At 37.5% G+C, this 144,179-nt stretch overlaps 3 protein-coding genes across 15 annotated transcripts; 1 reads left to right on the forward strand and 2 right to left on the reverse strand.

Moving 5' to 3' along the window:
* Nucleotides 1-22,639: 22,639 nt before the first annotated feature.
* On the reverse strand, nucleotides 22,640-45,561 carry C12H18orf54 (chromosome 12 C18orf54 homolog). Of its 5 annotated transcripts, none has more exons than XM_047696437.1 (9): nucleotides 45,382-45,561; nucleotides 44,618-44,684; nucleotides 42,229-42,554; nucleotides 40,400-41,191; nucleotides 39,933-40,083; nucleotides 36,839-36,941; nucleotides 31,200-31,331; nucleotides 28,781-28,851; nucleotides 22,640-23,328 (listed from the first exon to the last, which is right to left on the reverse strand). In XM_047696437.1, exons 3-9 carry the CDS (start codon nucleotides 42,509-42,511, stop codon nucleotides 23,256-23,258), a joined length of 1,605 nt encoding a protein of 534 aa, XP_047552393.1. In that variant the 5' UTR covers nucleotides 42,512-42,554; nucleotides 44,618-44,684; nucleotides 45,382-45,561; the 3' UTR covers nucleotides 22,640-23,255. The 5 variants fall into 5 exon arrangements, with proteins under 5 accessions (XP_047552393.1, XP_047552392.1, XP_047552391.1 ...); XM_047696436.1 differs by having other exon boundaries at nucleotides 44,618-44,714; nucleotides 45,382-45,511; XM_047696435.1 differs by having other exon boundaries at nucleotides 44,618-44,781; nucleotides 45,382-45,501.
* On the forward strand, nucleotides 44,960-84,045 carry STARD6 (StAR related lipid transfer domain containing 6). Of its 6 annotated transcripts, none has more exons than XM_047696446.1 (9): nucleotides 44,960-45,017; nucleotides 46,155-46,446; nucleotides 47,052-47,135; nucleotides 48,740-48,833; nucleotides 49,020-49,069; nucleotides 55,563-55,689; nucleotides 59,458-59,575; nucleotides 62,862-62,955; nucleotides 66,884-67,371. In XM_047696446.1, exons 4-9 carry the CDS (start codon nucleotides 48,744-48,746, stop codon nucleotides 67,083-67,085), a joined length of 681 nt encoding a protein of 226 aa, XP_047552402.1. In that variant the 5' UTR covers nucleotides 44,960-45,017; nucleotides 46,155-46,446; nucleotides 47,052-47,135; nucleotides 48,740-48,743; the 3' UTR covers nucleotides 67,086-67,371. The 6 variants fall into 6 exon arrangements, with proteins under 6 accessions (XP_047552402.1, XP_047552403.1, XP_047552400.1 ...); XM_047696447.1 differs by lacking the exon at nucleotides 44,960-45,017 and adding an exon at nucleotides 45,496-45,586 and having other exon boundaries at nucleotides 46,387-46,446; XM_047696444.1 differs by lacking the exon at nucleotides 44,960-45,017 and adding an exon at nucleotides 45,545-45,586.
* Nucleotides 84,046-85,760: 1,715 nt separating this feature from the next.
* POLI (DNA polymerase iota) lies at nucleotides 85,761-110,476 on the reverse strand. 4 transcript variants are annotated; one of them, XM_047696432.1, is made up of 10 exons: nucleotides 110,323-110,476; nucleotides 108,812-108,922; nucleotides 106,714-106,878; nucleotides 103,562-103,714; nucleotides 101,197-101,433; nucleotides 98,472-98,650; nucleotides 97,243-97,334; nucleotides 94,676-94,806; nucleotides 89,989-90,194; nucleotides 85,761-88,407 (listed from the first exon to the last, which is right to left on the reverse strand). In XM_047696432.1, the coding sequence occupies exons 1-10, from the start codon at nucleotides 110,429-110,431 to the stop codon at nucleotides 87,592-87,594; spliced, it is 2,199 nt and encodes a 732-aa protein (XP_047552388.1). In that variant the 5' UTR covers nucleotides 110,432-110,476; the 3' UTR covers nucleotides 85,761-87,591. The 4 variants fall into 4 exon arrangements, with proteins under 4 accessions (XP_047552388.1, XP_047552386.1, XP_047552389.1 ...); XM_047696430.1 differs by having other exon boundaries at nucleotides 110,284-110,476; XM_047696433.1 differs by lacking the exon at nucleotides 110,323-110,476 and adding an exon at nucleotides 110,105-110,277.
* Nucleotides 110,477-144,179: the final 33,703 nt, after the last annotated feature.

Here is a 144,179-nt window from a genome sequence, read left to right on the forward strand (position 1 = left end):
GCAAGGAAAGGCTAGAACTGTCATAAATTGCAAGAGACTAAGGAACCATTACAAGTAGATGGATTGGGTCCTGGAACAGAAAAATGACATTATGGGTTAAAAACTAGTGAAATCTGAACAAGGTCTGTAGTTTATTGAACGGTATCATGGCAGATTTTGAAAACTGTTCTGTAGATGCTACTATAAGGAGAAGCCGGGAGAAAGCTGCTCAGGGGATATCTGCAACTCCAAAGTCTAGAGTCTATGATTATCTTAAAATAAAAGGTAAAAAAGAAGAGAAAAAAAGAAGGAAGGAAGGACAGAAGGTGGGCGGAAGAGAGGAAAGAAGGAAGAGGGAGGGAAGGAAGGAAGGGCAAGAGAAAGAAGGAAAATCCTGAAAAATAACAATTACCTCTTTATGGGGCACATGGCTAGTTTATATTTCCCAACATCCTTAACAGATGTGGTCATGCAACTGAATTTTAGTCAGTGAGATTTGAGTGGAAATGCTGTGTTGCATTTCCAAGCTAAGACTTAAAAAAAAAGGTTAGCCCCCACATCATGCTTTTTCTGCCTTTCACCAGCTGTATGCACAGATGCCCTTTGGGATGGCAGAGCCACTAGAGGGAAGGAGTCTAAGTCCCCAGTTCACTGTGTAGATAAAACCACCTACCAAACAAGAATCCCATCTCAAACTCTTGCATAAAAATAAATAATAAAGGTTTCTTTTCTATTGCACCAAGATACATCTAGGGCAGTCTATCTTTTACCAAAAACTAAGACAAACATATTTATACCCTTTCAAGCCCTTATTTTCACTGAGGTTTGCTGCCAGGTTTATTTTTGCTTAATGTTTATCTCCATCACAAGGGCTAGGAGCATACTAACAATAAATTTGGCAAGTGCTAAGTGCTGCTGATTGCACCATCAAAGAGGAGTACTTGGGTGACTCATTCAGTTGGGTGTCCCACTCTTGATTTCAGCTCACATCATGGTTTCTAGGTTATGAGATCTTGCCCTGTGTCAGGCTCTGCACTGGCATGGAGTCTAACTGGGATCCTCTCCTTCCTCTACCCTCACTTCTCATTCTCAAAAAAAAAAAAAAAAAAAAAAAAAAAAAAAAAAATCTATAAAGGGATAAACTGAATATACATTAAGATACATGGGTGCCCGGGTGGCTCACTTGGTTAAGCATCTGCCCTTAACTCAGGTCACGATCTCAGGGTCCTGGAATCAAGCCCTGCATTGGGCTCTCTTGCTCCCTCTCACTCTCCCTCTATGCTCTTTCTCTCTCAAAAAAATAAATTAATTTTTAAAAAAAGATACAACTTTTAATTAAATAACTTGAGTTTATTTTCCTGGAACACATCCAATCAGAAAAGAATATTGTTTTCCTTCAATAAACTGGGCCAACTAGATTTTGCATGCTGCACTGGTAGGAAGAAAAGACAGGGCTTCTAAGTTCCATTAAGAACATTTCCCCAAATTCCCCCCATCTAAGTTATCTGTCTTCTATAATCACTATGGTGGAAAAGACTGATAAGACAGTGTTGGGCAATTCTTTCTGATTACTTCCTTTGAAATCTCTACCAGTAACAAGATTGATCCTTATTCTCATTATGCAAATGAGATATCTGGATATCAGAGGTATATGAGGACGTGCTATATCCCAGACACTGCAGAGATTACCAAAGTCATAGATGACATAGACCCTTGCCTCAAAGACTACAATGTAATGATTCATTCCAGCCATCAGATGCAGAAGGAAGATTGAACCGGGAAAATGTAATGTTTTATGGCTCCCTGATAAGACAAGGAAATCACCTTACTCACCCCACAGATAAAAGTTATACAATTACCTTAAAATGCTTTGTATCCTCAAAATAAATGCCATACACTTAAATTCCAGATCTTAGTTGGGAAAGGCTCAATACATACTCCCCTGCTCCCACATCCCACCATTATCCATTCCAGGATGTTCTCAGGAAGAACTCTAACATTACAGGTGTTATGTGGGTATGAGCTTCTACAGTAAGTGTCAGAGAACACTGGAAATGAGCTCTGAACTTAGGAAGTTAAGAAAATGAAAGTATTCTACTCACTCAACTCTACATGACAATCTGATCTTGGACTAACCTTGCTAAATCAGTTTCCCCATGTGTACAAAATTAAAGCCAGATTAAATGGTTTTATGACAATCTAGCTCTACCCACTTGAATTGAGGATATAATTATTTTGAACAACAGCATTAAACTGCTAGCTTCCCAACACTCCCATTTTTTCAAGATTCCATTGACATAATGATTCAAGATATTCAACATTCCAAGTTTTCTGCAAAATAAATTGCTTTGTATGTAATTTATAGTGCCAATCTGTGGAGGCTGAGAAAAATCAAGGCCATCCCACCTCAGGTTTAGCCGTAGCATAGGTACAGCCATCTTAGCTCTGGCAGCCATCTCAGAACCCTGTGCCCAAGGGCTGAACTTTCCCCTACTTTACTTTAGTTCTAAGGACCCCCACCCTGCTTTGGTTCCAGAGACCCCCACCCTGCCTTAGTAACAGGAACCCATAAATACCCCTGCCTTAACTAAGCTCAGGGTCCAAGTCCCTACTCTGCTGTGTCAGGTATATTTGGGCCCAAGCTTAACTAAGCTTGTTAAATAAACGCTCGTGTGATTGCATCGGTGTTGGCTCCTTGGTGGTCTCTTGGACCAAAAACTTGGGTACAACAAATCTAACAGAATATTAACAGCGAAAGACAACTCCAGGAAGGCCATTGAGTGATTATATGACCAACAAAATCAACTGAGTTCAACTCCAGAAAACTTGTTATAGCTGAAGGGGAGCGAATTTTGCCACCCCAAGATATGCTTCTTTGGCATATTGGTTATTTTAAGCTGGTTATTTTTTAAAAAACAGTGGAAATGAGAGAAACTCTGAAAACCAAGTAGAAGTTACCCTTACTAAAAGGTATTTACATTCTAAGGGAAATCTCATTTGGAAGGGTGTTTTTCCCTTGCTATGCCAGGAAGAAAGGGGATGACTCAATCTTTAGAAACTCTTATCAAGGAGAAGGCTTGGAATTAAATTTGCATAACAATCTTACTTTTCTTTACTGTGTTTTTCCTAGTCACCTTGCATAACTGACTTGCCACCCCCAACATCTTTTGTCTTTAGCTAAAGATGGTATTTAAGGTGATGGTTTCAGTCATTATGGAGAGTTACTCAGTTCTTCTGGGTTTCTCCAATGTATGCTGGAGGTATACGTGTTATTATAAACTTTTGTTTGATTTTCTCCTATTACTGTCTCATGTTAATTCTTAACCCAGCCAGACTGATCTTGAAGGGCAGAGGAAGATTTTTTCTCTCCAACACAGCTCAAATGCATTCATTCAACAAATATTAACTAAATGCCCCATATGTGCCAGCTGTCCTTCTAGTTGCTTGGGATATATCAGTAAATGAAAAAGACAAAAGTCCCCTGCCTATGTGCAGGTTACATTTTAGTAGAAGAATCAGAACAGATCTTAAAAAAAAAAAAAAGGTAGTAATTGACATTCTACATTAGAAAATGTTAAGTGTTATGAGAAAAAAATAAGCAGGGGAGAAGCAAAAGTGTGTGCTATGGAAAGAAGCAATTTTAAGAAGGTAATCAAAATTTCCTTAAAAAGGGAAGCTCAGCTTTATTGGTACCAAGCTATGTGCCTATAGGAAAGGAATATAAATTGTGTTGTTTTTTTTTAAGAGTTTATTTATTTATTTATTTGACAGACAGAGATCACAAGTAGGCAGAGAGGCAGGCAGAGAGAGAGAGGGAAGCAGGCTCCCCGCTGAGCAGAGAGCCCGATATGGGCCTCAATCCCAAGACCCTGGGATCATGACCTGAGCCAAAGACAGAGGTTTTAGGACCCTGGGATCATGACCTGAGCCAAAGGCAGAGGTTTTAACCCATTGAGCCACCCAGGCACCCCAAATTGTGTCTTTCTTACTGTTAGGGTAAATGGGTGTTAAAAAACAAAATTCAGGGGCACCTGGGTGGCTCAGTGGGTTGGGCCTCTGCCTGACTCTCTGCCTACTTGTGATCTCTGTCTGTCAAGTAAATAAATAAAATCTTTAAAAAACAGACAAAAAACAAAATTCAATGAGTGAATTTTGAAGATCTATTTGGCTTTATTAAATGATTCATGAATAGGCAGCACCCCATTTGGAAAATAGTTTCACTGTGCTAAATAAAAGAAAGGTTTTCAAAGGCAGAGAGAGGGCAAAAAAAAGGAATTTCTTAGCATGGAATGCATTGTTCAGGCAAGGTTGCCCTCTTAAGGGGAGCTTAAGGGGTCTATCAATAAATTTTCCTTGTATTGTCCAGAAAATTCCATGCTGATAGGGTCAAGGTTACATTCTTGGGGGGGCGGTGGCTGAAACTATAGTTAGGTTAGGTATTAAGTCTTAGTTTACTGACTTGGGGCTTTTACACAAGTGATACTGTTTTGGGGCTGTGGTTTTCTTTTTAACACAGCCCACGAACTTTAATCTTATGATCCTTTTTTTTAAACCTTTTAATTCACAAGGCTTTGGTAGAAAAAGTATAAGTTATTTCTTTAAAAACAGTAAGCCTTCAATAGCTACAATTTCATCTCCTGTCTATGTGGGCCCTTAATATCTCTAAATACAGCAAGTACTTTCTGAATGTGGTTCATTGTTCTTTACCATTCACCACCAAGTCCCATTTCCTAGCTCCCTTCTATCTAATCTAACACCCCAGAACTAGTAAGTGCTCCTATAATACATTATGTATGCTTCATTTGAAGTTCTCGTTTTAGCTAATGGTTAGATTATTGGTTACATAAATGCCTCCACTACCAGATTATAAACCACATGGAACAGAGACTCATCACCAAAGCCTAGCATAATACCTGGGCATTTAGTAGGCATACATGAATAAATGACTCATTCTCACATGCTCTCTTACCTTCCATACAATCATGTCTCGTCCCCCAAACCATTACCTACTAACGACCAACGCGCCCACCCTTCATCAGCTCCCCGTCTTAGCCTTCTAGAATACTGTTAAGTAGGAGAACATCTAGGGCATCTGGGTGGCTCAGTGGGTTAAAGCCTCTGCCTTTGGCTCAGGTCATGATTCCAGGGTCCTGGGATGGAGCCCCGCATCGGGCTCTCTGCTCAGCTGGGAGCCTGCTTACCCCTCTCTCTCTGCCTGCCTCTCTGCCTACTTGTGATCTCTGTCTCTCAAATAAATAAATAAAATCTTAAAAAAAAATAGGAGAACATCTAAGTGGTCAATGAAATCATATACAGAACTGTTTTTAAAAACAAAACATAACAAAACAGGTATGGTATAGCAATACAATTAGCTAAATAAGAAACATCTGTACATTTGTGTTACATTCTGAACTCTGTCACTACTAAAAATAGTCCAACAACATCTGTAGTTGTTGTACTTTTGCCCTCCATCCATTCTTGTGTTCTTCCCTAGTGTCCAGACCTTGGTCTCTAGTAACAGTCTCTGCTATTAGGAACAAGAACCCTTGATTCCTTGATAGGAGGTTATGACTATGTCTCATGGCAGGGCGGGGGACGATCCGGAACATCCTTTGTTTCCAGAAAGCAATGATGTTTTCAATAATGTCAACACAAAGGAGGCTTTCAAGGGCTTTCACAAGCCAGACTGTGATCATTTGAGCTTCAGTTAAGTTCCATTGTGGTTAAGGGGAACATACTGTACCTGTAAAATGTTCAGTGATACTCTGATACTCAAAGGATAAAAAGCAATATAAAGGGTGGATAGAATAGTTGTAATATAAAAGCATAATTAGAATATATTCTGTATTTTAATAAGTAGAAAAAGTTCTAATATATAGGAATCCTTTTCTTCTATTAATATCTGTTTATAAATTATAGATATAGGCATATTTCTATGTAGACAGCAGGGGAAGGGAACAGTGAGTGAACTTAGTAATCCTAGGAAAAGCAGATGCTATACCCCAACCAGGAAGGACTGAGAGCACACACGTAAAACTAGAAGAGGGGCCCAACACTTAATCAGCACCTATGCTTACATATAATTATCAAGCAACAGAAGGGTTCACCTGTGTGTTCCAAAAAGATAAATTACCTAAATTTCTAAGCAGAAGGCATAATTTTACAGCCAGTTGTCATCTCCCAGGAGAAAAGAACTTCTAGATGGTCCTACTAATTATAACAAAACTCTTTAAGGAATGCATAGAGGCCGCTTTTAGGCACACAGGCTTGAGCAACGGAATGCAGAAAAGGCCCCACAGTGACCACCAGGCTGTACACAGACAGGGTCATCAGGAGACCCATCTCAGAATGTCCATATGCCTTAACTGATCAGTGGGCTGCTTACAACCAGGAACGGTTACCAGAAAAGGCAGAATTCCATATGTCTCCATACCTTCTCATCTACCTCCTTTAAAAACAGCTCCCATCCACTGCCTTGAAAGCAGCCTCTCCTCTGCTGTCCTGCCCGCTGTTCCTTTGCAGCTTAGTCAATAAAATTTCATCTCCTTTGTTCTGCCTCAGGTGAATCCTTTCACTGCCCACACCACCGGCCTCCACTCAAATCCTCACAGCACATTTGGGGGCCCCCATCTGATCAGACAGGTGTCCCTTTTAGACACCAGGGAACACGTACATTTTGAAAAACGCCAACACAGCAGGTCAATAAAGTATAACAGGACAATGGCTCAGGCATTCTAGGCCTTAGGCTGCAACTGAGTCCTGATAGAGCTATAGGTATTCAATATACACTCAGAGGGTTACTCCTCAATGCTATATTCCAGAAACATTCCTAACTCTTCCTGTAATGGGATAGATAGTAAACATTTTAGTCTTCGTGGTCCAAGAAGCAAAGTCAAAGATATTATGTAAGTATTCATCTACCAAGAAAGAAAATAAATTTTAAGCATTTTTTTTGTTAAAACTCAAAATATGATAAAGAGTATAATTTTTTAAATAATTAGTCTATTAATTGTTGGGAGCCATGAGGCCTGGTCGCGGGCGTTGCCCCACTAGGTTAAGGTTTGAACTGATGCAGGCCTCATCCTGCCGAGGGCCGGATAGCCCCGCAGGTAAGCACGGTCTGATAGTCTCTTGCCTTTTTCTCTGATCCCCGTATCTCTCTCAAAGAGCCTCTTGCTAATCTGCCGTAAACATCTCTCAGGCTTGTGGGCCGGAGCAACTTCAAGGAGGTAAATTATTCTGTACCTAGGACACTGGAGAACTTTAGATGTGTACCTCGATAGCCGGATTCCTCCCTCGGTTGGTGTCTGTCCAATGCTCTCACAGCTGAGCCATTGATACACACCCTGCCTCCTGCAAAGGTAATGCTTTCCGGTTCCTACTTCTCTCCTATATACTTAGTTCCTCCACATAGCTTCTCGTTTTCCATTAACCTATATCCCGTTTTCCTGCAGACCCCAGAATAAGTTACCAAAAAGCACATATTTGTGCTCCCTCCCATGGCTTTCTGAGGGACGTGATTACTCAAGAAGCAAGACCCTATCCCCCATCCCTGGCGCCAGTCTGTACCCATTATAGCTTAACTAGAATAACTTGTGCTGAACAAAAAGAAATTATCTGATGAATGCTTGAGTCCTTTGATGTCCTTTGCACGAATGTAACCCCCTACCCCAAGTAAACTGCCTATATAAGAAACTCTAAAATCAGAATAAAGTAGAGATGCCTGACTACTGACCAGAACTAGCTGTGTGGCTCTCTCATTCCTCTCACCGACACCGTCCATCCTTTAGGGACACCTGGACCTGCCGAGGCTGGACCCCGGCAATTAATGAAGAAAACTGAATTCTTTGTAGGGAGATAACATTTTGCTTAATTGGGATTCAAAGTTAATGCCCCTTATCATCAAAACTAATTACACATGTTCATCTATTAATACTGACCCATATGAGATTTTACATATCTCATCCTTGAAAACCTCTTTTCACACAGAAAGTGACTGACAGACACTGATACCAGCCCACAAGCATATTATTTTAGTTGAGCATATTTATCATTTGGGATGCAGTTACAGAATTCTATTAGATTCTTCACTGGATATTTGCCCTTTTTAGCTTGTCATTAATCACCTCCAATTGAAAGTAAGGTGAAAGTTCTTCAACTGCACGTGAATGGATTTTTTTTTAAAGATTTTATTCATTTATTTGAGAGAGAGAGAGAGACAGTGAGAGAGAGCACGAGAAAGGAGAAGGTCAGAGAGAGAAGCAGACTCCCTGTGGAGCTGGGAGCCCGATGCGGGACTCAATCCCAGGACTCCAGGATCATGACCTGAGCCAAAGGCAGTCGTCCAACCAACTGAGCCACCCAGGCGTCCCATGAATGGATTTTTTAATATGTAAATCTTCTTTTGTATTTGCTGGGAGGTCCAAAATATGTTGCCAAAACTAGTTTGAGCTTCACAAATATATTCCCTTTTCAGGGATGTGTGTGGGAGTGGAAATCTTGCTGCTTATTTTAACATTTGGAAGTATAGAAGTGTTTGACATTACTTAAGATTCGAACATGAATTGTTATCAAAATGATTTGACCACGGTAAATGATTTGCATATAATTGATAATTTGTCCTGCAGTTTTAGATTTAATTCATTAAGAAACATTCTGAAGTCTGCCTCAAAACTAACTTCCAAAGCCATTTGGTGTTCCATTACGTTTGAGGTTGGTTCTTCTCATTAAGAAATATATCAATTTTGGTCCCAAGATCAAAAAATTCACAAGAAAACTTTACCACTGCGGAGCCATCAAACTCATGTGTGGCAAAGCAAGAGAGAAGATTTAGCTTCAATTTCTGACAAAAATTCACAGAACTGATGGATAAGCCCACAAGAATAAAGAAGTGCACCATAACATGGCTGGTTTGGTAACACACAGTAGACCCGCACCCTTCCTGCAGAGCACCTGCTTATGCATAATAACCAAAAACAAGCTTTAGACATCTTACACTTTCACAAGATTTGTAGATCTGTACTGTTAAGCTTTTTCTTCCCACTTCAAGCATCTTTTTAATTAAGTTGTAATACATCTTAGCAGTTTCCACTTCATGTTTATCATGATCAATCATTCTCAGTTTCTTTGAAATATTCCTCCTTTATTTACAACACATGAAGACTCTTCATGGAGACTAATTCTTTTGTCACTTCAAAGTCAGCACTGACTTCTGGAATAAAAAACAACTTAGTATCGATTTCATCTTTTGGACTCCTCAAGAACCAAAACAAACCATTAAAATCATTTGCCCTTATTTTTTTTTTCCTGAGAGGTGGCAGGGGGCAAAGAGAGAGAGAAGTGGGGGAAGGGCAAGGGTGAGGGAGAATCTTAACCCACCCCAGAGCTGACAGGGGGCTTCATCTCACGACTTTGAAATCATGACCTGAGCAGAATTCAAGAGTTGGATGCTTAACGGACTGAGCCACCCAGGTGCCCATCATTTGCCCTGATTTTTAATTTATTATTGATATTGCTCTTAAAGTCGTCAACTCTTTGGTCAACTATTCCCCCCAAAGGCAACAGTCTTACACAAGTTTATTTTCTCTGGACACATCCCTTCAGTTGCTGGAGTCAATCACAATTTAACGAATCCACTATCAATAAATAAGTTTCCCTTATTTGGCTAACAAATAAGCCACTTAAAACACCGTGGCTTTGGGGCGCCTGGGTGGCTCAGTGGGTTAAAGCCTCTGCCTTCGGCTTGGGTCATGATCTCAGGGTCCTGGGATCGAACTCCGCATCGGGCTCTCTGCTCAGCGGGGAGCCTGCTTCCCTTCTTCTCTCTCTGCCTATTTGTGATTTCTGTCAAATAAATAAATAAAATCTTTAAAAATAAATAAATAAATAAATAAATAAATAAAATCTTTAAAAAAATGGCTTCAACCTCATTTTCATTTTTTTTTAATATTTTATTTATTTATTTGAGAGAGAGAGAGAGAGAGACAGTGAGAGAGAGCATGAGCGAGGAGAAGGTCAGAGGGAGAAGCAGACTCCCCGTGGAGCTGGGAGCCTGATGTGGGACTCGATCCCAGGACTCCAGGATCATGACCTGAGCTGAAGGCAGTCGCTTAACCAACTGAGCCACCCAGGCGCCCCATCATTTTCATTTTTTATTTTTATGAAGAAATTTGCTGTAGTTATTACAAATTTTTTTTTCTAATTTGACAGTTGCTTTTCGGTGAATTAGAGATATTACAATGAGTACTTAGTCAATAATGTTGACATAGATTGCATTCTTTTACTTGTCATAAAATACTTTTAAGTTGTACACAACCATTTAAAAATGTGAAAAACAGGGGCGCCTGGGTGGCTCAGTGGGTTAAAGCCTCTGCCTCCAGCTCAGGTCATGATGCCAGAGTGCTGGGATCAAGCCCCGCATCAGGCTCTTTGCTCAGCAGGAGCCTGCTTCTCCCTCTCTCTCTGCCTGCCTCTCTGCCTACAAGTGATCTCTGTCAAATAAATAAATAAAAATCTTTAAAAAAAAATGTGAAAAACATTCTTAGTTTGTGGACTGTACAAAGGCCAGCAGCAGGCTAAAATTTGACCTATGAGTCATAGTTTGCTCATCCCTGCTCTAGAACACACTTATTTCTCTCCATCATCTAGAAAGGTATATGACAAGAATCAGTTAATCACCATTTATTGGGGAAGTCTGGGTGTCTCAGTCAGTTAAGTGTCCAATTCTTGATCATGATCTCAGAGATCGAGCTCTACAACAGGCTCTGTGCTGGCATGGAGCCCGCTTAATCTTCTCCCTCCCTCTCTCTCTGCCCCTCCCCCAACACTCACTCACTCACTCTCTCCCTCTCTAAAAAAAAAAAGAAACTCTCTCTCCCTCTCTTTAAAAAATCACGATTTATTGCTTTCTCCTCCAGGAGCAGTAGATACTGTTTCATTAAAAGGATGATTATTTCTACTAGATTGTTTATACTCTAGTTCCTGCAGCAGCAGTGGTTGTTCCCTTTTGAGTCAGTAGCTTTCAAGAAACTCCTTCGTCGTTTCTAATTTTATCCCTTATTCAATTGTCAATATTAAAAGCATTCCTACCTTGCTCTTTTCGGTTGAGGTCAGAATGTATGGTCCTTGGTTGAGATACTGTTTCAATTGCTGAACCAAAGCCCTGGTTTGGGTCATTCTCCACAAGTGAGGCCTTCCAACAGCCAGAGAAGCCCCTGCTATGTTAATGCTAAATTCGGATTTTTCATTTGAATCTGACACTGTGGGTCACAAAGAATGCTGTGAAAAACATATGCTATGAAATCTAGACATTTCTAGAATGTCTAAAACTGGGCTAGAGGGACTCCAGCTCCTAATAGGATTTTACATTTCAGGACCATACAGAAATGACTCAAAGGGGAACCCCTCCCTCACCATTCCCACTAGAGAAATCCCTAGCATTCCCGTCATCCTGGCAGATCCTCTAGTCTCCTCCTCCTCCCTTATCTCTACACCTGACTCACCCTTTCATGTTTAGGGGCTCCCTCTTGCCGCCATCACTAAGTGGAGGCCCCTCACACTGACATCCCACTGTATACAGACAGACAGAAGGAAATAGGGAGGAAACGGTAAGTCGCACACAGGCTAGGATGCATATGTTATATCATCCTCTGCAAAGTTACTTTGTAGACACAGGCACCAGGGAGCAATCTAATCCATAAAAAGATTAACCTAAGCAGGATCTGTTAGTTCAAAATAGCGATGTTACCAAACTTTGTATTTCACTTTTTGTTGCCCCTTCCCACCTTCTTGCTCTTTCCACACTTCACCTCTCCTCTTCTCTCCCTGACTTGAAATGAAGAGGTGTTGGGAAAGTTGGCCACCGGTTTAGTCAACTAACTGAATGTTCTATAACCATATGCAGAGGGAAGAGGCTTCAAGGATGATAAGTAACGAGGGTACCTCCCTTGGACCTCCACTCCCAGTTCATGATGTCAAGCCTAGGTCTTGCTGAAGACCCAAAGCCAATTTTCTTTCTGGGGCCACCCCTTTACAATGGCAAAAGTATGTGCCAAGGCTCAAACACTCCTCCATTATGCAATTCTGGGGAGGGTGACAAGGAAGAGACCTGGTACGATACATGTTCACTAGTGGTCTAACAGGAATCCTGGGGCTAACCTATACTGAAGAGAAGAGATTCAGGGTCGGAATAATAATTTCTTACGTCTAAAGAATATATCCAGTTTACAGAATGGAGAAAGATGCTTCTCCCTCCTCAGGAAAAAAAAAAAAAAAAAAAGACAAAAATTATACCTTGAAGTGGGAAGGAAGGGGAAGATAAGAAAGATCATTTCTTATGTACTCCCACACAGTCTTTAAGAGTTTAAACTGGAGAATGAATGCCAGGGGTTGAGCTCAAAGCCAGATTAGGGGCAGTAAACCAATCGGGCAGTTTCTTAATCTTGTCTTCAAAGGACACAGTGCCTTCTAGTGGGGGAAAAAAATTAAGCAGCCCTTATTACTAACACTGAGCCTTATCTATTTCTACAAAATATCCACACAGGCAGCTACATGGCAATAATTGTGATCCGCGGAAATTCTGAAATAATTACCAATACTATCTGACACGAGACACTACGTGTGAGTCACTGGTGCTAAGCAAGCATTTTACAAGGTATTACCTCATTAAATGCTATGTGAGGTAGATACCATTAACTCTGCTTTATAAATTGAACTTAAAACTACGACTTGCCCAAGGCACCCCAGCCAGTAAGGGCAAGGGGGTGGGGGCGAGGGACAAAATTACTTTTAAATTTTAAACTGTCTTAAGAAAACTACATGCTCACAAGGAAAAGCCAAGAACTACAGCAGAAATTTGGAAAATATTTGCTACAACTTGCTCATTTTTAATAGCATATTGTATTTAACTTGCAAAAATGGGGTAAGCAAGCCTGTATATGAATAAAATTTTTCATTTTTCCCCTAAGTCTCTCGTAAAGTATTGAAGATTTAAATGATTTGAAGGGGTGCTGATGTCAGGGACATCATCATGTTCCTTCTAGTCCTGGGTGAGACAAGTTATGCACAATATTCTGCTCTGTCATCAGACTTCTGGGTCCCCTTCCAAAAGACTTATTTATACTTATTTCTCTTGTCTTACCTCTTGTCCAAAAACCCAACTAAATTATTCAGTAAATTAAATGGCACCTACTACCGCAGCCTAAGGCAGATCAATAGACCTCTAAACATTATAAAAAATGAAACCTATATTCTGACAACTTTACACTAAAACATCATAGGAGCCGCGGTAAGTCACTCTATACCTCTGAACAAAAGCTAAATAAAGCCCACATTCAATTATTACCTAAAGAATTGCTAACATAATGTACTTATGCCATAGTATCAGATTTGAAGGACTAATTATTGGAAAAAAGGAAAACAGTTGGTTTTAGTATTTGGAAAAAAGTTCAATTTGACTGCAACCATAAATTAATGTAGGGACTAACACAAAATATTAGCATTCACTTTAGGCTGCATCAAGAATATTGGTTCCCTTCCTTTTGCCTGCAGGATAAAATCCAAAATTCTTAGCAGAGCATTCCAAAGTCTTAGATGGGTCCCCAGGCCACTTTCTCGGCCTCATTTATCCAGAGAAGCAAATATTTATATATCATTTTAAATTAATGCTGAACATAATTCTAGTTGTTGGGAGGAAAACAGTGAATAAAAAAACAAAGTCTCTGTCCTCAAATTTAAGGAAAATGAAGCAGAAGTAGAGGGGCAAAAAAAAGGAGTAAGGGAGTGGTGGGGGTTAGGGTAGACCTTTTTGATAAAATGACATTTGAGCAGACATCTGAGGGAATCATAGGGCATTTCAGGAAAGACAACCAAATGAAGGGGCGCCTGAGTGGCTCAGTGGGTTAAAGCCTCTGCCTTCGGCTCAGGTCATGATCCAGGGTCCTGGGATCGAGCCCACGTCGGGCTCTCTGCTCGGCAGGGAGCCTGCTTCCCCCTCCCTCTCTCTCTGCCTGCCTCTCTGCCTACTTGTGATCTCTGTCTGTTAAATAAATAAATAAAATCTTAAAAAAAAAAAAAAAAAGAAAAGAAAACCAAATGAAGACTATGGTGCAACAGCCTGAGGACAAAAAGGACATTTGTTGCTATTTAAGAACAGCAAGACCAGTGTGCCTTAATCAGAGAGCAAACCCAGTGGCAGGAAATGTTCTGGTTTTGGGAGTGAAGGGAGAGGCATTGGTACACTACATAGGACTTCTTAGGTATCGTAGAAAACTTCACACTTACTGAGAAGCCTCTGGAAATTTTGAGAAGAGGTACATCTCTGACATGTTTTTAAAGACTAAGCCTTGCAACAGTATGGAGAATAGAATAGAGAGGCACGAGGGTAGCAGTCTTACATCTTATTCCTACTGCCTCTCCCCAGCTAGAGGTATCATCACATATGCAGCTAGGATTTACTGTGTCATATGTGCTAGGCATAACTTATACCATTTAATCCTTACAACTGCGAAGTAGCTGTTACAAATGGAAGAGAAAACAAAAAAGACTCGGGCAAAGTCAAGTTGCTTGTTCACAATGAAGAGCTAATAAATGGTGGAATCATAAACTTGATACTATCATGCAGGTTTCTCTGACTGTTCTTCCACAACATACCCTTCCAAGTCCGTGAATTCTGAATCAGACTATTTTACTGCTCAGGTACATTTGCACGTGACCCTCTGCCTAGAATACCCTTCCACCCAATTTCTTTGATGACAAACTTGGTCATTTTTCTAGATCAACACAATTTCCCTCCTGAGTGAAATCATTCCTGATCTTTTCCAGGCCACTTAGCTGCTGCATCTTCTGTGCCTTTACAGCAGTTTCTCCATCTTCATTTCTCTGAAACAATACTTAGTGGTTATAGTATAATTGTGTCCATTTATATCTTCCCACCATTGAGCTCCTCATGATAAACTTATGCCTTCTTATTCATCACCTCTCCCATCCCATTCCTACCCTCCTCCATCCACCACACACATCTAGTACAGTGTCAGGAGCCAAATAAATGCTTGCTGGAGTAATAAACTATTAAAGGATCAAATGTAGAGTGCCCATTCTACTCTTTGCATCTTGCATATTGGTGCCACAATTAAAAAATTTCACCCAGGGGCGCCTGGGTGGCTCAGTGGGTTAAGCCTCTGCCTTCGGCTCAGGTCATGATCTCAGGGTTCTGGGATCGAGTCCCACATCGGGCTCTCTGCTCACAGGGAGCCTGCTTCCCCCTCTCTCTCTGCCTGCCTCTCTGCCTACATGTGATCTCTCTCTGTCAAATAAATAAATAAAATCTTAAAAAATTTTTCACCCAAAAGGGAAAAAAAAAGATAAATATGAGATGGTGAACTCTTCATAATGTGTATGTATATCAAATCATCAAAATGGACATTTCAAGTATCTTACAATTTTGTCAATTATACAACAACAAAGCTTTTAAAAAAATTAGCCAGAGGAGGCAAGAAAAAAAAATAAAGTGAAAAAAAGAGGGACAGAAACCAAGAAACAGACTCTTAACTGTAGAGAAAAAACTCAATTGTTACCAGAGGGGAGGTGGGTGGGGGTGTGTGAAGTAGGTGATGGGGATTAAGGGGTGCACTTGTCCTGATGAGCGCCAAGTGATGGAATTGTTGGATCACTATATTGTATACCAGAAACTGATATAACACTGTATGTTAATTATACTGGACCTAAAACTCCAAAAAAAAGAAAAAAAAAGTGGATGGGTGTTAACTAGACTTATTGTGAAATACACATATATCAAATCATTATGTTGTATACATGAAACTGTTATAACTCAATTTTTTAAAAATAAAAAATAAAGCATATAATCTAGTTTTGCTATTAAGAAGAGCTCTGGATCATCTGCAAAATATAGGCTTTAAAAAACAAAATATTGAAAGCTAGAGAATATCCAAAAAGTGAACAATGAAGAAATAAAACTTTGTCCAAAAAAAATACTTTAGAAATTAGAAACAGCCTGAAACACGGAAAGAGCACCACTCTTGTTGATTTCAACACTTGGAAGACTAAAATATCCATTGAGATGGTCTTGAGCGGCAAAATTAAAAGCAATATGGAGAAGACACAGCAAAGCAAAAAATAATTTAATTGAAGCAAAAATAAGACTATAAAATAAAGCATTCCAATTGCAGGAAACTCCCCATTTCCAGAAAAGTAATGTAAAAGATATGTGGCTACCTTGATGAAAAATAATGGAAGGAATGTACTAATTCCCATCTCTGACATTTACGAGTATAATTCATGTAATTTCAGAATACTTATAATAGCCCCAGATCTCCAGTTCAGAACTGTTTTATAGTTATCAAATTCATTAGATGCTTAGGGGCGCCTGGGTCATGCAGTCGAATGTCAAGCTTGGTTTAGGTTCAGGTCATGATCTCAAGGTTGTGAGACCAAGCCCCATACCAGGCTCAATGCTCAGCATGGATACTGATTAAGATTCTCTCTCCCTTGGGGTGCCTTGGGGGCTCAGTGGGTTAAGCCTCTGCCTTCAGCTCAGGTCATGATCTCGGGGTCCTGGGATCAAGCCCTGCATTGGGCTCTCTGTTCGGTGGGGAGCCTGCTTCCCCACCTCCCTCTGCCTACCTCTCTGCTTGCTTGTGATCTGTCAAATGAATAAAAAATCTTTTTTTTTTAAGATTTTATTTATTTATTTGACAGACAGAGATCACAAGCAGAGAGACAGGCAGAGAGAGAGGAGGAAGCAGGCTCCCCGCTGAGCAGAAAGCCCAATGCGGGGCTCGAACCCAGGACCTGGGATCATGACCCGAGCCAAAGGCAGCGGCCCAACCCACTGAGCCACCCAGGCGCCCCATGAATAAAAAATCTTAAAAAAAAAATTATCTCTCCCTTTCTCTCTCCCTCTGACCCACTCCCCTACACTATCTCTAAAATAGACAAATCTTTTAAAAAAGAGAAGAGACGTTTAAAATCTTGGCTCAAGTTTTCTCATTTTGCCTGTTTTCTAAACAACCTGACATTTTTGCTACCTTACCTTTATGCCTCCTTCTTGGTTTGAACAGGCTATATAAGACATTGCAAAACAGGGAAAGCATATTTTCTGTATGATGCTCTCTCCTACCAAAACCTTTCTAGAATCCACCAATTTACAATCTCTCAGCTCCAAATTCACCCTGAAGGGGCTCTCCCACTGCTTCCTGGCAGCTGCACCATCAGTAAACTAGGTGGGTATGAAGACATCTGGCGATGCTCTTCCCCAGTCACGATCCCAGAATATATGTTTCTCCATGACACTCATAAACCTGGACCAGGCTGGTGATCACCTTCTTTCAACCCTTCCAACACAAACACCTCATGTTCCTGCTAACACTGAGACCCCTCCCTGTCTCTGTGTGCTCACACACCCAGTAACTAGCTACAGCTTCCCTGAACATTGGAGGGTGGCTTCCTACTTGCCTAGTGACTAACTCTGGCTTAGGCAAACCAGTAAACTGTCATCCTGTGGGCTGCAGCTACCCCTTCTTCAGGGAAACCTGAACCCAAATCTTAGGCCCCCTGCTTCCAAAAGGTACTCAAGTACTTCTTCATTTGGTATTCTTCCTTAGCTCTGGGTTACCATATAGAATTCTCATATCTTTTTTCTTTTGCCACAATTTAAAACTTTTTTTTTTTTAAGATTTTATTTATTTGACAGAGAGAAATCACAAGTAAGCAGAGAGGCAGGCAGAGAGAGAGGAGGAAGCAGGCTCCCTGCTGAGCAGAAAGCTCGAACCCAGGACCTGGGATCATGACCTGAGCTGAAGGCAGCGGCTTAACCCACTGAGCCACCCAGGTGCCCCTTAAAACTTTTTTTTACATTAAACTTCCCTTGTTATAATCACTACATGGTTTCTGTTTAGATTGGACCCAGACTGAGTTTCCTATCAAGCCAGGCTCAAAGAAACAACACAATGAAAACCATCAAGCCAGGATCAAAGAAGCAACACAATGAAAACCAGCCACTGAAAGTTTTCCTACACATAGTCCTAAACCTGTAAAATACTTTTTATATCTGGTGAAATACAAAATATATAAAATATTGCAAAATATGTAATATATATAAAACAATGCAAAATATAAACTAAAAAATCTTTTAGTTTTGAGGGCTCAAAAGGTTAGGTTTATAGATATGTCATCCAAAATACTTACACATATGTTGATACTATTTGATAAACAGTGAAACATCTGTTTATAGGTAAACTAAACCTATCAAAAAAATAGGTTTAATTTACTTCATTTTAAGGATTTGCAGAACATCGCATAATCAAAAAAATCGGTTTCTCCTTTCTTGAGCCTATAATCTTACAGAGAGCTAGGCTTAAAATCATGAGTCATTTTAAGTTTACATGCTCCTGGTTATACAATGTAAGAGGTGCTATCATTTTTTTAAAAAAGATTTTATTTATTTGACAGAGATCACAAGAGGCAGAGAGAGGGGGAAGCAGGCTCCCTGCAGAGCAGAGAGCCCACAGGGCTCAATGTGGTGCTCAATCCCAGAACCCTGAGATCATAACCTGAGGCGAAGGCAGGGACTTAACCATCTGAGCCAACTAGGCGCCCCGAGGTGCTATCATTAAAGGAGATAAAAATCACTCCTCGACTAAAATTAACAAGTCAGGAAATGACAGATGCTGGCAAGGATACAGAGAAAGGGGAACCCTCCTACACTGTTGGTGGAAATGCAAGCTGGTGCAACCACTCTGGAAAACAGGGTGGAGGTTCCTCAAAAAGTTGAAAATAGAGCTACCCTATGACCCAGCAATTGCGCTACTGGGTATTTACCCTAAAGATACAAACGTAGTGATCCGAAGGGGCACGTGCACCCAAATGCTTACAGCAGCAATGTCCACAATAGCCAAACTATGGAAAGAACCTAGATGTCCATCAACAGATGAATGGATAAAGAAGATGTGGTATATATACACAATGGAATACTATGCAGCCATCAAAAGAAATGAAATCTTGCCATTTGCAATGATGGAACTAGAGGGTATTATGCTTAGCGAAATAAGTCACTCGGAGAAAGACAACTATCATATGATCTCCCTGATATGAGGAAGTGGAGCTGCAGTGGGGGGCGGGGGTTGGGGGTAGGAAAAGAATAAATGAAACAAGATGGGATCAGGAGAGAGACAAACCATGAGACTCTTAATGTCACAAAACAAACTGAGGGGGGACCAGGGGGAGGGGGGTAGGGAGAGGGTGATGGGGTTATGGACATTGGGGAGGGTATGTGCGACGGTGAGGGCTGTGAAGTATGTAAACCTGGTGATTCAGACTTGTACCCCTGGGGCTAATAATACATTATATGTTTATAAATAAAAATTTTAAAAAATTAAAAATAGAAGTATCATACAATCAAAAAAAAAATCCTCTTAACTTTTGAGACATTTTCTCCCTTGGAGATACAGTGTGGTAAAGAGACACAATTTAATACAAGAATAAAAAATATAATAGCTAAATGAGTGATGAGTATGGAAAAAGGAAAGCCAACCTATCAAGTCTGGAAAAATGTTAGAATATGTGGAAAAGAAACTATAACATTCGGTCAGAACATTAAAGCAATGGTAGGGTAAGATTTACATAACCAGAATGAAAAAAAAAAAAACTGTTTCAAGTATAGGAAATAAAACGCCCAAAGGTGAGAATACAGCCAGAAAATCTGGGAGAATATGAATAAAGCAATTTAGCTATAGGAAATTCCTGAAATAAATTAGTAATGTTATAGCAGTGGTGTTAACAACAGTGTCTTGAAAGATCAGTCAGCCTGTCTCCAATGCAAGGGATGAAAGTGAAAGGAAAGAATGTTTCAGGTTGAAATAGATATTAGGAGGCAACAGGTACCTCTTAGTTAAGGTAATGAAGGGTGGATAGTTGTTATTTTTGTTACATTGTTAGAAAAGTTGCTACATTGTGAGAAAAGCTGTTATACAAGTCTGGTCTTGAGTAAGGACAATACAGAACAAACTGGGAGGGTAAAAAGATATTTTTGTTCAAAATAGGAAAATGATCTTAGTCACAGGTGAAAATAAAGAAGAAAAAACCAAATAGGAAAAGAATAATTTCAAATGTCATGGGGGAAATGTAACAATATAACCTGAACATATGTTCAGGTTTAGGCCTAGGTTTGCACCAATCATTATATGACAGGCACTACAACCCAATAGGACACATAACCCTGTATAAAACACCCAATGGATACATAGAATAGAATGATACACAGTCTTTCACTTTTGAAGAAACTTCAATTGCTCAGAAATTACCAATTTTATTAGCCTTTTGCTTTTTTTTTTTTTTTGGTCTTTTGCTTCTTTTGTCTCTTATCACAATACTTGCCTTTTGGCAAGTTCACTTGTCCATAGTACATCTCCATAATACATCCACCAAATGGGTTTTGAGACACAGTTAACATTGGAAAAGGAAAGATGAAACAAAAATTCAAATCCATGAGTGATTCCATGCATTCAAAACATGGGGGGGGGGGGGTCATGTCATGATTTATTTATGTTTAAAAAATATTTTGGTAGAACTGTATATAATTTAATAAGATGTTATCCTAAACAGTAAATATAACACCAAAAAACCCCCACATTTATAAATTTCAACAAGAAATAACAAAACTAGACAGACATATAACCCAAACAAACCCAAAACAGTGCTCCTTGAATTTGTCAGAACTCTCTATGAAGCTGAAATGTGCTAACACAGAAATACTGAAAGTAAAGTTCCTACTGACAATAAAGAACACACAACTGAGTTTTGAGTCTTTATATACTCATCACACCTTTATCCTTTGATCTCAAAGGAATTTTGGAATTAGGTTTGTCAAATTTTTTCATACTCAACTAAAAATTCTTTTTCTACCTAACACTTTGAAATATACCTATAAAAGGGGTTGATAAAAAATTTATATTCTCACGGCAATTTTTAAAACCTGTTATTGTTCCCATAGTCTGCTTTTAATTTTCAGCTCAGCAGTCTAAATACTGTTGTCACCCTTTTACTCCTGGGAAATTCAAAATAAAGAATACTAAAATATTTCACATGTAATTAAATCAATTCTTTGGAGAACCTCATGAACACTTATCATTTAGATTTTTCTCAGTTGACTCTCCTATACATTTCTTTTTTTAAAAAGTTGGAATTAATCATTTTAAATTTCCTTTTTAGGTAAATGACTAAGCTTCCATATTTAACACAAAAGGAAAAATACTCCTTTAGTAACTATAATCAAGTTTCTTAAAATATTAGGTGTAATATAAAAACTTAGGCTTATCTTATTTACCACTCGAGATATTTTCTTGCAAATGACAGTACTAACCAAATCAGTGCTGTTCAGTCATTATAGCATAATCCCTTTGCAAATGCTTCTTAAGCATACTAATCAACATATTTGCAATTAGAAGTTTATTATGATGTATTCATCTTCTCTGCTTTCTATAGAATTTGTGTGACAGTGGATTTGTCTAAGCCTGGAACATGATCAACCCAGACCCACCTAGTGTTCACCTACTTAAAATCTGCATTTTTAACAGCCAGCCATACTTTCATCGTCAAAGTAACACCTTATTTGATTACATGCAAACTGTATGTTTTAAGGCAGAAGACAATAATCAGAAAATAGAATATTGGTAGCAGAAATACCTCCAGAGTAAACAAAACAAACTTAACGGCCAGTGAGTCTCAAACTGGGCAAAAACAATTGCATGGTGGTAACTCTGACTCACTGGTCAAAAAAAAAAAAAAGAAAAAATAACAAGGTTTATTCTATAGTTTTTTTTTTTTTTTTTAAAGATTATTTATTTATTTATTTGACAGACAGAAAACACAAGTAGGCAGAGAGGCAGGCAGAGAGAGAGGGGTAAGCAGGCTCCCCACTGAGCAGAGAGCCCGATGCGGGGCTCGATCCCAGGACCCTGGGATCATGACCTGAGCGGAAGGCAGAGGCTTTAACCCACTGAGCCACCCAGGCACCCCTATTCTATAGTTTTTGACATGTAAGTTCTACAGCAAAGGTATTATATAGTGCTTTAAACTTCAGGGGAAAAAAATATTCAACACAATGTACTCTTAGAAATTCCTACTTGACAGTAAAGGTATCTAGCAAAGATGCTACAATTTGGGCAGTGTTAATTTGTACTGTTTGTATACAGACACTCGTATTCTTTCATTTCATCAGGCTTTTAAAGTCTGCCTTATGATTTATTTCCTAGTTTTGTTAGTAAAGGTGTTTTCTTGCTCATTAGTTTAGTTGGTTAGAAAATGCAAAACTATAGAGCTCTGTTGAGTTCCAGCTAAAGATAAATTTTATAGATTGCTTTAAACCATGTTTAGCTCTTACAAAATAGCTTTATAATACAGAGCTGCTTCTGGATTTTCCACATTCACTTTAAGTTTACTTAACAAATTACATAAAGCAATTGGTCACTGATCTTAGAATTTGTACTAGTTTGAGCTAACCCCAAAACTAAAATCTGAGAATATCAAAATACTAAATTTTCAAATGTACTCCCCAAAAATAATTTTGTAAACTCTTAAGTGATATCTTACACACACACACACACACACACACACACACAAGATTATGTTACACAGAATCAAAATCAAAGCATTAGTTAAATGAGTTTTTCTTTTGGATTTCACAACATGAAACATTCCTTTTAGCACTGTATCATCCCATTATTAAACTGTTCTTTGCATATACCACATACCTTAAAATATTTATAAAAATTAAAGGTAACATATATGAGAAGTTACACCATAACAATTTTGATATTCCTTTAGCCAACTTAAAAGTAGATGCTACTTGTATCAAAAAGTCTACTTAAGAGATTTTGGATAGAAACCAGGAAGAGTTTCCTAATAACCCAGAACCAGAAGATAAAATGATGAGGATGCTCAAGAAGATTAAGTCCACATAAGCTTCAATAACAGACATCATCCATCTTTGAATATTGGACATTTGCTGGCCTGAAGACCAAAGTCAGACTGTAGGACACAGTGTGGTTCCTCTCAGTTCACATTCTGGTATTTTGGCATAAAATGAGGATATGTCACAAAACCTACGCATATTTTCAAGTTTGTTTTTTAAAGAATATATAATACTTGAACCAATCACAGAATAATGCATGGCTTATAATTTTCTTTGTCAGTTTAAGCAACAGGAAAAAAAAATACATCTTTGTTCTGTGATGACTATTTGTTGAACCTTTTTATTTTCCTCTTCACATTTTCGGTGACTGTTTCCCACTGGTATCATCAACCAGGTCTCTCAGGCGAGATAAATGGTGCAAAGCCCTTCATTAAAAAGTATAAAACACATTATAAACCAATATTAAGGACTGAAGAGACAATGCAGACAGCAACAAATGGTGATTACATTGTTTATTAACTTCAAAATTAGTATGAAAAATGAATTCATAGAATAAGTATCAAACATTTAGAACTTTCCTTTATAAAACCTTGAGATCTGAATAACTGAGGGCTAAAATAATTCATTTAAATTTTATAAACATTTACTTTAAGAAATATGTTTTTGACATTCAAGGGTTTTTTTTTTTTTTTTGAAAGTTTGCCAAGGAGTTTAATAATAATAGGCTTTGTTTGCATCACACTTAACATTTTGTTCATGTCATTTTTACAACAGCTTTGTGAAATTATACCATATCTTTTAGAATACTGTTTATATCATTTAAGAAAGAAAGTACATTCATTAAGATGTATATTCAGGATAGCTAAAATTTAAAAAATAGCACTGAACGATCAATTACAGTTGAGGAAAACTCATTTTTAATGAGCATAAGGGGAAACAAATGAAAATTTCACGGTATAATACCAACAGCCTGGTTTTTTTCCCTCTAAAATAAAGCTAAGGGGGTCCATGGATGGCTCAGTTGTTAAGCGTCTGCCTTCCACTGAGGTCATGATCCCAGGGTCCTGGGATTAGCCCCACATCAGGTTCCCTGCTCAGTGGGTAGTCTGCTTCTCCCTTCCAGCTCCCCCTGCTTGTGTTCCCTCTCTCATTGTATCTTTCTCTGTCAAATAAATAAAATCTTAAAAAATAAAAATAAAATAAAATAAAGCTAAGACTACAGGTCAAGTCTCAGTGGCAAAAACTTAATAATCCATCAAATAAAACCAAGAAAAGAGGGGCCCTTAACTTTCCAGTCTTGCTCTAAAAATATTCTTCCTTTTTTCCTCTCCCCTATTATTCATTCAGATCCCTAAAGACCATCCAGAAAATGTCAGTTAACCATTTTTCAGGTCTCTGACAAATAAGAGACCAACAAAAACATGTAATATAACAACTGTTAGTAATTTCTAAATTGAGTTAAAAGGTGATGACTACAATACCCTATTTTTATGGTCTCTAACACAGGTTTGGTAAATGTATATTAAATAAAATACATCTTCCACTTGACCCAGGATATGGAGATGGAAGAAACTAGTACTGCTAATTACTGCATTATATCTATTTCCCTGCACTCTACTTCTTGGACACTTTTACTCAAATGTAATAAGAATCTGGATTTGGGGGTGCCTGAGTGGCTGAGTGGGTTAAGCCTCTGCCTTTGGTTCAGGTCCTGATCTTAGGGTCCTGGGATCGAGCCCTGCATCAGGCTCTCTGCTCAGCGGGGAGCCTGTTTCCCCCTCTTTCTCTGCTTGCCTCTCTGCCTATTTGTGATCTCTGTCTGTCAAATAAATAAATAAAATCTTTTAAAAAAATCTGGATTTTGCCACCCTTAACTTCAGTTAAGTTTTGAGATTCTCATCTTCATTAACTAAATGACAACAAATTACCCAAAGTTATTATGCAGTCAGAGGTAAAATTAATTAGACTCTATCATTTCCATAGCCTATAGTAATATCTCTTTTTCAAAAATTATTTTCTTCCTAGAGACATAGATTTATCAGAAAGAAGATAATACGTGAATATACTTTGGACTTAGATCTACCTTTTTCTTTTCAGGCATATCATTTAGCAACCTGTGATTCAAAAGAAGAAGGGGCACCAAGTTTGCTCAGTCAGTAGAGTGTGAGACTCTTGATCTCAGGGCCATGAGTCCAATCCCCACACTGGGTGTAGAGATTGCTTAAAAATAAAATCATAAAAAAAGGAAGGAAGGAAGCGTGAGAGGGAGGGAGGGGTAAGCAGCTAGAGTCTTATCTTACTGTTTACAACTCTGAGGGCCACAAACCCCTTGGATTTAGAGGGTTTATGAAATTGGATGGGGGGGGAATCTCATCTTTATTTTCACTAAATGCTATGTGTAAATTATCATTTCCTTCCATTTTGAATGTAAGCAACAGACCAAAATCTGTGACCTCATCTGCCACAGAAATCAGAGGTATTTTTTATCACATTGTAGTCACTGCAGGTATCTCAAAATACCCTTTATATTTAACACTACTTAAAAATTACAATAGTCATATATAATAGTTATAAAATTACATTGATTATTAACCCAATTGTTAAAACATATATATTCTAAGTCTGTCTCCCTACAGTCCAAAAGTTTTTATGACATAACTGGCCAACTATTAGACAACTCTGAGACTTATTGTTCATCCACTGAAGAGTGAAGTCTTCCTGGTGACCCTGAGATTGATACTTTTTAATATTCCCTTACTCTACTTGCTGATCAACATGTGAAAGGTAAATAAAAGACCACAGCATGGTTTAACACTTTTATTCAAGTGATGTAAAAGGCCCTCATACTAATAGGTTTTTACAAAATGAATTTTAACTTACCTATATTTTAAATATCTTAATTAAATGCATTATTTATGTCTTTAAAAAACAATGTTAGGGAGAAAGAAGAACAATGGGAAGGAAAGGGAAGAGTGTAGTATGATGGGAATGGAAAAAAAAAAAAAAAAGCTATGTAGAAATGTGAAACCTTCAGTCCCCCTACACAATCAGTTAGCAGTTCCTTTGATTTAACCTCTATCTGTCCTGCTAAGAATAAGGCAATCAATCTACTTAGACAACAGGCTATCAGAAGTGATTTGCTATTATGTGTAGGGACAAGTGCAGAATAAAATTACAGAAGAAGTTATTCTTGAGTTTCTTCTCTAAAAAAGTGAAAAAGCAAGTTAATGGGGAAAATCAATTTAAGAGTCATGTTACATACAACACTGAATGGTCATTCAACTTAAAAGTTGAAATAAAAAAGCTCATGTCTTATTGTGAGAAAGTATCTATCAATGGGCATTAGAATAAGCAGAAATCAACCCACAGAAATTCAGTAATGGACTGATTATATGAAGGCAATTTAACTATATTTCAACTTACTCACTGATATCTTGCATGTGGTTTCCTGTTAGTACTGCTCCAAAAGTTACTACTATTAAAAAAAATTCTGCGGGGGTGGGGGTGCCTGAGTGGCTCAGAGGGTTAAGCCTCTGCCTTCAGCTCAGGTCCTGATCTCAGGGTCCTGAGATTGAGCTCCACATTGGGCACTCTGCTCAGCAGGGAGCCTGCTTTCCCCTCTTTCTCTGCCTACTTGTGATCTCACTCTCTCTGTCAAATAAATAAATAAAATCTTAAAAAAAAATTCTGGGGTGCCTATGTGGCTCAGTCATTAAGCCTGTCTTCAGCTCAGGTCAAGATCCCAGGGTCCTGGGGTGGAGCCTTGCATTGGGCTTCCTGCTCAATGGGAAACCTGCTTCTCCCTCTCTCACTCCCCCTACTTGTGTTCTCTATCTCTCTGTGTCTCCCTCTGTCAAACAAATAAATAAAATCTTTAAAAAAAATTTATTTTAGCTAATAGTGAAAGTATCTACAATTAATATCAATTTTTGTGGCCATTTAATTACTTATGGCCCAGTGTTCATCTTCACCAAGAAAAACATCTTCCAGGCTATGTACTTTAACTCAGAAAACACATTCAAGTCTGTGACACAAATTCAATATAAATGCTTTTAAGAGGGGCGCCTGGGTGGCTCAGCCAGTTAAGCGGTTAAGGTTAAGTGGCTGCCTTTGGCTCAGGTTATGACCCTAGGATCCTGGGATGATGGCTCCCTGCTCAATGGGGAGTCTGCTTCTCCCTCTCCCTCTGTCCCTCCCCCCTGCTTGTGCTCTCTTTATGTTTTCTCTGCTCTCTCTTTCTCTCAAATAAATAAATAAAATCCTTTTAAAAAGTGTTTAAATAAAGAAAGAAATGCTTTTAAGAGACACGGAAAGCCTGAGGTCATCCACTAAGTTTAAATTTTAAAGCACAATGAGATCTTTATCCTAAATAATCAGTTGAGACCCTGCACTAGCCTAAATGGATAATGTACCACTATCATTAATAAAAGGAGTGTTAGGAACACATGCTATAGACTCAGACTATTTGGTTTGAATCCCACTGCTACCTCTTACTAGCTATGTGACCTTGGACAGTTACTTTATTACTTGATCTTTATTACCTGAACTGAGTTATGAAAATAATGATAGTACTTAACCTCATAGGGTTGTAAAGATCACATGAATTACATTCAGAAGCACTGACACTTGGTAAGTGTTCAATAAATGTTAGTATCATTATTCACTGATTCTTACTAGATAGGAACACTATACCCAAGTACTATGGCAAGCTATAAAGAAAGAGGCATTATTTCTACCCAGAAGACTATAAGTAGAGGGGGGAAAAATAATACATACATGTGTTTTTAAACTATAGAAACAAAAAAATATGTGAGTGTATATACACACACACATATCATGGCAATTAGAGTCCTAAGTTCACATGTCTAGTGTTTCACTTTCCCACCACTTCCTTAGAAACCAAATCCTCAGCAAAATCTGAAAGGACAAAAGGTAGATAATATTTGTTTAGCCCCATCTATGGCCAAGTGAAAGATATTACTAAAGTAAAAATTTCAATCTCAGCATGTCCTAAAGTTCAATATTCCATCTTCTGAGTGTATTTCATACTCACTCAACCAAACCCATAAATAAAGACCATTCCCTCTGCCAATAAATACCTCGACCAAAGGAAACATTTGTATTCATCTCCCCATTTTACTTAAGATAATGTAACTAAGAAAGTAGTTGATTAACACCTTTCCGGCATTTAGACCTACTTTTATATCCAGGACATTATGTTCACTTTAAGTCTCTGTGGAGATATGTCAAATAATGATACATTTATGATTATTATATTTATTCTAGAGGAAACATATAAAAACACATTTCATGAACAAATTGTTCTTCCATGATATTCATACCAATACTATCTCAAATTGTTGCTATTAGTACAAAATGAAAAGAGAATCTCTCTAAGCCACTCACATCCATTATACTTAGGTGTCTAAGGTTATGTCATTAGGTCCTAAGAACATTTTAATAGAAAATAGTGCAAGTTTAAGACAAAACTTCAGGGGGCGCCTGGGTGGCTCAGTGGGTTGGGCCGCTGCCTTCGGCTCAGGTCATGATCTCAGGGTCCTGGGATCGAGTCCCACATCGGGCTCTCTGCTCGGTGGGGAGCCTGCTTCCCTCTCCCTCTCTCTCTCTCTCTCTCTCTGCCTGCCTCTCTGCCTACTTGTGATCTCTCTCTGTCAAATAAATAAATAAAATAAAAATCTTTAAAGAAAAAAAAAAGACAAAACTTCAGGATTAAACAATGTTCCATGAAGCTTAAATATACCAAGTGTATCTATTCCTAAGACTATTTCATTCCTCCTATCATCTTCTGATTGCAGAGAAATGGATAAAACCAATATGTATCCATAGTATATTCAGAAAGTAGTAGAGAATACTTACTTTTGAAGTGACCTAGTAATAGGAAGCATACTTTCTTTCAACTGTAATTTAGAGAAATTATCTTCCGAAACCTATAAAAACACCAAATATAACGATATTGAAAATATTATGTAACTATAAACTTAAATACCATTTAATATGTGAATAAAAAGAACAATAAAAAATATTGTCTGTATTTCCAAGGAAATAATTCTAGCAAGTAATTTTCAATGAAGCATTACCTATTTTCTCTTTACTCTAGGGGTGCCTGGGTGGCTCAGTTGGTTAAGCATTCACCTCTGGCTCAGGTCATGATGACAGGGTCCTAAGATCAAGTCCCATGTTGGGTTCCCTGCTCAGTGGGGAGCTTGCTTCTCCCTCTCCCCACTCTCCCCCTTTCCTGCTTGTGGTCTTTCTAATAAATAAATAAAACCTTTTATTTATTTTTAAAGATTTTATTTATTTGACAGAGAGAGGGACAGTGAGAGAGGGAACACAAGCAAGGGGAGTGAGAGAGGGAGAAGCAGGCTTGCCGCTGAGGAGGGAGCCCAATGTGGGGCTCAACCCAGGACCCTGGGATCATGACCTGAGCCGAAGGCAGATGCTCAATGATTGAGCCACCCAGGCGCCCCTAAATAAAAATTTTTTTAAAAAGATTTTATTTATTTATTTGACAGAGAGAGACATAGAGAGGAACAGAAGCAGGGGGAGTGGGAGAGGGAAAGCAGGCTTCCTGCCGAGCAGGGAGCCCAATGCAGGGCTCAATCCCAGGACCCTGAGATGATGACTGGAGCCAAAGGCAGATGCCTAAGGACTGAGCTACCCAGGCGCCCCCCTAAATAAAATGTTTTAAAAAATAAATAAATATTTTCTCTTGATTCTAAAAAGTAACTACTATTTAGGATTCATCTTTCAAGTATGCTTTTAAATGTATGTCCAATAAAAATAAAACCTTGACTTGAAATTATAACTGTAAGAACAAGGTTACATCTCAATGATGTCTAAAAAAGGATGGAATACACTCTATTTGTTAATCAATTAAATATATATACAAAAATTAAGTTAATACAATTCAGGGTGTGACAGTTTCCCAGAGCTGATCCATTCATTTGTAATTAAAACTGAATTTCATAAAGCTCTAATGAATAAGAATAACAAAACAGTGACAATAAAAATATTTATTAAGTATATACCAGCTATTTTTTAATCAGGTGCCAAGTACTATATAATAAGTACTTCACATAGTTTATCTCAATTTATCTTCTCAACCTCATTTTACAGAAGAGGAAGCAGAAACTAAAAAGGTTAAGTGATCGGGGTGCCTGGGTGGCTCAGTGGGTTAAAGCCTCTGCCTTCAGCTCAGGTCATGATCCCAGAGTCCTGGGATCAAGCCCCGCATCGGGCTCTCTGCTCAGCAGGGAGCCTGCTTCCTCCTCTCCCTCTGCCTATCTCTCTGCCTACTTGTGATCTCTGTCTGTCAAATGAATAAATAAAATCTTTTTAAAAAAAAAAAAGGTTAAGTGATCTGTACAAATACTGCACTTGCTAGTTAAGTGGTAGAATTAGAATTCACAATCAGATTTGGGAGAATATAAACCCTCTGTAAACACTGTACTATTGTGAAGAAAATTCAATCCCTATAGAACAGCAGTCCAAAGCACAAAGAATTTCTAAGTTCCTAGAAAATACACAAAAACCCAATGGTTTTAAATGATAAAATTTTACATCAACTATAAGAAGAGCCAAACTCATGGTAAAAAAACAAAATTTCAGACAACAAAAAAGTTATATGGAGAAGTCTAAAGGTGAAAAGGTTTTCTAGGCCTCCCCAAATATAAATACAAAGAGTTGGATTATACAGATAATTTTGTCGAATGTTAAAAAACAACTTCTCTAATTCTCCCATACTACAGTTGTAACACTGTTAGATCTAAATAAGATGCTGTATTTATAACCTATCATGAACTAAACAGAACAATCCATTTAGGGTTACACACAACTACAGAAATCTATTAGTATTAATTTGAGTGAGTTAATTTCTGAAAAAAATAATAGCACAACTCTACAACATGTGTTATGTGGTATGTTTATTAACATAAAACTATAGTGGTCAAGGGGCACCTGGGTGGCTCAGTGGGTTAAAGCCTCTGCCTTCGGCTCAGGTCATGATCTCAGGGTCCTGGGATCGAGCCCCGCATCGGGCTCTCTGCTCAGTGGAGAGCCTGCTTCCTCCTCTCTCTCTCTCTCTCTCTGCCTGCCTCTCTGCCTACATGTGATCTCTGTCTGTCAAATAAATAAATAAAATCTTAAAAAAAAAAAAACAAAAAAACCCCAAAAAACTATAGTGGTCAAGCTGAAAAAGATCTAGAACGAAATCATATCTTCATAGATCTCAATTCACATTCACAGGTCTCAATTCATAAATCAAGTTTGTACTTACTTGCTTAATCTCCTCTTCCAGTTCTGCTGTTTTATTCTGATTAAAACTTTCTTGTACTGCTTGAAGATTAAATAACATTTGTTTCAGGGCTTCAACAGGACCATGATGTTTCCCTCCAGAAAGGGTACAGCTCTGAGATTAAAATAGATGAATGATGAACCAAGCAGTTCAGGGAGGAAAAAGTCATATTTTGTATTATTTTCCCCCAATATAAAATTAGTGCAAAAAAACAAACAATAAAAGTCAATAACATATTTTGGAAAAAATCAAAATTATAACTCAACACCTCCCCTTACCCAATCCCCAGATGAGTTACTTACAGACAACCATTATTAAAGTTTGGCAATATTCTTTCTAGTCTCTGCTCTTTTCAAAGAAACAGTACACCTTCACATTTGCAATGCATTCATTATACATTTAAAATCATAGATTTTTAGAAATGAAAGATCTTCAGAGCTCAGGTAGGTCAACATGCTTTTTGGGTATGTAAATGAAGCTGGTTATCAGCGGAATGAGGACTAGAATTTCAAATACAGCATTCTATAAACAATTTTATGTTTTCACACAAAGAATGCTAGTTTATCACCTATTCACACATTCCTTGCTACCTAAAAGACACTCATATCTCAATTATCACTGATCTTATCTGTGTCCAAGGAGGGCAACAGCACTACAGGTCAGGATTCTTTTAAGAGAATCTATAAGGGATATTTTTAAACTTCTTTTTTAAAGTCTTCTTACCAAATATTTTTACAAATCTTCCAGAGTACATATTACATATATCTTCAATATTATGCTATACATATTTCACCAAAATTTTTATTTTTATTTTTTTTTTTAAAGATTTTATTTATTTATTTGACAGAGAGAAATCACAAGTAGGCAGAGAGGCAGGCAGAGAGAGAGGAGGAAGCAGGCTCCCTGCTGACCAGAAAGCCCGATGCGGGGCTCGAACCCAGGACCTGGGATCATGACCTGAGCCGAAGGCAGAGGCTTAGCCCACTGAGCCACCCAGGCGCCCCTTCACCAAAATTTTTAAAATAAAGGAAAATAAATGGGGCTTAAAGATCCAACAAGCCTTGGGGCACCTTGGTCGCTCAGTTGGTTGAGCATCACACTCTTGGTTTTGGCTCAGGTCATGATCTCTGGGTCATGGGACTGAGCCCTGTGTCAGGAAGTCTGCTTGGGATTCTCATCCTTCCTTCTCCCTCTAACCTTCCCTTACCTCTATCTCTTTCCTCCTCAAATAAAATAAATCTTTAAAAAACAACAAAAAAGGATCCAATTAATCTTATACTCCTGATTCTGACTCTTGTGGATACCACCTGAAGCATCGTCTCTAAATTACCTCCATCTAGCAGTGACTTAGAAGAATTTCTGGCTGCCTGATGCCAACCGTAAGGGTTACAAAAGCTTGCCTCTGGAGTGAGTTTTTCATGCAAACTAGTGATCAGAGTTCCAAAAAAGAAAACAATGAAACAGATTATAGAACTGTACTATTCACTAATGAATATTTAATAAATGTTGCTATGTCTGATAGAATTTGTCCTGAGGGGCGCCTGGGTGGCTCAGTGGGTTAAAGCCTCTGCCTTCGGCTCAGGTCATGATCCCAGAGTCCTGGGATCGAGATTCGCATCGGGCTCTCTGCTTAGCCTGCTCTCTCTGCCTGCCTCTCTGCCTACTTGTGATCTCTGTCAAATAAATAAATTAAAAAAAAAAATTTGTCCTGAGAATCATCATTAAAACCTGGTAGTGAATGTCTTAGATAGCTTTTTGTATAGCTTTTTGTATAGCTCTCTCAGAACTATAGTAATATTTCACATATTCTAATAACCAAATAATTTAAACCAAATACAATGTGTTTTAAACTCAATATATACAATAAAAGTGAACCACCTAACAGTACTACAATTGAACAACATGACCACAGTGAAATGGGTTGGGAAGAAAATAATTAACCAAAGTAAACTTGGAAAGCAATACTTTGACTGGATATAGTAAGGCTAAGATAAAAAAAAACTATACATAAATAATGTGATCTAGTTAGTAAATTGTTTCTTATAAGTATATGGAGTAACAATTGTCAAAGTAGGTGTATGCTAAGAATACATGAATAGTTAAGGGATTACGGATAATAGATGGGATTCTCACCAGTGGAAAGAATTACAAATAAGGAACAAGAAAGGCTAAAACAAACCCTGTAGAACTGGACTGGAGTCAGAGGTATCAGTATGCATGCATGATTTTATACATACATATAAAATATACAGATATAGAAATACAGATGTGCATGTCTGGATTAGTAAACATACATGTTTCAGATCTGCCTGCTGAGAAAGTCTAGAATGAATAACATCCCAGCAGCAATAAGCACAACTAGTGCCCAGATCTTAGTTTCTAACTGCTATTTTCCAATTTAAAAAAAAAAACCAAAAAACAAAAAAAACCACCATGGCCCCACAGAGAAGTGCTCAAAAGGACAGAGGGACCATCCTGAAGGGACTAAGGAACTCCTTATGGCCAAACCTGGAACAATTTGAGCAACAAAATAACAATATTGTATTAAAAACTTAGAATAATTATCTAATTATTGTCTAATTATAATAGTATATATATTTATATATAATTATATATATATAATTATAATATAATTATAATAATCTAATAATTATCTAATTATCTAATTATCTAATTATTGTCCCTACCAATACAAATAATTTAATTAATATATGGGGAAAAAAAAGGGAACAGGTCTTCATTCTAGAAGAATTTCAATTAAAAGAAAAGAAGATCCACCAATGGATGCTAAAATTAGTGAGTAAAGTTTTGAGACTCCTTGCACAGTGTCAAAGTATCTCCCCATATTTATTAATTACACGGAGAAACTATAATTTTACTAGAGAGAGGGCCAGTAAACACCAATTGTTCAAGGTTAAAATCACAAGTATTAACATAATTTCATATATTATTACATTAACACATTGCTGTGGACTGAATGTGTGTCCCCCTAAAATTCTTATGTTGAAGCCTAATCCCAATGTGATGGTATCTGGAAAAAGGACTTTTGTGAGGTAATTAGGTCATAAGGGTGGAGTCCTCATGAATGGAATTAGTGCTCTCATAAGAAGAAACACAAGAGAGCTTGTTTCGTCCCTGTTCTCTGCCTGTGGGAGAGCATATGGAGAAGATGGCCATCTGCAAACTAGGAAGCAGGACCTCACCAGACACCTTGATGCTGGACTTCTCAGCCTCCAGAACTGTGAGAAATAAACGCTGTTTAAGCCACCAGGTCTATGGCATATTTATTACAGTAGCCTAAGACACGTTATCAGTAAATCAATGATATCAATGTATCGTGAACCCTCTGGTATGATGTACTGAGAAGGGCATAGCATAATTTCTGTTGCATTCTTGCCAAAACCATAACCTCATTCTAATCATGAAAAAACGTCAGACAAATCCAACCTGAGGAACTATTTACAAAATAACCAACTAGTTAGTACTCTTAAAAACTGTCAAGGTCATGACAGACAAGGACAGACTGAGGAATTGTCACAGACTGAAATAGATTAAAGAGACATGACAATTAAATACAATGTTGGACCTTGGAACAGGACATTAGTAGAAAAACTAGTGAAATCAGAGTAAGGTCTGTAGTTTAGTTAATAGAATTGTACCTATCTTAATTCCTTGTTTGTGATTATAGTATGGCATGTGAGATAACATTAGGGAAGCTGAAAGAACTTTCTGTACATCTAAAATTATTAAAAATGAAATAAAAACAACCTGGCAGTGAGATTATGCGTGTAGTGGCAGGGGAAAAGGGACCAGTTGGTTAGTATTTAACACTCATCCATCTCAAACTTAAAAGAACTGCAAATTTGTTCCTCTACCAGTGCTCTTTACCTAAGTAAATGCCACCACCCAATCTTTTAGCCACTTGACTCAAATACCTTGGATTCATTCTTTGAATCCTGTCCCCATCTGTCCCCTAGTAGGATGGGGACAGATGCCAAGTCTGCCCATTTCTGACTACCTTCAATACACCCACCCTAAGCCAATCCTATCCAGAAAGACTACAAGTTTCCTAACTGGGTTCCCTGCTCCTTTACAAGCTCCTTCTCTGTACTCCATACAGCTGCCATTTTATATTTTAAAATGTAGATCTGATCATTTCATTCCTCCACTCAAAACCCTCCAGTGACTTCTCATCTTACCTAAATAAAACATAAAATCTTTATTTCATTACTTTTAAGACCCTACATAATCTGGTTCCTGATTACCTCTCCACCTTATCTCTTACCATCCCTTCCCTTGTTCATTCTGATTGAGCTACACTATTGGACTCTAATATTCCTCGAACATGCCAAATGCAATTCTGCCTTGGGGTTTCTGCACTTATTACCTCTACATGCAAAGATATTTCCCCCATGTGTATTTGGCTTATTCACTCATTTTAGATTTTTGCTCAAGTATCACCTCATTAGAGGTCATCCCTGACAACCCTAGCTAAAATTATACCCTCATTTTCCTATCCAAACTAATTTTTCTTCACAACACTTACAGTACTCCCTTATATATCACATATTATATTTTTGTTTAGTTTTTCTAATTGGAATAAAAAATCCAAGACACAAGGATTTCCTCTTATTCACTACTAGGGATACAGCTCCTAAAAAAGCTCCTTAGTACTCAAATATCTGCCAAATAAATACTTGATAATTAAGCTTAACTTACCCAATATCTGCTATATCTTACACAAAGTTTTAGGGTCAAACATATTACGACAGCCTCTACTTTCTCTAGTGAATTCCACAGAAGGAGTTCATTTTATTACATTTTTTGGCTAACTTTTGAGTACTTAACCTCTCAAGTCTTCCATATTTTAAGACTCCAAAAGTATGATTTCAATATTTAACAGCCATGGCTATATTTCTGTCAAATGATATATAATTTCTTATGTGCACATATACACATTTATACTTTATTTTGGGGTTACTTACAAGATGCACAAATGCTGATTTTGCAAAATTGGATAATAATTTTCCTATTTTAAATTTTATCATGATAGATTTACCATATTTTCTTAGAAACAGAACTCTCAATAATTAACAATTGTATGGGAAAATATAACTTACTCTACAATGATATGCTTTATATATTGCCCCCCCCCAAAAACATGATAATTTAAGTTCTCCATGGTAATTTAAGCTCTCTGTAGAGTTCAGTCCCAGGTCCCTCTACTTTAGAATATTAAAACAAAATTATCAATAATTCTAGGAGCGATGGTTTTATGTATTTGTGTTAAAAAAGAGGGAATTTGGGTGCCTGGGTGGCTCAGATGATTAAGCGTCTGCCTTTGGCTCAGGTCATGATCTCCAAGTCCTGGGATGGAGCCTTACTTCAGGCTCCCAGCTCAGCAGGGAGTCTGCTTCTCCCTCTCCTTCTGCCTCTCCCCCAGCTTATACCCTGTCTCTCTCTCTCTCAAAATATATAAATCTTAAAAAAAGAAAAAGGAAATTTGAATCATTTTTTGTTTTTTAACACCTCAGAAATTAAAATTTGTATATTAGTCATAAATCCTCTTTTAATAAGTTAAAAAAACTTTTAATAAGTTAAAAAGATTTAACTTCACCCACCTGATTATCATTATTTAAAAAATCATCAAGGAACCCTTTAGCACACTTTGCCCTTGAAGTTTGTTGAGGACTATCATCAGAGTTAACAGGAACAGGAGATTTGCTAAATAGGATTTAAGGATATAAGATAGTAATTTAATTAAGTACCCAATTTATAAAATTCATGTATAACTGAATGGTTATCATTTAAACAGAAATAGTCACCAAGAAACAACCATTATAGATATGATTCATAGTGATTTTGCTTGGTAATTCCCTCATCTTCTCTCTGAACTCATACCAGAATCTAACCCTTCCTATCTCCCTGTTTCTCCTTTAAAGCTTTAAGTTAAAACTATGAAGAAAGTAAAAACATTAGTCTTTAAATAAATAAACCTTCAACTATAGGCTATACTCTAAAAGCTGGTTTGTTCAAAATAAGCAGAACACTTTCCTAAATAAACACAGTTAGTTACCCAATGATAGTAAAAACCCCCACAAATATATGAGTTTCTACTGGAATGGCAGTTACATGCTCTTCCATGTCAAAGAAATAGGACTTACCCTCCAGAACTAGCATTTACAAAGAGGACAAATTACTGTGGGAAAAATATTAATTTTGAAATTAAAATTCCAGAGTTCAAATCCCAATCCCACTATGTGATTACATATAATTTATCTAAATTTCAGTTTTATATTTATAGTCCCACTTATCTTACAGAAGTATTGCATAAATTAACTCTATGTACCTGGAACATGTAATAAATGCTCAATAAAAATGTTTATATCTTGATGTTTCAAGGGATAGTAGAACAAAGGGTAACCTCAGCAAAAGTCAGAATTTTCCCAAAACAAATTCTATTAGACATGGAGAATAAATAAACTCATTCTCTCTCTTATTCACTCAATATATATATCAATATAAACTATGTTTCTAGGCTTTTCTTGCTCCTAAGTAATCTTTTTGCCCATCCTTTACGAAAGGAGTTTGCACATCCATCCAGTACCATCAAAAAGCATTTACCAGATTACTGAAGATGAGTGTGGGGTACATAGGGATTCACTATACTATTCTTCTACTTCTGTATTTTTTTGAAATTTTATATTATAAAAATGTTAAATAAACAAAAAGTAATTATCTGATTGTGGTTATGTTCTACCTTCTGGTATACTACCTTGAATACTTCCTAGACAATTTTTGTTTTGATGATAGATTGACAATAAGTTGTCAACATCACACTTGACTGAGGTCAGGTCTATTCCTTCTCCTCACAATCCTTCATTCATTTTATGTACAAACATATCCATCACAATATGAATTCAATCTTCCAAAAGTCACATCTATACATAAAGTACTGGACCAAACCAATGATTGTAATAATAATCATACAAGCATAAATTATATTATCTAATTACATAATACACTACACACATTCCAAAATTTTACTCTTAAATACCTCTGATACTGTGTGCTCACCCATTTTGAGTGCAAGTGAAAGCAAAGTATTACAGTTATAGTACTTTTTACAAAGGCGACCTCACGAGAAAGTAAGAAATTAGAAAATAAGTTTAAGAATTAAGTGAGCTAGTTATTAACCCAAGTTTTAAAAAATAAAGATACTATTGAACCAAAAATTGAGAAATGAAGCAAAATATGGAAAAAAATATTCTGGATAATCATCACCACTATTAACAACTACAAGAAAGCTTATCATAAGTCAGAAATTGTCTTAAGCAGGAGCGCCTGGGTGGCTCAGTTGTTAGGCGTCTGCCTTCGGCTCAGGTCATGAACCCAGGGTCCTGGGTTCGAGCCCTGTATTAGGCTCCCTGCTCAGCGGGAAGCCTGCTTCTCCCTCTCCTACTCCCCTTGCTTGTGTTCCCTCCCTCACTGTGTCTCTGTCAAATAAATAAAATTTTTTTTTAAAGATTTTATTTATTTATTTGACAGAGAGAAATCACAAGTAGGCAGAGAGGCAGGCAGAGAGAGAGGAGGAAGCAGGCTCCCCGCCGAGCAGAAAGCCCGACGTGGGGCTCGAACCCAGGACCTGGGATCATGACCTGAGCCGAAGGCAGCGGCCCAACCCACTGAACCACCCAGGCGCCCCTAAATAAAATCTTTTTTAAAAAAAATTGTCTTAAGTACCTTATATATATTTTCTAATCAAATTCTCATAGCAACCCCAAATAGAAAAATAATTTATATAAGGTCTTATACAAGGTAGAAGTAACTTGTACAAAGTAGAATTTGTACAAAGCAGTAGTAATTTGTTAAAAGCAGAAGTATAACTTATACAAGGTGTTAGCAAAGAAGTCACAGAGCTGGGATTCCAAACCAGATTTATACTCAGTGTCCACATTCAAAAAAAAATAAGACGTTCCTGAGAAGTGATAAAAAAAATGGATATAGGAATTAACAGACTCTGTCTATAACAGACTATTAAAGAATGAAAGTTTAGACAACAGAAGATGATAAATTTTCAGAGCCTAAGCCAGGATACAGGGTTACCAAGAATGCATTTCTGATGAGTTCAGATGTAAAAATATTACTAGGGAAAAAACTCTCCTACCTAAGCTCAATTCTCACTCCACACTCACACTCGTAGGTATCTAGGTAAACACTGCTTAAATTACACTGAGAAGCTATGTCACAGGAAGGTTAAGCATACAAATGAAAATAATCTAAGAAACTACAAAAATTTATAACACAGACCATACAAAAATTGCACCACTGTTTAAGAAAAATAACTAAGCAAAAGTAAAAGGTAAATGAAAAGAAGTGGATAGCTGCGTAACTCCACATATGGAGAGAATATAGAAGGAGAAAGAACTTATTGGCTATGATTCTTCATATTAAACATAAATCACTATTTTATAGTGCAACACAAGAAACATGTAACAAAGACAAGTTATATAATGTGCCTAAGGTTATGAAACATTACACCATCTTGTGGTAACAACTGAAAATGCAATTTAAAGAAAACAAAGCAATGTTCTATAAAATTAACATTCATTATTGTTGTTAATTATCATTCATTTATTTAAAAAATAAATAAGCTGTTCACATGACATTTTTCATTTGGAAAACTAAGAAGTTTTTTCATCGTAACTTACGTACAAAGTAACAGGAATATTTTCCCATGATCTTTCTGCTTCAAGTTTATCTAATGAACAAGGACTATCATCCTTTTTTGTAGACTTCGGTAACTCTTTAGTACAATGCTCTAGATTTCTCTTGGCCTTCAGGATAAGCAATTCAATTTTGTCACCTAATTTAAAAGATTAAATTAATTTAAGAAAAAAAAATAGAAAGCCCAGCAAAATCTCAAAGGCAACAAATAAGAATTCAGACTAATTTGGAATATACACATAACTGTAACAATAAACTTTTTTAATATGACATTTCAAAGAAAAGGGGAGAAAAGACATTTCCTAGGCACAAAATGCTACACAAAAGACGACCATAAGTATTCAAAAGATTTATCATCTCATCATTACATCAAGAATATAGCATAAAAGCTCCTAGACATTTACAGCACTTCCTTTGGTTCTTAAAAACAAAGCAAAACAAAACAAAACAATTACCACTGAATGGCTTTTTGGTTTGTCCTGGGAGAAGTGGATTCTCACACTGACACTGGCTATGTTCAGAATCACATTTATATCCATTAACTAATCCTTTATCAGCACTCAAGGAGTCTGAAATGTTTGAGGGTTCAAAAGAATATTCAAAACTATCTAATTTATTCATAAGTCGAGAAGTTCTTTGTGCCTGGTAACTATGTCTAGGGGAACACTGATCTTCTTTAAATATTTCAGAAATCCTTTTTTGACTATTTGTATCAGGTAGCAAGTCTTGATGGTGGAGCCAGACTGGGTATGTGAAATCAGGTAGACTAGTTATTCCTGAAACATTAAGGTCAGATTTCTGGCTAGTGAGCCATCTTGGGTAATTCTTTTCAAGTTTGTGTTCTGAACTGTCTTTGAAAGACAACTTCTTGGAAAATGATAAAGATGGATCAGAAACGTACTTATTAGTCTTATTCACAAGGTTTGGGTTTTTTAGCCTACCACGTTGCTTTCCATTTTTATTTATGTGTACAACAGGAGTAACTAAGTTATCTTTGCACATGGGAGTGGAAGGTTCTTGAAAATTTTGATTCTTTTCAGTATCCAATGAGCTCAGTCTTCGAATGCATTTCTTGTTTTTCTTGCTATTTCGGTGACTTGATCCAATGCAAGTTAAAGAAAATGACCCATCTGCTGGAAGTTTTAATAGATCATCAGTTGTTAGGCTAATGCAGTCTATGTCATTAACAGTCATTCTTCTACACGGTAAGGAGGAGAAGCTTTTTTTGGGATCAAGATTTTCAAAAGCTGAAAAACAAAACACAGTTCTGTTTATTTTCCTACATTACATATAACGATACTTCATAATACTCAAGAGTAAATAGAATTAAGAATTTAAGAATCATTTTTGCTGCTTCCCTTTATCTTCACTAAAGCTTTGATTCAAAGTATAAAAGATATAGGTTGATGAAATACAATGTGCTTTTTCTTTATATCTAATTTACTTTAACTAAGTTCTACACTTTTCTCTCCAACTCCTAAATTTTCCCTTGTTCTTTAACTTACTGTTTCTACAACTTTTCTCATCATACCTGATGTACTAATACACTCACATTAATATTGGTCACTTAAAATTGGCTGCAACCTTGAAGAAAAATATGAACTAAACTAGGTGGGAAAATAGTTTGCTTTCTGCCTACGAAACTTGCAACAGCATTAACACAAAGAGAACAGCTGTTCTAATACTCTTCTGGAATATAGTGCCCACATACTTCTAAGAGTTGAACGCAAATTTTTTCCATACAAGGGCCATTCCATAAGTACTTATTTAAGTGTTACCTGGGTTATCAACAGATGTATTTTCCAAACTTGTCTTTGTGGAAGGCTTATCAAGGTAAAACTCTTAACATCTTATATATTATCCCACAGAATACAGATCAGGAAGACTAATAGAGTCTTGTTAATTGGGATTAATCAAGAATGAATTCAGAAAGACAGGTTTTTTAAAGTCATTAACCTAGTTAACGAAACCTAGAACCACCATGTCAATGCTGTTTCCATTATGCTGTAATAAAATAGCTTAAGGGTTTAGGATCAACCACCTGCTGTTATTAGTTATATTCATCACCTTCCCTCCAAGGTCACAAGATTTTAGCTGGAAATTCCGGAGACTCAAGAGAATTAAAGAACCATTTAAGAAAAATATCCAGACCTCAATATTATAAAAGTCATTTTTACCCCAAAGGAAGAAAAAAAGTGTCTAGCTTTTCAAGACTACAATACATCTCTCAAATACTTCAAATCAGTGGACAAAAATAAAATAAAATAAAAAAATAAAAGCATACCATTGTTTGGTTTATAAATATAGTTGGAGAATTCGGGCATATTAGCAGAACATCTATCAATGTTAATCTTTCCAGTGCTTGCACCAGGATACATTTGGCTTAAATCAAAATCATCAATATAGGCCTGTAGAGCCTGAGAGGCAGAACTATACACTTTATCCTTATACTGAAAAGAGCCATCAGATTTAGAGGAATTACTACCACTCAGGCTGCAGCTTGCTAACAGAGAAGATACTGAAGATTGCCGAGAACAAACTCTGTGTTTTGTAATTGACTTTGCCATGGCTTCCTCAAAATGGGTTATTTCTATTCATTTCTCTCAATATCTGTAATACAAAAACAATAGGTTAAGGTTCCATTAAAAGGAATAGCAGCCATACAGAGAGAAATTACTAAATCTGTAAACATTTTATAATCTTTTTTTTTTAAGATTTTATTTATTTATTTGAAAGAGATCACAAATAGGCAGAGAGGCAGGCAGGGAGAGAGGAGGAAGCAGGCTCCCCGCTGAGCAGAGAGCCCCATGTGGGGCTCGATCCCAGGACCCCGAGACCACGACCCGAGCCGAAGGCAGAGGCCTCAACCCACTGAGCCACCCAGGCGCCCCAACTTTTTATAATCTTTAAAGAATAAAATCCAGGGGCGCCTGGGTGGCTCAGTGGGTTAAAGCCTCTGCTTTCAGCTCGGGTCATGATCCCGGGGTCCTGGGAATGAGCCCCACATCGGGCTCTCTGCTCAGCAGGGAGCCTGCTTCCCCCCCTCTCTCTGCCTGCCTCTCTGCCTACTTGTGATCTCTGTCAAATAAATAAATAAAATCTTTAAAAATAAATAAATAAAGAAAGAAAGAAAGAAAGAATAAAATCCATTCTATCATCCTTTTAAGGCAATGAACATTATAGATTTTCTATTATTGTCATTATTGTGAGGTCCTTCATCATTGATTTAGAAACATTTATTGAGTACCTACTATGTTCCTGGAATTTTTTATACATAATTATCTGAGAATAGTACCAAGGGAAGAGTACTCACAATTTTTAAGCCCTAAAAACTTCTGAGGTACAGTATTTTCTTATGGGGATAGATTCTATGACATCACAATACCTAACATTCCCTTATATAGAATATTTTTCATTTCATCAGCCTACTATCATGCATTACAGATAGTAGGTGCTCAATAAATTTTTAAAGGCATCAGATGAGGTATTAGAAACAAGAGAAGAATATTCACTTTCAATGCTGTAAATGTCAATATGTAACTTTAGCCAAATCTTTCCCCCAGCAAAACTCAAGAACAAAATAATTTATAATATTTAGTATAAAGAAATAAACTGCCAAGTTTATTGAGCTAGCTAAATGCTCTTTTCCTAAGACGTTATCATTGTCTCACCACTTATGGCAATACTCTTACCATTTCCACTTACGTTAAACACATTCACCCTTTCTTTCAAAAGAGACTTAGATAATTTGGAAACTGACAACATATTCCTCTCGTTTTTCCATTACTAACATTGAGAGAATTCCTGCCTACCTTAGGAGACTAATAGTATCTACATTTGAAAAAGTAAAAGATAACAAGGCTTCAGTACATGATGTGACATTCTTTTAAAAAATTAGACCAGTGGAAATGGATCTTCTGTATTAAAAACGAAAAATTATTGTCTAGGACTTAATACACCCTATAATGCTCTAAAGTTACTACGTTTAACTTTCGGCTATAATTTTAGGAATTAACGTTTAAGTTATAACAACTTTTAATGGAGTCTTAATAACTATCAAATTTGACTTTAAAATACTCAAAGTTGGGGCGCCTGGGTGGCTCAGTGGGTTAAGCCGCTGCCTTCGGCTCAGGTCATGATCTCAGGGTCCTGGGATCGAGTCCCGCATCGGGCTCTCTGCTCAGCAGTGAGCCTGTTTCCCTCTCTCTCTCTCTGCCTGCCTCTCCGTCTACTTGTGATCTCTCTCTGTCAAATAAATAAATAAAAATCTTTAAAATACTGAAAGTTTTCCATTCAAAGACAGAGTAAAACATCCTCCTGCCTCAGCTTTAGAGCGTGCATCTGCCTCTGCAAGAGAGCTGACAGCAGTCGGGGCAGCAGCAGCAGAACACAACAGTTACTTAGCCTCTTTGATTTCCTGGAATGCTGAGATGTTGGTTCTCAGTAAGTGGGTAATATTTATTTTAATTCACAGGAGGCAGAAAGAAAATCCACAGTCAATTTTTATAGTGGAAAGCTTCCAAAAGTATACAGAAGTACAACGAAGAGTTTAATAAAACCTCATGCACCCATCACCCTTCTTCAAACAGCTACTAACATACCCCAACTTCTATCCAGCCACTTCTCCCCACTTCCGCCACAGGATGATTTGGAAGCAAATCCATGTATCTTACCATTACTTCCGCAAACACTTCCGTTCTTATCTCCAAAACGAAATCCATCATTCCGAAGAATAAAATGCTAAACGTATGGCAAATAAATTTCAACTACCTTTGATTCAAAAACAGAATGTTCAGTGTTAAACAATGGGTACAGCTCACCGGAAACGAGCACCTTCCTAGAAACAACAGCGCAGTGATTTCTGTTTTGAAACCGAACACTTGTTTATTCTACGGCAAAGCGACAAGCCTTCTTGAAAGAAGCCCGGGAAGCGAGAATCGCTGGCGCCCCCGCACGAGAGCATCTCTCCCCACCCGACGCGTTGGGGTTCAACCCTAAACCCCTTTCCTAGGAAACACCCCCCCCTTCGGGATTCCAGCACCCCCGGCAGTCACAGACACAGGCTTCAGTTAGGTACTTCCACTCAGAACCATTTATTAGGCAGCAACCGTGAGCTCCCCCGTGGGCGGACGGAGTTTTTCCGAGGTGACCCCGCGTAAAGCCCAATTCCCCTCCCGCCCCGCCCTCGTCAATAGACGCCTGGAGTCTCAAGAGTCTCAAGAGGCCCACGTCAAGTCCCCTCCGTCTCGTTCCGGGGCCATGCCCCGCTCGGGAGCTTCCCGAGAAAGGCGTTTTCTTCCCACCCGGAACGTCCATCGCGCTCTCCCTCAGGAGACGTCTTCCTCTTCCCTCCGCGCCACCCTGATTCTAGCCTTTCCCACGGGCTGTGGGATGGGGAGCCTCTTGAGAATAAACTCCCTTTTGGGGCCAAACTCACCGACCAAAAGAGATAAAAACGCACACGTCCACAACTCTCCACCAAAAGTCCGCGCCTGTTACCGTACGGAAGACGCGACAAAGCATCCCCGACCCGGACACCGCCCCGCCTCAGGCTCCGCTTGCTGGAAGCCTACTCCGCCGTCACAACAGAGCACGCCGCCCGCGCTCAGTTTCAAACTGATCCAACATGGCGCTGGCTTGCGGTGCGCATGCGTGGCGCTCGGCGCTCGGGGCAGCTGGGCCAGGGGAGGAGGCCGCCAGGAAAAGTGGGAGCTGCGGGGCGTTTGGTAGCACTCCATGCTGGGAAGTGTAGTTTCTCCCTCCTCATCTTTCTGGATGGGGGTGCGGGTGGGGGGGTCCCCGGACTGCATCCCTGTCGCTCCGCCGCACGTGCTCCCCACCTCCGTCACCTCTCTTCAGGGCCACTCAGCGCTGACGACAGGCTGAGCTTCCCTCCGCGCGCTCCCCGGGAGTAAGGGGATGAGGTGGGGAAGGAGACTGAGGGGCTCTGGCGGCTGCCATTTTGACCTCACCTTCCGGGTTTCGGAGCACCCCCTCCCAGGATAAGACACCATCTCCAGCTGGGGTTGGAGGGGTAGCTCCCCAGACCACTTCCTTACCCCCTTCCTTAGTTGCCTCCCACATCCCGTTCCTGAGCCCGGCGCTCCTGGGCTTGCAGCCAGTCCCTCACACTCAGCCTATGCGGGATTGGAGGAGGGAGTTTGGCCAGGGATGGGATTTAACAAATTCCTTGGGGACCTTGATTCCCAGGGAAGAATGGCAGTGACCCAGCACGGATTTGGGGACCCAGTCAGGCAGCCCAGAAAAAGGGAGATTATACAAACAGATGTAAAGACCCAGTAACAACATGTGTGAATCTGTCTACGAGGCTGGGACAGGATATGAGGTGCGAAGAATCCAGTTTCAACCAAGTGGTGTATCAAAAAAAGATGCCGTCTCAATATTGGTTTATGTTTATTTTCCACTGACCCTATGGGTGAAGATATCCTTGACCATTACTCCACCTGAATATGTTCCAGTTCATCCGACGTTACATCACCAGGTAATGCAACTGTAGTCTTGCTCTTTGTTCTCTTCTCACCCTCTCTAGCCTACTAAACTTAACCTTTCTTTTTTTTCTTAGCCAATGAAAAAGTCCACAAGCTATAATATTCAGTTAAGGGGTTCAATTAAACACATTTATTGTGCAAGTAAGTGCTAGTGATTTGAAAATGCGTAGAAGCCCCTGCAGGAGCTTATAGTCTAGTGCTATGTGCCAATAATTGATGCCTTTTCGAGATCACTCAATATCAAGATTGGAAATAAAGAACTGTGTTATATGTGCTGGGAAAAGCACAAGTCAGGGACTAGCCCAGACTGTTACTGGCATGAGCTTAAAAAGTTAGACATCTTTATTTACATTCCACTGGATGTCTTTTTAACCCGTCCTTCTTTAAGATAATTTCTTAAAGGTTCTTTTCATAAACACTATTATTAACATTTCTCTTACTATCTTTTTCTTTCATCGTGGACATATGTAGCAAATGTTTCCTAATGAGGATATAAAGTAAAAATAAAAGACACTGAGAAAATGTAAAGGAAGTAATCAAATATATTGACCTAATTCATGGATGAAAATAATTCTACTTTGTTCCTTCTCCTTCACAGGTTAAGAGATATGGAGATCTCCACAAGGATTTGGAGAAGAGTCCCAATAATTATTAAAATTCTGGAGTAGATCTATTAGGAAAGGTAAAGAAACCTAGTCTTACTAGGAAAAAGGAGTTGTAATGGTTTACTAAAGCTTTTCAAATACTGATGTCAAGTAGGTGTTATGCCTTGCTGGAGAACAAGAGAAAGTAGCTTTATGATCCAACCTAGAGCTTTAAGTGAGTTAATTAAGACACTGTTTTGGTAATTAAACTTAATGGTTTATTGAGGCAGCTCTTTGGAGAGTTTTTTATTTTTATTTTATTTATTTATTTTTTAAGACTTTATTTATTTATTTGACAGAGATCACAAGTGGGCAGAGAGGTGGGGGGGGGGACTCAGGCTCCCTGCTGAGCAGAGAGACTGATGCAGGGCTCTATCCCAGGACCCTGAGATCATGACCTGAGCTGAAGGCAGAGGCTTAACCCACTGAGCCACCCAGGTGCCCCTGGAGAGTTTTTTAAAAGTTGGATTTAAATGTGTCATTTCAAGAAAAGAAACTAATGTTTCTGGTTATCAAGGAGTCCCACACTGTTTCAATCACTTTTGCATATATTAACTCACTTAATCCTTATAATGACCCCATGAGGTAGGTATTACTATCCCCAATCTATACATATAAAAATTGAAGTTCAAAGGTTAAGTAATTTATTCAAAATAATATAGTTGGTGGTGAGTGGCCAAGTTAGGATTTGAATCCAGCTGTGTGTTGTCACATTCCTTCCACCATCCAAGCCAGCTTCCCCTAACTGAAAACTAGATAATGAACCAAAGGACCAATGAGACTCCAGTTTTCTGAACTCATTCAGAACAGAAATAGTATCTTACTCAACTGTTTTGCCACACCTACCTAATCACTAGTAAAGAGTTTTGTAAATATGTTCATATTGAATTGATTTGAACTTGATCTTGTCTGAAGAGGAGACATTTAAACAAAGATACCAATGAAGAGGAATCTGTCATATTTGGGAAGAATGTTACAGGCAGAGGGAACAGCAAGTACAAAGATCCTGAGGTAGGAAGATGCTTGGTTGTGTCTGAGGAACAGCCAGGTCAATATGACTGGAGCTGAGGTGGAAGAGAAGACGAGTTGCCTTTGGAGTGGAAGCCAAACGTCAGATCATGTAGTGCCATTGCCCTCACTTTTAAAAGACTAATTCTGAAGAACACATGATTGACAGATTATGATGCTTTACAAGAGAAAAGAAGCATGATGAAGCTGTTGGAAATATTAATGATTTCTTGAATAACTATTATGTGCCAGGTATTGGGATAGGACGTTTAAATGCATTATCTCATTTAATCCTCACATTAGTTTTACAGTTATTGTCCCAGAAAATGGAAAAATGGAAATATTAAGTAATGCGGTTCATAATTAGTGGCAGAGACAGGACTTGAGCTTGGTCTTCTTGAGCCCAAAACCTACTCTTTGTACTATACCACATTTTCTCATTTGAAAGATTATGATTAGGGAAGAAGCAATTCATTCATACACTTAGCAATTATTAAGTGAAAACTTAATAAAAATAAGTATCATTCATTACAATGTAACAGATATAAAAATAGTACTAAAATGTAATACAACATTTTAAAATTGTTTTATATGGCTATATTCTTACCAGTTGTCTGTTTTTACAACTTTGCAGGTAGATGGACTATAAGGCACTTGCCCAAGAAACTGCTCAAGAAGTTTTAGACTACAGTCAAGACACATCAGGCTGGAAAGTGGTTAAGACTTCAGTAAGAAAACAAGTTAAATATGTTTCAAGAGTTTATTTTTTAATGAGAAGCGATTCATGAAGACTTCTAAAAATACGTTCTTTTATGAATCAAAAAAATGTATTTTTACTTTTTGTTTGTTTTTATTTTTCTTTTTTTTCCGTATCTGACAGCTAATTTATTTCTGGATTTTTATTCCCCTTTGAGAAAAAGATAACTGTTTCCAGCAAGGCTTCTAAAAAATTCCATGGAAATCTGTAAGTACAATTTCCCTTTTATAGCCATTTTGAATTTGGTGGCATTGATATATCTAGAACTCAGTGCTACTTCATTAGATATAACGTTGCTTGATAGTGATTAGGAAATAGAAATTAATTATAAAGTCACTGGGTTGAAATATGATATTAATACATTAGAGCAATTATATACCAACTAATCATTTTCAAACTTGAAGACAATCAGGATAAAAAGGTCAAGTGAATAATTCATTAAGGTAGAAAATGTCTAACTCAAGAAATAATTACTATAAAAGCAGATTGGTATTTTCTTTTTTTTTTTTTTTTAATTTTTTTTTTTTTTTATTTGACAGAGAGAGATCACAAGTAGGCAGAGAGGCAGGCAGAGAGAGAGAGAGAGGGAAGCAGGCTCCCCGCTGAGCAGAGAGCCCGATGCGGGACTCGATCCCAGGACCCTGAGATCATGACCTGAGCCGAAGGCAGCGGCTTAACCCACTGAGCCACCCAGGTGCCCCAGATTGGTATTTTCTTGATCATAGGAGTATTTTGTGGCCCTTCAAACATTTCACCTTTACATTAAATGAACCACTAAAAAGTAAAGTTTATCCCAATTTACTTCTCTGGCTGATCTATGTATTGTTTTCTGAAAGCTGCTTTTAAGGTATTTTTGAGGATAATGTTATTTCAAATATAATTACACCGAGAGAAATTGTGCTGACATTTTTAATCTTATTCTTTTTTTTTTTTTAAGATTTTATTTATTTATTTGACAGAGAGAGAGATCACAAGTAGGCAGAGAGGCAGGCAGAGAGAGAGGGGGAAGCAGGCTCCCTGCTGAGCAGAGAGCCCGACGTGGGACTCGATCCCAGGACCCTGAGATAATGACCTGAGCTGAAGGCAGAGGCTTAACCCACTGAGCCACCCAGGTGCCCTTTAATCTTATTCTTAAGAGTTGTTCATTCACCGCTCATGATATCACATTAATGCAAATAGATCATTATGTTATCAGAATCACTTTTTTCCTTGTTTTTATCTTTTACCCTATAGGAGGGTCAGCATAAGCTGTTTACTGATCGCAAGTTGTGCTTCAGACCCCCGACCTGATAAATTTTACCCTTTACAGGTGGATCTGTGTGTGGCTTACAGCCTGTTTTCACACTTCAGCAGTTTTATGATTTTGTCCTGCACTTAGCCAGGAACAGCTAGCTTGAAGTTCTGTAGCTAGTCACTCCTTAGAAGGAACAGTCATGGGCATATAGATAGTCTTCCAGAACAGCGGCAAAGAGTATGATTTTATTTTAAAGTGGTCAGAATTTTTATGTGTCAGAGATTATATTTCAGTCTCTTAAGCCAGTAAGACTTCAGCTCTTTGTTGATTAATCTGTATTCAGCTTGGAAAATGCTTGTAAGTCACCAACCCATATCTTGCATTGAATGCTTCTAAAATAGCCTAGTACATTCACTCTCATTGTTTCTGAGCAGGGGCAGCCTAGTACATCCGGTATGATTGTTCTGAGTAGGGGCAGCCTAGAACATCTGGTATGATTATTCCTAAATAGGAGCAGTCTGGTACATCCACTATAATTATTCTGAGTGGGCAGTCTTTTACATTCACTCTGATTACTCCATAGTCGTGGCAGCCTGGTACGTCCAATAAGAATGCTCTGAGTAAGGACATCCTAGTGTTTACACTGATTATTCTGCAGAGAAGCAGCCTAGTACATCCAGTCTGATTGCTCAGAGAGGGGCAACCTAGTATAACACCCTCTGATTCTTTTAATAAGAGACATCCCAGTACATCCTGATTGCTCTGTATGGGACAGCTTGGGACATACAATCTGATAACTCCTAACTGGGACATCCTAGTACCTCCATTCTGATTGCTCTGAGTAGGGGCTGCTAAGTACATCCCCTCTTCTTTAGGTAGACACAGCCTGGCTCTCTGATTGCTCTGAGTAGGGGTATCCTAGTACATCCATTCTAATGACTCTAATAGGGGCAGCCTAATGTGTCTGCTCTGATGGCTCTGAGTAAAAGCATCCTCATACCTCCATTCTGATATCTTGAATAGGTGCAACAGAAGATATCCACTCCTCTTGCTCTGAGTGAGAGCAGTCTGCTGCATATGCACAGCCCTTCCACACCCCAACCCCCCTGCCAGAGATGAGTGTGATCTCATGTTGTTCATCTAATTGTATCTCTCCCTACTTCTGGTCTTCGTGTGCTTTTGCATTAGTTCCACGTAATTCTTCTGATTGTTCACTGACAAAATTTTTTTTTTTTTTTTCAAAAATTTCTCCACATTTTATTCCAAATGAAATCCATTTTCTCAGGCACAGCTGAGATGCTGCCAGCTCATTTTGTGTTGCCTTTGCCCCTGAGTAGAACCTATGCACTACTGCTGGAGCTGAGTGACACCTCCATCCATGAACAGAAAGGGGACGTGAGGGTGGCTTTGGGGAGAAGTGGTACCATGGCTTCAGCTTGCCCCTCTTGTGGGGGAAAGGGGAAATAGGCCCCAGTATTGACTGCCTTGGACAGAGCCCTCACCCTATCAGTAAACTCTGGGTGGGGATAAGGAAGCTCCAGTCTTCTCAGCAGTGCCTTCTGGGCATAGAGTATTATAGCGTGAGATGAGGAGTGCGAGAATGAGAGATGTCAGTATCCTGCCTCTCCTAGGATGAAACCATAGCCCTAGACTGGGAGTTAGTTGGGGAGGGAGGTCCTCCTTGGCTTCCAGGGGTGAGGAGGTGTTGGCTAGAAGCCGATTGTGGCTCAAATGCTACAGTCTTCTCCTACCTAGATTTAGTCGATTTTCTTGAATAATTGTTTCTCCATTTCCTACATGCCCTTAGGTCATTTTCTAGAGAATTTAAAGAGTTGTTTCTTTAATTTTCATCAGTTTTTTCACTAAGGAGGAGGGTTTACTAAAATCTTTACACAGCTACTCTGGAACTCCCACCTCCAACCCTAATAATCACATAGGATATGACAAAAATATCACTAAAAACCTGTGACTATTTTATCATCTTACAGGCGCTTCCCCAAGTTTACAATCCTAGTGTACCAAAATAGACACTTTACATTATTTTTCCTCCTCCCTCATCCTCCTTCTTACTTTCTTGTCATTCATTCACAAAAATCACAAAAGACTATAAAGTGCCTTGGAGACATTAAAATTAGTATGTTGAGGGGCACCTGGGTGGCTCAGTGGGTTGAAGCCTCTGCCTTCGATTCAGGTCATGATCCCAGAGTCCTGGGATCGAGCCCCGCATCGGGCTCTCTGCTCAGCGGGGAGCCTGCTTCCCTCTCTCTCTCTCTCTGCCTGCCCCTCTGCCTACTTGTGATCTCTGTTAAATAAATAAATAAAATCTTAAAAAAATAAAAATAAAAATAAAATTAGTATGTTGATACAAATCCACACATTTAAAGGTTTCCGCTGCAGTCTGAAAGCTTCGTGAAATGTATGGTCTGTAAAAAGTGTAACTTAATGTATACCAATCTATCAGTTATTCCATATACCAGCTAAAGTTTTTTGGAAACTGTAAAAGACAAGAGAAAATAGTTAAAATATTTTTAATTTGACCTGAAGTCACTTCACGGTATAATGAGAACAGAGCTTTATTATAGATCATAATAAAATATCTAATGAGCTGTTCATCTTAATGATCAATATATATAAGAATATAGTTCTTAGATTCAAGTTTGACAAAATTGATATCTCTGAAGAGCCTTGAACCCAGTAGATACTGAATTGTTCATTGAGTGATAGACTCAAGTATTCCACTTGATCTTAGCCAAAAGGCCGAGAAGCAATTAGACTCAAGTACTCAATACACATAAATGTTTTGTGTTTTCAAAGAGGCTTGATATTTACATATTTTTAAAAGCACAAACTCTAATATTAGTGAATTAAGTGAATTAATTAATTAATTCACTTAATTAATTAAGTGAAATATTAATCCAATTAGTGAATTAAGAAAAGGTAATTTTTGAGTAGAAGCCTATCCTCTGCCCAAGACACAACTTTAACTATGTTTTATAATCTTCCAAAAAGCAAAATAATTTCTGCCTTAAAGTCATGTAGTACCTGTAACTTATACTTTTCTAACCTTTATGAATGACTGGAAAATAAATCAGCCATTGAGTAGACGGCATAAACCAGGGGTAGAGAGTAAGTAAATATTTTAGGCTTTGCTGCTGCTCTGGTCTCTGTTGCAAGTACTTAGCTCTGCCATTATAGCATAGCAGCACAATGCATAAATACATTTTTGTGCCTTATAGCACAAAGGCACTAACATTATTAGACAAACAATACATTAATGAGTAAGTATAGCCGTGTTTCAGTAAAACTAATTACAAAAACAGGAAGTAGTCTAGATTTGACCCATAGACCATAGGTTGCCAAACCCTGTCCTAAATAGTAGATATGAAAAATCTCAAATCCTCAAATGCTGATAAACTTACATATATGTTAGGGACCCTTCCCTAAATCACATGAGATAGTCAACACTTTCTTATAATACAGGCTTTGTGTTAGGTTACCACAAGTGAGGCTAAGCTATGATGTTGGTTAGGTGTAGTAAATGTGTTTTTGACTTAAGAAACTTTCAACTTAAAATGGTTTATCTCAGTGTAACCTCATTGTAAGTCAAGGAAGATCTGTATATATTAGTTAGAAATATAAAAAGGTAAAAAAAAATACAAAAAGGTTCAAAGCTTTTTATCTTCAAAGTTTATAGTATAATTAAAGAGAGAGCAGATTAATAAAAAGAAATCCATGGTAATATATACAAATCCCTTCATAGTTTTGTACTTAAATTTTAACTGTATTATATTTGACTTCTTTTTCACAGGACCTGATAATTTTTCAGGTTGTTTTCTCACATCTTACTCAGAGCTTAATAATAAACTCCTAAAAGCTTTATAGATCTGAAGAAAGGAAACATTACAAAGTAAGGAAATTTGAGGGGCGCCTGGGTTGCTCAGTGGTTAAGCAGCTGACTTCAGCTCAGGTCACGATCCCACGGTCCTGGGATCGAGTCCCACATCAGGCTCCGTGCTCAGCAGGGAGCTTGCTTCTCTCTCTGCCTGCTGTTCCCCTGCTTGTTGTGCTCTTTCTCTCTCTCTGACAAATAAATAAATAAAATCTTTTAAAAAAAAAAGGAAACTTGAGGCTATCTCATAAAGAAAATTAAGGACTAACTGAGATTTAAAGAGAAATTAACATACAAAGAAATAGTCAAATGAATTCCTTATTTGTTTGCCAAATCATAAAAACAAAGTTTCAGCTTTCATTTACAAATATGACAATTATTTAGACTAATAATAGTATTTAGTTTTGTCTCATTTCCCCCAGGACTTTTAACATTTTAGAGGTTTAAAAATTTTGATTTTACTTAAACCTATCCTCTCAGTTTGAAAAGAATCATTAACAGGGAGAAAAGGACAGCCAGTGTCATTCAGACTTCATTTTTATTCAACAACCTTCTGCTAAATAGTGAGTTTTAATCCAGTTTTCTCACATTGTCTTAATTCCATTGATGGATAACCATATCTAATTTCAGTGATGGACTTGTCCAAGTCCTGACATCTTAAAAATGAATGAAATTCAAAAGTCACTGTCTATGACCAAGGTTCAGTTGTAACACAGACATGCCCTTTCACTCTATATTGTCTCTGGCTGCTACACTCCACCCTAAAAAAGCTGAATAGTTGCAACACAGATCATGTGCCCTGCAAAGTCTGAATTATTTACCATCTGGCCTGAAAAATTGCTGACTACTGCTTTAGACACATTACATCCTTAAATTAAGAATTGGGGCTACAAGATAATGTGTAACCACACAAACTTCTCATCAGTTACTTTGGCTTATGATAAAATACAGCAGGCAAATATTTATGAAAAAGATTTTAGAAAAATCCTAAAAGAAAGTAGCCCCCTCTAAAAAGACAACTATAAACAGTATAAAGATTTGTAGAAAAATACATTTTGAAATAATTTATATTAATTATTACAGTGATTATTTAAATAAACCTGGCTACTTCCAATTGAATATTAGTGTTTTGAATTGCTGATACTACTTTCAAGTGTCCTTTCCTGTTTGCTACATTAGCCTTTTTTTTTTTTTTAAGATTTTATTTATTTTTTAGCAGAAAGAGATCACAAGTAGGCAAAGAGGCAGGCAAGGGGTGGGAGGAAGCAGGCTCCCTGCTGAGCAGAGAGCCCGATGCGGGGCTCGATCCCAAGACCCTGAGATCATGACCTGAGCTGAAAGCACAGGCTTTAACCCACTGAGCCACCCAGGCGCCCATAATTTTATTTTTTTTAAAAAGATTTTATTTATTTATTTGACAGAGATCACAAGCAGGCAGAGAGGCAGACAGAGAGAGGAGGAAGCAGGCTCCCTGCTGAAAGCAGAGAAATTAGCCTCCTGTATACTATGATAACATTATATTTTGAGCTTAGACAAAGCTTGCTTAATTTTGATTTTCTCTATTTTGTTAACTGCAGATATCGTGTCGAAGGAATAATTCCAGAATCAACAGCTAAACTGTCTGATTTCCTCTACAAACCTGAAAACAGAGTTACATGGGATAAATCATTGAAGGTGTACAATATGGTACACAGGATTGATTCGGTAATTTGTTGTCCGATAGTGGATTTTTACTATATCAGTATATGTTTAGTTTTACTGGTGATTTGAGCATATCAAACCTGTATGGTGTAGACACTGATGTCTACATCAGTGTGATGTAGACCCTTCATATTTTATAGGCTCGCATTGAAAGCTTTATAAAAGTCTTAAAACTTCCCTCTTTATTAGTCAAAAGTTTAATTCTAATTAGCTTGATTCTGATGTAAAGGCTTAGCACGTCCTGAATCTAGCTGGCTTTTGCAGATGTGTGTCTTTGGTCTTGAGGGGTTTGAACTTTATGTATTCATCTCCTCCATTAGGTGGAAAAACATTGTTGATTTTCCTATCCTTGTTGATGGGAAGTCAGTAGATTTATCTTAATTATAATACATTAGGTAACAGGAATAATGCAGACACATACTGTAGGGACTTAAGAGCAAACAGCATGTAACTTTTCTCAAGAGTAAGGATACAGTATGGAATAAAGTAATATGATTGTAGTTTCAGCAATGCTTTATCTCAAATACTTTATCTCAATTAAATAGTTGAAGAGGAAGAATAAAAACAAAGAAAAAAAATATATAGGTAATTAGAGTAGAAAGTTTAAGTCATAGAGGTGAGAGAAAGACTGAGTTTAAGAGAGAATTAGGGGCGCCTGGGTGGCTCAGTGGGTTAAGCCGCTGCCTTCGGCTCAGGTCATGATCTCAGGGTCCTGGGATCGAGGCCCGCATCGGGCTCTCTGCTCAGCAGGGAGCCTGCTTCCCTCTCTCTCTCTCTCTCTGCCTGCCTCTCTGTCTACTTGTGATTTCTCTCTGTCAAATAAATAAATAAATAAATCTTTAAAAAAAAAAAGAGAATTAGGGCAGCACACTATAGACCTCTTATTTATTAAGACTGCTGTACTTTGTGGTATGTACATTATACCTCAATAAGCTGATTTTTAAAAAAGATTGTATTTATTTATTTGAGACAGAGGGAGGGAGCACAAGCGATAGGAAAGGGTAAAGGGAGAGGGAGAAACAGACTCCCCGCCAAGCAAGGAGCCCAGTGTGGGGCTTAATCCCAGGAACCTGAGATCACCACCTGAGCCAAAGGCAGATGCTTAACCAACTGAGCCACACAGGTGCCCCTCAATAAGCTGTTTTGAAAAATTGAGTCATAAAGCAAACTTTTAGGATTTTCACAAACAATTGCATTTGTGAAATTCCAGGTCTTTGGTCCTTTGTGTCTCCAAGCCACGTTCCACACATCAAAACAAAAGTCTCACATATCTGCCATTACCTTATCATTTACTTAGATCCTGTAGGTGAGGGCATCTGGGTAGCTCAGATGGTTAAGCATCTGTCTTCGGCTCAGGTCATGTTCTTCGGGTCCTGGGATGGAGCCCTACGTTGGGTTCCCTGCTCAGCAGGAAGTCTGCTTCTCCTTCTGCTTCTCCCCACTGCTCCTGCTCTATCTCTCTCTGTATCTCTCTGTCTCAAATGAATAAATAAAATCTTTTAAAAAAAAATTCTGGGGACGGCTGGGTGGCTCAGTTGGTTGGGAGGCTGCCTTCGGCTCGGGTCATAATCCCAGAGTCCTGGGATTGAGTCCCACATCGGGCTCCTTGCTCGGCAGGGAGCCTGCTTCTCCCTCTGCCTCTATCTGCCACTCTGTCTGCCTGTGCTCGCTCGCTCTCTCTCCCTCTCTCTCTCTGACAAATTAAAAAAAAAAAAAAAAATTCTGTAGGTTACCTTTGCCTCCTTTTATTAAATTTATTTTATTTTATTTTATTTTTTTTTAAAGATTTTATTTATTTATTTGACAGAGAGAGATCACAAGTAGACAGAAAGGCAGGCAGAGAGAGAGAGAGAGAGGGAAGCAGGCTCCCTGCTGAGCAGAGAGCCCGATGCGGGACTCGATCCCAGGACCCTGAGATCATGACCTGAGCCGAAGGCAGCGGCTTAACCCACTGAGCCACCCAGGTGCCCCTATTAAATTTATTTTAAAGCTTGGGAGTGGAGAGAGGTTGTAGAAAAGCCAAGGAAAGTAAATGTTTCATTTTGTAGGAGGATCCTGAAGTTCTTTTTTTTTTTTTTTTAAAGATTTTATTTATTTATTTGACAGAGAGAGAGATCACAAGCAGGCAGAGAGACAGGAGGAAGCAGGCTCCCTGCTGAGCAGAGAGCCCGATGCGGGACTCGATCCCAGGACTCTGAGATCATGACCTGAGCCGAAGGCAGCGGCTTAACCCACTGAGCCACCCAGGCGCCCCAATCCTAAAGTTCTTATCCACAAAAAAAAAAAAACCACCTTTCCACTACCCTCTTGGGATTTAAACATTCAGTTTGAAAAACATAGTCCATCAGAAATTAAAATTCAAACGGACAGTTTCTTTCATGACTAATTGTACAGTTCAATTCATACTTCATATATTTCTACTATTGCTGCAAGTCAGCTTTAATAATGGAAAGAATACTAGATTTGGCATCAGAAAAACCTGGCAACAGATTCAGAGAAATTATGTGATTTGCCCAAGGTCATCACAGCCAGGACGTAGTAGAATCATGGCTTAACACTTGATCTCCAGATTCCAAATTCTGTGCCGTTTCTAATATACTACATATCTCTAAGTAGCATTACACTGTAAGAAATACTTTACCTTCCTATGAATATAATAGTATGAGTCTCCAGGCATGTGTTTTAACTGATTCATTCACCCCCATTGGTGAGGGAAGGATTCCTGCTCTAGGGCTATGGGGGTGATCAAACACATGTCATCCAACACTAGACAAATCCGATCAACAGCAGTGCATTAATCCTTAGTCACAGCCTGGGAGAGGAGGACTGTTCCCACTCTGTTAAATTGGCATTTGTTAAATGGAGCAGAGGGTCCCAGATGGTGAGCCACGTTTCAACAAAAGACCACAAGAGAAATCGAAATGAGAAGTGTTTTTTTTTTAAAGATTTTATTTATTTATTTCACAGACAGAGATCACAAGTAGGCAGAGAGGCAGACAGAGAGAGAGAGAAAGGGAAGCAGGCTATCCGCGGAGCAGAGAGCCCGATGCGGGGCTTGATCCCAGGACCCTGGGATCATGACCTGAACCGAAGGCAGAGGCTTTAACCCACTGAGCCACCCAGGCGCCCCCGAAATGAGAAATTTATTACTCACAAGTCCATGGTACACCTGTAGGAGCCACATGGGGAGGTCAAGACGGGTACAGGCAGAGAGGTAGGATCTCAGGCACTACGGTGCTCAACCAATGTATTTTTCAGAATATATTATGTAGCCAGTGTGGACTGGTAGAAATAGTACTGTCCTGGGAATCAGGAACAGGGTTCTAGTTCTGTACTTACCTCTAGTTTTGCATGATTTAATCTCTTAGTCTTCGATTTCTTCATCTAAAAATTTAGAGTAGATGACAAGATTCCATTCTAAATTTTCTGTACTTAATTCCTGACTAGATATATGATTTGCAAATCATATTTCTCCCATTCTGTACATTGTCTTTTCATTTTATTTATGGTTTCCTTTGCTATGCAGAGCATTTTAGTTTGATGTAGTCCCACTTGTTTATTTCTGCTTTTTTTACCTTGCACTTATAATTATAGATCTAATGTTCCTCTAACACAGAAAATGCAAGCTGATTTGATAATAAGTTCTTATAGCTTCAAAGCCCTGCTTTTTCTGAATAGTAGCTAACTGTATGCAGTGAAATTCTTTGGGAAGCAATACAAAGAATAAATATCAAATAACTGTTGGAATCTTTATGGTTTAATTTGTTCCAGGACACAATCATATGTCATACCATTACACAGAGTTTTGCCATGGGCTCAATTTCCCCCCGAGACTTTATCGACTTAGTGTACTTCAAGCGCTACGAAGGGAATATGGATATTATCAGTTGTAAGTTGAAACATTTTGCCCACATTTGGAATTAGTATGAGACATTAATAAATGTGTTTTCCCTTAACCCACAGTTTAGAAAATACTGTGTTTTCAGCTTTTACTTCTTTATTTACTTAGTGAGACCAATAAACATATGTATAATACAAAGAATCCTGACATTTTACCCAATGCTGGAGGTGCCATTTACATCAGTGAATAAGTATGACATCTCTTGCTTGGTATTTTTGTAGCTTTTACCATGCTACACTGGGTGTAGACAGATACTTGCAGGCAAAAATCTCACAGCATATGTTTAAAATCTACTAAGACACAAAGTTAATCTTTGGACATATTATGTTATATTTGAATTGTATAGAATGGGCAAATCCAGTAAGTGATAAAATTCCTGAAGAAATTTTCATTAGACGAGTCTTTACATAAATGTGCTTATGTTTCTTTTAGAAATTAGAGGTTTTGATATATCCTTTGCCCTCCCAAAAATGTATCACTAGGTAAAATGCAAATGTGTAATCATTTCCTAACTTGCTTTATTCATTTAAAATGTACCAGTTCATACCACAATGTTCTTTGGACTCAGAGAAATGCAGTAACTTCTGGTGAAGGGACTTGGTAGCACAGTAGCTTAGAGCTACTTTCTTAGCCTAGAGCTAATTTCTTCAGATTTCACTTAAATGTCACCATTCCTATCTGAATAGCCTTCTCTAGTGTAAACTTCTTGGGGATAGGACAGTTAAGTGCTGTTAATTATTATTTTCCAGCAAGGTTTCAGCTGCTCTGCTCTATCTCTGAGACTCTAAGTTTCAGAGTCCAGACTGCGTCATCATTCTGCTAACAGCGCTCCCTCAAACACAGTTCTGTGGCAGCGCGCCAGTAAGGCCTGAGATTCAGCGCTTCTCTGTAGGTGTGTCTTGTAGTTTCACAGTTGTCATTGAGCTGTCTCCTTCTTACCTGAGAGCACATAAATTTTATTCACCATCTACAGCACAAAATACTATTTCTGAATTGTAGATCTGTTATTTTCCGTATTTTGAAGCAGACCATTTCAATCTCATTTTTAGTGTCAAAGAGAAAGTAAGAAAGAATTATGGAAATTAAAATAAACAAATAGTGGTAGTACTCAATGACTCAGTGATCAGTACCAAATCTGCTTTGAGCAATTTTCTTTAAACGAATTTTTGATGAGTAGAGTTTTCTTCTTGTTCTTCCATTTGTTGTTGTATAACTTACTATGCAGCTTGCTTTGAGCTAAATATTTTGTGTGCATTATTTCACCAATTATGAAACTAAAGTTCACAGAAATTAAGTTACATAGCTAATAAGCACCTGAATGAGAATTAAATCTCAAGTCTTCGGACTTTCCAAAATCTGTGCTATCATACCACATGCCTCACAAAAGAACCATACTTGTTTGTGGAATATAACAACAACAACAAAAAGTTTGTTTTTTGTTTTTTTTTTAAAGATTTTATTTATTTGTCAGAGAGAGAGGGAGAGAGAGCAAGCACAGGCAGACAGAATGGCAGGCAGAGGCAGAGGGAGAAGCAGGCTCCCTGCCGAGCAAGGAGCCCGATGTGGGACTCCATCCCAGGACGCTGGGATCATGACCTGAGCCGAAGGCAGCTGCTTAACCAACTGAGCCACCCAGGCGTCCCAACAACAAAAAGTTTTAAAGAAAAACAAGGACAATCTCCATATTTTAAACAAAGAAAAAAATACGTTAAAATCACCTCTGGCAGCACCCCTATGCCAACACAGTAGGCTCTGTTAAGATGATAAATACATCATGAATGTGGAAAATGCATTCAGCCACATTTGTCTCTTAAGCTATTCCTAAGCTAGTGTTTAACATTGCATTTCCCAGAGAATTGATTGCTTATATTAAAATCATATAGAAAAATCCATCTTCTCCAACAAAGGCAGGATTCAGTTGCACAAAAAAAACAAATATATGTATATATATTTTAAAAGATTTTATTTATTTATTTGACAGAGAGAGATCACAAATAGGCAGGCAGAGAAAAAGAAGGAAAGCAGGCCCCCTCCTGAGCAGTGAGCCTAATGTGGGACTCGATCCCAGGACTCTGGGATCATGACCCGAGCCAAAGGCAGAGGCTTAACCCACTGAGCCACCCAGGCGCCCAAAAAATAAATACATTTTTAAAAAAATAGTTTTAGAGTGTATGTAATTATCATAAACAATCATAATCAAATCACCTCCCTTTTACATTCACATACAATATAGTTATGCTGCGTAATTCCTAAAACAAGCTGTTATCATTTTTAATTATACTTTGAATTAGCTACAGGGAATTGGCAGGAAAGAAGTTTGTTTTTTTTTAAAAGATGTATTTATTTATGTTACAGAGAGAGTTCAGGGGGAGGGGAGAGAAAATCCCAAGCAGACTTCATGCTGGATTTGGAGCCTGCCCCAGAGCTCGGTCCCAAGACCCTAAGATCATGACGTGAGCTGGATGCTTAACCATCAGGTGCTCCAGCAGAAAAGAGCATTTAAACTATCTTTATTGATAGACAAAATAACCATGTCAAATATTTTATTTAGAAGATGATTAACATGTTGTACATAAATGTTGAATCACATATATTGTACACCTGAAACTAATATTCCACTGTATGTTAACCAACTGCAGTTCAAATAAAAACTTAAAATATAAATCAGTAGATTAAAAAGAATCTAGTCTTTAAAAAATAATAATAATGAGGGGCGCCTGGGTGGCTCAGTGGGTTAAGCCGCTGCCTTCGGCTCAGGTCATGATCCCAGGTCCTGGGTTCGAGCCCCACATCGGGCTTTCTGCTCGGCAGGGAGCCTGCTTCCTCCTCTCTGTCTGCCTCTCTGTTTACTTGTGATTTCTCTCTGTCAAATAAATAAATAAAAAAATCTTTAAAAAAAAATAATAATGATTAACCAAAAAAAGTATAAACCCACTATCCTAATGAAATAGTCTTTTCCTTTGTGATTTCTTCTTCTGCTTCAAATCTCAGAGAGTAACTAAATGATACTTTTAATACTTTTTCTTGTATGTAAAAGGTAACAGTATCTTTAGAGATAATAGCATGAAAATTTGAGAGGACAGTAGTGCTCATACTGGCATTTCCTCAATTTTGGTCTGTATACAAGCATATTACAAACATGTAGGTATATATGTATAAAACTAATATCAGTACTGATAATAACTAAATTAAATGCTATATCATCTATCTTTTAAAATATGCTACTTGAATTTTTGTGAAATAGGCTTCATTTTAATTTTTTTTAATCATGTAGCTAACAGTGTGGATTTTCCAGCGTATCCTCCATCTTCAAATTATGTCCGTGGTTTTAACCATGCTTGTGGCTATATATGTTCTCCTCTGCAAGAGTAAGTGTTACTTGCATTTATTTATTTTATTTTAACAAGTTTTTTAGCTCAATTTATTATTTCTAACTCATTGGTAGAATTGTGTGCCAGCATATTCTGTTAGGAAAAAAAATTGCCCCTAAATGCAATTAAAAAATAATTTTTATAAGTATTTTCATCACCAGAATGGATAATTCCCTATAAAGTATGATTTGAGGTCTCTGGGACTAGTCACACATACACATTCTCTCTATCCCCTCACCCCCAGTGAACCTTAACCTGATGACTTTTATTTCTCCGTTTGAGTTACTTCTGTGAATTATTAAGTACTTTTTGTAAATTAAAAATACAAATGAAACAAGATGGGATTGGGAGGGAGACAAACCATAAGTGACTCTTAATCTCACAAAAAACTGAGGGTTGCTGGGAGGAGGGGGATTGGGAGAAGGGGGGTGGGGTTATGGACATTGGGGAGGGTATGTGCTATGGTGAGTGCTGTGAAGTGTGTAAACCTGGCGATTCACAGACTTGTACCCCTGGGGTTAAAAATATATGTTTATAAAAATAAAAAAAAAATAATTTTAAAAATGGCCAAAAAAACCCACATATCCCTAAAATCATAATACACTCACATTTATCAGCAATGAATGCTTTACCTTAAATGAATTCTTTCCAGTTGACTGCCTACAAATACTTACAATAGGTAAATTTGGAAAGAGCTAGAGAAATCAGAGGAGTCACTGCCCATAGGTGACCAGCGTAGGGATAAATGGTAACATAAAGTACATATATTTTGTAAATGTATGTACATTAATTCAATACATTCCTTAAGTTTTAGTTTTTGCTAAATGATTTTATACAAATAATAGCTATTGGCACATAAAATCATATAAAATTTTATATTAGCCAAATATGAACCTCTCATTTGGTGGGAAAAAAAAATGTAAAGAAAGTAAAAATCAAACTACATTTTAGACTGCATTCCCTAATGTTTTCTCTACATATAAAAGAACTGAAAGAAATTCACAATTACGTACATTAATGGACGGGATCATTGATGCAGATGGTGACATTGGTGGTCTTTTTTGAATCTATGGTCTTTTTTGAATCTTTTTTGAATCCTCTTCACAGAAGGAGAAAACAAAACAAGGGAAGGATTACTGCTTCAGGTCAGTTGGATAAATCAGTGGTTGGCAGGGACTGTAGTTGGAAAGCTACACATTCTGATGTGTGTTTCACAGGCTAAGTCCCCTTCTTGCATCTTGTCAACTTTCCCTTTCCACTGCAAAAAAAATGGGGCAAAAGCTCTGATGTGGATATCCCATCAAAGGTGGGAGCTCTGCCTAGCATGCTGTTAGAGGAAAAGATACAGTCTCATCCGTGGTCTCAGAGAAAGGTACTGACAAAAGTGATTCTCTTGTACCTTCTCTTTCCATGCAGCGCGATATTTTGGGCAGCCAATATTTGTAAACAAGTTATGTAGTAAACTTATAGAACTTATTATCAGTAGTAAAGGTACTGTTTAGTAAATACTGGAAAGGTTTTTGAAGCATGTAAAGCCCTAGCAAACTCAAATAAAGATTTAAGACCTTTTCAACAGCTAGTGAATATTCTCAATCTAGCCACCTGAGGTGCTGTAAAATAGTCTACACTCCATAGACAAGGGTATAGGAAAATGGACACATGGTTTGCTGGAGGAGTGATCTTCATATCCCTGCAAAAGAATTTTGTAAAACTGTACTCTGCCTTGACATTTTTAAGTTGATATTAAAATTTTTCATAGGATTAAATTATGAGGGTGCAATTTTCAGCACTCTAAATATTGACACTCTAAAAAAAAAGTGTTCTGTCATTCTTGTAAGCATACCCAATAAACTCTAAATACCATAATAACTAGAAACCTATGATAACTATCAATTTCAAAATACATACAACCTCAGTCAGAAATTTACATCATTGATTTCTCCTTATTCCCACATTCTTTCTTTTTTCCTCATATAATTTAATTCTAATAGAATATATATTATTATTTGAGTTCTTTTATTCTTTTATTAATTACCCTGTCATTTTTCTTTGAAAAAAATGTTTAATTTTAAAAATCCATTTTATTTCCTGTGACCTTAAGTATCTTAATGTTACAAAATATATGTGTGTACTAGATTAAATTATTATTACATGATCAAAATAAAAAATATATTACCAAATGTGATGTGACTATTAAGTATAAAACAAAGTTATGAAAAACACACCTTTTATTATTAGCAAAACTTAGATAGCATTTACGTTGTACCAGGAACTTTATAAACAATTTACATATATTGATTCATTTGGTCCTCCCAATAACCTCATGAAGTAGGTAGTACTACTATCTCCATTTTGCAGGAAAAAAAATGGAAGTCCAGAGAGATTAAGTAATTTTCTCGAGGTTAAACATAGGTAATAGCAAAGCTCAGCTTCAGACCAATGCAAACTGGTTCCAGAGTCCATGCTTCTAACAATTACAGTTCACTTAATTGTGTATTAGTAATACTAATAAGATAGCTTGGTGTGGTACAAAAACAATGAATCTTGGAACATTGAAAAAATAAAAACAAAAAAAAAAACAAACAAAAAAATGAGCTAGCACTTACTATTGTCTATTCCTAAGTCACATTTTTAAGAATGTAAGCAGTGAGAAAATTTGTTTGCATAAATAAGTGGGTTAAAATGAAAAGAGTATAATTCCAGGATTTTCATTAAATGCCTTGAATTCTTTTGTGTTATATACCATAAAGTACATAGTGACCTATAATCAAAAAATATCTTTAATGACCTGTCAGCTGACAACCAAGTTAGATCCTTAAATTTTATTGAAAACAAAGAATTGACATGACTTGGTAAGGATTTGTTACCCAATCTTTAGTCCTTCACTTTCTGTCATTCACTTTTTTATATGTCAGAGTAAAACACCATAGTATCATTTGGTACTATTCAGGGAAGATGACAGTACCTTTGTTCTGTAAAGCAACAGAAGGATGATATGAACAGGCTAGTGGGAAAGGAAAAGCCTACATTTCCATCAGAGATGGTCTCAGATCAGTTTAGGGAAGAGGTACATATGGAAATTAGAGATTTGAAAATTTATTCCTTTAAACGTTTAATTCATCCTCTTGTACCCTTTGGAAAGTCTTCATATACTCCAGTTTGAGGATTACTGGATCCTCAATGTCATTTGGAAAGAATATTTCAAAATGTTAAATGCACAAAACCTTTGACCTAGAAATTCCATGTATTTGTAGAAGTGAAAATAGATACATTACAAAGATGTTTTATTTCAGCTTTATTTATAGTGGCAAAAAGTGAAGAAAAAACCCAAATGATAATCAATAAAGGACTGATTACAGAGAGAATGAAATACTATATGCAGTCATAAAAAACAGATACATATTAACAGAAAGAAGTGCATGATATCCTATTAAGAGGGAAAATAAAACTAGTTGCAGAAATATATTATCTCATTTTTGTAAAAACAAAAATATATGGGGTAGGTATACATATTTATGTATGCTATCTTTGTATATATAGAGACAATCTAAAAAAACACAGTTAAAAGTATAAATAGTGACTAGCTCTGGGGAACAGAATAATTATGAAAATTCTGTATTTAAATTTTTTAAGCATACATTAATTTTGTAATTTGAAGAAGTTAACAAAATGACAAAAAGGAAAAGATGACTGAAGACTCTAACGTATAACCTGACTAAGTAGTTTTATGTAAAATGTCTGTGAGTGCAAATCACTCTGCCCTTTTTTGTATCCTTCCTTCCTCCCTTCCTTCAGTAACTGTCCTATCATAAGCACTTTGGAGGGACTCCATGGTGAATGAGACAAGAATCCTGCTTTCTATCAACTTGTAAATTCATTAGATAAATCTAAAAATCTCTTTTTTTAACTCTTCCTTTGTTTACAGGAACCCAGCGCATTCCAAACTAGTGATGTTTATCCAGACAGAAATGAGAGGAAAATTGTCCCCATCAATAATTGAAGCAACCATGCCTTCCAACTTAGTAAGCTTCATCCTCAATGCAAAGGATGGAATAAAGGCACTCAGATCTCCAGTAGGACGTGGATACCATCATAGCGGTCACGCATCATTCCTAAAGAAGAAGTGAGGCCATAGAAAAGCACGTGTGGCAGTTATTGCAGTTTACTTGCAAGTTAGTATGCATAAATCCTGTTAAACTATTCTAAACAGTATCCTTGTACAAATTACAGAAGGTACTTTGTGGAAATAAGAACTCATAGTTGTACAAGAGAACAGCATTAAATATAGTTTTTAATCTCATGTAAGAATGATGTTCATAACAAGTGTTCTTTATTTTTTTTAAAGATTTTATTTATTTATTTGACAGAGAGAGAGAGAGATCACAAGTAGGCAGAGAGGCAGGCAGAGTGAGAGGGGGAAGCAAGCTCCCTGCTGAGCAGAGAGCCTGATGCAGGGCTCTATCCCAGGACTCTGAGACCATGACCTGAGCTGAAGGTAGGGACTTAACCTACTGTGCCACCTAGGCACCCCCATAACAAGTTTTCTTAATGTCTTTTATCTATTGCCTTTTTTCCCCTGGAAAATGCTCTGCAAAAAGATCAGTAAGAAAACATACGCAGAAGTCAGCACTAATTAAAAATTAAAATATAGGGACGCCTGGGTGGCTCAGTTGGTTGGGCAGCTGCCTTCAGCTCAGGTCATGGTCCCAGCGTCCTGGGATCGAGTCCCATATCGGGTTCCTTGCTTGGCAGGGAACCTGCTTCTCCCTCTGTCTCTGCCTGCCTCTCTGCCTACTTGTGATCTCTCTCTGACAAGTAAATAAATAAAATCTTAAAAAAAAAAAAATTAAAATATATTTTAAATTGTTTTTTCTTTGCTTGCTGCTTAAATTGATCATTGTAGGTGACATGAACATAACACTTGAAAAGAATTCCAATAGCATGTATGAAGAATGATATCTAAAATTTAAAATTGAATGAGTCATGAATCAATTTCTTGTTCTGGCCAAGATGTAGTAACCCATTCTTCCCAAATCCTTCCTCTTTTTTTTTTTTTTTAAGATGTTTATTTATTTGACAGAGAGAGACGCAGTGAGAGAAGGAACACAAGCAGGGGGAGTGGGAGAGGGAGAAGTAGGCCTCCCATCGAGCAAGGAGCCCAATGCAGGGCTCAATCCGAGAACTCTGGGATCAGGACTTGAGCCAAAGGCAGCTGTCTAACGACTGAGCCACTCAGGTGACCCCAAATCCTTCCTCTTAAAACCAAAAGACTCTGCATGTAAGCATAGGAAGATTAAAGCATATATAAAAAGAAGAAGGCAAACTGCTTAAGGACGTTAGGACTTGAGGAATGACATAGCAGTCATTGTCAGGGTCTCCTTATTGCCTTCCATACATTCCAGACAGCAATCCGGAACCATCACCAGGCAGGAATGACAACAAAAGCTTCAAGAAAAAGCCTGTTCCTCATAGCTGTAGGAGTAGCTATGAACAAAAGGGTGGCCCAATGGAACAAGATCTACAGCAGCCAAACATCAACCTAAAAACGGCACCCACTCCCTCATTGATTTCATTCGGGCAAAGCAGAGAGATGATCTTACAACCAGCGTAATTCCACCCCACAGAAGCAGCTGGTGGTGCTCTGACAGAGTTGAGAAGTAGCACTGTGACTCCCCTGCCAGGGAGTTCAGGCTGAACAAGCAGGGAGCGGATTTTCCATCTTCCTCCCAGCAAAAGAAGGTAGTATATCTCTCCTGGGTTAGTGTCAGTTGGGGTCCCGTGTCTTCCGCTTGGCAACTACAAGACTTAGCCAACCAGTACAAAGAAGTGCTGGTCACTCTTCACTTCACTGCCCTTTCCTGATCCCCAGTGTCACCAGGACCCAGGATGCTGCACCTCTGTTCCCACCTGGTATAGTCCAGCGGTTTCCCCTCTGCAGTGTGTTGAACGATGACCTCCAAAAGACACGTTCTTCAAATCCTTCAAATCCCTGGAACCTTGAATGTGACCTTATTTGGAAAAAGGGTCTTTGCAGGTACCTAGAATGGAGGACCTAGAATGAGATCATACTGGATTATTTAAGTGGGTTCAAATCTAGTCATTAAGTGTCCTTTTAAGAGACGCATAAGAAAGACAAATGGTGGAGGTAGAAGAGAGTCTGAGATTGGAGCTTTGCAGCCACAAGCCAATAAACACTGAGAGCCACCAGAAGCTGGAAGAGGCAAGGAAGTTCTCGCCTAGAGCCTTCAGAGGAGGTAATTGACGCTTTGATTTTAGACTTCTGGTTTCCAGACTATGAGAGAATAAATTTCTGGGTTTTTTAAGCCACCAAATTGGTGGTAATTTGTTACAGTAGCCCGTTACTTTAGTCAAAATTTAAAATGTATACTCTAGGAAGGACGCTGTGAGGTAAATGAAAAGACAGGCCACAGCCTGGAACAAAACATTTGCAAGGCATTTCTGTCAAGGACTTGTATCTAGAATATGTAAAGAACCTTCAAAACTCAAACTCAACAGTACTAAAAAAAACCCTATTAGAGGGACACCTGGGTGACTTAGTTGGTTAAGTGCTTGACTCTTGATTTCAGCTCAGGTCATGATCTCAGGGTCATGAGATGGAGCTCCCCCATTGGGCTCCATGCTCAGTAGGGAGTCTGCTTGAGATTCTCTCTTTCCCCCTCAGTGGCCCCTCCCGCATCTCTAAAATAAATACATCTTTAAAATCTTACTAAAGAATGAACAAAAGACATTTCAGTGAAGAGTACATGTAGATGGCATATAAGTTCACAAAAAGATATCCAACATCACTGGCCATTAGGTAAATGCAAATAATAACCACATTGAGTTATCAATACACACTTGTCAGAATAGCTAAAATTAAAAAAAAATAGGGATTATATCAAGGGTTACTAATGAGATTGTAGAGAAACTGGATCACTAATACATTGCACGTGGAAATGAAAAATGTATAGCTACACTGAAAAAGACTATAGCAGTGTTTTACAAAATGAAACATTGCATTTACTCTGCAACCCAACAGTTACATGCTTTATCCTGAGACATGCAAATGCTCATATAAAAACCTGTACACAGGGGCACCTAGTGGTCCAGTCGGTTAAGTGACTGACTCTTGACTTTGGTTCAGGTCATGGTCTCAGGGCTATGAGATTGGGCCCCGTGTTGGGATCCCTGTTGTGTATGGAACCTGCTTGAGATTCTCTCTCCCTCTCTCCCTTCCCCTCCCCACCTCAGCTCTCACTCTCTCTCTTTCTAAAAACAAAACAAAACCTGTACACAAATATTCACAGCAGTTTTATTATAAATAGCCCACAACTCACATATCCTTTAAGGGGTGAATAAACTGTAGTAATATGGATTACTCCTAAGCAATACAAAAGAACAATCTATTGATATAATTTAGATGGTCTCAAGGGAATATTGCTGAGTGAGAAAAGCCAATCTCAAAAGGTTAAGTAGTATATTATTCCATTTATGACATTCTTGAGCTGACAAAATGTTGGATATGGATAATAGAACCAGAGGTTTGCTGGGATCAAGGAGGTGAGGGCAGGCAGGGAGGTGGCTGTGGCTTTGAAAGGGTAACAGGCGGGATCCTTGTGATAAACTTATTCTGTGTGTTGACAGCAATGACGGTCATATGAAGCTACATGTGATAAAACTGCACAGAATTGAACACACACACATTCATGCACATACACATAAATGAGAGCACATAAAACTGGAAATATCTGATTAAAATCAGTGGATTTTACCAATGTGGATTTCCTAATTGTGATATTATACTACAGTTATGCAAGATATTACTATTAGGGAAAACTGGGTGAAGGAAATATGGCATCTCTGCATTATTTTTTTTACAACTACATGCAAGTATACAACTATCTCAAAATTAAAAAACAGGAAAAAAATGTAAAAACCTATCCAAACTCCCCCCAAATTGAATGGGTCATAAAATTATAAACTATAAGGCTATCTCATAGTATCATTTGTTTTTAAAATTTTGATTTTTAATCTATCACAGGTCTCATTTTTTACCAAAATAAGGTTGGTATGTTTACATTAGAAGTACTTATTTAACACTCTTTTTTTTTTTAAGATTTTATTTATTTATTTGACAGAGAGAGAGAGAGATCACAAGTAAGCAGAGAGGCAGGCAGAGAGAAGGGGGAAGCAGGCTCCCCACTGAGCAGAGCGCCCAGTGCGGGGCTCCATCCCAGGACCCCGAGATCATGACCTGAGCCGAAAGCAGAGGCTTTAACCCACTGAGACACCCAGGCGCCCCTGTTTAACACTCTTTATAAGCAATTCCTCTTGTCAAGAGTTTCTAGTCTGGTTGTATGTAATGACTGTTAAGGAGATATTTAGCCCCATGAAAAAGTCTGGTTTTGTTTATAAATATTATATAACAAATGTCAAATATAGAGAGAGGTACACACCTTTTGGGGAGTTGTGGCTTGAACAGCTTCTGATATTTTACAGAAAATTGTGTCAAAATTCAAGTGTAAGAAGATACAGAAATACCATTCTCAAGAAGAATGATTAAATTTTTCATAGCAAAGTAACTAACTCCTCTAATAATCACCTTCTAGCTTCAGAAGTCCTTCTAGCCTCCCTTGTGTGAGAAAGGATGCACGGAAACCTGGCGAGGAGGAGGACGGGAGGGCATAGTGGGAAGGACTCTGGGAAGTGTGGAGAAAACCACTGTGATGTTGAAGAGCAGCTTAACTAAAGGAAGTCTCTGACTTCTGTCCCCAGTTCCTTGGATGATGGTCTCCCTAAAACTTGGCAGATTCTGAGTATTTTTCCTTTTCTAACAAAGTTTTCAAAAGACATAAATATGCAATTATACATGATTTAGAATGTGCCTTACTTTGTGAATAGGCCACTTCTACTGTTTTCCAGTTTAAACTGTACTTTCAGAAGAATGTGAGCCTTTTAGCCATAAACACAAAAATCACAAAATTACACATTTTAGTAAATTTTTCCAAGAAAGACAAATGATTTTTTAAACTGTTTCCCCATTACAGAAAAATAATATATTTTTGAACTTGTACCCTATTTAAGGTAAAATGTAAATAATACCAAAGAAATAATACTAAGTACTATATCTTTGATTCCTTCTCCTTGTCCTGTCATTATCCCCATATATTATGGTGTTTTATCATCTTGATTACCTCTAAACAGGTAGGAATTTTAGAAGGTACCATCTGTAATAAAAAAAAATTCCATGTAAAATTTGATGATAACACCATCATCCAAATAATATGAATAATAAAAATAGTTTAGCAATTCTGCACTAATAAGTGTAGGTGAGGATATGGAGAAAAGGGAAACCTTGTACACTGTTGCTGGGAGTGCCCACTGCTATGGCCACTATGGAAAACAGTATGGAGCATCCTCAAAAAATTAAAAATAAAACTATCATAAAATCCAGTATCTCTACTTCTAGATATTTTCCCCAAAGAAAATGAAAACACTAATTTGAAAAGATATATGCACTCTTTTGTTTGATTGCAGCATTATTTATAATAGCCAAGATATGGAAACAACCTAAATGTCCTTCGAGAGACAAATGGATAAAAAAAGATGTGGTGTACGTACACACACACACACACACACAATGGACTATGACTCAGCCAAAAAAAAAAAGGCTTGAAATCCTCACTTTTGTAACATGGATGGACCTAGAGGGTATGCTAAGTGAAATAAGTCAGACAAAGACAAATGCCATATGATTTCACTTACATGTAGAATCTAAGAAACAAAAACGAATGAACAAACAGATACGTAGATACAGAGAACAAATTGGTGGTTGCCAGAGCAGAGGGGATGGAGAAATGGACAATTAAGGGAATTAAGAGGTATAATATCCCAATTATAAAATAAATAAGACATAGAGATGTAATGTACAGCAAGAAAATATAGTCAATAATATTGTCACAACTTTGTATGGTGACAGCAACTAGACTTACTGTGGTGACTTATCTCATAATGTATATAAATGTTAAATCACTGTTACTCATCTGAAACTGATACAGTATTATATATCAATTATTCTTCAATAATAAAAAATAAATGTTGGCCAGTTCCTATTATCACCATCATAAAATGAACTGGGAAATAATGATAAATCTAAGGTTTTATCCAAAAATAATTTATTACAATTTTGTTTAAAGAATTTAGAAGCCAACACTTTAAAGTTTGAGAGAGTGCAGGGGAAAATAATTTCTCAGTATTGTCAGCTACTAGATTATACCCGCAGACACTACGTATTTGATACTATAAAACATACAAGATCAAGTGGCAGTCTATAATAATCATTGTAATAAGTTTTATCCTCCATTTAAAGGTTGCTTTGGGATTTAATTAATTCAGAAGAAAATATGTTTTCACTACCACTTTTTTCACTAACACTTTCTTTGTATACTCTGTGCTGAAGAGGATTCATCAAGTATATTATAATAAATTAATATGAATACCAATACCACAATAATAATGTATAATAGACAATCACAAAACCTTAGGGGCATATAACCGTTACCTTTATCTGTTAAGTCTGTGGGTAATTTAGGCTGGGATCAGGGGGGCTCCTTTTCATGTCCAGCAATTGGCTCTTAGTCGTCTGAAAAAGGATGGACAACCGGAGAGCCTGGGCTGTGCTTCATCTCATCCTCCAGCAGCCTAGCCCAGGGATGTTCTAATGATGAAGGCAAAGGGAAGAAGTGGAAACATTGTGTTTTTTCAAGTCTAACATCCCTTTGGCAAAGCAAGTCATATGGCCAAACTTGTAATAAATAAGCAAAAAAATCAAATCTGTCCTTTTAGTGAAATCGTAGAGTCATACGGTAACAGAGTATGAATACGAGAGGTGGAGAAGTGAGACCATTAATAACTGTCCCAGGATGGTTCACTCACTCTCTGGCCATAATCATATCCCTTCTACATGCACAATATATTCACTGTGCTTATTCCAGGACCCCCAAGTTCCCTAAAATCACAGCATCAGCCCTCAAGTCTAGGATTTCGTGATACATGTGAGGCCCAGATGCAGCTCCTCTTGAATGACAAGTTACCTGCCCCTCTGCACACACACACACACCCAATATATAATAATTAGAATAACCACAATAAATAAATAGTTCACTGGAAAGGGGAAAGCTAGGGAAGCATATAGTTGCTGCTGGTTCCTCACAATTCTGATACCCTACTGGGCCTACTTCTCTGGCAATGGGGAAATGTTTCCTGATTGGAGCCCAATCTCTAATTGCACTCTGGGAGTTGCTCCCTTACTCACTGCTCCCCACAGCTTTTGGCTATACTGAGATCGCCTTCTTTTTCCATCACCTTCCTTTATTCTTTGAAGTAATGATCTTTATTAGCAACTTAGTAACTTTCTCAAGCTGCTTCCTGCCAAAGAAAGTCCAGGGCCTAGAGACATTTTTAGAGCGCGATCATCTTTTAGTTTAGCCCAAGCAGTTGTTTTTGCTAGTACGACATTCTTTAAGATTTTTGAGCTTTCTTGTCTGGTTTTGGTCCATTACACACCCAAAAGCCATACCTGTAATTGGTATCAACATAGTGTCTTTAGATTTTCTTATTGCTCTTTTTGTATCAGGCTTCTGTGGGAAGATACCCTTAGGCTTTTGTCCACCTGAGATCTCCTCAGTACCACCTTAACTCCGCAGTCTTATCAAAATATCTGATAGACACAATCTTGATTTGATGTTGGATGTGAGCCCATGTCTTAATTTGAGACTTTGCTGAGTTGGCTGGAGATAAGAAAACAGTTTCATTTTCCAGTTTAGTAGCTCTGGCTCTCTATGTAATATAACCTTTAACTTCTACTTTTGCTTGCAACCTAACTGGCCGCTTCCTCCCTTCCTCCCTTCCTAGCTCAACTTTCTTGTAGTAGTACTTTAGCCCTTGCAACTAAAAACCACCAGGTGGCACTTTCTTCACCTTGCCTGGAGACATCCTTGTCTAAAGCCAAAAAGTTCATTTGGTTTATTTTCTGTTTTCTAAGATAGCACGAACAGCTGTCTTATCAAATGCATGGTTACAGCTCTTTTTTTTTTTTTTAAGATTTTATTTATTTATTTGACAGATCACAAGTAGGCAGAGAGGCAGGCAGAGAGAGAGGGGGAAGCAGGCTCCCCGCCAAGCGGAGAACCTGATGCGGGGCTCTATCCCAGGACCTCAGGATCATGACCCGAGCTGAAAGCAGAGGCCTCAACCCACTGAGCCACCCAGGCACCCCATCATTACAACTTCTTAAGAAAGTAGTTTCCTCACCATTATTCCAGCCTCAGCAAACAGTTTCTCACCTTGTCACTGTCCAAGAGCCAATAGCATAGACTTCAGGTTTTTGTTGTACAGCTCCCCAACTTCAGTACCAATTTGGGTAGTTGTAATCAATTACCCAAATAATGTCACGACACAAATAACCACATATTTCTTTGTTGACTCAAAAAGAATGTATGTTCATCATAGTTATTGAGTACATGTACTCTCTCAATATCCATATTAACTCAATCTTTTAAAATATTTATTATTGAAGTACTGTTGACATATGAGGTTATATGTTTCAGGTATCCAATAGAGTGATTCAACAATTCTATACATTACTCAGTGCTCACCATAAGTGTAGTCACCATCTGTCACCATACAAATGACTTTATTGCCTGTGCTGTACATTTCCTCCCTGTGACTTATAACTGGCAATTTGTACGTCTTAACCACCCCCCCTTCACCTATTTCACTCATTCCCCAACTCCCTCCCCTCTGGCAACCACCAGTTTGTGAGTCTGTTTTCTCCGTTTGTTTTGCTTTTTTAGGTTCCACTATAAATGAAATCATAGGGTACTAGTCTTTCTCTGCTTGACTTATTTCACTTAGCATAATACCCTCTAGGTCTGTCCATGTTTTCACAAATGGCAAGATTTAGTGCTTTTTTATGGCTGAGTAATAATCCAGTATGCATACTGTATACCCACACACACACAAACACACATACGTCTTCTAATGATCAACCTCTATCCCTAGTCAATAACTTGAAAAAAAATTTTTTTAAAGATTTTATTTATTTGACAGAGAGGAAGAGATCACAAGCAGGCAGCCAGGCAGAGAGAGGGGGAAGCAGTCTCCCCACTGAGCAGAGAGCCCAATGTGGCACTCAATCCCAGGACCCTGAGATGAGGATCTGAGCTGAAGGCAGAGACTTAACCCACTGAGCCACCCAGGCACCCCTGAAAATTGTTTTCTACATAAAATGCTTTTCATACTCATCATTTACTGCAACATTTTACTTTGCAATAACAATTACAAATTTATACTCTGATGGAATTACAAGAGGAAGCTCATGAGATTTTATTTGGTTGTATCTGGAAAGCTTACTTATATTTGAAATTGAATACTCAGATGCTAATAATAAATCTAAACATGATGACCTTATTTTTATGACTAGAATAATTTGCAATGATTAAATACAATGACAACCTATATAATCATATGGTAACTTCATGCACAATTGCAGTAAAGCCACAAATGATGCTAAAGCAGCTGATTATTCAACTGCCCAAAAACCAAATAACTGAATTAGGCTGAATACCAAGCCTCAAGTTAAATTCTTGTATCCCTAGTTAAATAATACAGATACTGGGAGCATCTGGCTCCCCATTCTTTTTACTGCTAGGGTATTATATCAAAAAAGTTGATGACAGTTAACTAGAATACTATATATAATCTGACTAAGTGTAAAGATTAAATATTCTATCAACTTCTCAGGTTTTTCTACTTCAATATATCTGTAGCCACATAAGTTTGGTTTAGATAAGTCAACTGCAGGCTGAATTTTATCACAGTACAGGTTTGTAGTATGATATAAAAAAATTGCCACTATGACACAAACATATTATAGTAACCACTTTAAAAAAATTCAATAGTGTATATAATTATTATATATATAATATACATATATGTATATAATTTATATAATTTATTATATAATACAATTATATATTCCATAGTAATTATGTAATTTTATATATAAATTACTATTTTTATATATATATATATGCGCACGGACAGACGCACACACACATAACTGACAGATCCTGTGTATTGGCTTGCTCACCTTTATTCTACCTTCCTTCTAGTATATGTGCTGCCGAAGTGAGCACTATTCTACCTTCCTTCTAATCAAAGAGGATGGAAAGCTAAAAAAAAACATGCATCCCAGAAGTTGACTGCACCTAGTCTTTAGTTGCAAATTAGGTTACATCCATTGGATGAAGTCTTGTGAGAGTTGAGTGAGGCAGAGGCCATTTTTCCTATTTTTTTTTTTTTGTTTCTGCTGGCCAGCAAGGACAAGGACAAGGACAAGTGAGGCTTTTCTTCTGTGTTCCAGTGTCCATCTGCCAGATTCTTCTGTGCCAAAAGGTGGGTGTGTCAATGACAGAGGCAGCAGCATCTTCTTGATTTCTTGTTCCCGATTACTGGGACACAATTGTAGGTAACTATTCTCTAGCCTTCCAGATGTCAAGCAGTGGCAGTGGTGACTGCCTGTTAATTTCAGCTCCTTGAATTCATAGTTTCACCAGTGGCTTCAAATAAGACATCTTACCTGGTGGACTGGTTCTGTCTGGTTCTCAGATGAGTTTCTAGAGGCCAACCCCAGAACCCACTCCTTCAGCAATGCAATGATTTTGTAAGCGCCTAATATACTACATTAAATCTTCTTGCCTAAAATATCTACAGAAGTTCCATCTTCCTGACTAAAACCACATCTGAAAGAAGTTTACAGTTTCCTCAAAATATTTTAGCATATTTAAAAATATTTTTTTCAGTATCTTAAATTTAATATATCTAATATATAATAAATACAATTTAAGAAAGGATACCCGAATATCACCAGATTATGAGAGGCTCACCTTTACATATCAAAAGCAGAGCTCTTTGTAAGACATTTTTGTTAATGTCAATCAACTTTATAGGAGAACAAGGGGGATTATATCTCATTATATATGGGGATTATATCTCTTTGTTCAAAAAAAAAGCACAGGTAATACAGTGAGATAACAAATGAGAGTGAATTTCACACAACTCATTCATTTATTTATAAGTGGAAACAGTATGCAAAAGAGAGACCTGTGGTAAACAAGAAAACAAAATAAATAAATCTAAGTTTATAGAAAAAGGACAAAACCTTGGGCCCATCCAAGGCAGGTAACTGGGATGAGATGCGCCAGGAACCTAACAGGACTATCCGCTCAGTAAAACCATGAATTAGAAAAAAAATAATCCAAACATAAAATAAAAGACAAATGAATGGGTTTAGGGGAAAAGGTAAAAATATCCCCTGCAAAACCATGCCCACAGTCTGTCCAGATCTAGGGTTTAACTGTACAGATTTAAATCTAGGGTTTAACTGTACAGAAATTAAAATGGTCCAAGGTTATGGTTTCTCAAAGGGCTGGCAGAAGCAAGTGCAAATATTTTTTGGAGGGACACACTGGCCTGATAGGAGTTCCACAAATAAAGCCCAACAAGTGAGAGCCCACAATCCAAAATCATAGAATACCTGAGAAAAAAGACAAGCATGAATAGGTTGCCAGAAGAAATAATAAATAAGACAAAGAATTAGTCTTCCACCAAAGGATTCAAACATTTGTACTACCTAATACAGAATTAACACGGCTATGTTTAAAATAAGTAAAATAAAGACAGGACTAATAAACTGATTTAATACAGAGCACAAGAAAAGGTTCAAGTAGTTTTTAAGAAAATGAAATAGAACTTTGTATCATTCTAGGAACAGTACAGAAAAGAAACAATCTAGGTATTTTAAGTAGAAAAGGATGGATTTAAAACAGCTAAATTGGTACCGAGAACATTGTTGGATGGGCAGGTTCTCGGCCAAGGGATGTCTCCTCGAATACTAGGGAGGCATCCTGCCAGAAGAACTACTACCTCTAAGTCTACACTGGAAGTATCAGGTGCAAGAACATATATTACAGCTGTAATTCAAGCATCAAGAAATCATTACTTTTACTTCCGCAAATGCTTCCTGACATCTATGAACTGGTAACTGGGCACTGGAACAAAGATTCCAGTCACCATCGCCATAAAAATTCCATCTCCAGAAAACTAGAGAACAGACTGAGCAGTATCATTATAAAAATGACTCATGTTTGCAAAGCCTTGTCAGCAGAAAATATTCAAAATGGACAGGACTCCATCTCACCCTCACCATGTAAATTTTGTTGCAGTTTTCACCTTTCAAAAATCATGAGATTACATCTAACTGATAAAATCAATTTTCCCCCAAAGGACTCATGCTATATTAACAATATGATGCTAACATCATTTGGTAAAGAGGAGAAGGTAAAAAGTAACTGAAAATTATATTCTGATATTGTCTTAATTCCAACAGAGAACTGAAGGTTTATTCTGTAAAACAGATGTTCTCTTGAACTGGACAATGCCTAGTTGAGAACCTAGGAAGTATACAAAGAACAGGATTAAATAATCCTATGTGGACTGAATGCTGAAATTTTCAGTTCATCTTCCCCAACTTTGTTCCTATAACACAGGCAGCCAGGCAGCCTTAAACTAAGCAGGATACCTTCAGTATCATCTTTGAGAAACATAACCCAGCCCCAAAGGAAAGATCTAATGATACTGACATCAAGAGTTCCCCCCAAAATGGCCCAGACAGATCATCCTGCATGGAATTCAAAGTCGATGAAGTCCTATCAAAACTAGCAGAGCTTCTCTTAGGCTTTTAGTCCTGTACACTTAATCAACAAAATCAACTTCAAGAGAGATTAGGTAGTAAGACAAAATCTTGGAAAGCTCTATCAGTAACAACTTTAGAGAGATAAGAAGATACTGTATCCAAGAAACAAGAACAGGAGACTGTAGAAAGGAACATTTAGAGAATGAGAAATTACTCTCATAAATATAAACAGCAGAAATGAAAAGTCTGCAAATGAGGCCTGACAACTGCCTTAGCTTACTTTTCTGAAGTAGTTTCCAAGGTGGAGTCCTGGAAGGGGGATGTCAGAGAGATCCTAGCAGTCTCCTGTGAGCTGGGAAGACAAAGTTAGGAGTCTAGAGGCACCAAGGTGACTGGAGTTAATAGAGCAGAGTACTGGCAAGAGCTGCACAGAATACCTCTTGAGTCTTCGACTATATTGATTAGTATATGCATATGAAGAAACTACCCAATGTTGGGGAAGGAACCACCTGAAAAAAGCAGAGGGAGCTATCTCCTGAACCCACACAGGCTCAGAGATATTTTATGTTATGACAAGTCAGAGCAAAAAACCTCCTCACAAATCCAAATTTGATGAAAACTATAAACTAACAGATTCCAGAAACTTGACAAATACTTAGCACAACAAACATGAATAAAACTATACCAAAGAATATCACAATCAAATATCTTAAAACCAGTAATAAAGAGAAAACCTTAAAGGCCACCAGACCCCTTCCTTCTCCCATTAAAAAAACACATACAACTTATAATTCTATACCCAGCAAAATTATCTTCAAAAAAATAAAGGTAGGGGCGCCTGGGTGGCTCAGTGGGTTAAGCCTCTGCTTTGGGCTCAGGTCATGGTCTCAGGGTCCTGGGATTGAGCTCCATATCAGGCTCTCTGCTCAGCAGGGAGCCTGCTTCCCCCCATCTCTCTGCCTGCCTCTCTGCCTACTTGTGATCTCTGTCAGATAAATAAAATCTTTAAAAAAGTAAAAAAGGTAAAATAAAAACATAAGAAACACATAAGTCATAGGAATGCTGAAAGAATTCATGTCCAGCAAATTTGCATTAGAAAAATATGTTAAAGAAAGTCTAATAGGGAGGAAAAAATAGATAGCAGGTGAAAGTATGGATCTACACAAAGAAATGAGGAGCACCAGAAATGTGGGTATATTTAACAGCATTTTCCCCTTATTTTTAAATCTCTTTTTAAAATTTGATTGTATAGGGGTGCCTCAGTTGGTTACTGCAAGTGTTTCAGCTCAGGTCATGAGCTTAAGACTGTGAGACTGAGCTCCATTTTGGGTTCCATGGTTAGTGTCGAGTCTGCTCAAGATTCTCTCCCTTTCCTTCTCTCTCCCTCTCTGTCCCTCTTCCCTCTCTCCACCCACACACATGCTCTCTCTCTAAGACAAAGAAATAAAATCTTTAAAATTTGATAGTATAAGACAAAAATAAAAATAATAAAAATATATATTATGGGGTTACAATGTATGGAGGAATAAAATGTATGGTAACAATAGCATAAAGGCCAGTTGGGGAGAAATGGAAGTATATTGGTGTAAGTCCCCTAAACATAAGGTACTGGTTAGAGATATATAATATCCACCCTAAAGCAACCACTAAGATGGCAAAGCAAAGGTAACAAGCCAATTAAGGAGATAAAAGAATGATTTAAAAAAAATACTCAATCCCAGTAAAACCCTAAAGAAGAAGAAGAAGAAAAAGGAGAACAAAGAACACATGGAGAAAAATAGAAAATAAATAGCAGACTGGTAGATTTAAACAAAATTATATTGGTCACCATGTTAAATGGTCAAAAACCTCAATTAAAAGGCAAAGATATCAGACTGAATGACAAAGCAAGACCCAACTGTCTGTTGTATAACCCCTTAAAATATAATTTTTTAAAACACTTTATTTTTTATTAACATATAATGTATTATTTGCCCCAGGGGTACAGGGGTGTGAATCATCAGGCTTACACATTTCACAGCACTCACCATAGCACGTACCCTCCCTAATGTCCATAACCCAGCCACCTTATCCCCCACCAACCCTCAGTTTGTTTTGGGAGATTAAGAGTCTCTTATGTAAAACTTCATTTTTTACATAAACATACAAATACGTTAAAAGCCTAGGAAAAGACACCAGGCTAACATTACTTTTTTAAAAAGTTATAGTGGCTCTTACAAAGAAACTGGTTTTTAGAGCAAAGAATTTATCAGGTTTAAAGGTCATTTCAGAATGATAAAGGGGCATTTCCTCAAAACATAATAGCCCTGAATGTGTCTTCAAATAACAAACAAAATTGATTTAAAAACTGCAAGGAGAAAAAGATACATTTATAATTATAGTTGGAGATTTAAATACTCTTATCTCAATAATTAATGCACAAAAATATCCATAAGGATACAGAAGACTTGAACACTAACTAAATAAAACTAATTGACATTTATACAATATTCCATTCAACAGCAAAGCACACATTCAAGTGTATACGGAACACTTACTAAGGTAGGGCACATTTGGGGTTATAAAACATCTCAAGACTTATTTCCAAATATTTTGCAGTAGAATTTATCTGGTCTTGTCCAGGGTTCCTGGCATGGAGCTCCTAAAGCCCTTAGAATTTCCCTAACAATGTATCTTTTCTATTCATCATGGTATATGCTAATGAGGTGACTCACTGGGGGGCCCTAGGTTTATGCCAACAGTAAGGTGTAGGATTGTTACAGCGCACACCAGAAAGACCACCACATGATTAGAATGTTGAGACCTTGAGCCATCCTGACATCCTGGGAGGGTATGAGCCCGGGCGGGCGAACTGGAGACTGAGTTTAACCACAATGTCAATGATTTACTAAACCCTCCCAACATGATAAAATGCTAAGAAAAACTCTGGACTTCCTTAGATCTTGAAAGTTCTCATTACAAGGAAAAAAAAATTGTAACTATGAATGTGATAGATGCTAGACTTACTGTGGTGATCATTCTGCAATATATACAAATACCAAATAATTGTATTGTACCCCTGAAACAACATGCCAATTATATCTAAATTTAATAAGAAAACAACAGTTAGGATGCATTGGAAAGCTACTCAAAGAGAGCTCAAAGCTCTCCGTAGGAGGGAGGAGGGGAAGGGACAAAAGCAGGGAAGGAGTATGTTTTGTTTTGCAGAACCAACAGTTCCAGCCAAGTATAAGCTGGAGTAGGTGTTTCACCCCACAGCCCCTTGCTAGGTGTGTCTCACCTGTGAGCCCCGTATCTGAGCTAGTTTGAGCTGGAATGGAGCTGAAGACCAGGGCAGAAGCCTCCCTGAGTTGTCCTAAAATTACCTTTAGTTCATTATAATACTAAGATCTCCTCCTATAGGTGGAGTTTCTGCCATTTTGGGGACCTATGATGTATGCACTAGCCCCTGGACGTGCTAAGCATGAGCAACTGAACCAAAAGTGCCTGTGCAAGCCCCCTGCTCCCACCTCTACACCGGATAAACACTTCCTGCACTAACAACATGGTGAGGCGGTTCTTCCTGAGCTACTTCCCTGTCTTCTTACATGTAACAAGCAATAAAAAGTTCTTTGCTTTCAACATTTCCTTGGGTTGTGTTCAAAGTGATGTTCAACCCCCACCAGTAAACCCCTCAAGTTCAGTTACATGACCAAAAACAAACAAAAACCTCTGGAATTCCTGATCACTTGGAATGTTTTATTTCTTGACCTAGTTACATAATTTTTGCTTATAATTACCCATTAACTTACTTATGCACTTTTCTGTATAAAAATTTCACAATAAAATATTTTTAAATATTGAAATTAACCCAGATTTGATGAAGGCATACACCTGCAGATTCAGGAAGCACCTAAATCCCAACCATCATGAGAACAAATATGTAGCTAGACATGTAATAAAAACTGCAGCTCTCCAAAGATAACAGTGAATATCTTAAAACAGTCCAAAGACGTCAGCTCAAAATCGCAGTTTCAAAGACATAGTTTCAGAAAGTGAATTCTACTTGGAAGGAATGAATATATGAGATGCAAGTAAAAAAGGTGAGCAGAAAAAAAGATAATCATGTTCACAAACCTAAACATTAACTCTATAAAATACTAATAAATCCATTTTGGAGGTTAATAAAGAACTAGAGGATTAAAATTAACATATTTTAACATCTTTATCTTGTTTGGGAGAAGGTACATTTATTTACCATTTTTGGATGTTAGGCATGTTCAATTTTTAAGGGTGATCAAGAGTACTTAGAATGTCTACATCTCAAATCAGTCAAGGGAAAATATATTGAAAAAATTCAAGTAATCTAAAAACAAGATGAGAAAAAGGGTGGGAAAGAATCATAGCATAGAAAAAGAGAAAAACAGAAAGCACAAATAATATGGAAAAAATAAATCCAAATAGATTTGCGCTTCTGCACTATGGTGGGACAAATACTCTTAAGAGTTCCTTCAATACAAAATACTAGATTCCAGAGAAAACAGACTTTTTAATTCATTGTTGGTGGAACTATATTAAGGGAAATCTCCAGGCCCTAATCCCCTACAATCACGGAGGAAAAAAACGGAGCTGAAACAAAAGCAGGAAAGGAACAGGAAGCATCAGGCAAAAAGCAAACTTGAAAGGTGGGGTTCACCCTGACAGCAATGCCTGCAATAAACCTTCGGAGACAAAACCTTAGGACAGGAGCAAGGTCGGGGAGCTGAAAATAAGACAAACTAAGACAACTGCATTCAGCAAGGACCTTCAGGGGCTACAGTGATACCAAATGGGTTCGTGCTGACTCACTGGAAGCAAATGCAAATCCTATCTGGAGGGAAGCATGCACAGTTTTGGTCCTTCATCTTCCCACAGACTACGCTCGGCCACACACTCAAGGAAACAGGCTAATCAACAGGTACACAATGATATCCAAAAACTTAGACTTATAAAAGATTTAAAATATTGAAATTATCAAAAATAGAATATAAAGTAGTTATGAGTTTTTAAAAATTAGAAAGACTTATAAAAGGCTATTATGAATAAATGGGAAGATTAGAAAAAGAATCAGATGAAAAATATAATTATTAAAATTAAAACCATCATTAGTATTTTAAACAGTAGGCCAGATAATGCTGAAAAACAAGCTAATGAATGAGAGAGCTGATGAAATTAACCAAAATGCAGCAGATAAACAAGATGACAAAAACTGTGAGATTAAGGGACAGGAAGGATGGAATAAGAAGTCCATCATTTGAGGGGCGCCTGGGTGGCTCAGTGGGTTAAGCCGTTGCCTTCAGCTCAGGTCATGATCCCAGGTCCTGGGTTCGAGCCCCACATCGGGCTTTCTGCTCGGCAGGGAGCCTGCTTCCTCCTCTCTCTCTGCCTGCCTCTCTGCCTACTTGTGATTTCTCTCTGTCAAATAAATAAATAAAATCTTAAAAAAAAAAAAAAGTCCATCATTTGTGCAATCCTAGTGGCCAAATGTTGTACAGAATTAACATGAATTGAAAGAAACAGGAGCCAGCATATACTGAGGATAAAAAGGAAATACACATCTGCAAACATTATAGTAAATCTGTAGAACACCATAGGAAAAAAAACAAGGATTAAAAGGATATGGAAATAAAGATAGACTAAAAAGTCAGCGAGCAGAGGCACGAAGATGTTGAAAGGCTAAGTTAAAGCCACAGAGTAAGTAACAAGGCTGTGATAATACCCACTGCACGCTCACTTCAAAAAATGTACTTTTAACTACTATTTTATTCCCTTTTTAAACTGGCCAAAACTGTTTAACTCTTACCTTTTTTTTAAAACCTTTCTAGCTGTTTAATAATTTCTGACTGAGGGGCACCTGGGTGGCTCAGTGGGTTAAGCCGCTGCCTTCGGCTCAGGTCATGATCTCAGAGTCCTGGGATCGAGCCCCGCATCGGGCTCTCTGCTCAGCAGGGAGCCTGCTTCCTCCTCTCTCTCTGCCTGCCTCTCTGCCTGCTTGTGATCTCTCTGTCAAATAAATAAATAAAATCTTTTAAAAAAAAAATAATTTCTGACTGAAATAATGCAAGGATTATTAGAAATTTTTAAAAAATGTATTATCTAAAAAAAAATATATATCCTTTTTACCAGTTTAACAACCTTACCAGTATACTACCTGTAGAAAATTCCATACTCCTTGATCCAGGGTACTAAATATTTGCATATGAATAAGTTTTGATGTTCTTGCTCTAAGTTATTATTTTGATAACCCCAAACTCCCTGTTAAAATCCTTGGTTAGGAAATTGAAAATTTCAAGAAATCTAAAACTAAAACTTCTTACCTAAAATAAAGTATCTTTTCATTACTTTTTTTTTTTTGAAGATTTTATTTATTTATTTGACAGACAGAGATCACAAGTAGGAAGAGAGGCAGGCAGAGAGGGGGGCCGGGAGCACGCTCCAGGGAGCCTGATGCAGGGCTCAATCCCAGGACCCCAGGATCATAACCTGAGCCGAAGGCAGAGGCTTTAATTTAACCCACAGAGCCACCCAGAAGCCCCTTTCCATTACTCTTTATTCACATTTGTATACTTTATTTTTATTATCTTTTCTTTAGATTGTATCTGCAAAGGTTATAAACTCGAGAACAGGACTCTTCTGAATCAGTACTGCGGTATACTTTGATGTGTTCTAGAAATTTACATCTTAAAAATTGTAAGATGTCCACAATCTTACACCCAATTTTTAACCTTGCAGGCAAAAGGGGAAGGCAATTAACAATGGGAAAAAGAGAACACCTATCGATGTAGTAATTTTGTATATTTGTTGTGGATATGATATCCTTAATCTGATCTCCAAAAATAAGAAGATACAAAAACATCTAATCATTACTTAAAAACCCTACACAGACTAGCCAGAAGGAAATGGACTTTTCCCATTATCCAGCATCTTTTTAAAATATATATATTTATTTATTTGACAGAGACAGAGCACAAGTAGGCAGAGCAGCAGGGAGAAGCAGGCTCTCTGCTGAGCAAAGAGCCCGATGCAGGGTTTGAGCTGAGGACTCTGGGACCATGACCTGAGCTGCAGGCAGCCGCTTAACCCACTGAGCCGCCCAGGCACCCAATTACCCAGCCTTCTTACAAAACCTATCACACTGCCTTTCTAGTGTCCATCCTTCCCTTAATCTACCTGGATGGAGAGTTCCTTCTAGTTCTCTACAACATGTACACTCCCCTGCCCAACCTCCCACCTGGCCCCTGCCACACCATTCATTCAATAATTACGGAGTGCTTTCCATGTACAAGGCACTGCAGTAGGCTCTGGTGTACTCAAAAGCATTAATAGGACATACACTGCTTTGGTATTTTTTAAAAAGCGTATTAAATGGTACATAGTACTTCAACGAGATCTGTGTTTTTAGTAGCTGGCGGCAGAATTTCTTACTTATTTGGAAGTTTCCTAATGGGCTGAATTTCTTGAGACATTCCATATTTCACAGAAAAAAAAAAACGATTCTTTGCTATGTCATAGCAATGATTTGGCTAGTCTATTTGTTTCTACACACAGGTGTATGTATCTGCCCCTCTCCCCATTTATGGGAAATGTACTAGCCATGATATTCTTTTTATTGAAAAGCAATATAAAATAACTTTAGAAATAAGAGGATAATTTTACATTATTTCTTGGTATGAGTATATTTATGCTTTGTGCCAGAATTTACTTCCCATAACTACACTTGCTTTTATCTAGAACATTATATATTGGATTTCTACATTATTGAATATCTATTAGTTTTTAATTTAGAGGAGCTTAATAAACTGCTAAATCTGAGAACAATAGCCTTTCCTTTGCTTTCTAGACCTTTTTTCTGAACATGCTTATTTATGTACAATGGGGAAATCTGATGCTGCTCTCTTCCAGTCTGCTAACAGCTCTTTTTGTACCTCTTCTGGTAGTTCGTAGAAAACTTCAGGATCAATGTCAGAAGGAAAGGTAATTTTCTCATCACTAGAATCTTGCTCTTTATTTTCGGTAAGTCTTTCATGATGAGAGACTGTCACTACTGATTCCTTATGGCTATCTGTAGTGCGGTTTTTGGGGAATAGTTGCTCACTCTGCAAATTTGGAAATGAATGGAAAATAGATACAGCAGGGTTTGTATTTGAAAAATGAAATCCTTGAGATTCTTTAGGTCCTTGACTCATTTGTTCATCTTTTAATCTACTGTCTATATAATGTGAATAATCCTTTTGGCTACATGGAGAAGAGGAACTACTGCTATTTAAACCTGATGTTCCTGGTTCACAGGGAGATACAGATATCTGTTTACTACTGGATAAATGATCTGTAGGATTTAAGGGACTACCTTGCATTTGTTTGGTAGAAAAGAAAGATAATACTCCTCTAGAGGCATGTAATGGACAACTTAAGCTTCCTTTGCCTTGAACTTTTTCTCCAGATTTTCCAGAAAGGATTTCTTCTTGAATATCTACTGGAAGCTGCTTAAAGACTTCTTGGTCAATACCTTCGGGAAGTGAGCAGAGTGGGGATTCATCACTGTCTTTTTCTTTGGAAAAATTAGGATCTAGTGGAGCCTCCCCAGTTCTTGTACTTTCAATTCTTCCTGATGGTAGAAAATTCCAATTTGTTTCTTTGTCTTTGGAAAAATCCTCCATATGACTATCTTTCATTTTCTAGAACACAAGAATAACAGAGTAATTAAGATATCTGATATCTTTGAAATATTCATGCCGCTGAAGAGTACTATAGCCATTTTCTGACTGACATGTTTCTAATCTACTCAGTAATTTCATTCCTTTTGGCCAGTTCCAAACTACTAGAGATAATAAATCCACCAAAATTAGTCACACTATTGTGTGCATCTTTAGTCACTATTCTAGGGAGAGGTTTCCTTCCTAGATAGCATTGAGCCAGAAGATAGTTATTTGTTTGGAAACTTGGAAAGCACCTTAACAACGGTGTTTTCAAATTCACCATTCTGTAAATAAAGGAAAGGTAGCCTAGAAAAGTAAATGATTTGCCTATGAGTATCTAAAAAATATATATGCATAGATCATCAAGGGCTGGTTTTCTCAAAATCCTTATTCTGAAGTGTAACAGTTAAGAGACAAAAAAAATATTTCTATGGTAAAATCCAACATCAATATGAAGCTATAACACTGTTTACATTTACATAAAATAAAAATGTAAAGGTACTTTCAGTTCTAATTTTCATAATTTTCTACGTAAATTTTTCACTTAAATTTTCCCTCTGGTTTTAAGCACCAGGAAAATGTATACACAATCAAATATAACTCAGGCAACATCAACACAACAGTAACTGAAAAAAAAGTAAAAGGAAAAGAAATTTGGGACACTATATATACTGTATGCCAGACCTGTACAAGGTACTTTTGCTTATGTTTACCTCACTAATACCACTATAAATTAAAGGCAAAAAGTAAACTCCTTTTTAAATTTCAGTTAATAAAGGGAATAAAAAGGGCCACAGGAAAAAGTACTTTGAAGAGGGTCCTGATTCACTACTTCTGTAACAGTATTCTGTTCTCATTTTAAACTGAAATGTAAATGAAAATACTACTGAAATTATACTGATCAAACATTAAAACAAAGAAAATAATAAAAATACTGTAATTAAGAGTTAATTGTTGGCAAGCACAATTTAGTAAAATATGATTATTTTTTAAAGCATCCCATATTTACTAGACATTTGCTAAGTGGCCACGTATATAAGGTTTTATTCTAGTCACTGGAAAATATGACTGGCCTCTGTTTCTCTACTGCCACACTCTTAATTTCTACAATTGTAGAATGAGTAGTCATACTACATCAATCTTGCTATCAAAATTCAATGTAATTTCAAAGCCAAGAAAAGTTAAATATTTTAACAAAAACATTGGGGGAATGCTGGTAGCTTACATATAAATTAATAGACAAAGATTTTATTTCTGGTATCTAGAAATATTTTCATACTTATTAGCTAATCATATTTTTGTTGCTAAAAAATATTTTAACACTTGTTTTAACAAAACAAGGAACCTCCATAACAGTCTTCTCTTTTATCCAGTGATTCTTTTGTTTTCTTTTCAGATCACAGTACAGTACACTTATGGCTAGCAACCATAATATGAGAGGTACTATACACAAGTAAGGCATTCAAATAATATCATCCAAAAGAATCTCTAAATTGTATCAATGGAACAGAAACTTAGATTTGTAATTTAGCCACACAAATTCAACAAGAGTGTACTTACAAAACTGCGCTTGCCAGACTGTGAAGTTGTTGATAACGATGGTGTTAAATAATAATCAATAGTCCCTTTCTTAGCAGTATTTAATACTTTAAGGTTGCAGAGGCACACACTTAAAAGGGTAAGATGAAATGGCATCTTCACATTCACCATATTTCGAAAAAGTTTCATAAGTATATCAACCATTGGGGTCATCACATCGCAATTTCCTAAACAAAATGTTTGAGAAGACTATAAGCACATTATATCATAATTTATATTAAAAGCTTAATCTAATTCATATTGCTTAGATTAAGAAGTTAAAATCCTAAACAGATATCACTGGGACAGCCCGACATTATATACCACCCTGGGATTATCTCAACACTAATACTAAATGCCAAATGAGTTAAAGTTTTCAAATGATTTGAAATATGGGACTTCTGGTTATGGGAGTAAGCTTTCCCCATAAAACTATAATAAAACTGGACAAAACTGAGGATACGAAAGTGGGCCAAAAGCAAATAAACCGAGAAGCACCGATTTATAATAGCTAGTAGAAGGATGCCTGGGTGGCTCAGTTGGGTAACTGTCTGCCTTCTGCTCAGGGCATGATCCCAGAGACCTGAGTTTGGTCCTACATCGGGCTCCCTGCTCAGTGGGGAGTCTGTTTCTCCTTCAGCCTGTTGCTCCCCGGTTTGTGCTGTCTCCACCCACCCGACAAATAAATAAAAATCTAAAAAGTAAAATAATATAAATAAAAGCCCGCAGAACTGCAGCCTTACTGGCTGGGGTTGTTTGCATCTTCCGCTAGCAATAGTCCTGCCACGGTGAAGCTGGCTAGGAGAGCCAGTAGCTTTGCTGCCAGAAAGAGCAGATTTGATTTGAGGCAGAGGGCAAAAGCCCATTCCCAGCAGTACTTCCAGTAAAGTGAATAAACTTTAGGAAACAACAGGGGAAATCGCACAGCTCTCTCTAGCCTGAGGTTGCAATTGTGGCTGGAGTTGAGGGAAAAATCAGTGGACGAGCCATAAATTTAACCAGGAGATGTAGAAATGAGAGAACCACAGAGGGACTGGATAAGCTCTCCTCACAACCCCAGCTGACTGGGAGACTGCATGCACATGGAGGGGAGGGGAGAAAGGGCCCAAGTTCTCTACACATCACTGGTGGAAATGGCAACAAGCAAACATGGAAGATGCAAGAAGGCTACAGAAAATAAAAGCCAAGGCAGAGTTGAAAATGGCCTAAATTTTGAAAGCACTCTCCAACCCATGCACTTATCCATTTACAGAAGGCATAAGCCTTTCAGGCGCTTTTGGCCTGACCAAAAGCTTTGGCCAGTCATTGGCTAACCACTAAACTATGCAGACATAGACGTAACCTAGGAAGCCAAAATAAAAAATTTAAATTAAAATTAAAAAAGAAAAGAAAGGAAAGCTAAGTAAAGAAATCAGAGGCCACACATCACAGGGGAGGTAGATTCTGCAGCTTAAGTTCAAAGAAGTTAGAAAAGGAAAAGGGGGAAAAAAAAGCCCACAAGAAGAAAACACATCACGGTCAAATTGATAAAAGACAAAGAGACAAATGACTCATCACATAAAGGAGAATAACAATACAAACAATACAACTATCATTATAGTGCAGTACAACTCAGCTCCAAATTCACCCATCAGTACCTGCTCTGTGATAATGCACTAGACTCTAAAATTTTTCACATTGAATATGACATTACACCTTGTCATTAGAGAAGACTGGAAGACCAGGAAGAGAAACCACCTTTCTCTTCCTAGTTCCAGGAACCTGGTTCCACTAATTTCCAATGTACGGTCATTTAATTTTTCTTTCTCCCATTACATGGTTTATTTGTAGTACATATGTGTGGGGACACCTAATAGTGCTTTCCATCACACACATGTGGAACACTCAGTCCCTCAGCAACCTCAAACCCCAGCCTGAGCTTAGTGACTATGTACCATGGCACTACCAACTCAAATGCCGTACATACCACGGCAGTGCCCCCACTCATTCTGCACACCTACCGAATGACTTGCCTCTATCTCAGAGGATTGTTTCCTCCAGGTCTTCCTATGCAGGCACCATACTTTCCGCCTTTGTACTAGCTGAATACAGATGCCTTCACCACAACCACCCACCCAGCCTCAGCTTGCCTGCATTCTAAAGGGCTATTAACAAAAATCCTCCTAACACCAACACTGAATGCTCCAAATCATTCACTGCCTTACCAATGAGCAAGTTCCCAACATCCCAACTCCTTCTGTGTGCCCACCAACCAGCCTCAGCTCATCCACAGATCAAAGGATGGTTTTCTCTTTGTCTAATAACTATGGATCATCTCTGGGCCAGGTAATTCAATGGATTTCTCCACCATCAAATGTTCTATAACCGTACCCTCTCCTTAATGGGTAGAGGGACTCTCTTTTTTAAGTTTGTCCTTCTTCAGGTACTTTTCCACAGGCCTTGAATACCTCTAAAGAGTCTTCTTTATACCTTTATAGTCACTTCCCTAATACAGTTTAATAATTCTGTGAAACCTTCTCTATTCAAATTTTTGTGTGGTTATTCTCTCCCAATTGGAAGGAGATTGATAAAACTATTAAGAGCTGACTCCTCGTCAAAAAATAATGGACCCCCCCCAAAAAAAAATGGAAACTGGAAGATAACAGAATCGTACATTAAAACTATGGAAAGAGAAACAGCCAAGAATCCTACACACAAACAAATTGCCACTCAAAAATGTTATCTTGGTGGAGTCTTCCAAAAATTTTTAGGTAGAATGGTTTGATAGTGATGCTCAATTTTTCTTTTCAAACATAAATGATGCATTTTCTAGGATAGACCATATGCTAGGTAATAAAATTACTTTCAATAAATCTAGACAGGCCAAAATTCCTCAAAATATGTTCTATGATCAACATGAAATTAAAGCAGAAATCAACAACAGAATGAAATTTGGGAAATCATCAAATATTTAGAAACTAAACAACAAATTTCTAAATAAGCTTAGGGGTCAAAGAAGAAATCACCAGGGATATTAGAAACAATTTTGACCTTAATGAAAAGGAAATATAACACATGTTATGGAATGCAGCTAAAGCACTAAAAGGAAATATAAAACTTAAACTTGAATTATTAGAAAATCAGGTAAGTATAAAACAAATAATGTAAGCTTCCATCTTAAGAAACCAGAGGGAAGAAGGCAAATTAAACTAACACAAGCAGAAAGGCAAAACAGGGCAGAAATAAGTTAAATAGAAAGTAGAAAAACAACAGAGAAATCAATGACACAAAAGTTGGATCTTAGAAGAAGATCAATTAAACCTTTGAGTGAGGTCTCACTCAGATAAACCTCTACTAGAATGATAAAGAAAAAAGGAGAATACATGCAACAGCAAAATCAGGAATGAAAGAAGAGACATCACTATAGATCCTACAAAAATTAGACAGAAAATATGGGAATATTGACAACTTCATGCCAACAAACTAGACAACTTGAATAAAATGGATACATTCCTAGAAGATAAAAGTTACCAAAACTGACTCAAAATAAATAGAAAGTCTGAATAAACTTACAATAAATAAAAAAAAAAATCAATTTCCCATTTTAAAATATTTCCACAAAAGCCCAGGACCCTGAACAGCCAAAACAATTTCAAAATAGAACAAAGCTGAAGAATTTACACTATTTAATTTCAAAACTTATAACAAAGTATCAGATAGGGTGGAACTGGTATAACAATAACCACATAAATCAATAAAATAAGAAAACCAAGAAATAAACTTCTTTAGAGTCAATTAGTTTTTGACAAAGGTGCCATGACAATTCAAGAAAGAATAATCTGTTTAACAAATTCTGTTTGAACTGGATATTCACATACAAAAGAATGAACAAGCCTCTTATATTACACCATACTAAAAAATTTACTCAAAGTAGATCTAAGTGTAAAGCTTAAAACTATAAATTTCCAAAAGAAAACACAGGAGGAAATATCTGTAACCTCTGGGTTAGGCAAAGAATTTTTAGATAGGGCACCAAAAGCATTATCCATAAAAGAGAAAAATGAAATACCACTACAATGCAATATGACTACAAGGCCACAAGAATGACTATAATAAAGTAAACTGACAATACTAAATGTGAGAGAGAATGTGAAAGCCTGGAACCCTCATACATTCTTGGTAAGAATGGAAATTGTATACCCACTTGGGGAAAAAGTATTGCAGTTTATCTTAAAGTTCAACTTACCATATAACCCAGCAATTCCACTCTTGGTAATCTATTCAAGATAAACAAAAACATTTATCTGCCCAATGACTTGCATGCAAATACTCATAGCACTGTTTTTCATAAGAGGCAAAAAATGGAAACAATTTAAGTGTCCATAAAGAAGTTATCCTGTTATAACTTCTTGTTATCTTGATAACAAGGTAACTTATCTTGTGTGATAATATAACACATTATCGTAATTTTATCTTCTCTGAACTTGGGAAACCCTGTTAACTGCATTTTTATTTTTATTATCTATTTAAAAACAACAAAAAAGTTTTCCTGTAAAAATTCCTGATAGAACGAAGGTATTTAATAGTTCCTAACTCCCTATGAAGACTCTCCATCTTTGGATCATAATTCTAATACAAAGTTTGTTTTTTTAGGAGCTCAACCTGCAATTATTAGAAAATTAGCCCATACCTGTCCCTAACTTCTGAATTACATGCGATGGAATAGGGCACTGACGACTCTCACGGCTACAATGATTCTCAGATGAATACCGACGGATTGTTAATCTGATTGTATGTGGCTTCCTTCCATCTTGGCATACTCTAAAAGGAAAGAGCAAGCAGAAACAGGGAATTAGAAAAGTATTACCTAAAGATTTTTTTTTAATCTCTAGAGGTATCAGATTTAGTAACTGAAAAAATTATAAATATGGTTGATACCTAGGCAGTAAGCAATACAAGTTTCTGAATAGCCCAAACAAATTTCACCACATCTATGCACCAAAGCTATAAAATCTTAAGTGTAAGGCTCTCAGGACTCATTCAGAATCGAGTGCAATCAGGAAAAGAAAAGAAATAAGATACAATTGTAACAAACCATTTTATAATCCAAAGTCACAAAAAATTAAAAGCAACTTATTAAAATCAGCAGGAAATTAAGAAACTAACGCATTTATTCACTGGTGAAGGCAAATACATGAGAAATGACAGATTTTTTTTTTTTACACAGGGAAAAAAAATTACAAAAAAGAAAAAAATTTTAAATGAGATAACTTTTGTCAAAGAGCACTCCCTGAATAGACCCAAGGAACAGTAATATCACCATTATATGGCAAATAAGAGCAATAACTTAAAAGATCAACAATATATAATATTTAAGTAGTACCTATACATGCATCTAAAAATGTGTTCCATTCAAATGGTCTTAATTTTAGCGTTGAAAAGTTTTAATGAGATAGGAAATTCACTTAAGAAGCAGAAAATCTAATTACTAAAATAAATGTCCTTAAAAATAGTATTTTCTACCCAGGCACCTGAGTGGCTCAGTTGGTTAAGTGACTGCCTTCGGCTCAGGTCATGATCCTAGAGTCCCGGGACTGAGTCCCATGTGGGGCTCCCTGCTCAGCGGGACAGTCTGCTTATCTCCAGCTGACCTGTCTCCTCTCATGCTCTCTGCCTCTCATTCTCTCTCTCTCTCTCAAATAAATAATTAAAATCTTAAAAAAATAATATTATCCTTCTTATATGTATGGCAATGCATTAAAAAAAAATCACAAACAAAATACAAATATTGTACCTTGTTAAACACACTCAAATTGAAGATTCTGAACTGGAAAATTTAGATTTTCCATAATAAGTAATTTTTCTTTACTGCTTTATTACAAAACATCTTGATTGCTGCCTTACTAAGATAACAAGATATCTTACATAACATGTGATATCCTGTAAACACGTTACTAGTTTAAATATCTTCCAGTTAAACTTTTTCTCTTAAGTCATTATACAATTTAAAGAGCGTTACTTGGTTCCTATAACTAATAAAGACATATTAGGAAAAGGTTATATTCTAAGCAAGCTTAAACTAGAGGGCAAATACATTCACACAAACACAATTATTTTTTTGCCAGTAACTTCGATGGTATTATACCTCAGTCACCGTAATCAGGGGCCATGGTGTGAAAGGGAGTAGAAAGCAGAGGTAAGGATAAATGGTTCATAGTTGGTAATTTACAGGTTTAGAGCACCTAGCCTCATCTCTGAGTTGATGCTTCAAATATGAGAGCCTATAAAATTGTTGTGGTTTCTCTACATGCAGAACTCTTTCCAATGGCCAGGCATTTCACAGTAGTCTCACATTTAGCTGAAGCAGAGCAGATGACCCAGTTTCAGAAGCACACTCACAGGCCCAGCCTGCATTGTATCACTGGAGCTGGGTCATTCAGCAGCCCCAGGTGCATGCAGCAAACGATGAGCTGCACAGCTCGACTCAAGACATGAGAACCACATAGCATGTGAGACCAAAGCTGTAGGAAATTTTACCTCACCAGTTTACTGAGATTTAGAGTCATCTAGAAATCTTTTCCTCAGGCATAGTTAGCTATCCTACCCTCATTTACAGAAGCATAGCTACTCAAAACTACTAGACCCCTGACACTTTGAGAAATCAAAGAGATGGGAGGAAAAGAGATAATATTCTTCTAGGAACACTGAGAAATAGATATATGATAGTAAAGGAGCATCAGAAAACTACACATCTTGTTTCGTTTATGCTGTGCTATTCATACACTCATAATCCCCGCAAACTTACAGACCAGTGCCCTGCACTCACCACACACTGACTGCTCACACATAGCCCCACTGAGCTATTTTTTTGTCTGAGTCCATTTTCTTTCACATAGTCTGAGGCAAAGGAGATAATGAGGGTTCTTCTGCTTTCTCCATCACTGGTGCTCTTATAGGTGTCGAGATGCAAGGTACCCATAAAACCCTCTTAAGTAGCTACAGGCACCTTAAGAACCACAGTATAACCACAGTGTTACTAAAATCAAGACTAACGGAAACAAATGAATTAAATTTAGTTAAGGGTGCCTGTTACTATCTTTGCAATAGTTTATAATGTAGAGAAATTCAAAGATAAATGATCTCTCTTTACACTGTTCAGTCTCAGTTAATGTATAAGTTCCAAGACAGAATATCAACTGTATTTTCCATATACTTTGTACAGAATTTATAGAATGATAAGGCAAAATGGAAAATCACCTGTTCAAAAGACTGGCAAGTAGTTCTTCAATCTTATTTTTAGCTTCGACTTCTGATGAACACTTTTTAAATGAATCTTCTTCACTAAAGGACTACCAGAGAAGCACAAATAGGGATTATTGTAAACCTAAATAAGCATATCCAGTTATGTGGATGCGTGCCAAATATTCAGGACATTCTTTTTTTTTTTTTTTAATTTATTTATTTGAGAGCAAGCATGAACAGGGAGGGGCATTGGGAGAAGCAGACTTCCCAGTGAGCAGGGAGCCCAACATGGGGCTCCATCCTGGGACCCTGGGATCATGACCTAAGTTGAAGGCACTGTGCCACCCAGGTGCTCCTCTTTTTTTTATTATTATTACTTATTTTTACTAACATATATATTCAGCACATTCTTTACTAACTTCCCTCTCATGCTTAATTTGAGCCATTTAGTTCACTTTTACATTAACTCTTTTTATCTCCAAGTTACTATACTCCACTAGAAAGTCAAGAAAATTATAAAGCTCTAGCACCAACTCTAAGCTTTATTCTACAATTATAGTGAGGCTCTTAATCTCCTAGCACTTGAGATTGAGTTTAACCTTGGACATGTTATTTAACCTTTCTAAAGTACAGTATCCTCATCTTTAAAAAAAGAAAGGGAGAGAGGAAAAAGGGTATGAACAAATAATAATACTACCTACCTTGAAGCTTTGTTATGAATATTAAATGGACTAAGGTACATAAAACACTTTAGTAAAGTGCCTATGACATAGGAAAAAAAATCAGTGTTAACTAAGTGATTATACTGTCTCCATTTCCTAAATCATTAGACTAATCGGAAAATAAGATTTCTTAAAAATGAAAATATTTTGCCAAATGTATGCAATATAGGTTGTTAAAATTAAGTGATATTTAATCAAGGTAGCCAACTTGAGACAGAAATATTAATTCTTAGATTAAATTTTAAAATATTTACTAATCTAGGGGCGGCTGGGTGGCTCGGTCAGTTAAGCATCCAACTCTTGATTTCAGCTCAGGTCTTGGTTTCAGGGTCATGAGTTCAAGCTCCAGCAGGGAGCCTACTTAAAAAAATTTTACTAACTTAAGAAATTAACCTTCTCATAGGAAAGAGATCATATACTAACCCAGTAAGCAAATTAGTAAGAACATTAGTAAGATAAAGAAATCTTTATCTCAAGTGTGAAAAACAGTATTCAATTAAAATAAGTATCATTATCTTATACCTGAGGTGGTCCTGAGGGCGTCACAGGAGAAGTATCCTCTCCAAAACTGAGCTTCTGGATACGCTGAGCAACTGAAATTCCTAACTCCTTTTCTAGTATTTTGGGTGAAAAGGTTTGAAGATCATGCACACTACTGATACCCAGCGCTTCAAGACGTTTGGCAGTTTTATAACCAATACCTAGACAAAAAGAAATATGGTATTACAGTAGTTTTTCTCCTTAAGATAAAGCTACTACAGTATATACCGAACACATCTTTAAATTCCATAATGAATATTTTGCTAGGATTAAATTTTACTGAAAATTAGGCTGTCCTCCTTCTGCTCAGGGCCTCTTAAATGAACCACTTTGAAAACCTCACAACCCCAGTACAACACAATGAATATGGAGACAACCAATACATGCTGTCTTGATAAAATGAAATGTTTACCACCTGTTACATAACACTTTGGAAATATTCAAGAATAACCACCTGTTACATAATACTTTGGAAGTATTCAAGAATAATAGTTTCAATTCATGCAAAGAGAGACTGTCATTACAGCAAAAAAATTAATTAGCATGTGCTAATCAGCTGACCTGATTCCTACACAAAATATCACACATTTATCCACAAGTCTTATCTGGCAATATTTATTATCCCAAATATAAGAGCCAGAAAGTAAAGGAAAAAAATCTACCCATTAGCAAAACTACCAAAGTTCTTGCACTAAAACTCAGTTATACTTTATCACCTTACCTGGGATGCTGAGGGAATTTAGTACCCCCTTATTGTTCTCATTAAAAAAAAAAAATGAATTCTATAGTATTTTTATTTCCCTGCACAGTAAAAGAAGTAAATCAAAGGCAATGGATTTGGAGGAGAAATTTTTTTTAAAGATTTATTTATTTATTTATTTATTTATTTATTTGAGAGAGAGAAAAAGAACACAAGCAGGAAAGGCAGAAGGAGAGAGGATGAGAATCTCAAGCAGACTCCATGCTGAGCATGGAGCCCCATGCGGGGCTCGATCTCATGACCCTAAGATCATGACCTGAGCTGAAAATCAAGAGCCAGAGGCTTAACTGAGCCACCCCGAGGAGGGCAATTACTAAAGTAGTGTGTCAGTTATTTTCACAGCGGAAATAAAAGAGAGGTGCCATAACCCTAACCCTAAGAGAAAACCTGTAAATAAATAAATACAAGAACTCAAAAAGTAAAGCCAAGTAGTAATGTTATATGATCAGTAGACAGTCCTCAATTTATTACAACCTGACATAGTGACTGTCTTCAGAACAGAGACTCAGAGTCATCCAGAAAACTTCTACACTTATATTGTATTAATGAAGGCAAGGCAGCATACAAAACATTTTGTAATCACACAAACATGAGTTAAAAATAAGAAGTTATGGGTGCCTGGGTGGCTCAGTGGGTTAAGCTGCTGCCTTCGGCTCAGGTCACACATCAGGCTTTCTGCTCAGCGGGGAGCCTGCTTCCCTCCCTCTCTCTCTGCCTACTTGTGATCTGTCAAATAAATAAATAAAATCTTAAAAAACAAATACAAAGTTATGACATCTAAAGGTTCAGCTGACTTAGAAATTCACTTCTACAGAATTCTAATATCTTATTCCCCAGCAAGGCCATAGAAATGAAGCTTAACATATCCCTTATTTTTTTTTTTTTAAAGATTTTATTTATTTATTTGACAGAGAGAGAGATCACAAGCAGGCAGGGAGGCAGACAGAGAGAGGAGGAAGCAGGCTCTCTGCAGAGCAGAGAGCCCGATGCGGGGCTCGATCCCAGGACGCTGGGATCATGACCTGAGCCGAAGGCAGAGGCTTTAACCCACTGAGCCACCCAGGCGCCCCAACATATCCCTTATTAATAGTTTATAAAACCATATTTGATCTTCAAAGACAAAAATTTGTCCCATGACCTCAAGAAAACTAGTTTCCTCATCTTTAAAATAAGAACTTGGCCTAACTGCTTTGGAAGGTCCCTCGTAGCTCTAATATTTTCTATATAATCCCAAAGTAAAAAGGCCGATGCCCATCTCTGGATGCAGTGTGCGGTCTAAGAATATGAAGCAGGTACTAGAAATAAAAGAACGTGATTCCAGGTTATATCTTTCATGATCATATTCAAACTATACAGAAAGTAAGTGAAACTAGAAAAGTACTTTCATGATATGGATGGAACTAGAGGGTATTACACTAAGCAAATAAGTCAATCAGAGAAAGACAATTATCATATGATCTCCCTGATATGAGGAATTTGAGAGGCAACATGGGGGGCTTGGGGGGTAGGGAGGGAAAAAATGAAACAAGATGGGCTCAGGAGGGAGACAAACCATAAGATATGCTTGATCTCACAAAACAAACTGAGGGTTGCTGGAGGGAGAGGGGTATGGAGAGGGTGGTTGGGTGATGGACATTGGGGAGGGTATATGCTATGGTGAGTGCTGTGAAGTGTGTAAACCTGGCGATTCACAGAGCTGTACCCCTGGGGCTAATAATACATTATATGTTAATAAACAATAAAAAATTATAAAAAAAAAAAGAAAGAAAGAAAAGTACTTTCATAGATTTCCTAATCCAGATTCCCTCTAGAGAACGCATCAGGGTTTAGAGTTTTCTCCAAGAGCTAAGTATTCAGACTCTAAGAATTAATAACTTGTATCTCTAATTTTTAAAATTAAAGAAATGCAAGAAAACTAATGTATATTTTTCAATATAAATGTCTTACCAGGCATTTCCTTTACATGGCTCAAACTCTGAATAAGAACTTGAGAACTCTGAGGTAGTAACACTGTTTGTTGATTTGGTTTAAAAACACCAGAAACTAATTTTGCTAGTAACTTATTAGAAGCCACGCCAGCACAGCCAGTGAGACCCAGTTGATTACACATGGCTTCCCGCATCTCTGCTGCAATCTGAGATCCAACAAGCAGTCTGATGTGCATGATGTCATGCAGGTTTATACCTATAAGAACAGCCAATATCATTAGAAGTCACCAAAAAAATTTTAATTTTCTTTTTTACAAATGAGTTTAAAAAAACCCAACCATTTTTACAAATGAGTTTAAAAAAACCCAACCGTCCCCCCGACCCCAACACCATACTGTCACCCGCTTAACTCATCTCTCTCATTCTTCATGGGAATCCTGTAAAGTAAATAACTTCCACAAGTGAATTCCAAGTGCCTGTGATAGTGACTGCATCCTGGGAGTGCTTAATGATTAACAGATTATGAAAACTGATCTCATAAAAAATTTCCTACTGATATTAGTAAAACTTATACTCATGTTTAACTGTAAGCAAGCATAAAAGTAGAAGTATTACACTATTAAGAGAGCTAACATTACAGCTTTAAAGATCTGAAGCTAAACTTTATACATACTAGCTGATTGTGCTACTGAAAACAATTCCAAATCTGTACATAGTTTAAGGCATCTTTTATGAAAAGTGTAGGGAAAATACACAGAAACAAATTTCCTTAGGGGTGAAAATGGTGTTAGAATTATAGGAGACTGTCCTTATCCTCAGGAGTATTTACAGATGAAGTGTCATGCAATTTACTTTTAAAATGGCTGATCAATCAACCAACCAATCAATAAAGAGGGAGCAAGATAAAGTAAATGTAGGAAAAAACAATGGGTGTATCTACAAGGAAGGAAATAAAAAGTGTTCTCACTGTACTACTCAATCAAATTTCTCTGGGTTTGAAAAAAAAAATTTTTTTTTAAGATTTTATTTATTTATTTATTTATTTATTTATCCAACCCACGGAGCCACCCAGGCACCCCTGAAAAAAATTTTTAACAGAATCTTGTGAGGAAGGATTCATGAAGAATCAGACATTTTCTTTTTAGGATAAAAAACCTAGCTCTCGGGGCACCTGGGTGGCTCAGAGGGTTAAGCCTCTGCTTTCGGCTCAGGTCATGATCCCAGGGTCTTGGGATCGAGCCCCACATCAGGCTCTGCTCAGCAGGGAGCCTGCTTTCCTCCTATCTCTCTCTGCCTGCCTCTCTGCCTACTTGTGAGCTCTCTCTGTCAAATAAATAAATAAAATCTTCAAAAAAAACCCCCAAACCTAACTGTCTGTAATATGTTCTAACAAATGCTGAATTTGCTTTGAAAATTATAAAGAAAGATACTTAGAAACTTCTTCTATTCAGTCCTTATAAGTGACAAAAGAGCAGGTTCAGAAGACATATGAAAAGCTTCCTGTCCTCTTCTAGAAGAGAACTGTAGCTCTACCCGTTTTCTTGTTTAGTATCAGGATGGCAGAGAACTAGACTGGAGACTGATGACCAGCTCTCAAAAAAGGGCGATAAGAGGACACATATGCTGAGACCTAGGCCAGGAAGGTCAGGGCAAGTCTTATACAAAAGCAGAGTAGCATGGCTTCCATGTGATATGATAGGGAAGTCACCAACAGAGTTACAAGATGTTTTAAACTCTAACAGATATTCACTGGGGCTTACTGAAGCTTATTTCCAAAGGCATTTATACTTAAATATGTGAAGGAGATGGACTATTTTGTTTTCTTGCTAAGAGTTGGCAAAGATAATCAAACTGATTGGATATCAGCTTGCAAAAGATGGCGGGTAGGCCTGGAAAGCTTCCACAGGGTAAGTCAGGAACTCAGACAGCAACATGAATGTTTGATGCCTGGGGGGAACAGAAGGGAACAAGCAAAAGAGGCAACAAAACACAAATTTAGTTTACCTCAAAATTTTGCTTAAAGACAGTTTCAGGAGAAGCAAAAATTATTCTAAAAAGTGTATCATTAAGGAAACCCTTGTAACTGAAGAATGACTTAAGAGGGTGGGGCTCTTAAAAATGGTTACACACAAACTGTGTCACAGAAATGAAAAGTGCATGGAGCACTGAGCTACACGTCGTCAAAACCTTACTTTCTCCCTACTTAATATGGAATACCAACACCTAATTTTAGTCATTTGAGACAGATCACTGATATAAGGCTATACCTCCAACAAAAGCCATAACAATTTCAGAAAGATAGTCGACTCATTGAACTTATTGAACTCAGTGAACATTAAGATGTAAGTATTTTGAGTTACTAAATAGAGTAAGAATCCACTTACACTGATTATTATATACATGACCCGACACAGTCAGTGCTGAAAGTTCATCACTTTGAAGCTGCTGTAGTCTCTTCTCAACCATTTCTGTTAGATCCACAAAATTTTCATCAAATCCGAGTCTCTCAACAACTGGACTAAATTCTTCCAACAACTCTAAATTGAATAATATTGGTGCACAGATGTTAACTAAAGTCATAACTAAAATGGATTTAACTAGTCTATGCTTAAAAATATTTCAAATATGCTAAAGGTTTAACATATATTCATACTTCCACAATATCTTAAATAAAGTCCTCCATTAACTGGATTTTTTTCCTATACCACATTTTGAGTAAAGGCAATATTTTGCAACAAAATTAGTCCAAAATGACATTCCCTGGACAGATGCTTATACCAGTATATTTAGCTCAATCTCCTACACCTACAATTTCTATACCTGTAGTACATTAACTATCAATGCTTGTAGTTCATTATGATCTTGAAACAGTGGTTCCAAAGAATACAGTCAGCCTAGGAAAGCAGAGACAAGTAGTAACATACTCTAGCTGTATTTTCCACAAGTCTTAAAAAGCCAAAACCAATAAAATGTAAAACTTTGAGGGGCATCTGGGTGGCTCAGTGATTAAGCGTGTGTCTCCGGTTCTGGTCATGACCTCAGGGTTCTGGGATCCAGCGTCACACTCCACGTTCAACAGGGAGTCTAGTCTGCCTCTTCCCCTGCCCTTCCCCTAACTAGTGTGTGTGCACACGGTCTCTTTCAAATAAATAAAACTTCCAGTTATTACTGAATCACAAAGAAAAGTCGGTTTGACCTAGAAATTAACCTCTAAGAACTCACCTCATGGATATCTTCATAAAAATATGCCAAAATTTCTATATGAAAATGTCTACTGAAGCATATATTTGGAAGAGCAAAAAATTGGTAACAGCCAAATAAATACATCACTGTCGGGAAACCATGTAATTTATCATCCAACAGAAGACACGTTTTGAATGAAAAGGAGTGCTTTAATAATTATGTAGGGATAACAGGCATAAGTGGGACACACTGTTTTCATATCACTAAAGGATTGGTTAAATGTGTATGGAATAAAATACAATGTAGTACTATGCAGTCATTAAAAAGAATGAGGAAGAGCTATATGAAGGATATGAAAGATCACTAGGAGGCACAACTTCTGTGTAAAGATTAACTTCTTTGTAAAGATTAACTTCTTCTGTGTAAAGATTAACTTCTTTCAAGATGAATGAACAAGAAAAAGAAAAGATTAACTTCTTAATATTGAGACACATCCAATTTTGCATGGATGCACAAGTGATATTTTCGAAATAGAGTCTTATCCTTGCTTGGCTATCCCTTCTTTCCCCTTCTCCCATTTCACCATTGCCATGTTCTCTCCAGAAGTTAATTAATGTTAAAAACCTAGTATACATCCTTTCATGTTTCCCTTCCTGTTTATATACAGACATATATGTATGTGTAAAGGGAAGGGTTTGGGCCATTGTTCTACACATATGGAACAATATGACACGTTTTTGCATCTTGCCTTTTACTCAACAAGGCATACATATCTCTGAGTCAAACTGCATAACACCAATGTATTCTTTTTAATTGCTATTTAATTTTCCATCATAGAGAAGTTGTAATTTAGCCATTCTCATCCTGATGAGCATTTGTTTTTATTCCATATTTTTACCAATTATGAACCATGCTACAAGAAATATTTTTGTACATATGTTCTCATGACTTTATTTCTATTGAATAAATTCCCAGCAGTAGTATCACAGGATTAAATAGTATCTCTAATTTCAAAAAATGTTTCTATATTACTTTTTGTAAATGTATAATATTTTGTTTCTACTTTCACATTATTTTTTGAAGTATGATGGACATAAAATAATACCTCACTAATTCAAATTTCTTTAGCTACTAATGAAATTTGAGTATTCTTTTTCCACATAATTGTGGACATTGGGTTTATTCTTTTTGTCAACTGCCTATTCATACCTTTCATCCATTTTTCTTTTTTTTTTTTAAGATTTTATTTATTTATTTGACAGAAATCACAAGTAGGCAGACAGGCAGGCAGAGAGAGAGGGAAGCAGGCCCCCAGCTGAGCAGAGAGCCTAATGCCAGGAGTCAATCCCAGGACCCTGAGATCATGACCTGAACTGAAGGCAGTGGCTTAACCCACTGAACCACCCAGGCACCCTCATCCATTTTTCTTAAGTATCTTTTTCTTATAAACTTGTAAGGGTTTTGGATATTATAGTTAACACTTTCATCTGAAAACTGCTACAATTTATAAAAGAACAAGCAAAAACAACAGCAGAAAAGATAAACAGTTGATTCTTACACATTTTTAAATTATATATATAATTGCAATATACCAGTACAAATGTGTTTTCATTTTTCCTATAATTTACTAAAACTCGATTCAAACCCAAACCTTAATAGGGAAGAGTTTATCTATACTATCATATTCAATGTGTGTTTAAACTGCTGACAGTTCTTAACAAATCTAGTTTTGTTTTGTTTTTTTTTTAAAGATTTTATTCATTTATTTGACAGACAGAGATCACAAGTAGGCAGAGGCAGGCAGAGAGAGAGGAAGAAAAGCAGGCTCCCTGCTGAGCAGAGAGCCCGATGCGGGACTCAATCCCAGGACCCCAAGATCATGACCTGAGCCGAAGGCAGCGGCTTAACCCACTGAGCCACCCAGGCACCCACAAATCTAGTTTTTAATTATGTTAATCAAACATTACAGAAGCCTAACTATTAGTGCATCTATTAGTGCATCAGAGTACAGATATTTCCTAATTCATTTAAATTTGTTATTTAAACTTAAAATAAAAAATTTTTTTTCACGTATCTTTTCTATATCTTTCCATTTTCTTGCTTCCAAATTTTGTTTTACATTTTTTCTCACATTTATATAAATACCAGTCACAAGAGACTTCAAATGTCTTCCAATTGTACGTTTTTTGGTCAACATTACTCATATAAAGTCATCGTCTTACATAAAATGTTTTTAAAAGCAGGCAAGACCCAAAATAAAAGTTATTAGCAAAAAGAAAGTGATTTATGGCATTTTACTAATTAAAAGATTCATGTAGTGAATGAGTTATATACAAATTAATGCTCAACATACCTGTAACCTTATATGACATCTCTCTGTAGCGAGTCAAGTCTTCTCCATTAACTAATACCAGCTGTGGACATTTTTCTTTTGCATCTCTGACATTCATAAGTTTCTTAACTCCAAGTTTCCTAGCTTCATAGTTGCAGGTAACCACCAAATATTTCTGCTGAACGCCTATAAAAAGCAAATATAACTTTAAACTGTAATGCAATCTATTTTGATTAAGAATAAAAAGCTCTATTCATTTAAAAAGGATAGCCTCCACTCATCAAGGTTCTATGAAGTAAAATTTAACAAAAATTATCATTAATCAGTATACTCTCTAGAGTTTTCAGGAAAAAAAAATACAAATAAAATCCTTCTAGGACTTTTTTTTCAGAGAATACAAACCAGATTAATTTCTATTAAATTAACTCTCTATATAAAGTCTAGGCCATGTTTTACCAGAAAAATAAAGCAGATCAAAATAACTGAGTACAATTAATTACTGGTTTCTGCTAGAAAAACTTTCCAATGAATATAAAGCAATGTTCTGTTACAATTGCTAACCTATAATCATTAAAGATCTCCCCCCAATAAATGTTGTAATTATTGAACTGTTCTTCATAGTAATTTGCAGAAAATATTAAACAGCGAGCCATCATTAATGGGCCCCCTCCTTATCAATAATGATTAAATTATGATCATCTACAGATTATAAAAACTCTAGTTTACTAGTGGTGGCTTAAGATTACTGAAATTAATTTTCTCTTTACAGAAGTTGACCACTTGTTTATCATTGTAAAAGTAACGTTCATCTAACATATGTAAAATATAAACATGTAGTAGAAAAAAAAGGTCATGTCCATTTTACCAATGTAAGACATATGTTTCTAAAATGTTGATATTATAAACAGGGAAAAGAAACATTATTTCACATAAAGATTTGTGATATATCAGATTATGCCACAAAATAGAATCTCTGCATCAAAAGTCATAATTAAAGATTCATCAGTGAACTACATAAAAAAAATAGGATTGGTAACTTCTTCAACTAAAAAACCAGTCTTTTAATACAGAATTAAATTATATGGACTCACCACTATGTCACCAGCCCAAGTTAAATAGTCACACACATTAGTTGAGCATAACTGAAAGACTACTTTTGCTTTCTCCCAGAAACTTTCAACATCACATTTCTCACTTCCAGATAATAATTTATTCCTGTGTCTTAATTACACAATACTTTTTTATTGAGCATTATCTACATAGCATCTTGTGTTAGATTGCTACTAATTACAAATGCCTTTAGGAGAAAACTTATATCCTCTAATCCTAACTCCTTGACATCCCTGGGAAAGTTTAAAGATCCTAGACTGATACTGGCATACCAAAAACTAGTCTTCCCTTTGCTCTTCTTTTGTAAATCAACTAGGCTGTGCCTAACTGGGATTTATCAAAACCAAACGAGGCACAAAGGTTAGCAGCAGGTGAACCAGAATTGCTCTTTACGCTTATACTAAAAGATAAATTCTTACTACATGCATAAAAGAAATCTTTGGAAATTTAAATGACTTTTCCAATTTAAGATACACATGTAATAGAAATGTTAAAATAAGCCAACATATTAATAAGTAAATCTTCAATGTAAAGTTTCTCTTTGCCTTTTATTTAAAAAGATTCTTGCATTTTTATGGAAAACTTAGACTCTCTACCTCTTAAGTATTTAGGGGCCTGTTCAAAATCCAACTTTTTTGTCATGTTACACAATCCAAGAGTTAATTTCAAAACTGGAGAGGATAAATGAAAATGTCCATTAGAATGTGATGGCTTTTTTTGAGATAAGAGATTATAAAGTTTCAACCACTGAGAACAAGACTAAAAGTTCATTATGGTCTTTCTGTTCACATGTTCAGTTGGCTATTCTACTTGTATAAAATTCACCATTTATTAAATAAGGTTTGTAAATTTTATACCTTGTAGTGAAGGAAAATTTACTGTCTATAAAGGACCTTAGGAATTGCTTCCAAAATCTTTAATATGGTTAATCAATCAGAATATAATCAACATAAATGAATGAATAATACTCTAATACAAAACAAAAATTATTATTAATGTCCAAAATTACCTAAAGGTTTGCCCTTCAGTTCTGGATTTGAAATCATTTCTACTTGTGCGTAAAAGCAATCCAGATCCACATGTGCTATGACTCTGGATGAAGAACTTCCTTCTGGCACCACTTGATCATGAACCAATGCACAATATGCAAAGAAACAGAAAAATATATTCAGGCTGCTTATCATCTCTGAGCAATTGGCAGTTCCTTAAAACATGGTAACTGAGAAAGACGAATGCAGAATGATTTTAAGTTTTATCCTGGATTCATGTATCAAAGCATCTAAAAATTATAGACATGAGAGAAACTCCATCTACAGTAGCATCTTCAGTCCTGTTTACTATTTCTTTGTGCACTCCATTTTTCTCAGGCTAGAATTAACTCTGAGGCAAAAAATCTTGATCAATAATAGAAGCAAGAGGTAATCCTATCACTTGCAAGTTTCTAACAACATTCAGAATAAATCATAAGGGGAAGAAAAGTTTAAACACTGATTTTGACCAACTAAAAATTATTCTAAGTGGCATGCTCTTAAAAAAAAAAAAGAATCATAAATACAAAAGGGCAGAAGCCAGACCTATGGGTTCCAATGGACTATATTTAGTGCCCATATGATAGCAGGATTATCTAGTTCAGTGCTGAATCCCAAATACCTGGAAGAGTGCCTGGTATAGAACAGACTACCAATAAATACTCGCTAAATTAAAAGAAGGAATAAATATTTCTCGAATTTTAAAAAGTAGCTCATGTCATGGGGTGGGGAAGGCATGGGGGATAAGAGAGGAGATTCCAGCTTTTACCCAGTTAAAAACAAGGCAGGCTAAGTGCAATGTGGTATTCTGGTCTGAATATGGCACAAAAACTTTAATGGAAAAAACTGGTACAATTGTACTTTAGTCAAGAGCATTATGCCAGTGTTCACTTCTCAGTTTTGACACACGTACTACAGTCATAGAAGACATTAACATTAGGGAAAGGCACTTCTGCAACTCCTTTAACATTATTCCTAAATTTAAAAGTTAAAAGGGGAAGGGAAAGCCGGGAATTAGAGCCTTGGCCCCAGGCCCTGGGGTTGGGCAGTATAAGGTAGAGCCCAGAGGCTGGAAGTGGGTCACGGAGAGACGGCCACTGCAGATGTGCCCCGTCTTCGGTTCCGAGCCCAGCCTGAGCCCCAGCCTCTGCCAAGTGCGCGACAAGGCTCTCTACTTCTGCAACGTTACACCTTCCGGGGACCTCTTAGGCCTTTCACCGGGCGGTTTGGGGGATCACAAGTGCAACCTCGACTATCATAATTGACACGCCCACCCTAGTCCTATTAGGCGAAGCCATCCTTTCGGGATCTTGGCCATAAAACACCAGGTAGCGGAGAACAGCTCTTTCCATCAAGCCGGGAAAACGAAAGGACCAGAGCGAGGCGGGGACCGTCGCGCCCCAACGGCCGCTGCCGCCCCTTGGCCTCCGCCCGCCCCGCCCTTCTTATTTACACCAAGTGAGGCCGCCGGGCTCCTCAGGCCCGGGCGCACCGGGCGAGCCGCCTGCCTCCCCCGCCTCCGCGCGCTCCATGGCCTGAGCCGCGTCCTCTTCCTCGTCTCGGCCCGCTTCCTCTTCGGGCTCCACCCCTAGCTGCTCCATCCCGCCGAGGCCAACCGCAGCGCAGCTTCTGGCCGCTTCCGCCCGGTCTCCAGGGAAACCGCGAGCCGACCGCCCCCAGCCGCTTGGGCTTTCACGCCTGCGCAGTCCAGGCCGACCGAGCAGTTGCCCGAAGGGGCGCGCGTGCTGGGAATCGTGTGGTGCCACGTGCTGAGGTTCCATCTCACCCAGTCGAGGCCGGAAGTGAGGGATTGCAGTCCCAAACAGCAGTTTTTGTTTTGTTTTGTTTTTGTATTTTTTTTAGATCTTTGGAGTTAGTCCCATACCACAAATTTTAACTTTTTAGCTTTGCAAAAAGGCCAGCCTGTTCTCCCGGTAACTGTTAGCACAATTGGTAACCCTTAGATTTGTGGTGGTGGAGAGTGGGAGAAAGGGAGGGAATTACGGTCAGAGCAAGGCGGCCACGTAAACTAATATGATTAGCAAGTGTGCTAAAGTTTGTTGCATTTTGTTTGTTGTTTGATTCAAAGACACTGTGGCAGATTAGACCCCTGAATTCTTAATCACGTCAATAGGGTTGTGATATATGCGTTTTGTAATCAGATGCAATTTCCATCGCAGAGTCCAACTTTCTAACTGAGTGACTTTGGGCAGCTTGCCTAACTGCTCTGAGCTTCAGTTTCAAGGCTGTTAAAAAAAAAAAAAAGTTGTTCTCAGTGTCTTGAGATTGAATGAACAAATGAAAACTAACATATACCTTAATATTCCCATGTATGTAAAACACCTGCCATGTAGAAGGTGCTCAATAAATGTTAATTCTCTTTGCCTTCTGTTAAGATGCTTGTGTGCTTGTGTGTGTGTGTGTGTGTGTGTGTGTGTGTGTGTTCCAGTAGAGGAAATTTGGACATTTCTCTGTGTATCTTTGTATTTGTACACATTCACACATATATTTTGCTTTTTTACAGGATTCTGTTCTTACAAGTAGGATCTGAGAACCTTGACAAGCCCTTTAAAGGACATGCTGATGCATCCTTAAGAATGAGTGACCTATAATACTGGGGCTCAGTTTGGAGACCAAGTCTTCCTCTTTGGGTATTTTGCTCTAGACTTCTGGACCAGGTCTCCCATCTAGGATCTAAAATAATTAAAGCTATGCTGTTTCTTTGTGAATGTTGTTTGATTACTCTGTATAAAGAACTTTTCAATTAAGTGCCTTTTTGGCCACTAAGTGCCTCTTGAGCTATCACCAAGCGTTCAATTTCTTATAGAAAACTAAGGTAATTTTTTAAATTCCTCCATGCTGAGAATGATACAAACCCCTGAAATGCCATGGCAGAGTAAAATATCTCCTTTATAATAGCTCTAGGCCCACTAACACTCAACAACTTGAGTAAAGTGAGCCAGCATTGAAAACCAAGCCACACAGTCGAGCCCTCCGTGGTTAGTTACATTTATTTACCTGTGAATTGTCAAATTGAAGAGGGACTTTTAATGTAGTAGAATAGACAATAGGAACCTTGAAAACACTAGGGGAGCAAGCAGGGCTGGGTTTATGAGCATATAGCTGATGCAGTAACACCGAGAGAGCCCCATGCTTGGAAGGGCCCCTCATTGGGTTAATGTTTTGCTGTTGTCATCTTGATATTCTTAATTTTGAGCAAGGGGAGCACTCATTTTTATTTTGCACTGAATCTCACAAATTATTTAGCTGGTGCTAGGAACAAAGGAGGGAAGTACCACAGAGATGATATTAATAAAACACCTATATGTCAGGCACAGGGCTAAAAGCTTAAAACAGATTATCTCATTCAACATGCCCTAGAAGGTAGGGATTATCATTTTCATTTTACCAAAAATGAAACTGGCCAGCAGAGACTAAGGTGCTTATTCACGATTATGAATCTAGTAATGGTAAATCCACTTGTCAGGGTTTTTCATAGAGAAGAATTTATTAATAATGTTTCTTTCATAGAGGAAATCACTCCATCTGCCCATTTTCCTTCGTGCTTCAAACATCAGACAACTTGAAGTAGGGAGAATAAACACTATTTGAATATAATAAGAGGCATAAAAATATAGTTTATATGAGTAACATGTGTTGCTTTGTTGTGGAATGAATTAGGAAGTGCTTTTTTAATTCTATATATCCCTTTCTTGGTTTTAATTAGATGGTATATAAACATATTTAATTAAATAAAATTATGGTTGAACCAATATTCATGGGAGAGCATGGGGTTGCAGTGTGACTAGCATATTTTAAAAAATGCAGACATTTACAAGCTTCAGTTGTCAAGACACCATGAATATTAAAAGACACAAACAACCATGTCACTTAAAAACACCATGAACATTAAAAGTATGAACACCCACATCAGTGAAGTGTGGGAAAGTTACCAGTGCTTCTCTCCTCCTAGTCAAATTGGCCACATATGGCTCAGAGGAGAAACTCTAGACAGTGTTCAAGGGCTTTAACATGAAAAGTGTGAAGGTGTTTGTGAGTGTCTGTATTTTATGTTGGTAGGTAGCTAGGTAAGTAGAGGTTGACTCTGAGGTCAAAGGAAAAATCTGAATTGGCAAAAGCCAATTAGTAGTCTTGTGTGTAGAGGCCAGGGATATTGCTGAACATCTTATAATGCACAGGACAGCCTTTCACAATAAAGAATTATCTAGCCCAAAGTGTCAGGTGGGCTGACCAGGGGTTGGGCACTTCGACCTTGTAGTAGCATTTTTACCATCCTTTCCTCCATTTTACCATCTCTCTCTCTTCTCATTAGATTCAGGTCCCCAATTGGAATGAAGAACTGATCTTCGCATGGGGGCTTTTAATTATAAATGGACATTTTTAGAGAAGGGAGGATATAAGAGAGGGAGAGAAGTATTATTTAGTTGCTTTTCTTTGTGGGAATTTACATTCTGAGGCTAAAGAGGAACGCATTTGCTAGAAAAGAGATTTAAGAAAATAGCCACATTTTTATGGATTTTGTGAGTTGCCCCTAGGGTGAAAGGCTGATGACTCAGAAATAATTTATAAGGTTTAGAAGTGAAAACCAGAAAACACAGAAAGGCTTCAGATGGTTGAAAGCAAACTATAATTATGACACACTGTCGCGCAATATGCATATCATGCAGTATTTACTTAACAGCTTTCATCCAAGGATCTCAAACCCTTTGTGCAAAAACTTTAATCATCATGAAGAAAACCTCTTCCCTCTCTGTCTCTCATTGCACATCCCAATGCACACCAAAGTTGCAGTTTCAACTTTTCTCCGTGTTACCTAAAAATATTTGCTTCATACCATGTGACTGCGGCTATGAGAAGGTGTAAGCTTCTGTTTGCTCTGACCTTTCTTTGTGGTTCTGTAGAAGTCTGATGAAAAGCCTGCATAGTTGTTTTAGTAATGACATTTAAAAACATGGCTCGTCAGGCTGTGCTCAATGAGCCTTTCTTTGTCATTTTGGAGAAATGGGGACCAATGTGATCACAATACAAGTCATTAGGTCCCAGCTTATAAATACAGTCTGCAAACTTCAACCACTGAGGGAAAGAGAACTACTGGATGTCATATAGAAAGTGCAAGCAAACTGAAATAGATCAGGTTTATTTTGTTACATTTATAGGCACCTAACTTTAACGTAACAATTTTTAAAAAAGGGAACTCCTTCGTTCTCTCTGCTCAGCAGGGAGCCTGCTTCCCTCTCTCTCTCTCTGCCTGCCTTTCTGCCTCCTTGTGATCTCTGTCTGTCAAATAAATAAATCTTAAAAAAAAAAAGAGAGAGAGAACTCTTTCTCTGATTGCAAAGGCAATTTCGTGATTATTGTGGAGAATTGGAAAAATATAGGAAGGAAGGAAGAAGAAAATGGAAATAATCCATAATAATCCATAATTCAGGTGCTCAGAGATAACCATACTTTAATAGTCTTTTCATAAAACACAACTTAGGGTTTTTTTATTTCACAAATATATTTCCACATCTATTTCTTTACCAAACCGCAAAAACCATTGTGAGATCATTGTCAGAACAAATGACATCGAAAAACCTTTATACATTTACTTGCTTTTGATGTTAATACAGAGGAAATGAATAAATATGGTTTCAGCATCATCTTGGAGATGTTAATAATTTCATTTTAATCAATAATCTCCATGTCCCTGATTTGAGTTTACCATAAACTCAAAAAGGAAATAATATTTATATGTATAGGACTTAGTTGTTAAAGCTGGTTCAAAGAATTCATTAAAGTTCCTGTTAATCCTAGAAGTACTGCTTGTGTCCCTGATATTTTTAAAAATTATTTTTCTTCTTATCCATTGTTTAAGATTTTCTAGAAGACAAAAAATAAAGACTATAATGTGAAAATCTTCTATAACCACGCTGCACTTTGATACAACCACTGTTAACAGAGTTAACCACTATTAATAATATATAGATATACTACATCAGACCTTTTCTTATAATGCTTAGTATAAGATAGACATAGTGATAATCATTTCTAATTTAGATGAGTGGGCTCATACCATACAGACTTCCTGCACTATGTTTTTTCAATTAGTATCTCTTGAACATTTATTTTCCATGTACAAAAATATACTGTATTCTTGGGGCACCTGGGTAGCTCAGTGGGTTAAAGCCTCTGCCTTCAGCTCGGGTCATGATCCCAGGGTCCTGGAATCGAGCCCCACATCGGGCTCTCTGCTCAGCAGGGAGACTGCTTCCCCCTCTCTCTCTCTGCCTGCCTCTCTACCTACTTGTGATCTCTGTCTGTCAAATAAATAAGTAAAATCCTTAAAAAAAATGTACTGTATTCTTTTTAGAGGTTGCATTATTTTATAATTCCATATTGATAGGCACTTATCACTTATTTTCTACTGTAATAAATATCCCTGTACATACATCTTTGCCCTTCTTTAGGAATTCGAACCCACCCTTTCCTAACACAAATCTAACCTAAAAGTCTAGTAAGAATGTTATCTTTATCTTTTTATATTAAGAAAACACCATGTGAAAACATACCGTGATACATACACAAGGCCTGTCAGTTCTGCTTCTGGCCATGCTCTCAAAACTCTCCACTCCTCTGAATTTGCAGCTGATACACCCCATGTCCAGGCGACATACATTCACCTTTTACCATCTATGGGCCCTAGAATGATCTTTTAATGATCTATAATTTCATTTTCCTGTTAAGAACCTTTTAAACTCTTCCCACAACATTTAGAGTAAAAATCAAATGCCTTTCTTGCCATAGTCTTCACGGCACCACCAGGGCACACTTGACCTTTCTTTCTTCCTTCTTCTCATAATGGTTTATCATTTCTTCCTTGCACCTGTGCCACACCAGCCCCCTTACTATTCTGGGGGTGTATAGTAATCTGCAATCAGCAAGCTGGAGACCTAGGAGAGCTGGTGATATAGTTCCAGTCTGAACCTAAAGGCCTGACAACCAGGAGATCCAATGGTGTAAATTCCAGTTTGAGTCCAGCACTGAAAGCAGAAGACCAATGTCTCAACTCCATGACATGTAGAAAAGAAAAACAGATTCTCACTTAGTTTTTTGGCAGTATTTAGGCCTTCAACAGAAGTGGATGAGGCTATCCACATTGGGGAAAGCACTCTACTTCACTCATTCTACCAATGTGAATGTTAATCTCATCCAGAAACATTCTCATAGACATACCCAGAATAATGTTTAGCCAATATATGGGCACCCTGTGGCCCAGTCAAATTGATGAATGAAATTACCACAGGACCTTCCAGCCTCTAGACCGCTCAATCATTTGAAAGTTTTTTCATATTAACTGACTTGCTTTTTTTTTCCAGTTCTCAGTTCAAATGTCAACACCTCCAACGGATTTTTCCAAACCACACTCTCTCAGATGGCCTCCCCCAGAATCAGATTCTCTCTTGACATACCGAGTATTGTTTATAACACCAAATATGTAACTGTTTATTTGCTGTTTACTTGTATTTAATCTCTCTCTCCTACTAGAATGTAAACTGCATTAGGGCAGGGACCTAGTATGCCTTATACTTTAACAGCTACCAAAAACATATGTGCAGTAAATGAATGGCACTATTTCAACATCAGTTGGCTAACTTAATAATGTTAGATTTTTAAGTACTATATAAACTAATCTTCCTTATAGAAGAATTCTAAATATTATATGTAGATAAGCTCCTCCAGGAGGTGGAGCTTAATCTCTTCCTCTTATAGGTGGACTAGATAGTGACTTACAAAGCATAGAGGATGGAAAGAGAGGAATAGCAAATTTACAGTGGAGAAGGCTGGCAGTCACTGACTCAATCAAATGACCATATAGGTATCATAAACCACTGGTAAGATGCATTCTGAAGGGCATAACATCACATCTATGGAAATCTTGCCCAAAACATAGAACCTCAATGTAATCATAAGAAAACCTCAGACAAATGAAGGAGTTAAAAAACTATTGATTAGTTGTCATCAAAAGCAGCAAAGTCACAAAAAGCAAGGTAAAAGGAAGTGTTACAGGTTAGAAGAGACTAAGACCTGACATCTAAACATAATGTAGATTGAATTCCAGAACAGAAAGATAACATTTATGGGGAAAACTGGTGAAACCCAGATAAAATCTCAAGTTTGTAGAAATACATCAATGTTGGTTTCTTAATTTTTTTAAAGATTTTATTTATTTAGTTGAGGGACAGAGAGAGCACAAGTGGGTGGGGAATAGAGGCAGAAGGAGAAGCAGACTGCTCACTGAGCAGAGAGCCCCATGCAGGGCTCAATCCCAAGATGCCAAAATCATTACCTGAGCCGAAAGGCAGATGCTTCACGACTAAGCCACCTAGGTGTCCCTGGTTTCTTAGTTTTGACCAAAGTACCATGGTAATGTGACATGCAAACACCTGAGGAAACTGGTGAGGGCTGAGAGAGACCTCTCTTCATTATCTTTGCAACTTTTCGCGTTGGTGGTATATTGGTGAGCATAGCTGCCTTCCATTATCTTTGCAACTTTTCTCTAAGTGTCAATTTACTCCAAAATACAATGCTTATTTTTATTTATCTTTTAAAGATTTTATTTATTTATTTATTTAACACAATGTTTATTTAAAAAAAAATCCCAAACTAGAACCTAAATAAACCTTAATGTTTTATTTTCACATCTTTACAAATAAAAGAATACAAAAATGAAAAAGAGAGTCCTCTAGCCTCAGCATGCGCGCGCACACACACATACACACACACAAAGGGAACTAACTCTGTGAGGTGATGGCTGTGTTAATTAACTTGATTGTAGTAATCATTTCACAATGTATATGTATATTAAATCATCATGTTGCATACCCTAAATACATATAGTTTTATTTGTAATTATACCTCAATAAAGCTGGGGGAAAAAACTTACATAGTTGTTGCTGATATCTAAAAGTGCGATGAACATTTTGCCTTTTTATTAGTTAACATGTATAAATTGATAACTACCATCTTCTGAATCATGTTTACAAAATTTTTGAACTTCCTAGGTCTCAACTATTGTTTTCCATTTCTATTACCATACTGTAAAATTCCTTAAAAGATGCTATCTGTGCAGTTAATGCCCATTTAATTTTTATAATTGAAGGATATTTTTGAAAATACTGGCACCCAACAGATAATTACTGCTGTTAAAATCATCACTCCATAAAAAGAGTTTCCACATGAGATGATTCTTACTTGTCTATAAGTTATTTTTCTTTTGAGTAAAAGCCAGAAAGATTATCAAGAAATCAGTGGTAATGAGAACCTGAAGTCAGAGTTGTTCAGTATACAACCCACCTGAGGTGATGGACACGGAGCGTTACCAACAGATTCTTCGGCTGGGGTCTGAAATCGTTCCTTCCTCCAAGGTAGTAACTATGTAAGAGCCTAAAGCACTTTGTTACTTTTGTTCTCACTCAGGCTGTTATCTTCATTCAGATAATGGCATCTGTTACATTCACTTGTATAATGACAAACCAATAAGTAATCCACTGAAGGGGAAAGATTCTGATTTTGAATTTAATTTAATACAAAATCAGAAAAGATTCTGGTTTTGGATTTATACAGCATTACCTCAGAAATTGATCCTTACTTGGGACGTTTATAAAATGTTGACTTTCTTTTCTTTCCCTTCACGAAGGCACAGATCAGAATCAGAAAAGACTAAGAAAGATGAGGAAATATCACAGATGGGAGGAGACTGAGAAAACAAAACAAATAGATGAGAGCTAGGATCCTGGATCGCATCCTGGGACGGAAAAAGGACGTTGGGGGAAAAAAAAAACAGGCAAATTTGAATCAGCTATGCAGTCCACAGTTTTGCACCAATGTTTGTCTCCTGCTTTTGATAATTTGATTATGGTTACGTACATTGTTGACAGAGAAACTGAGTAAAAGGGAGAAAACAACTTTCTGAATTATTTTTGCAACTTTCTTTCCAATTTTTTTAAGTCTATAATAATTGCAAAATAAAAAGGTTTCTTTGTAATTGCGTTGGAAAATTCCTCAGGAAGTTGTTATTTCAGAGGGAAACATACTGTTTCTCAATAGTTCCAATAGAGCTGGTTTTCCCTCCAGCTTTGAAACAGAGCATTGTTTCTTTAGTTGAGCAGCAGATAAAGTACGATTATTGATGTGTGCTTTAGGAATATTTTGTACAGAAATACACATTTCAAGATGCCAGAATTATACTTTGCACCATGAAATGTCTGTATTTTGAGAGGTCCATCGGAAGCAAGACCAACTGATAGAAAGATCCATATTTCTCAACTTGTGTTTATGCCAGAGTGTTGGTTCACTGAGTGGGCTATTGGGCTAAAATGCCTAGATAATTTAAAATTGGGGGAACTTTTTTCCTCTTTCTATATTTTTTTTCTTTCTTGTCAAGTGCATATAGTTGAATTTGAATAAATAAAATGTAGATATCATGTGACTTCACTGTGGTCCATTGGAGGAAGTAAGTACCCACGAATTTTGCTATCTGAGTGCTGGGGGAGTTCACTCTTTGATATCATCTTGTAAATGATAATCATTAAAAGTAAGTTCTTTTGGCACTTCAGCAATAATATCGTTTTATAATTACTATTCAGTAATCACCTACCACATGCTTACCCATTGTTCTCTCTCTGGTCTATCTAATACATAACTCAAGAAGAAAATGTCTCTATTTTACAGAGGAGGGGAAATGGAGGCTCAGAAGAGTTAAGCAACTGGCCCACTCTAGGCTTTGACCTCAGATTGGACTATCTCTAAATGTCTCACTATTTGTATGGGTTGGACTAGCCTGCAACAAATTCTACCCTCAGTGAAGTTATGTCATAGTGAGATTTCAGTAATACAAGTCCTATGACCTGTTTGAATAGTCTGCTGATTTTAAGAGGAGATGTGATACTTGAAAATGGTCTTAAATAATTATATTTCCTTCAGTATGTAGAAATATATGAGAAAATCCAACATCTTCTAGTTATTAAGTTATAGGTTCTATTAGTAATGGAATGTATTAAGCTAATACATTATGTATTTCTTAAGTACATTAACTTAACTGTATCAAGATCCTAGAATGCTTTTTCATAATGTATAGTATTGCAGTATAATAAATGTGTTTTTTTAAAAGCCAGAGAAGGAGTCAGTGATCTAAAAGAAGTAACTCAATGTTCACTTTGAAAAGTCTACTTCTTTGGCCCTTTATTTATCATTCAGACGTATAGTGAAAAATTTATTGGTAATCTCCTCCATACAAAGTCACTCTTTTTTTTTTTTTTTTTTTTTTTTAATTTGACAGAGAGATCACAAGCAGGCAGAGAGGCAGGCAGAGAGAGAGGAGGAAGCAGGCTCCCCGAGAGAGCAGAGAGCCCGATGCGGGGCTCGATCCCAGGACTCCGAGATCATGACCTGAGCCGAAGGCAGCGGCTTAACCCACTGAGCCACCCAGGCGCCCCCGAAGTCACTCTTTCAAAGCAAAGATAAATAACCAATCTTACCCTGATCTCACTGACAGTTCCAACTAAAAATTTTAATTATGGACTTTGGACATGGGAAACATTATTCAGTTGAACTTTTATTTTAGAATACAGATGCTCTGTAATTGAACTGGTAGACAAAGATCATTTACTTGATAAAGAAGCAAGGAAAACGTTGTGCCGATTTCCCCTTTCACCTTACAATTAAAGTGACATAATTAAATACTATACTTTTGCTCCCTGTTATAAGATACAGGTTTAAACCTATCCCTTACATCACAAAACCCAACAAGTTTCATTCCCTGCACATCAGCAACCCTTCTCAGTGAAGTCAAAATGCAGTAAAGGGGTTCTGAGATCCTCCTTGCCAGACCAGACAATGTTCTCTCCAAGGGATGTAATAAACAAAGAACACCAGCACTCCTTACCTGAGTTTTCAGAACTACAGTGTGACCTGCATGATCATTGTTTCCTCAACTTTCCTGAGCACAAGAATAATCTAGATGCCAACTTAAAATACCTTTTCCCAGGCATGTTCTCTAGAAATTCTAATTTCTCTTTAAAAAAAAAAAAAGAATTTATTTATTCATTTGACAGAGAGAGACACAGCAAGAGAGGGAACACAAGCAGGGGGAGTGGAAGAGGGAGAAGAAGGCTTTCCGCTGAGCAGGGAGCCCCATGTGGGGCTCATGTAGGGCTCATGCAGAGCTCGATCCCAGGACCCTGGCATCGTGACTGGGATCATGACCTGAACTGAAGGCAGACGCTTAATGACTGAGCCACCCAGGCGCCCCTAGAAATTCTAACTTTATAGATTGTAGTGGAGCCTAAGGTTCTGAATTTTAGACGAATGTCACAGATGATGAGGCATATTTGAGACACAAATTTTAAAAATAAAATAAAACATCTGGTGCTCCTATGGGGTATTATTGGAATATTGGAGACAGTAGAACTCTGCTATCTGTCAAATTTCAGTTTTCCTCATTTATGAATTTTTTTAACCTCTCCTTCAATGCCTGTTGTAAAAGGTAATGATAATATCTATCTCTTAAATTTATAATAAGTATTAAATATGAAGGATCCAGGCTCTTGCTCAGGCTCCAGGCTCTCTGGTCTGAGGATCAGCAGCTAGAAATCACTGAGAACTTGTTAAAAATGCAGAATGTCAAGCTCTGTCCCAGACCCACTGATTTCTGAACATGCTTGTTAAGAGGGTGTCTTGGATGATTCATAGGCACATTAATGTCGTTGAAACGCTGACCTAGTCACTGAGTGTTCAGGAAATGCTAGATTCTTTCCTCCTCATTATAGTCATTGTACCAATAATCCAGTTCAGCTGGAGCTCAGTGACTGTCACCACCATTTCTTATTGCTGGTTTCAGCCAAAAGGTACCCTTCTCTCTCCTGCACCATGGAAAGGGATCCATACGTAAACAAATGCATGGGCTGGAAACCAGGCTACCACAAAAGGTTAAGTCTGAGGATTTCTGCCTTTGCTCCTTCACACTCCCCCAAGCAAGTAGCTGACAATAGTCATTTTACAGTCTCTTCTAAGGATTATTTCAAAGCCTCTCCACGTGTCTCAGTGGGAGCTTCCTGCTCAACTTCTGTTACCATTTAGCAACTATTGGTAGCAGGGGAGACCTATAGTTAATGTTTAAACTGCTGCTTAAATAAAAATTTATTTGTAAATTTTCATAAGGTTTCATAAAAAGGTTTTGGGGCTTCCTTTTTTTCCCCCCTCTTCCAGATTTATCATTGAAGCCTGCAATGTCAGAGGAGGAGAACTAGGTAGAACCTGTCTTACTGCATCAAAGACATTTTCGGTAATTGCCTGCATTAAATGTGCAGCAGCACATGTTAGTACATGACACTGAAAATGAAGACTATATTTTAAACATCGGGAGTGCGCTCAGGGAACAATGGAAAAGGCCAGCTGCGACAATGAACATTTTAGCTGAAATGCTTCTATTAAAACTTCAAATAAACTTGGTTTAATGTTTAAAAATAAATAGGCTAATTTTCAGATTCATAGATACCCAAGGCACAAAAAGAAAGTCTTCTTCAATGCCTTGTGTTTCTTAATGAGTTTGCCCCCCAACAGAACGTATTGAAGTATTGAAGTCTGGTCTTTGTTAGGGTCCTATCACTCCTATGTTCTCATAAAAGTAGTCTTTTGGATTTTTCCCTTTGACACAGATGAACGCCCATCCTGAGTGGCTTCTGCTTACACGATACTCTGTAGCTAAGCCAGCAGACTGACTTCAACCACAACCACACCCCTCATTTTCTACACTCTGCAGAGGGTGGTAGATTCACTCTTAACCTATTGTTCCTAAATTCTTGGGGGAAAAAAATCTGTATATTGAAAGACCGAACACCAAGTTGAGTATGCCTGAATTCCACATGTAGGTCTTGGAACTCACTACCCATCCTTTTCAGTGTTGTGGAGGGCAAGCTTATCTGCTCTTTTCCATTCTGGTTGGATAGATTAGCAGGGAAAATGAGACATGTCTCAAAATCGAGAAAGTAAGGGAGAACATCTTTCACTAAGATCAAGGGGTCACCAAAGGATTAGGTCTTCAACAAAAAGGATTTTGTACCTAAATTCACCAAATAAACCATCCTTCATGGTATAGGTTGAATTATATCGTCCCCAAATTCATATGATGAAGTCCCAACCTTCAGGATGTGACTTAGAGATGCAGTTTTTACAGAGGTAATCATGTTAAAATGAGGTCGCTAGGGTGAATCCTAATCCAATATGACCAGTGTCCTTTTAGAAGAGGGAATTTAGACACAGACACTCACAGAGGGAAGACTGTGAAATGACATGGGGAGGAGATGGCCATCCATCAAGCCAAGGAGAAAGGCCTGGAACACATTCTTACCTCAGAAGAAACAAACTCTGGTAACACTTTGATTTGGGGCTTCTAGCCTCAAGAACTGTGAGACAATAAATTTCTATTGTTTAAGCTACCCAGTTTGTGACACTTTGTTGCAACAGCTCTAGCAAATTAACATACCTCATGAGTCACTGGGAAGAGCAAACAGCAAGGGATGTTGTATTTGTCAGGATTAGGGCAGCTAAACTGTCTATAATGTGCTTATAATGTAAAACAACAAGACTTCTGATATTTTCTTTTTTCAGTTTAACCTTGGCTAGCTTTTAGCTGAATAACAACTACGTCTATTATAACTAGTAACTATTATAGTCATATTGCCTGGCACAGTTCAGGAATGCTTTCATGTGTGTATTATTTCATTATCATTACAAAATACTTTCTTATTTGTTAATTCTTTGATCTTCACAGAAACCTTGAACCACACAGGAGCTTAGTATATTACCTTCAAGTACGGGACCAAGTAGCAAGAACATTGCTAATACATTCTGTCTATAAGCCCTGCTGACATCCCAAATCCTTATGGAACTGGGTAGGATTCCCCCACTCCATGCCCCCCCAGTCAGGAATGATTGTGTCAGATAGCAACAGAAAGCTGAACATATCTATTCTGGTTTGTACAGAGATTGGCTGTCTGGCAAATCAAAGGAGAGATGGACCTAAGACCTTCTTTATATGGAAATGGGGAGATCTGAAGGGCGCTACCTAAGGGCATCATACCTTCTCACACCTCCAGGGTACTACCAAAGTTCCTGAAATTCCCACCCTGGAAAAGGGTTCTGGAAGAGCCCTTTGTGCAGTGCACATATCCCTTGGGGCAGTTATAGAGTTGACAGTAGAATTTCCTTTGCATGTTGGTATGGGAAAAGGCAAAGACTTGTGGGAAGGGGCAAAGATCAACTGTCCAATTAAAACCAACTTAAAAATGATACTTATAATACAGGAAATGAGTAAGTGCAGTTTATTGTCACCTCCTGAGTGAATTAAAGGGCTTGCCCCAATTAATCTAGCTGTCCTAAAAGGCCACTTTCCTTTTGAGCTGAATATCTGCATAGAGGTCACTTAGTTTCTTGCACAAAAGTCACCGAGTTTTCTGAAATTTGTAATATATACTGGTTTTTATATAACACAGAGGTTGGCAAACTTTTCATGTAAGGCCAAGTAGTAAATATCTAAGTTTCTTAGGCATAAGTTCTCTGGTGTCCATTACAAATATTCAGCTCTGCCTTTGTAAGTGTAAGCAGCCAGAGACAATACATCAACAGTGGGCATAACTGTAATCGAAACCTTATCTATGAGCACTGAAATTTGAATTTCATACTTTTTAAAAGATTTTATTTATTTGAGAGAGAGAGAAAATGCAGAGCAAGCGAGCGAAAGAGAGAGCCCGCATGAGTGAGGGGGGAGAAGCAGAGGCAAGCAGGGACCCCAACTTGGAGGATCACAACCCGACCCCAGGGGAGACACTTAACTGACTGAGCCACCCACACCCCCCAGAATTTCATAATTTTTGTGTCATAAAGTATTCTCTTTTATTTTATTATTTTTTAAAAGATTTTATTTATTTATTTGACAGACAGAGATCACAAGTAGGCAGAGAGGCAGGCAGAGCAAGAGAGGAAGGGAAGCAGGCTCCCTGCTGAGCAGAGAGCCCAATGAGGGACTCGATGCCAGGACCCTGAGACCATGACTTGAGCTGAAAGCAGAGGCTTAACCCACTGAGCCACCCAGGCGCCCCTTAAAATATCCTTTTTTTAAAAAAACATTTTAAAATGTCAAAACCATTCTTAGCTCTTGGTCCTACCAAAGCCCTCTGTATGCTATATTTGGTGCATGGGTCCTCATTGTAAAGCTAATACAATGCACTACCCTCAAAGAGTTGAACTCCATCAATTCATAATTGAGATCATCCTTAAAGATCAACTGGTTTGGCAGCTTTGGGAGAAAACTTTTGTATTCAAGAAGGGGGGAACCATACATCACCTCCTTTACCCCTTAATATTCCAGCATCTATTTCCTAAATCCTATAACTCATATTGACATATAATTTTGTATTCACAAATCTTTTTTATTGCAATATAACCATTGAATTTATATCCTTTCCTAATTTTAATTCCTTGCAACATGGTACATATTTTGTGTTTCTCATATGCTTTTGCTGTTCAAATACTTTTAGTCTATGAGTTTTCTTTAGACTCATATTGCATTTTAACCAGCTGACTAGTGAGGGTTTCCCAATTCCTTGTCTTTGCTCATTGCTTTGTTCCCCTACCGCCTCCTGTGGCTTATCTCTACATTTCTGGGAAGGAGTGGCCATAACTGAATCATAACTTCGCTCCACACTGCCGTCTCAAACTTACCCACCCAGAGCACAGCTGCTATCTCTCCATCTCTTGTAATTACCCCCATATTCCTATCACAACAGAGCACTGGTAATTTTGTTACTTTTTTTTTTTCTGTTATTTACCTTTACTTTGAGCTTAGCATGGTCTTAGTAACTAAAGTCAGTATGGATTGTAGAAGTAACTCATGCATGTAATTAGGGATTCCAAACAGTTAATGCTTTCTCTTACGTCTTTTTGTGGCCTACACAGAAATTTGTGGAAACTGGAAGACCTGAGCTCGTGTTCTAGTCCTGCTATTTGTCACACAGGTAATCTCTCACACAGGTAATCTCTGATCACCAAACTTCTCACAACCTTAGTCACCTCACCTACAATGATACCCACTCCTGGGAAGTCTGGGTGGCTCAGTCAGTTAAGAATCTGCCTTCGGCTCAGGGCATGATCTCAGGGTCCTGGACATTGAGTCCCGTGTTGGGTTTCTTGCTTAGTGGGGAGGGTGCTTCTCCCTCTGCCCCTCTTCTGCTTATTCTCTCTCTCTCTCTCTGACAAATAAAACCTTTAAATAAATAAATAAAATGATACCCACTCCTCTATACTTAAAGACCTGCTTTGTCTACTTGAAGGATTCGTTTGAGGATAAATGCTAAAGTATATGTGAAGGGGCTTTATACCAAATGCCAGAATATTTTATTTTATTCTTTTTTATTTTAGATACAAGGAGCAACACTTACTGTTTGTTTGTTTTTTTAAGATTTTATTTATGATGTGGGGCTCGATCCCAGGACCCTGGAATCATGACCAGAGCTGAAAGCAGAGGTTTTAACCCACTGAGCCACCCAGGCGCCAACACTTACTGGTTTTATTTCTGGCTTTCCCCCCTTTCATCTTTGCTTCTTCTCTTATTTATCTTTCAAAATTTTTTAAACTTAAATTCAATTAATTAACATATAATGTATTATTAGTTTCAGAGGTAGAGTTCAGTGATTCAACAGTCTTATATAATACCCAGGGCTCATTATATCACGTGCCTTCCTTAATGTCCATCACCCAGTTACCCATCCCTCCATCCTCCTTCCTTCTAGCAAGCCTCAGTTTGTCTCCTATGATTAAGAGTCTCTTACAGTTTGTCCCCTTTCTGATTTTGTCTTATTTTATCTTTCCCTCTCTTCCCCTATGATCCTCTGGGTTTTTTGTTTGTTTGTTTGTTTTTATTTTTTTATTTGACAGACAGAGATCACAAGTAGGCAGAGAGGCAGGCAGGGACAGAGGAGGAAGCAGGCTCCCTGCTTGAGCAGAGAGCCCAATGTGGGGCTCGATCCCAGGACCCTGGGATCACGACCTGAGCCGAAGGCAGAGGCTTTAACCCACTGAGCCTCCCAGATGCCCCTCCTCTGTTTTGTTTCTTAAATTCCACATATGTGTGAGATCATATGATAATTGCCTTTCTCTGATGGACTTATTTTGCTTAACATAATACCCTCTAGTTCCATCTACGTCTTTGCAAATGAATGCCAAAATATTTTAAAACTGTATTCGCTCAAACATTCAGAGTTAGAAGAGATCATAGAAATTATGGAGTCCAACTGGGTCATTTTACAGAGGAGGAAAGTAAAACCCAGAAAGATTAAATAACTTGCTTGTCGTCATTGAGCTGTTTAGCAGAGCAGGTTTCCTGGTTCCTAAACCAGTGCTTTTTTTTAATCTCAGCATACTCTTCCTAGGTAGAGCGTGTACCTCTCAGGTCATTCAGCTGTATGCTTTGATGATGTGAAAAGCACAATCTCAAATGCCAAATACTTTTATTCTTATGTTAATTTTAAAGATCATATTTATTTATTTATTTGTCAAAGAGAGAGAGCGAGCACAAGCAGAGGGCGTAGAAGGGAGAGAATCAGGCTCTTTGCTGCGGGGCTCTGTCCCAGGACCCTGGGATCAGGCTGTCGTTTAACCAACGGAGTCACCCAGGCAACCCAGACAAATACTTTTCAAGTGTCAGGTCTGCGGAGTATAATTAAATATACAAGCTTACAAAGAGCAGGACAATTTAAAGATAAATGCACAAGGATTATAGATGACTTGGAATTTTATTTGACATTATTTGAAATATCTGTCTGGAAATGATTCTTGCTCACTGAGGTGGCGGTTATGTAAAAGCTTCAATAACAAGGATTTACATTAAGCTTAAACAGATTAGCCCTTGCTTCAGAGTCAACAAATGGATAACATATGCTGTCAGTAATCACCATTTTCAAATGATTTCATTACACAAACGCTAACGTGGAGTAACAGGTTAATCATGGAATGGTTCTGCCTAAAGTTTAATTCAAATTGATGTAAAAATTTAGATTTGGAATTATTAAAGAGGATACTGACATAATTTTTAGATGAAATAGGCAACAGATTAATTTGTTTACAGTGTTGAATTTTGGAAGAATACTTTCTTGGACATTGGGTTGAGTTCATTCTCTGTACCTTCGGACAGAATTTTGCTCATAGAATTTAAGAAAGATATAGATGGCAAGCCTCCAGATTCATGTATCTCAAATTTTTGAACTGTTCTGATCACAAAAATCTTCTCTGTATAACCTATTTAATTCAAACTTTTTATTCAAGTGGATAAGGAAGTATTATTAGGTGTTAAATTAGAGAAAAGACTTCAGTGGACAAAGTTCAGGATAATTGTCCTAGGATATTAGAACTGAGAAGACCTCCCAAATTTTTGTTAGAGATGAGCTTCTATAATCTCATCCACCAGCATTATTCCACTATCCTCACTGAAGTTTTAATGGCCAGATTCAGGATTGTATACATATTTTTATAGATAATAAATTCACAATAAAAATGAAAATTATAGAGTTCTCTGATGGTCTCATTGGAGTCTGTGCCTCTAGCTGGCTCACTAAACGTGAGAAAGATAAAATCAGCTTTACGTTGCTATTATCTGTTTTTCTATATCTAAGGCAAATTTTAAGACATAATAGAATTTGAAAGCCCATTAATTTTGATCAGGCCATTTCCTAAAGTATTGCTACAACCCCAATCACAAAGAACACAGAGGGTGAGGAGAAAATGCATGCCATAAAAATATTATGTATGTGTTTAATTCAATAAAGTAGAATACATCTGCTTCAGCAACAAGCCAGACTTGCTGGCATTGAATACCTTCTCCAGTGGGGTCACCCTTGCCCTGTGTCACCTTTAACCACGGTTCGGGAAAAATTGCTGAGGCAGATTCTCACATTAACATTGTGTTATCAGACTGTAACTGTATTGAATGCTTTTGAATCAGCTATTTCTACCTTGAAAATTCTTTTACTTACATTTTTTTACTTAAGATTTCCTTTGTTTTTTGCAAATCTCAGTAAATGTTTGTGTAACACACACCCTTTTTTTTTTTTTTTACAAATTATCTCAATACTTTAGGAGTAGCTGGGAGAAGGGAGCTTAGTCTTGAAGAAATGTACAGAATGTGGAGCAAAAAAACAGAGTTCACCACAAACGGCATCATGCACACGTCCTTTGAATTGGGCAATGCTTCCCTGAAAGGAACTGAAGCGAGTCACACATTTATATAAGTCAGTTCAAGCTTTTTTTTTTTTTTAAATCTCACAGCCCATAGCTCATCCCCTCCAAATCTACTAACTCAGAAATAGACCCAAGGACACAGACGATGTTTTCATTCTCAACTTTATTAGTGGCAAAAGTAGGTTTGTTTTTTGTGTTGTTTTTTTTTTAAGATTTCATTTGTTTAGGGGTGCCTGGGTGGCTCTGTAGGTTAAAGCCTCTGCCTTCAGCTCGGGTCATGATCCCAGGGTCCTGGGATAGAGACCCGCATCAGGCTCTCTGTGCAGCAGGAGTCTGCTTCCTCCTCTCTCACTCTCTCTCTCTCTGCCTACTTGTGACTGTCTGTCAAATAAATAAAATCTTAAAAAAAAAAAAAGATTTCATTTGTTTATTTGAGAGAGAGCACAGCCAGGAGGAGAGGGAGAAGCAGGCTCCCCTGCTGAGCAGGGAGCCTGACATGGGGCTTGATCCCAGAACCCCCGAGCCGAAGGCAGATACTTAGCTGACTGAGCCACCCATGTGCCCCCACAAAACTAGGTTTGAAGGGAAAAGGTTTTTTTTTCCCCCTCTACCTCATCGCCCTCCCCACCATGAATTGAAGATAAATAGTCCCATGTGAACAGCCAACCTGACTTTCCCACCCAGTAACAGGGTAAGAAGCTAGATTTAAGACAGCAGAGGCCTGTCCGGGTACGCAGGAGGCCCAACTCACCTGCCGGTTGCCTGGTTAGAACCTGGAAGCACCACACACCAGCAATGCCTCCGGGGAGGCGAGCCAGGAGGGATTCTGAAGGCTGAGCCACAGCACGTTAACCCCACCTGGCCTTATGATTGTCAGACCCTCCTTCTCACTAATTAAATAAATACCTATTCTGGCCTGGGGGAAGAGCAAAGAGAGGATGAAGAAAGAAAGAGAGAGAGAGAAAGTAAATACATTGCCTCTGGGGGAGTAGAGCAGAGGTCCTTTTCATTATTAAAATATTAAGAGCAAATGTTTAACACCCTCTCCGCACTGTCAACAACAGTTGGAAAAAGAGATGACCACGATTATTTTGGGTGTGACTTCATTCTTTTATCTGTATTTTGTTTGATCAGACAATATTGATTTCAAAGTCCAGTTATGCACACAGCTTCCTTTGGAGACAACTATTCAAGATTTAGAGTAAAGTGGTATCAATCACCGCCTATAGAATCCAAAATATCTCCCCTGGGATGGTAGGGAGCAAAGAGAGCTTAACTATTTTTTTCAATCAACCTCTCTTGTTTTAAATAGGTAATGCTAAGTCTAAGGGTAAATAAAATAAGGCTTCCCTTAGATTCCTACTGGCAATATCTCATGTATTTATTGAGATAACTAGAGAAAAGTTTTCCATTTAAGTTGGCATGCTCTCCCTGGAAGGATAATCATAAATCAAGACACAAAACCCTTCTCCCATTCTACATTGATCGTAAGGAGGCTTTCAATAGCTTCTGTACCAATTCTAGTACTCATATCTCCAAAAATATTATCTGCCACAGGGTATGAAAGATTAAAAATATAGAGGTAGAGGATATCGAATATACTAGGTGTCAAGCACACAGAACAGATTCTTGCAGCAAGAACAGATCTATTATAGGAGAGGAAAGTAGCAGTTGCTTCGAAGTCGCTGGAAATCAAAACGGTTGATGTATCATTTCCAGAGCCAACATATGGAAATGGGTTATTTAAAGCCCAAGTCTTTTCCAGACATATTCATTAAAAATACACTGGACAACCTAGCAAGAAAATGGGCAAAAGATTTGAACAGACACTTCACAGACGCTTAACATCATGAGTCACTGGAGAAATGTAACTTAAAACCAGGGCAGACCCATTGAGAAAACTCAAGAAAAATGGACTATCCCACGTGTCGATGAGGATGTGGAGCAACTGAAACTCTCATACACTGTTCAAAACGATGCGATAACTTTGGAAAGCAGCATGGCAGTTTCTTAAAAAGTTAAACATAGCATTGCCATATGTCATTCAATTCCTAACTATTTGACTTAGAGAAGTGAATACAGATGCCCACACAAAGACTTGTACATGGAAGTTCTTACCAGGTTCATTTGAAAGAGTTGAAACTGCAAACGACCCAAATGTCCATCTGTAATGAACAGATAAAAGTGATACATCCATAGAATGGAACATTACTCAGCAGTAAAAAGGAATGGACAATTGACATTCATCACAACATGGGTGAATCTTAAAATGAATAGCTGAGTAAAAGAAGCCAGGCAAAAAAAAAAGAGCAATTGGATGATAACATATATATAAAATTCCGGAAAATGTTAATCCATAATGACACAAAGCAGATTAGGGACTTTCTGTGGAAAGGGGTAAAGTTAGGGAGGGATTACCAAGGGGCAAGAAATAATTGAATTAAACTATTAATTAATTAAGCTCTGAATTTCCTGGATTCATTCACTACCTGTAGATCCAGCTTTCCCTTTACTATTCTGTTCAAACTTTTTTGTGACTTTCAATTTTTCTTTTAAAGCAATAGGCTCTTGGGGGCACGTGGATGGCTCAGTCATTAAGCCTCTGCCTTTGGCTCAGGTCATGATCCTGGCCTCCTGAGATGGAGCCCTGTATCGGGCTCCCTGCTCAGCAGGGAACCTGCTTCTCCCTTTCCAGCTCTCCAGTGCTTGTGTTCCCTCTCTCACTATCTCTTTCTGTAACAAATAAATAAGTAAATAAATAATCTTAGAGCAATAGACTCTTTAATCAAGTAAAATTTCACCCGAAACACCCACCTCAATCATTGTCTCTGCTGTAGATTAAAGTAGAACCTTATGACTCTATTTTATAAGGTTGTGTTTTTAAATTCTTACCAATAAGTAACTAAAGAATGGTAACCATAGATTTGCCATTTAGGTTTGTGAGTGATGTTCATATATCGACCTCAGCACCTATTTCTTTATCTGGTTTGGATCACAGAGTTTTCAGAAATTCCAGGATCATATAGATAAGCAATTTCAAATGGTATATATATTTTTGACCAGTGCCCATTGTAAACTGAGTACACTCTTCAGTTGAACTGATCCAGAAACTAGAGAGGATGTTAATAAATGTTTACCTCTAGATGGAACCCCCAATAGTATCTGACACCTGATTTCATTCCTTACCAAAAAAAAAGCAGGCAAGAAGCACTAAAAATTCACAATAATTTACAATAATTTACAATAAGTGTTAAAATTATTTACTATGAAAGTATCACAACTCGGTGTGCTGTGCATTTATTATTGTACAACTTTATTCTGTGGTGAGCACACATAGAGCAGACACTTTCAAGTCTCACCTGGTATTTCACAATGTTGCAACAGTGTTTTTACTTGTACAGTTTTATGTGTTCAGACATGTGAAACTCTACATTAAAACTGAAAAAAGAAAAAGGTGAGTCAGAACTGAGTAACAAAGCCAATAGCCAGTGAAATAACAGAAGTTCAAGTATCTAATTCAGATGGCAAATGTGAAGGGCTTTTGCAAACGTAATGAATATCCCTGATTAGTTTATTTTGAGTTAATCAAAAGAGATATTATAATTGATAGGCTTGACTTAACCCACTGAACCCTTTAAAAGAGGGTCTAGAGATCAGAAGCAGAAGTCAGAGACTCTTCTGTTGGATTTGAAGGCATAGGCCGCCCTGAGTTACAAGGAAGGAATACTGCTGCCAACCAAGTGAGCTTGGAGAAGGACCTAAGTAAACCTCAAATTGAGACGCTGGTCCCAGTCAATGCCTTCCGTATCCCCTTAGAGCAGACGACCCAGCTAAATTGCGCCCAGACTCCTGATCCATGGAAACTATGTGGTCATAATGTGTGTTAAGATGCAAAACTTGTGGTAATTTGTTATCCCACAATAGAAAACAAATGCAGATGCTTTAATCCCAGGCAAATAAATACCATACTATACTTTTCAGAGCTATCATTTGGTGTAAACATTCTTTAAACTCAGAAGTATAGTTGAGAGTAATCTCTGTCAGCTTGGAAAACTCAGATCGACTAAAAAAAAAAATCAATATGAAGAGGCATTCAAAATTATATGGTAGGAACCTGAGGGAACTAGTAAGCAATGTTCTGAGCTCTGTGCAAAATGAGCTAAGCCACCAAGTTGAAATGGCCTCCAATGAATTAAAAGTCATTTTAAAACATATTCAAATGTATTTTTTTTTAATTTTTAAAAATTTTACCAACATATAATGTATTATTAGCCCCAGGGGTACAGGTCTGTGAATCGCCAGGTTTACACACTTCACAGCACTCACCATAGCACATACCCTCCCCAATGTCCATAACCCAACCACTTTCTCCCTAACTACCCCCCCAACCCTGTTTGTTTTGTGAGATTAAGAATCTCTTATGGTTTGTCTCCCTACCATCAAATGTGTTTTATTATCATTTTTAAAAGTTTAATTTACATACTTAAATATGTATAAGTTACAAAGGTTAAAAAATGTAACTTCATGTTGAAGATTTCCAGATGCCACCTTAGTCAAGTGATCAAAGTGAATACCCACCAGTAATGGGACAAAAAGAAATCCTGTGTCAGCTGATAAGTTGTAAGGAGAAGAAAGAACACAGTGTCATTTCTGTGACATTCCTACCAAAGACGCACATTCCGAGTTTAATCATGAAGAGACATCAGACAAACCCAAACTGAAGGACATTCTACAAAATAACCAACCTGAAATCTTCAAATGACAACCAAATGTGCTGTATGACTCTGGACTAGATCCTTCTGCTGTAGAGGACATTATTGGAAAAGCTGGCAGAACTTGAATGCTGTCTGAGGATCATGGTTGTCTGTCAATGTTAATTTCTTGATTTGCTGGTTTTATTGTGGTTATCATAAAGGAGAATGTCCTTGTTTATTAGAATTACACATTAAAATATTTGGGGTTATAGAACATTATGTTAGCAATTTACTTCCAAATAGTGAGGAAACAAATATTCTTACAATTTTTCTGGTAGTTTGAGATTGTTTTAAAATAGGAGGTACACAGAAAACTATATACGTGGGCCTTTAAGAAAGTATGCATTTGGGGAATCCTTGTGCTTCTCATGGAGTTCTTTTTTTTTTTTTTTAAAGATTTTATTTATTTATTTGACAGAGAGAGATCACAAGTAGATGGAGAGGCAGGCAGAGAGAGGGGGGGGGGGGAAGCAGGATCTCCGCCGAGCAGAGAACCCGATGCGGGACTCGATCCCAGGACCCTGAGATCATGACCTGAGCCGAAGGCAGCAGCTTAACCCACTGAACCACCCAGGCGCCCTCTCATGGAGTTCTGATTTTAAAAATCTGTTATTTTTTTGTCCAAAATGGATGCAATATTAACTAAAACTATCACTAAACTACCTGGCAACCATACAATTTTTCCTATTTATTACAAAAAGTGAAAAATTTGTCAATTTTCTCTTCTGTGGTTTTGCTAATTGCTTAATATTTTCCCCCTTTGTAATAGATCATGATTTGTATAATCATAAGCTTTGAAAAATTTGCAGGAGGTATTTGCTGGAATGAAAACAAATTTCTCTTGGGGCACTTGGGTGGCTCCGTCAGTTAAGTGCCCAACTCTTGATTTTGGCTCAGGTCATGATCTCACTGTTGTGAGATTGAGGCCCGAGTTGGGCTCTGCACTCAGCATGGAGTCTGCCTAAAATTCTCTCTCCCTCTTCCTTTGCCCCCTCCCTTTCTTTTTCTTTCTACAATAAATACATCTTAAAAAAAAATTCTTGTTATGTTTTCATGCACTATTTCTCCACTTCTCTGTAAAATGTAATGTAGTTTGGGATATTTTCTTTATGTTTCTTCCAGCGCTATTTATTATTCAGGACCAGTTATTTATAGAATTCTGCAAGTTGTGGTGGCTAATAGCAACTCTATTGTACATATTCCAATGTTATTTTAGTGTAAACCACAAAAAATATACAGTTGGAAAACCATTTCATTTTGACATAGGTGTAGATGCAAAAAAATCCATACAAAATTCCTTTTATTCTTAATTAGATTCCAAGAAATACCTTCTTCATATATAATTACTAGAGACAAGTTACATGCGCAGAAAAGTTTATAAACATTTTCATGTTTATACATCTTTCAAAGAAAAATATTTCCCATTAATTTTTTAACATTTCTTTAATACTTTCATACATTTTTACTCTAATGATACCCTCTATGTTGGAATAATTATTCCCTGATTAAGAGATAGAGATGACTAAGGGAAAGAAATGACATCAAGAGAGCAAGCTTTACTCTTTCTCTTGAGGCTGCCACTATAATATTTGATCCTTTAGACAGAGAGCCTATAGAAACTCTGATTTTCAAGAAACACCTCACCTTCAACTAATACTTTACCAAGCAGTCATATTGGAAAACTGACACTGAACAGTTCAGGTCTATCATTCTGTCCTAAAAATATCTTTAAGCTCAGAGTTAGAGCTGAGAGTAATCTCTGAAACTCAGATCAGCTAACAAAGAAACATATGAAGAGTTATTCAAAATTATATACTAGGAGCCTGAGGAAGGTAAGTAAGCTACATGCTGAACATGTCAACTTAAAGAATGACAGTATAATGCACAACACTGACCCACACATGCATAAAGCCCTCACCAGGAATTATTAATCACCCATGTGAAAAACTTAAAATTATATGTTCACAAAGGTGAAGCTGTAGTTCGCCACAATGTGTAACTGAAAGAGTCCAGGTTTTAGAACTGCTTTATTATTTACCAGTTAGGTAAGCTCTGATGGGTAATTTATCCTTTCAGTGGGTTAGTTTCTTCATCTATAAATTGGAGGGGAAAATGGTAAATTATCCAGGAAAAAAATGGTAATTATCCTTAATGTCAATGAGGTTGTGAGTGAGGTACTAAAAAGCAGCAACAATATAATTTTTAAGAAATGGTTATATTTTTACAAAATCATATAAGCACTTGGTTCAAAAAATTAAATACTAAGAAGTATGAAAAGAAAACATGCAGGACTACTCTCATCTCTCTCTGTTCCTCAGTCCCACTCCTCAGAGGCAACAATTTTCTGCTTTCTTAGCTGCTTCCTCTTATGTAGTTCACCTCCCCAATTGGTGGTTAAATCAACAAAAAAAGTTACTATAAATTACATAGTATCATAATATTATAACGGTAATTCTATTCCTTTTCTTCTCTATATTCTGTGTAATTTCCACTGAATTTCCCTCCACAGTCTCCAAGAGATTTTTAATATAATTTCTGCCTAGGCAACAGCATAGATAACCAATCCTCTTTCCGTGCTCACTACCCCCAACCCCAACCAGAGATATGCCTCCTTATAACCTCTGTCTTCTCCCTCCAACCTGGAATATTGCTCTCTGGGCACTTGCACAGTTCTTAGGAGCTCCTTTTCCATCATCCTGGAGATTCTCTGGCTTCTCTCCTGTTTCACTGAAATCCTTCCCTGCTCATCTTTCTCAGTCTTGTTTTTCTTTCTTATTCTGGTAGAGTGCATCCTTAAGTGGCTTCCTGGGAAAGACCCCTTAGGAAATTCATGTTTTGATACCCATATTGTAGTTCTGAAAAATGGTTTTTGACTGGATATAGAATTCTAGTTTGAAATTTATTTTTAAATTTAAATTCAATTTGCCAACATATAGTCCACCATTAGTTGCAGATGTAGAGTTCAGTAATTCGTCAGTTGGCATATAACACCCAGTGCTCATCACATTCCTTGCCCTCCCTAATGCCTAATGCCTATCAGCCAATTATCCCATCCCTCCACCCACCTCCCCTCCAGGAACCCTCAGTTTGTTTCCTATAGCTGAATCTCTCATGGTTTGTCTCCCTCTCTGATTACTTCCCATTCATTACTTCCCTTTCCCAATGATCCTCTGTTCTGTTTCTTATATTCCACATATGAGTGAAACCATATGATAACTGTCTTTCTCTGATTGACTTGTTTCATTAGGCATAATAACCTCCAGTTCTATCAACATCGATGTAAATGATAAGTATCCATCCTTTCTGATGGCTGAGTAATATTCCATTGTATGTATGTATGTATGTGTGTGTATATATGTGTGTGTATATGTATACACACATATATGTATGTGTGTATGTATATATATGTGTGTATATGTATAAACACACATATATTTATATATATAAAGAAGATGTGATTACAATCACATCTTCTTTATCCATTCATCTGTTGATGGACATCTTGGCTCTCTCCACATTTGAAAATAATTAAAAAAAAATTTAAGACCTTTTTTTTTTTCCCCTTGTAGCTTTCAGTGTTATTGAGAATTTCAATGGTATTCTTATTCTCAGTGCTTTGTATGTAAATTTTCTATTCTCTGGGAGTTTTTAGGACCTCTCTTTTACCTATGGTGTTCTGAAATTTCATGATGCTCTATGTAGAGATGAGTTTATGTTTTTCTTTATTGTACTGGGGCCTATCAGTCTGGAGGTTCATGACCAAGGAATGTTCTTAAATGTATATATTTTGATTATTTGCCCCTCTTTGCTTTTCTTAAATCTTCATTTCTAAAATTCTTATTGGTCAGATATTGGACCTCTTAGTTTGATTTTTTTCAATATTTTTCTGGAAGAGTTTCTTAAGTTAATTTTTCAGTACTTCTATTGAATTTTTAAAACATTCTGTAATCACAGTCACATTTCTTTATTTACCTGACAGACAGAGATCACAAGTAGGCAGAGAGGCAGAGAGAGAGAGAGGAGGAAGCAGGCTCCCCGCGGAGCAGAGAGCCCGATGCGGGGCTCGATCCCAGGACCCTGGGATCATGACCCAAGCCGAAGGCAGAGGCTTTAACCCACTGAGCCACCCAGGCGCCCCCACAGTCACATTTCTAAGAGCTCATTCTTGTTCTCTGATTTTTTCTCTTTAATATCATCTTGTTTATCCTGAAACATGAGTATATTAATTAGATTTTTTTAAAAAAAAGTTTATTCAATTCATTTTATTGCCTGTTTCTTCCAAAATTACTTTTCTCCACCTTTTTTTCTCTGTTTTTCTATGTTAAGGGCTTTCTTCAAGTGTCTAGAGATTCTAGGCTGCCTGTATTAAAGAGTAAAACATGAGAATGCTATTTGGAAGTTCTATGCTCATGGACAGGAAAGATTTTAAGACTGTCCTGATAGAATAAAGAAATAGTATAATAGGAGCACCTGGGTGGCTCAGTGGGTTAAAGCCTCTGCCTTCAGCTCGGGTCATGATCCCAGGTCCTGGGATCGAGCCCCCCGTCAGGCTTTCTGCTCGGCGAGGAGCCTGCCTCCCCCGTCCCCCCAACCTTTCTGCCTACTTGTGATCTCTGTCTGTCAAATAAATAAATAAAATCTTAAAAAAAAAAAAAAAGAAATACTATAATACACAGAAAATAGGACATTTACATACCTGGAAGACGACTTGGGAAGAAGTACTGAACAGTTAAATAGTATCTTTTGAGAAGAAATAGGATAGGCGGAAAACAGTTGAAAACAACCTCAGAGAACAGTTGAAATGTAATCAGTTGAAGGGTTTTACCTGATTAGACGCAGTGAGAAAGAACCATAAGAACCCAAGAATGGTCTGGTCGAAATGATACTGAGAGAAAAAACATTTGGAAGTGAGTTAAGGATAGGTTGTTATGCTGAAGAATCCAGTGATAATATTATAACCTTAGTGCAAGAAAGAAAAGTCAGTAGTCAGGTCATTGTACTGCTTCTACAGGGGTGGAAATGACATATGACATGGTCTGCCTCTGGTTAGGAAGACAAGACTAACACCAAAGTAGGAGTAGAGTAAAAGGAATATTAACATTTGGTATTCTGATTATCCCTCTATATTCAGTAATCCAATTATTTCAGCAAGGGACATACAAAAATTTCTGCGACTCCCCCTATTCCCCACTCCCATTCATGTGTATCTTTGAATGATTCAATAGCATATACTCCAAAATGATATTTCTCTGGCAAAGAAAATTCACCTTCTCTTGCTGGTCACAAGAGGCTTACATTTCAAAGTATGTTGAGAGATTATTACCTTATCTCATCCATTCCATGATAAAGCAAGACTAGGCAAAAGCTATACCTGAATAAAATTACATTTCTTTCCTTGCATTCCCCCTGCCCCTGTAATACATACCCCAGCGAAATACCAAAACTTGCTTCCCTTTACAGAAATATTATGGCAGTATTTTGTCCTTCTATTTTATTAGACCATTCAGATGTTGTAATGTAGTTATTCTAAGTTTAGGATAAACTCATTTGAATATTTTCCAAACTCCTCAGAAAAAAAAGTATGGTTTTGAAATGTAATACTGAAAGGGACAATTTTCAGCATTTACAAATGATACTACTCTTAGAAGGAAATGCCTCTTTAGTTTTTAAGCAGAGAGATGTTTTTGTTTTGTTTTTCCTAAGCACTCTGTTCTCTTGCTTTAATTCTCTGAAGAGATAGAATGAACGAGGAATGTGAAAAGGAATAGAATGTTTGCAGCTCGGCCCCTTCTCTCTCTTCTTCTCTGGCATTTTGTTGCCTGCCCAGCCCATTTATTCTTGATTATTTCTGGTCATGTTATAAAGATGAGCAGTAAAGCCTGGACCCCTAGAGAGTAGATGGAGACCACATAGTCTGGTCCTAAGCTCACAGGTTAGTCTATTGAATTTTGGGTTCAGTAACAAGCCCATTCACCTCTCATATGATGATGTGTCCTCGAACCTAATCTTTCTCAGTGAGAAAGGAGTTTTTTTGGAGGGGAGCATCGCTTTTCTTATTGCCTTCTTTCTTTCTTTCTTTCTTTTTTTTTTTTTTTTTAAAGATTTTATTTATTTATTTGACGGACAGAGATTACAAGCAGTCAGAGAGGCAGGCAGAGAGAGAGGAGGAAGCAGGCCCTCTGCTGAGCAGAGAGCCTGATGCGGAGCTCGATCCCAGGACCCTGGTTATTCCCTTATTTCTTGATTAGATTCTCTACTCATGAATGATTGATGGGGTGCCAAGTTTGGGTCCTTCAAGACCTCAAAGGTAGCCAACAAGTGTGATTCTCTTTTTCATGTGAAGAACTACATAATAGGATGATCTTGCCAGTGCTGCCTAAGCCATGCTAGGCATCAAGCGTAGGGTTCAATTCCTGTGGCTAAATCTGTCGAGTAGATGCTATTGCCAGGGGAGAGCATGTTGAATGAGAAGACAAGAAAAATTAGAGCTGAGTTAGAGGTGGTCTCTTGGAGTGCTTTTCCTTCCAGCAGTGTATGAAAGACAGATTGTTCTTGTTTTGCTACTGCCAGGGGCCCAGTTGACCAACTCTTCTCCTTTGCGCTTTTGCTCTCTTCCCTTCTCTCTGACTCTCTCCTTCACTCTTTGCAATCTCTTACCCAGGGGTTTTAAGCTTGGGAGCTGCCTGATTTTTCAGCAAGATATACCCATTGAGGGGAGGAGTTGTATTTCAGTAAAAAATGTTTTCTGCTGCAGTTGTCTAAGAACCCAAAAGGGGCTTAGTCCAAAAATGGTCTAGTTTCTCATGTAATACAGTACCCTGGAGATAAACAGTTGCAAGACTTAGTTCAGCTGCTCAGGAAGTTTCTTCAAGTTCTCTATCCTTTGGCTCTCCTATCTTATGGTGCTTGCCTTTTATCTTTGTGTTCCTTGCTCTTTCTTTCTTTCTTTCTTTCTTTCTTTTTTTTTTTTTTAGAGATTCTAGGCTGCCTGTATTAAAGAGTAAAACATGATAATTTTGGAAATCAATAGAAACTTTTGATTTTCCACTAATCAAACGTTGAAGTTGTAGGATGGCTGTCATGGCTCAAGAAATCATGTCCAGGGATGCCTGGGTGGCTCAGTTGGTTGGACAACTGCCTTCGGCTCAGGTCATGATCCTGGAGTCCCAGGATCGAGTCCCGCATCGGGCTCCCAGCTCCATGGGGAGTCTGCTTCTCTCTCTGACCTTCTCCTCGCTCATGCTCTCTCTCACTGTCTCTCTCTCAAATAAATAAATAAAATCTTTAAAAAAAAAAAAAAGAAATCATGTCCATATTTAAGGCAGGAACAAAGGGAAGAGGATAGGGCCAACCCTATCAACCCTCTCTCTTATTTTGTCTTGTTTTAATAGAGAAATAAAAACTTTCTTCAGAATCACTCCCCGCTCGCCCCTGTTCTCACCTAAGACTGCTTGGGAGGGTGAGTATTTAGATTTCCTAGCCTCTATAGTGAGGTTGGTAGTGGGTGCTGGACCAAACTAAGCAATATGTCTTTCACAGATGGTGACAGAGAAAGTTGCCCGCTCACTGCTCTTCCCATCTTCCATCTCAGCAGAGGGACTTCCAAGCTATGAAGATGAATATGTGACATAAATAATAATAGATGCTTGGAAATAAGCAATATGATGTTATATAATATATATCCTGTATATTATATAATAACTGTACAGTTGTGATAAACTTGTTAGGAAGTCTTGAGGTAGATGAAGGGTTGGGATGTAAAGTCTGAAAGTAATTCAGAATGGGATCATTAGGCCAAATCATGGGTTATCTATTAGTTTTTTTTTTTTAAGCTATGCTAAAAACATAGACTAGGGGTAAATTAGAAATTAGCAAAGCCAAAATGAAAATACTCAGAGGAAAACTTTGTAAAAGATTCCACAATAAACAAAAGACATCGAAATAAATGTGTGTGTACATTATTTTAGAGAATATTAAGAATCAACTTATTTGTAGTCAAAGAGCAGAAACATAAATGTAGAGAAATACACAAATTCAGAAATGGTTGTTTAGATGTAAGTTCTCATTTTGTGATTAAATCTTTTACGGTACACATCCCACAAACTTTTTGAGGAACTGATGAATAAAATTACTTTCAATTCATGTAGAAGAGACTACTGTAAAGAAAATGATATAACTATCTTATCATCAAACATGTTTATAAAGTGAATTTAACCCTCACCTTTAATTAAGTCAAATTTATTGTTAAATATCTCTTGGGACGTGGAAACCGAATCATATTTTCTGACTAGAACAGCTGTTATTACTCTGCATGGGGATGCCATGGTGAACATGAGGAACAGCTTTCTAGGTTGGTAAGGGGAAAGACAATGAAACAACCAATTATAATAAATGGACGGGGGATATACCTAATGGTAGTAGACAGCCCAGAGAGTGCAGGAGTGGAGGTACTGTGGAAAGGCTCTCTGGATGAAGTGATGTCTCAGGTGAAACCTCAGGGATAAGTCGGAGTCAGCAAAAGAAAGGCACTGAGGTGTGTGTATGTGTGTGTGTATGTGTGTGGTGGAAACAAAGGAGCGAATTCCAGGGTGAAGAAGCCAGAGATAATATGGCTGTTTGAAAGCAGCTAAGCACACAAGACTGAACTTGGGGTCAAGAGACTTGGGTTCTAGTCCTAGCTCTGCTACTTCCAGAGACATAAGTGAAAGCCACTTACAGCATGAACTCTACTGGCAAGATGCATTTAGCTATTTACAGGGTTGCTGCCCCTCCCCCTCTCCTGAACACCAGTCACATTCAGCCCTCATTTTTCTTGTATCATGTGTCCTAGCATTCTGGTGTTTTGCAGCCAGAATTAAGGTTAAAAACCACTGTTTATCACGTTAAGTGGTACCATGGGGCTCTGAAACCTAAAGAGCATTTTCTTTTTACTGGTAGTACTGTGTTTTCTATTTTTAGGAAGTTAAATCAAATAAGCATCTCTCCATCCCTTAATCCTGAACACTTAATACCAGCCACTTACCTATAGCTAATGTAACAGCAAGCAGGATAATTTTAAAGTACTGGACGCCGTCTTCTGAAATAAATTTCCTTGGTTCAAAATTTACCTCTTCTTGTTTTCTCTTGCCTTTCAAATAATTAACTCTTCTCTTTTTAGTTTGAACTCTGCAGGGCAAGATTCCTCTGTAGTCATTCCAAGTGGAAAGCAATTAAAAAAATCTTTATTTATCCTGTATGTACTTGAAAGTGTCAGTCGGCTTCCTGACATGCCAGGCCAGCAGCATTTCATTTTGCTTGGGAATTAGGTGAACAGTAGTTGGGCCAACTCAGTGAATCATAAAACCTGCTAATTGGAGCTGGAGAATGTTTTTTTGGCTATGCCCTCGCTTGTATTTAATATCTTGATAAATTCTGACCATGCTTCTTGAACTCTGTGAAAGAGGAAAGTGATGCCCCTGCCGTCATTTGATCTAAATATTCTCCTGGAAAAAAAGTAAGGGTTTTCATTGTTTAAATCTGTCTTTTACTGAGCATCTTATTACACTCATTCATTTAAATGTAGGTTATGTATTTATCAATAAAATGCACAGATCTCACAACAAGCACCACCTTCCCACAGGCCTTTTTAGTTTCATTCACTGAATTTGTTCTATTTTTCTTAATAAAAACACAAACTAACATGTAGGTGTTTTTCTTGGGAACTGCTTTTTCTTTAAGGGCTTAACCTCAGTTTTTCCAGGTAAACAATAAAGGAGAAAACACTTTAAAGGATGGATAGTTTTCCAGAGGTGACAGCTGGTGTTTTAGCACCCGCTTTTACACCTGGGAAGCAGTGATCAGAGGTGGTTAAATCTCTATTGTTTGTTTAATGGACCAGATTTCATAATTCTCCCTAGTTGTTGTTTTTCACTTTTGCCATAAAATAAGGCTAGCAAGACCCTTTGCACTGTAAGAGAGATAAAACTGAAAAATTTGGTCACAACTCTACTGCTTGAGAAAACGTTCCTGTTTGTCAAGGAGTAATATAAAGTGCATTTTTCCATAATTGTTAAGTGGTATACTATTTGTCCAATTTTTAAGAGAAACAAAGTGATCTATCTTTTAAGTATTTAGCACCTTGTCTCAATATTTTTAGGATCTCAATCCAGACTCTGTAAGAATTTAATGTTTCCTTAATTAGATTTCTTTCTTCTTTTAGTGGGAGAGTAAAAAAAAAACACAAAAAAATTTATACTTTGCATTATGGTATCACAGCAGAAAAATTCAAATTGTGACCCAGAAAAGCTTCTGAAAAACCTATTTG

This window comes from Lutra lutra, chromosome 12 (assembly GCF_902655055.1).
Source record: "Lutra lutra chromosome 12, mLutLut1.2, whole genome shotgun sequence".
Taxonomy (NCBI): domain Eukaryota; kingdom Metazoa; phylum Chordata; class Mammalia; order Carnivora; family Mustelidae; genus Lutra; species Lutra lutra.

Coding starts and splice junctions, on each gene's coding strand:
- C12H18orf54 (XM_047696437.1), bottom strand. CDS start 42,511: ATGGCAAAGTCAATTACAAAACACAGAGTTTGTTCTCGGCAATCTTCA. Junction 31,332..36,838: donor TTTTAAATAATGATAATCAG/GTGGGTGAAGTT, acceptor TTTTAATCTCAG/AGCTGTACCCTTTCTGGAGG. Junction 28,852..31,199: donor TGGAAGAGGAGATTAAGCAA/GTAAGTACAAAC, acceptor GTGTTTTTATAG/GTTTCGGAAGATAATTTCTC.
- STARD6 (XM_047696446.1), top strand. CDS start 48,744: ATGGACTATAAGGCACTTGCCCAAGAAACTGCTCAAGAAGTTTTAGAC. Junction 48,834..49,019: donor GGAAAGTGGTTAAGACTTCA/GTAAGAAAACAA, acceptor TTCCCCTTTGAG/AAAAAGATAACTGTTTCCAG. Junction 55,690..59,457: donor TGGTACACAGGATTGATTCG/GTAATTTGTTGT, acceptor AATTTGTTCCAG/GACACAATCATATGTCATAC.
- POLI (XM_047696430.1), bottom strand. CDS start 110,431: ATGGAGCAGCTAGGGGTGGAGCCCGAAGAGGAAGCGGGCCGAGACGAG. Junction 103,715..106,713: donor GATGTCATATAAGGTTACAG/GTATGTTGAGCA, acceptor TATTCAATTTAG/AGTTGTTGGAAGAATTTAGT. Junction 98,651..101,196: donor CCATGTAAAGGAAATGCCTG/GTAAGACATTTA, acceptor CTTTTTGTCTAG/GTATTGGTTATAAAACTGCC.